Source organism: Rhipicephalus sanguineus, chromosome 5 (assembly GCF_013339695.2).
Source record: "Rhipicephalus sanguineus isolate Rsan-2018 chromosome 5, BIME_Rsan_1.4, whole genome shotgun sequence".
Classification (NCBI taxonomy): Eukaryota; Metazoa; Arthropoda; class Arachnida; order Ixodida; family Ixodidae; genus Rhipicephalus; species Rhipicephalus sanguineus.
Window position 1 is genome coordinate 73,845,339 of NC_051180.1, and position 144,179 is coordinate 73,989,517.

Consider the following 144,179-nt stretch of genomic DNA (forward strand, 5'->3'; position numbering starts at 1 on the left):
TCGTGTGTCCGTCCTGAGTGCAGTAGGCAACCCGGCTTCCGGCGAGCGCCCCGTGTCTTGCGTCGCGAGCTAAGATCTAAGATCGTCGCGAGCTAAGATCTGTCACTCTCGCAAAAAACTGAAATAAGCGATCGTTTTAGTGAACGCCGTTTCGTTAGACAATGATTCGACAGACAGAATTAAGGAATCAGGCGGTCCCGTAAATGCAAATAGAAAAGTGCTCCCGTCGACTTGAACGCGTTTCGGTGGACTTATATTAAGCCAGTCGAAAGTTCACAGTTTCTTCTGTGAGAGACTCGACAGGGAAAGCTGAGACAGAATTTAACACAACACACAACAGTGCACTGACTTTCCATCAAACTTATAGCTTTAGCCGACACCAGAGAAATACAAGCGTTATACTACACATCTTTGAGAGTGCGTAGGGCAGTCGACTGCCGAATGATGCACCGATATGCATGTGTGACCGTAGATTGAACATAAATATTTTGGAATAGTCGGAACATTTTCGCTGTCACGGTCTTTTTTGAGTAAGCAGTACGAATAGAATAACCTATAGTGTTGAAGCTATAGAAATAAGCGCCAATGAGGTTTCTAAATAGTAGCATACGTGGGAAAGTACAACGCGCTCGGGCATGCTGGCAGCGATTCAAAAGTTGCAGTGGACGTTTATGTGACTCATTTCACAGCCCGAGGGCTAAGTGACGCACAGAGGGTCACTAGCGAACGGAAACGAATCAAGATCAGCGCCGGGAAACGAAGCTCGAAAGATTTCGCTTCCATCGCCGATCAGCGCCTCGAGGCACGGGAAATGCTTTGCAAGCGAAGTCTACCCAAGATGCCCGCGATTCTTTCTAACCTAGTGCAAGAGACGTGCCGATGCAGTGACGCGCGACTGTGCGCGGCGTCCGGCGAAGCTCAGGGCTGGTATTTTACTTTAAATAAACGGGCGACTTCATGTGCAGTCGAATCTCGTTACAACGAAGTAGCATCAAGACCATAACTTAATTCGTTATATCCGACATTCATTGTAACAGTACATACAAATATCGGTTCCAAGAAATTGGTAATCTGACTGCCACAGAATTGCTAGACCCAAAACCGTGTTTTTTAGGCTTTAAACCCGCTCCAAGGGAGGTAATCCTTGGCTGCCTTCTTGCGGCATTTCAAACGAAATAAACTGGAACATGATAGGGTGAAACTACAACAAAACAAGGTTTATTTGACAAAACAAGATTGTGTTCACATTTCTTTGAAGAAGGGTGTAATCTACTACATTTGGCAATGAAGTGTCTTTCAGCATTCATTTTGGTTTTTATGCTGCCTTTCGAGTTTTGAGCCTCGCTCGAACAAAATATATCTTCGTTACAGCCGATATCGTGGTGGCTCTCACGTTTTCGGTTCCGTTATAAAAAGAATAAATGCCACTAAAATAAAGCGCGACCAATTGGCAATAAGTTTACTATAACCGATAATTCACTATATCAGTGATCGTTATAACGATATTCAACTGTAGTTCGGTGCAGCAAAAGGCATGCGAATCGAAAACAGTCAGGTGAGCGAAACGTATACGGAAACTCATCGTGGCAAAACGCCGCAGGAAGTAAAACGCACGGTTCCTAGGACCGCCCGTCATCCGTCTAAACGAGCGCCAGAGGGCGAAGCCGTGTTTCCCAAAGAACGCGGACGCCGTAGGAAGAAGCCGTGCGGCGGCACAACAACACAACCATTTTACCACCGAGACTTAGGAATGCAGCCACGCGGCGCTCTCTAAAGCACTGCGACGACGTTTGCACAGCCAAGGTTCAACAGTTGCTTCTGCAGGCCCCTCTCGCGTCCATTGTCACTTCCCTTGGGGAGACATCCCGGTCTTCCCCTTGCTAAGACGGAAAACGAGGAGGGGATAGACGAAAAGGAAACGCCGTTTGTCCCTCGGAAGCGGCGGGTGACCAGGTAAAGTACTTTCAGGTAGATGCGACGGAATAGATTCGGAAGTAAAACCGCGATAACAAACAAGAATTTGAAGGGCAGAAGAAAAAAAGGTACGGGAGACGAGGATGCCGACTTAATGAGGGTACCGGTACGGCGCCCGGTTGGGCCACGCAGGTAAGCAGCTCGAGGTGTGGGGGTTTTCACGGGAAGATGGCCTACGCCACACAACGCGCCTTGGGAACTACCGCAGGCCGAACGATCACGTGCGTTTTGCATCGCGAAAGAAAGAATATGGCGGCGGCGGCAACTGCGGGAAAAAAAGAACTTTCGCCCAAGAAAAAACTCCGCGCAGAATTTTCTTCGGGAGTTGTTCTAAGTGATGCGTAAGCGTGTATTACTAATCGCGAGCTGTTTCTTCGTCTTACGATGCTGTGTTCAGGCAGGTGGTAAAAGGAGTAGCTTTCGTGCTTGCAGAAGGTGACTACCCGAACTATACCATGGTCCCTCAATACACGAAGCTCGTTGTAATGTTTGTTGTAACGCTTGTAAAGACGTCTTTGGTTATTTTGTTAGCCATGTATTTACAGTAAGGACGTTTGCAAAAAATACGAGGAAAGAAAAAAGCGTCGGGCCGTAGTTTCGAAAGCCAGCACCGCCTATGAAGTTTGTGTTTTGATTATTTTTGATAGCGATTAGTCTTATGTGACAGAGGGACGGACGGAAGCTTTTCCGTACAAATGCTTACGCATTTAAAACACGACAGTCCCGGCTCTAGACCAAAGCATCCGTAAAGGGCGAAAAGACAAGTTCGCGTTCGTTCCGCGCCAACATGCGGTCAAGCCTCTCATGTGCTAGGGCTACCGAATGTGTTGAGCGACGGCAACTGAAACAATGCTTAAATCGGGTAGCCCCCTGCAATACTTCTCCCAATCGGGTGTCCTCATCACATATCATGCCGCTTTCGTGCCCCCTGCAACTTATGTCATTTGGTGCATAGAACGATTCGCCCTGTCGTACGCATTTGCAAATGAAGTGATGTAGACCATCAAAGCAACGACACGGACAGTTCTTCAGATAAAGGTTTTCGCGATTCTCTCCCCTCAGAAGAGCCACCACTCGGTAGGTTGTTTTCAACAGCGTATACTATAACGGACCACCAGACAAACACACTCTGAAACGTAGACCATAAGTGTGTTTCCGCTTGAGTCTTTCCCGTGCCACAACAAAGGGGGGTGAGCCAAGAGAACGATCGCAAAAGGCAATTTGCCAGGCCATGTGGCCATCCCGGAAGCTAATGAAGCAAGACAGTCGCTACGCAGGTACACACGACGGAGAGATTCAAGGCCTCCCTCTGTGTCGGTGAGCAACTCGACACGAGGCAACCAAGTACTGGTTTTCGTCGGCCCTCCGTACGTTTCACGCTTTGCCTCGAACACTGAAATTGAGACAGGCGCGACAGCGCTTCAGACGGTTTCTGAATAGCACATGTTGCTTAGCGTCAAAACAGCCTGATAATGCGAGACGGGACAGCAGCAGTGTTGCACAAAAGCGCGCCGAGCTAATGTGAAATATTGGAGAACAACGTCGATGCCTGTAACTTTAGCACTTGAAAACAGCGCTATCTAGGCTCTCCCAAGAAGATCGCACTCAAAGTGCTCTATCTTCCCAAATTCCCGTCCGCGCACACGTACAAACTATGCATATTAAACATGCCTGGAACACGTAATTTTCACAACGGTCAACACAACGTAGTACACACACGCGATTCTTTATAGCAGAAGTAACAAGCAGCAGCACGAGAATCCGTTTTGAAAAGCGTCGCTGCGACCAGTCGCGCCCACGAGCGGCGCGCAGTACACCAAGCGGAACGGACACAGCGCCTCTTTTGAAGGTATTCCCAACGGCCGTTAACAGGAAACAACTTTCAGTCACATCTTCGTTAGTAGGCAGAAGCTATTGAAAGTACGGTTTAAACCGCAGGCGCAAGTAAGCTTTGACTACGAACGTCGCTGTGGCCACGCACTTTTCCTTACACAGACGCCAACGTATTACAACCACCTGCGTGAGAAAGTGCCTTTCCGCGCCCTGACGAAAACGAAACTTCCAGATATGCCCGAAAAAGAGGATTTGTTGAACATTCGGTTTCTCTCATCGACGCGCAATGATCCGGCACTAGGCCTCACCTGTGAAGAGCTGCCACCGAGAGAACTGTCCAGCGTGCTTGACTCGATGCATGATGCCCGTAGGGTACCGGCGGAGTTTGGACTCTTGGCCAAAACACGGCGCCAACGCACACGAGAAGCAATCCTCCGGCAGTGTCAATGCACGCGTATTCCTCGAGGGGCTATCACAGGCAGTCACGACGCGTAGGCTGCCATCGCCGAAGCTGCAGCAACCACCACCAACACACGCGCACCGTCGACCAGGGCGAGCCGAGCCGACTGGTTCTTCGGTCGCCGTTGCCCCTCACACCGTCGACCAAGCGCGAAACAGCAGCAGCAGAAGCAGCGGCCCGTCCCAACGGCCCGCCAAAAGCGCACACAACCGGTGCTGCCACCGTTCGCCGCCTTCCGCAATCACGAGCCGACGGCGGAAGGAGACCGGACGCCTTACGTTGTCAATCTTCAAGTAGCGAGGCGGCAAAGAGTCCGCGTCTAAAGTGTAACAAACTTCCTAACTACTGCAGATGAAAGCTAGCAACAACATTTAAAATACTAGTTGTGCTCTTTTACAAATTCACTTATAAATTTGTTTAAATTCAAAAGAGCTTTTAAATGCAACATTGGAAAACTAGAAGCGGACTATTTGAACTCAGCTTTGGACGCTGTTCGCGTCGAGTTCCCTTCAGCGTAATACAGTAGGTTACTTAGTGTTCTTAAATGGCCTAAGAAATAATTTACTCACACACTGTACATGCACGCGCCAATGCAAGGAACACAAGTTGTCCAGGCAACCTTTCAGTACAAATGAGCATACGCCTGAACACGGGCTATCGTGGAATGTGAAAGGCAGATATGTGGCGCAAATATTCAAGTAACTTTCGATTAAATGAATGTTAGGCCGTTTGCAAGGCATCTAAAAGCCAACAGCCAACACAGGCAGTTTTCGATATCGATCGAAACCGGCTCGGATTCAGCTTGATTCGGATAATTTAGACGTTTAAATTATTCTTTGAGAACTCTATGGTCCGGAAGCGTAGCAATCTCTTTTTTTTTTTTTTTTTAGGGGGGGGGGGGGGGGGATCAACTTCACGTTTTATATGTTCGAGCGTACGTTTATATGTGTGCTTATATATGTACAGTTGCAAAGTTGAACAATTTCTGGGGAGGGGGGGGGGGGGAGGATGTGAAGAAAATGGTCAAACTTTCTTTTCTTTTTCAACATGAATTCTTCGCTGTTTCTCAAACTTGAGTGGAGCGTAGTTCTGCATCTTTAGTCAAGTACTTTAATAAATTAGGGATGTGTGCAAAATCTCGCCTTTATTGCTTTTTTTTTTTCCACCACCCTGTATTACCTATCGCCAAATTCAGCGGCAGGAATATTCACTTCGCTGACGTCACTTTGTAGGCATGCATTGTAGCAGCGAAGCATGATGAAGGTTAACGATGGAAACGCGCACGTTCTGCCTGCTTTTGCCCTGCGGTGTAGGCGGGCAATGTTGTGTTCATTCAATGGAGCGCTTTGGCAGTTCATGTCTTCGTAAAAAATCCAGAAGCAACTGCAAAGAGCGCTTGCTCCAGATTCTGGAACATTCGAGTTGCCTTCCGACGCTATAGATATGTGCACGTATACGTAACTGAATTCTGTTGCAATACGTTCATTTTAAACTGCTGCATTTATACTCATGCACAACGAATTTGCTCAGGATAAGCCATCTCGAATACACTGGAACTTCACTTGAACGGACTTGAAGGGACCGCAGGAAAAAAAATTTGTTAAAGTGAAAGTTCGTTGAACTGAAACAGCTATGTTGTAGTGTGTTATCACAAGGTGAAGGAAACATCAAATGTTCAAATAAATTTCAATTGATTTATTTGCATTACCGCTCATCTGCATGTGAATTTATGTTTATTGAGGATGTTATGAAGAACGCAGTAATCGTTTGCTGCACTTTTGCGCTTAAGACTGCAGTGGTCACGAGCTGAGTTGTCCAATCTCTCATGAACCTTGTCCAGCACAACACCTTGCTAGGCAGAAGATGACTTCAGTTTCTCCAAGCGCATCAGTGCTTCATATACGCAAAGTATCCAGTCTTTCGCCCAGAGACATTCGCCTCTGTTTGGCACTCATGGTAACCATCACGCGCTTGTGTGTCGATCACTGCGGCTGTCGTGGCCTCCGCGATAGCTCCAGTGGCGTACCGTTGGCGGAGCTGATCGCGAAGGACATGGTAAAACTATGTAAAAAAAAAAAAAAAGAGCGGTTGTACTTGATGAAATGATCAACATGACCTCAGAGTCATTTGATGGTGCCACGGAACATGTTCATAGAACTGAAATGCGCTATGCACCGAGTTTCGTTTAACTGAAGTGAGCATTGGGTTCAATGACGCTTCGGCGGTGGACTTAAAAAAAAAAAGTTCGTACAACTGAATAGTTCGTTTAACTGACGTTCGTTCAAGTGGTTCAAACTAGGCTGGGAGGGATGGCACGGGGAAAAGAAGTCACGTCAAGCACGTGTCATGACCTTGAGCACCTTTCCTTTTTTTTTTTCTTTGAACGCGCGGCCGCGCGGCTAACATTCAGTGAGATCGCGAGCGAGCGGGCACGTGGCGGCCCCCCGTGGCAGGCGCAGTAACTATGCAGCCAACGATGCTCAATTCAGCCAATGGCCGTCAATTCGGGAACATGGCGCGGTTATATATTCTACAGGGGCGTAGCCAGGGGGAAAGGGGGGTTGGGGGGGTTCACCCCCCCCCACCCGAAATTTCTCAGTTTTGCCTGCGTATATATACACGCGCACATACGAACGCACGCACGAACATATATAAAGTATGATTGAACCCCCTCCCCCCCCCCCCCGAAAAAATTTCTGGCTACGCCCCTGATATTCTAGTTCACTATAGGCGCGGTCATTTGAGTACATGGCATCATTTGTAGAGAGAAGAGGAAGTTATTTTTAGCTGACTTTGAGAATTAATTGTAAATTCCAGGACGCGTGCTGCGCAATAATGTTTGGCTCGCGTGTTCTCAGGAGCCTCGACTACCGATCGGCAGCGTTTCCTGACCATGCTGAAAAAGTGTTGCAAGGCCCTTTTAAATACGCATCTCCTTCATATCATCAGAAACGGCTTGTTCTTAATATTTGTCTTTTTGATTGCAAAATGAAAATTGGGCTGCAAGAGACAACCTGAAAATTCCGTGTGTGCGAGAAAGGGGACTGCTGTCCAATTCTCAGGATCTTTCGTCCCAGAATCGGCCGCCGCGAGCATCTGCTTGCACATTTCGGAGAAAACTGCTACAAATTTTATTCGTAGGCTGGCCATCTAAGCCAGGGATCTCAAACACGCGACCCACCGACCTCTCGCATGCGGCACGCGCGGCCCGCACATGACTCTCTTCGTCCGATATCTAATTTTTTTTTAATAAGTATCCTCATGAACTACACATGCATGACTAGTCTTAAATTAAGCATTTTTTTCCATGAGGCACCCCCTGCGGTCACCATGTGTTGATAAATACCTGAGAAAGAAAAGTCAAAACTTGGGGGACGCTCGAGCTTCGCCTTGAAGAGTAGAACGCGATAGCGTAATCGGGCCCCGTGCGCATCGCCTTCTCAACTGCTAGCCTTGCTTCGGTTCTCGATGCACGCCTCCACCGTGCCGCAAGCAAACGAATGCCTATGCACATAACATTGGCCGTTTCGAACTATAATAGAATGCCTACTGCAAGTACAGTTGCGCAGTACCCACTACGCCATAATTCTTCCTTTTGCTAATCAGCGGTCCAGTACGCGTCCGTAAGGCAACACGGCAACCTATGCAGCTGCTCACTTAATAATAATATCTGGGGTTTTACGTCCCAAAACCACGATATGATTATGAGGGACGCCGTAGTGGAGGGCTCCGGAAATTTCGACCATCTGGTGTTCTTTAACGTGCACCTAAATTTAAGTACACGGGCCTCTACCATTTCGCCTCCATCGAAATGCGACCGCCGCGGCCGGGATCGAAACCGCGACCTTCGGGTCAGCAGCCGAGCACCGTAACCGCTATACCACCGCGGCGGACCAGCTGCTCACTTTGTTGATGCGTTTGCTAATGATGATGATTAACTATGTCTGAGCGCTTTGCAATGGGTGGGCCTTTAAAACACCCACTCGTTGCGAAATTCAAATGTTTTCACGCCTGGCGCGATTCTACGCTTCTGCCACGCAATACTACATGCGTTGAGACTCCTCCGACTAGAAGACGTTCATATAGTGTTTTTTTTTTTTTTTTTCGTAGCTGTTTCAAGCAATGGCGTGGCTCCATGGTAAAACACCCGTTTACCACGCTGAAGTCCTGGGTTCGATTCTCACTCGCACCAAAGACTTTTATAATTTATTTTATTTGCATCTTTCTCGATTTCGCGGTCACGGACAACGCCGAGTTTTGGCTCACAACCAACGACACCAACAACGACACTGGAATTTCTGCGAAACGTGCTCTTAACGCTATCGCGTTGAAATAATTTGGAGATCGAGATCGGTATCGAGTTGTTGTTGGAATCCTTGCGCCAAATCCGCTTCAGAAAGGATCCATACATAATATTTGAGAAGGGCCTTTCAAATGGCAGCGTTATGGCTACATTTTGTACAAGCTACCCCCCCCCCCCCATCCCCGCTCTTGCCTTCTCTAGAGTTACTGTATATGCCAGGCACGTAGTCAGGATTTTTTTTCGGGGGGGGGGGGGGGGGCCCAAGGCCTAATTGTTCGAAAGAAAGTATTTCCATGGCAAAAATAAAACAAAAGTTGCCCGGGAATATAGAAGGCCGGACGAATTTCGGCCCCCCCCCCCTGCCTACGTGCCTGGTATATGCTACTTTTAAGTAGCAGAGTTGCGCACCTGTCTTCCAACGCCGCTAGCAACCATGCATTGCGGAGAAGCTGCCGCTTGGGCCAATTTTTTTCTCGACGCCTCCGCTGCAGCGAACTGAATTAACACTAGCCATCGACAGCCAATGTTTATCGCCGGTCTTCGACACGCCAGACAGGTTAATCGGCGACACGGTAGGCATGTCGCCTGCAAAAACCAACGTTGCTAGCCGGACCTATGCGCTACTCTGCTACCTAAAGGCAGCATATACAGTGACTCTAGCCTTCTCCACTGTCCTGGCCCTTACTCCTTCGTGACTGCGGCCCGCTAGCTGACGTGAGTCTGAGACCCCCGATTTAAGCTGTGGTACTAGACGAAACTTTGTTGGGCATGGACACTTCTGCTCGGATACAGCGCCCGTCATGAAGACCCTGCACGCTACGACCGCGTGAAACGACTTCGCCTGAAAAGTCGATCGGCACCGCGATCGGCGACGCAGTTAAAGGCCAGCCGACACCAGAAGACGAAAGTTGTATTAAGCGAAATGAGCCTTGTTTGCAGCCTTCTGAAGGTACATGAACGCTTTTGTCTAGTCCTGCAGGGTCACGACACTCGAGAAGTGAACGAGATAGTTGACTATAAACTGCAAATCAAGTGATCTCTCTGCCTCGCATACAGTGCCGTTTTTTTGCCCCCAAAATGACAGGGACGACGAATACGCCTTTTTTTTTTTTTCATTTTCATGTGCTGCCCATCTGCCGTCTTGGTAGCAGTGTTGTAGGCGTTACCGAAAAAAAGTAACTAAATACGTTACTCGGTACGCTAACAAAAAAGGAACGCGTTACCGCCCTACGTTACCTCTTTAAAAAAGTAAAGCGTTACCGTTACATGCAGTTACCCTAAAAAAGTAACGTACGTTACTTCTGCCGTTACTCTATGGTCAGAAATTTTATTCACCGCGTTTCCACTGTAGGAATCCCAAATAACAGTTTTACGAAGCTGATATTTATAATTCACACAAAACTTCTACCTCTAACGACAATTTTTGCGGGAAGTACCGATTTGAAGAAGAACGGCTATTTGGGCTAGTTGGTTAATATGCATAATAAGTACCGATTTAACGAGAATAGGCTGCACAAATGTGTCGTACCATGGCAACAGCGTAGCCAGAAATTTTTTTCGGCGGTGGGGCGCGGGGCGTTTAGCCATATACTTTATGTATGGTTGTGCGTGCCTTTGTATGTGTGCCTGTACATACACACATGGAAAATTGAGACTTTGGGGGCAATGGGGGAAGGGGGGGAGAAGGGTTGAACCCCTCAATCTTTCGCCTCCCCCTCCCCCCCCCCCCCCCTGGCTGCTAACACTGTGGCACATGGTAAATCGATTTTTTCAGTGTGACGTTAAACGCGAAATTAGATTTTATCATCAACGCTCTCCTTAAAGAAAACACCACATCTCTCAACAAACTCCTAGTAATTCTGACGGTGCGCTTCTACTAACAAGACAGATGATCAAATAGTCATAAAGAAATGCTTAAACGACTTAGTTTTGGGCGAAATATATTTGCACACAAATGCATTTTCACCCTTTAAAAATCTGTATACTCGCCACAAAAATTGCGAGCGTTGATGTGAAGATGTTCAAGGTCAGCCTCGTTCGCTGAAAAATTGGGTAACTATAGAAACGTGTATACCTGCAGTTGCCGATAGAAAGAAGCAAATTTCATTTTGAAAGCAAAGTTGATAACCATCGCTAAATTGTTGCAAGGAGAATTTTCTAATAAACAGCTTCTTGTAGAAATAAAGCAACAGCTACATTACAAAGGTGTCATCAGACAGATTGCCTCTCTTCTTAATAAATACGTCTGCACCTATACACTAAATAGGCACTCGAAGGAAGCATTGGATGGTACTCTTAACGCCTGATGAATGAAAATAGCGCGAAAAAACGTAGGACGAGACGAAGAAGGCTACAGCACAAGCGCATGTGCTGTAGCCTTCTTCGTCTCGTCCTGCGTTTTTTCGCGCTATTTTCATCCATCATGAATTACTAACTCGCCCAACAGTCTATTCTTAACGCTTGGCGGGCCGGCATGAGTCGCCGCTGCGACAATAGAACGTCGGGACGAGCTCTGCAATAGTGGCGCCTATGAGACGAGGGATTTTTGTGTAAAACTCCCGGGATAATTGACAAAAAAAGTAACGAGTAACGTGACACCTCACGTTACCGAAAAATATTAACGTAAGTACGTTACCCGTTACAGTTTCTACATAGTAACGAGTACGTTACTAAGTTACCGAAAAAAGTAACGCGTTACCGGTAACGCCGTTATCAGTGGCGCACCGACGGGGGGGGGGGGGGTTGGGGGTTGTAACCCCCCCCTGAGACCGACCAACCCCCCCCCCCCCCCCCCACCGTATCTGCCCCGCTGTCCTTCTCACCGGGAGTCCAAAGTTCATATCCAGAGGGGTCCTGAGGTCGACTTTTCCTGACTGGCTCTAGAAATGTGTTGTATTCACTCATCTACTCCTAAATTGAAAAGAAAAAAAACGCAAACCGCATGCTCTATGGCTCTGCGTTCCTAAATTTCCAGGGAAGCAGCTTTCCAATAATAATATCTGGGGTTTAACGTCCCAAAACCACGATATGATTATGAGGGACGCCGTAGTGGAGGGCTCCTGAAATTTTGAACCCCTGGGGTTCTTTAACGTGCACCTAAATCTAAGTACACGGGCCTCAGTCATATTTTCGCCTCCATCGAAAATGCAGCCGCCGCGGCCGGGATTCGATCCCGCGACCTTCGGGTCAGCAGTCGAGCGCCATAACTTATCACTAGACCACCGTGGCGGGGCGCAGCTTTCCAAGAAAAAATATGCTTTCACGGGTTGTCAGTCTGGCCCCTTTTAGGAGCTTGCTCGCCAAGCTTCTTATGCTCGCGCCTTGTCCTCACCTCTGTGACCGTCGGCGCGGCGGCACACACCACGCTCAGCGCAGCTGCGCTCTCTCCGGTGATTTCAAGAATGCTCACTAGATGGCGCCGCCGCTCAATGCGGCACACACCACGCTCGGCGCAAGCGCTAGTTAGGTGGCTGCTCGCTGGCCGCACCGCTCGTTTCGCTGGCTTCCTTTCTCTTCGCCGGGAGCTCACTAAGTGAACACTCTTCGTGCCGCTCCGCAGCATGAACGGCAGCAGCGCGACTTGCTCGCAACGCAGCAGCAGCTCGGGAAGATCTCGCCTTGCCAATAACCAGCCAACACATGATGTCACGTTACGCTCTCCGATGCGTATCGTACGACTGCAAACGTCCCACCACCATCAGGGGCATTTGTATCGATGTTGCCTTCTCGAACTTTCCATTGCGTCCCATCATCGATGACTCCTTGGCAACATACTTTACTGATCATTAAAGCAATCATCTTTAAAGGGAAACGAGACCCCAAGCTCATCGAGGGACGCCCTTCTTGTACTTTGTAAAAGAACATCTCTTGTGTATATGTAATTCATATAGTTCAACCATCATAAAGCAACCATCTTTAAAGGGAAACCAGTCCCCGAAGTCATCGAGGGACGCCTTTCTTGAACTTGTTAAAACAACATCTCTTGTGTATATATAATGTTTATAGTTCATCCAAATGTATATATACTTCATGAAAATGTATATAGTGCATCCAACCGTGAATTAAAAAACATTGTGGATGTAATGTACACTCTAAGAAAAAAGAGAGTCAAAAGAGGGTCATGGAACCGTGACTCTCCTCGGGTGTCCATCTGACCCCTTTTGGAAGGTACAGGCAGAAAAAAAGAGTTCGCATTTGGGAAGGAGTCACTGGACCCTCCTGAAGCGCGTTTCGATTGGCTTCGGTATACGGAAGAGCCGCCGTATACGCCATACATATCGCACGCTCGCCCTTTGGCGCCGTTGTGGCGCATTGCTCGGCGACGCAGACGGGGTTGGCGCCGGGGTGGCGCGCCGCTCTCCTCTCTCAGTCGTCTCAGTCTCCTGGTCTATTGGAATGCGTTGCGTGGATGAGTTGGTTGCGCGTCTTCGGTGGTATTGACGCCGGCTCCGTGCACGAAGTGACGCTTGGAGGGCGGAATATTCATGGAGCTGTGGATACGGACAACGGGCGCCAGTTAACGGTGAGTGTACTGCTTTCGTAGGCACTAATTATACAGCTTTAGCTGGGCGTCTGCAGCAGCTCTGCGGAAGTTATCTGCCAGCCATTTCCAACAGCAGCCTGTGCCCGCGGGGCTGTTGCGGATGGCCAACTATAGCTGTCAGTTAACGAGTTCCCACCGTTATGCGCGTTGCTGTACAAGCTCCCATAAAGTGAGCGATGCAAACAATAATCGAGAGTCATTTCTTGCTGATCGCACGTCGTGTCTGCACTACTGAAGGTGCAAGATGTCGTTTTGAGAAGCACTTAAGTCTACTTCATCATAACATTTCTATCTACCTTGAGTGTGCAGCGTGCTTCCACGCGTGGGAACGTGAAAAAAAAGAGCCTGTGTACAGAACCCTTAGACGCACTATATGTAATGGTTTTTGTTGGCTTAAAGACGGTAGTTTGAGGTGCAGATATAGTACGGTGGCTTCCAGAAAGTATGCGGTAGTCATTAAAGTTGGACACGCCTCGCCGGTGAAAGTGAAAAAGCTCTAGACTTTCGACGGCGCGCGTTGTTGCGGCCGCCGGCGTGCACTCTTTTCCCTCGTTTCTGTTTGCTGTTTTCGTGGTTTGCATACAGTGCGATGACGTTGGGCGCTATAACAGAATCGAGTGAGTGTACGTGATTGTGGGAGTTATGTGCGCTAATTCTAGCATATGACATGTCTGATCTCGACGTAGACGGCGTACGCACGCGCTGGGTGTCGTTCGGGCCCTAGTACTCGCATCTGTTTATCTGAGTATTTAAGGATGGGTTACGTTTGTAAAACGTGCGGTCAATAACCGCTCACGGCATGCCTCTGGCTGCCGGAGGATGTGCTTTGTTGTTTTGTTGTTAGCCTTTATTATGTCTGTGTGAACCACTTATATTGTGTAGGTTGTGCAAACGTTTACTGCAATTTCATTTTCTCATCATAATATCACGTTCTGCTTTTCAGATACCGTTTTTCATGGTGCTCACGCTGGACAGGAGCGACAACCTAGCAAGCCACAAGTCTGATGCTTCCAGCCGTCACCACTTTTTGATTTATTCTTAATCACAAGGAATAAATATGGAAACATGATGGCGATTTCTGCTGTTCATTTAGCACCATATGACACTGTGCACATCACAGTCACACATTTATTTGGCTATACTCATAGAAGCATGTAAATGAGGAATACCCAAACTTCTTAATTGGAAATCACAGACCATCTTTTCGCGCTTTCTATATAACTTTGTTGGAAAATATGTGTTGTTTTGACGAGTTTTTTAAAAATAATTATAAAACTGAACTATTCTTTTTTTACAGTCGCTGGGCAGAACGGCAAGTATTATTGGACTTGCTTAAAATGAATACTCCACTATTTTCAACAGTAGTCGCGCAAAAATAGAGCAAGGATCAAATGAGTAGCTTAAAATACTTGTGGAGTCGCTTGATGCTTTGGTGTGGGTCCCTTGACCCCCCTAGGAGCGTTACCGGCAAGAGTCGTCTGACTCCCTATGAGTGATAACGTGATCCTCCCGATGAGAGTCTTTGCACTCTTCCTAGAGGGTCAGGGGACTCTCCTAGAGCGAGCCGACCCTGACCCACCAAGAGAGTCACCGTGACTATTTAAAGAGAGTCGTATACGTGGCAAGTCAGAACTCTCCGAAAAGAGTCACGCATACTCTTTTTTTTCTTAGAGTGTACGTATAACAACGTTGTCACGTCTATATATGATGGTAGAGGAATGTGCACGGAGCATTCGCGGCTTACCCGATCATCTCCGAGCAAGCTCCTCTAACATAATTCACTTCGTGGATATGGCGGTGAATTTTTTATTTTCTTGCCCTTTTGATTACTACAATATAGAGTCACTGTATATGCTACCTTTAGGTAGCAGAGTAGCGCATAGGTCCGGCTAGCAACCACAGCTATGCGGTGAAGTCGCACTCCATTTTTGCAGGCGACATGCCTACCGCGTCGCCGATAAACATGTCTGGTGGGTCGAAGGACGGCGATAAACATTGGCTGTCGATAACTAGTGTTAATTGAGTGAGCTGCAGCGGCGGCGTCGAGAAATACAAAAATTGGCCCGAGCGTCAGCTTCTCCGCAATGCATGGTTGCTAGCGGCGTTGGAAAACAGATGCGCAACTCTGCTACCTAAAGGTAGCATATACAGTGACTCTACTACAATAGAGCATGCCACGGCAAATATAAGAATGGAACACATTGAGGGACGAGCTCTCATTTCACTCCAGCCGCAACCAAAAATATTTCTCAGATACGTCTAAACGACTGTTTTTCGATCGTCAAGAGATCCTACGTCATAATTTTTCTCTCTCATATAAATTTCATTGAACGAGAATTCAATTCGCCCTTGAAACATAAGACTCTCGGCCGTGTTTGGATTTTCCCGTAGCCTGAAAATAAAACACTGCAAAAACACCTACACAAGTCGATATCTTCGGTTTTCTTCAGACCCCCCAAAAATGCGGAATATATTAGTCTTAGACATTAATGCGAAGAGCCGGAATATACTGCAGCGCACAACGTGAAAAAACAAAAGAAAAACAGATGATATATTGTCACGGGCGAAATAAGACAGACAGCCAGGTGTTGAAGTCTTCCCCAGAACCAGACCAGCAACAACAACGTTCTCTTCTTCTTCCACTCGCGAGTACGTGCCACAGCGGATGGCTCATACATGATGGCATGTGGCATTACTCCCTCTCTCAGAAAAGCATCGTCTCGATGCTGGTTACGCGCACTAAAAAAAGGAGGAAAGAAAAACAAAACGTCACTATACAAACGAAACAACTGTGCCCGTAAGGCAAAATGAACATGCTGCAGTCACTGAAGAAGTAAATAGAGAAAGTGGGACACAACAATAACAAGCAGAAAAGCAACAAAAAGAAAGAAGCTAAGTGGCTTGTAGTCAAAGTCACTCTGCGTTCGATTGACGACGCGAGAAATATGGCTTGAGCCTTGAAACATGAACCACATCAGTTTGTGGAAGCCGACGGGAACGTCTTGGGGTGCCTTCTGGGAGAACCTCGTAGGTTACGTCGCTGAGTCGGCGTAGAACCTTGTAGGGGCCGAAGTAGCGCCGCAGTAACTTCTCTGACCGGCCGCGCTGTCGGATGGGGGTCCACACCCAGACTTCATCGCCTGGTTTGAAGGTAACATCTCGGTGCCGAGAGTTACCGGTGTCGGTAACTCTCGACGTAAACCAGAATCTACCTTCCGCACAACGGGCGCGTCTTTTGGATATACTCGATTCATTTCGAGATTGCTTCGCTACAACATCGAAGGTCAAACAGACGCCGCTTGCCAAGCATCGTATCATCACCGAGCCTACCGAGAGACCTGTTCGACAACATGCCTACAGGGTGTCGCAAAAAGAACAAGACGCCATACGTCAGCAAGTCCAGCAGATGCTCAAGGACGACGTCATCCAGCCATCGACTAGTCCCTGGGCTTCCCCTGTTGTGTTGGTGAAGAAAAAAAGATGGTACCCTGCGCTTTTGCATTGATTATCGAAAGTTGAACAAGATCACGAAGAAGGACGTTTATCCTCTACCCCGAATAGATGACTCCTTGGACCGCATACGGAACGCTCGATACTTTTCTTCCATGGATCTACGCAGCGGCTACTGGCAAATTGCAGTTGACGAGCGTGACCGCGAAAAGACCGCTTTTATTACTCCTGACGGCTTCTACGAGTTCAAAGTCCTTCCTTTCGGCTTATGCTCAGCGCCAGCTACTTTTCAAAGAATGATGGACACGGTTCTTTCTGGGCTCAAATGGCAATCATGTCTTGTCTACCTAGACGACGTGGTGGTCTTCTCTGACACTTTTGAACAGCACATCCAGCGCCTCCAGACAGTTCTTGAGGCGATTCGAACAGTCGGACTTTCTCTCAAACCTGAGAAATGTCATTTTGCCTACGAGGAACTCAAGTTTCTTGGTCACGTCGTGAGTCACGCTGGTATCCGCCCAGACCCTGAGAAAACAAGCGCCGTCGCCGCATTTCCCGTGCCAACAAACAAGCGCGATCTACGCCGATTCCTGGGGCTGTGCGCTTACTACCGACGCTTTGTCAAAGGTTTTTCCAAAATCGCTGAACCCCTCAACCACCTTACGAAAGAAGGCGTACCGTTTGTTTGGGGTCAGGAACAGCAACATGCCTTCGATACCCTGCGAAGCCATCTCCAGACTCCCCCTGTACTCGGTCACTTTGACGAGACTGCTGCCACAGAGCTACACACCGATGCCAGCAACGTCGGACTTGGAGCTGTATTAGTTCAATGGCAAAATGGCCTAGAGCGTGTGATTGCCTATGCCAGCCGAACATTATCATCAGCAGAGAAAAACTACTCTGCAACAGAAAAAGAATGCTTAGCTGTTGTTTTGGCTATAACAAAGTTTCGACCATACTTGTACGGACGCCCATTCAGAGTAGTTAGCGACCACCATTCTCTATGCTGGCTCGCCAACCTCAAAGACCCTTCAGGTCGTCTGGCACGGTGGAGCCTTCGGCTGCAAGAATTTGACGTTACCATCATTCACAAGTCAGGACGCAAACACACCGACGCTGACTGTCTCTCACGTGCACCAGTCGGAAGTGCCAACGCAGACCTCGATGAGGACAACACTTTCCTTTCCTCTGTATCAGCAACCGACTTGGCTCAACAACAGCGCGACGACTTGGAGCTCAGCCCACTAATTGACTATCTGGAAGGGCGCACATCTAGTCTTCCTCGAAATTTCGCACGCTCGCTAGCCTCCTTTTGTTTCCGGGATGGAGTCCTTTATAAGAAGAACTTCGACCATACGCAAGCTACTTACCTGCTTGTTGCGCCGACCTCGCTTCGTGACGATATTTTACATGCTTGCCACGACGAACCATCGGCCGGACACCTTGGCTACACGCGCACATTGCAACGAATTCGTCGCTCCTATTACTGGCCACGTCTCACGAAGACTGTCAAGCATTACGTTCGCACATGTCGCGACTGCCAACGTCGTAAGACTCCACCTGTCCGACCAGCGGGACTGTTACAACCAATCGCCACACCGAAAGCACCATTTCATCAGGTTGGCATGGACTTGCTCGGATCATTCCCCACGTCTGCGTCTGGAAATCGGTGGATTGTGGTCGCCACCGATTATTTAACACGATACTGCGAAACAAAGGCCCTGCCCAAAGCTACCGCAGCTGACATCGCCCACTTTTTCGTCAACAATATCGTCCTCCGTCACGGAGCGCCAGCTGTCATAATTACTGATCGTGGAACAGCTTTCACCGCAGAGATGCTACAGGAAGTCTTTAGGCTCAGTGGCACAGAACATCGCAAAACCACGACTTATCACCCCCAAACAAACGGACTCACTGAACGGCTGAACAAGACCATTGCAGACATGCTGTCAATGTATGTGACCATTGACCACAAGAACTGGGATGATATCCTCCCTTACGTAACTTTTGCTTACAACACTGCGGTGCAAGAAAGTACAGGTTTCACCCCATTCCGCTTAGTGCATGGTCGAGAGGTCACTACAATGCTCGACGCAATGCTCCTCCCCGACAACCAGGGACTGTTTAACACGGATGCTGCCACGTTCGCTCAACGCGCCGAGGAGGCCCGTCAACTCGCCCGATGCCGTATTGAGAGTCGCCAAACTGCAGACGCACGCCGCTACAATATTCAAGAAACTCACCAAGAACAGCTACGGAAAGTCTTTTATTCAGAAAGGAGTTCACTTTCAAAAACACGACGCAAGCTGATAAATCCAGCAACCCCCCCCCCCCCCTTTTCCAATCAACACCACCACAGAAATGCATCAGTCTCTACTATCCGAGTAGTGATCGAAACCATCGCTCGCATCGACCGGCCGCCGAAAGAGAAAATTCAAGACACCAGCTGAACCGAGAACCTGAAAGAACGTCGTTTTGCGATCTCTTGCAAAATTGGGGAACGACGTCGCCAATTTTGCAAGAGATCGCAACCCCATAGCCGAAGATTCCGAGGACGCGGACAGCCGAATCAATTTTCCTTAAACTACAGTTTCCGCAGTTGAAACCAACTACCGGAAATGAATCTTGACATATGTTAACGACCCAAACAACGTGAACCGCGCTCAATACAACCTACCCCTTGTGTACAGCACACAAAAAAAAAGAAAGAAAAAGAGAGAGAGAAAGAGGCATCTGCGTACCCACTTCGACGCGTCCGTCTAAAAAGCTCCCCACCCCCTTCACTGTTCAACTCATGCCTTCCGGTCAAGCCCTTGCACTGCTCTGTTCTTTTGCCGACAAGCACCGCCGCCGCCTGAAGCACCCTTCCATACCTGCCGAAAAAGAAGCACTCTTCACGTGTGTCCTTTCCTCAAACTCCGAAGAGGGAAACGCATGGTTTCTGAAACGCGGGACAATGCTCACTCAAATTTTAAAGATAAGAAGGCGTCGGCGGCATCTGATCCATCCGCCAAGCTTCGACGCACGTGTTTTCTATTTTCTTCGGGGCTGCTGGTGAATGGTACCGTCTGTCGCTTAATGGCTGCAACGGAGTGGTCGCGCACTTTTTTCTGAACCTCGTTGACAGCGGACGAACGAGACGTGTTAGTGCGGCGAGAAGAAAGGCCACCTCGCAAGCGGCTCGTTCATCGAAGCGGCCGCGAACCCACGGAGGCTGCGTAGCACGAGTACACGACGAGTTTTAAGCACATTGAGTGGTTCCTGCATTACTGAGCAACCCTTGTAGCAACTAGTGTGTGCGTCGCCAGCCATTGTCGCAGCATCGCACGCACACAGTGACTCTAAGCATGCCATGCGGAGTCCGGCCGTTGCAAAGATGGGAGGAGCAAGAAGCCGTGGCAGAAGGAGTAAATGTTTTTAACGACGTCTGCTAAGAAAAAAAGAACCTTGGGAAAGTGCGGAAGGTCTGTTGGGGCGGCACGTTTCCTTTTCTTTTTCTCAGTAAACGTCTCTCGCCCATTCTTTTTACCACTTCTTTTTTTGCATGTACATCGGGCGGAAACTAAAACGTTTGATGTGCACACATGCGTGCACGTTCAGTTTGCTTGCTAGAACTTGTGGCCGTGTTTGCTGCGTGAATCTGCGTTGGCAATGACCTACCTCGCCGAAGCCCTCTGTGAAAGCGCCAGTCGAACGAGGCTATGGTCGAACACATCCTCACCTACTACCCAAAAAGGATTTCGTGTTCATATTCAAGAGACGTAGCAACAACACCGGAATGCCCGATTACGTCCATAGAGGAACCGGTAACTCAGCAGATATCGTCGTCTCATGCGTCCGTTGACCAGGCAATTTTTACTAATGATGGTTCAGCCGCCGAACCTATATGCGCGGAGTGACCTGGGAATCTACGCTGGAAAGTCAGTAAGTGTGGTTATAATGCAGTTTATCCGTGAGCTGAGAATTGTACTGTACGTGTGCTGCATTGAACTGTACATGCTATTTATAATCAATACTATGTAGTTTATAAGTAATATTTATGGTGCGCTTTGAAATTTATAGTTTGGCGAGACTCCAAGGAAGCGTAGGAAATTATCAGCTGCAGCGTTTTTTAAGAGTTGAAGTTGCCATGCATGCGGGCTTGTTCGTATGGCATTTTCTTATTACACTGGTAGTGCAAATACACGGGACACAAGAAACGCACACGAAAACACACACACGCGGCGCTGGGTGTCTTCATGTGCCTTTCTTGCGTCCCGTTTGTATGCGCTACCTGCCATAGTAATAAAGTTTTAACATCATTGCGCGACCGCCAGCCAGCCGACATGTCGGTTCAATTTGTAGTTTATTTTCTACGTGCACAGCTGCTCCACTGAACGGTTTTTTGGCCTTGTCAAGTTATTTCAAGACCTTTCTGTAAAACGCTGAATAATCATCATCATAATTCATATTATTATTATTATTATTATTATTATTATTATTATTATTATTATTATTATTATTATTATTATTATTATTTAGTATTTTATTTGTTGTCGCATTACTCCAGCTGAAGCAAGGAAATGGCATATTATGCAATGTGCTTGCCCCCCCCCCCCCGCACTCCTGTAATCTTGTCAGAAGTTCAACCCCCCCCCCCCCCGAGAGAAATCCTGGGTGCGCTAATGGCCGTTATACTTGTAACGCGTTACCGCCAACACTGCTTAGTAAGGTTCTGGTAGGGGCCGGGACAACCAGTATCGCCTGAACGAAAGCCTCCAAGATCAAGAGGCGTTCCACGACCTTTCCGCTAGGGTATAAGGGCGCATGCGCTGTGGCACCGCAAAAAAAGGCGAATTCCGCACGAGAGAAAAGTGGCAAAAGATTGCAAGACGTGTGCAACTGCCTAAGGAAAAAAAAGAATGACAATATAGCGCGCGAGGCTCGTTGATGGGAAAAAGACGGGCGACTTCATGTGCAGTCGAATCTCGTTACAACGAAGTAGCATCAAGACCGTAATTTAGTTCTTTATACTATCCGACATTCGTTGTAACAGTACATACAAAAATTGGTTCCAAGAAATCGGCAATCTGACTGCCACATAATTCCTAGACCTAAAACCGCATTATTTTAGGCTTTAAACCCGCTCCAAGCGAGGTAATCCTTGCCTGTCTTCTTGCGGCATTTCAAACGAAATAAGCCGGAACCTGATAGGGTGAAATTACAACAAAACAAGGTTCATTTGACAAAACAGGATTGTGTTCACATTTCTTTGAAGAAGGGAGTAATCAAATTATTTCCGTCTTTCAGTATCTTTTTCCGTTTTTTTGCTGCCTTTCCAGTTTCGAGCCTCGCTCGAACAAAATATATCTTCGTTACAGCCGATATCACGGCGGCTCTCACGTTTTCGGTTCCGTTATAAAAATAATAAATGCCACTAAAATAAAACGCGAAAAATTGGCAATAAGTTCGCTATAACCGATAATTCACTATACCAGTGATCGTTATAACGATATTCAACTGTAGTTCGGTGCAGCAAAAGGCACGCAGTCGAAAACAGTCAGGTGAGCGAAACTCATCGTTGCAAGCTCCGCAGGAAGCAAAACGCACGGTTCCTAGGACCGCCCGTCATCCGTCTATACGAGCGCCGGAGGGCGAAGCCGTTTTTCCCAAAGAACGCGGCCGCCGTGGGAGAAGCCACGCGGCTACACAACACAAACCTTTTACCACCGAGACTTCGGAATGCAGCCACGCGGCGCTCTCTAAAGCCTTGCGACGACGTTGTTGTTTGTGGTTATGTGGAGGAAGAGACGCTATATTTCTGCAGTCCAGTCGGGAGCACAGTGCACAGCCAAGGTGCAACAGTTTTCCCGTCGGGAGACGTTCAACACGGTGGTGTTGAGACGTCCCCGTCTTCGCCTTCCAAAGACGGAAAACGAGGAGGGGATAGACGAAAAGGAAACGCCGTCTGTCCCTCGGAAGCGGCGGGCGACCAAAGTAGTTCCAGGTAGAAGCGACAGAGAAGATTCCGAAGTAAAACAGCGATAACAATCGAGAATAGGAAGGGCACAAGAAAAAAAAAAAAAAAAAAACGCCAGGCCTGCGCGGAAAGCGCAGCACAGTCACAGCGAAAGCTGGAAGAGCGGCATTTCTAGAGCCCGTTGTAAACTCTCTTGGGGCTACAAATACAAGTACACTAGCAACGTACCCAATATGCTATAAATCACAATATTTGTGAAGTTGGGAAGCACCTACAACGCCATTACTCATCATTGTGCACAGAAGAGAGGTTCCAGCTACACATCTGTGAGGCATTATGTGCACTTTATTTACGTGACGACTGATGACGATGAAGAATTGTGGCTCAGCCCTTGTAATGAGTTGGAAGCTTTAAACGGCTCACCAGTTACGTAATTCGAATTATGTGACGCCAGGCCGCTATTTCACTCTCCCATCATGCAATATAACATACGTTGACGTGAGAAAGAGAGACAGAGAGAGGAGGGAAGAACTTTATTGAGACCCTGAGGAAATGGACTATGGGAGCCTTATGGGCTTCCTTGGCAACCAATAGAAGTGCACTTGCGAGGAACCCACTACGCTATAACTCATAATTTCTGTGAAGTAGGGAAACAGCCACTATGCCATTTTTCGTCATTCAAAGGAGAGCCGTGGTACCCGCTAAAAACATGTAAGCCATTATACGCTTTGTTGGTGCTGTGCCTGATGACGATGAAGAATTATTGCAGAGCCCCTTGTAATGGGTTGGAAGCATCCAACAGCCCACTCGTTGCGCACTTCGCATTGTGTGACGCCTGGTTACAGAATTCGCGTTGTGTAGTGCGTGGTTGTTATTTCACCCTTCTACCACACTAAATAACATACGTTAATGTGGTTCCTTCTGGACATGAAGCCTGTATAGCGTCTTCTTGCAAGGCAGTTCCAAGCACCGGCATGGCTCTGAGCCATACTTTCTTGAAAATACTGTCTTGCTGGTCTTCTATCCCCTGCTTACTATGAAGGAATTTTAAATCACAATGTTGGTCATCCAGTGGTTGACGGTATGTGTGTCTACATGCATGTGGTGTCATGTAACATAATTCTGTTGTCCCCGTTTGTGTGATGTACAACCGGAAATAAAGAAAAAAAACCGGCATGGCTCTGAGGTACAACACTGGGCTCCCACGCAGAGGGCCCAGGTTCGAACCCCGTTCCATCCTGGAAATTTTTTCTTATTTCGTTTTTTTTTTCTTATTTCGATCGATAGTGGTTACGGACACCGGCGGCGGCGGCGGCGGCGGACAACTACGGCGCCGAAAACGGCCGTTGAAATGATCTCATAACAGCTTTCGCTGTAAAAAGGTACAGTAGACGAGCACGCCGCCTTAATGAGGGGTACGGCACTGGGTTGGGCCACGGGTAAGAAGCGCAGGCAGTGGTGGTTTTCACGGGAAGACGGCCTAAGCCACACAACGCGCCTTGGGAACTACCTCAGACCGAATGATCACGTGCGTTTTGCATCGCGAAAGAAAGAATATGGCGGCGGCGGCAACTGCGGGAAAAAAAGAACTTTCGCCCAAGAAAAAAAAAAAAAAAAACTGCGCGCAGAAACTTCTTCGGGAGTTGTCTCTAAGTGATGCGAAAGCGTTTATTACAAGTCGCCAGCTGTTTCGTCGTCTTACGATGTTGTGTTGAGGCAAGTGGTAGGAGTAGCTTTCGTGCTCGCAGAAGGTGATTACCGGCGATAGAAATCAAATCTAAAAGTATAACATTTTCTATGAAGGCTTTGTTGAAATATTTCGAAGTGGTGGAATAAAAGACATGCGCTGATGTATAGCTCGTTGTAATGTTTGTTGTACGCTTGTAAAGACGGCTTTGGTTATTTTGTTAACTATATATTTACAGTAAGTACGATTGCAAAAAATACCACGAAAGAAAAAAGCGTCGGGCCGTGGTTTCTAAAAAGCCAGCACCGCCTAGGAAGGTTATGGTTTGATTATTTTTATAGCGATTATTCTTATGTGACCAAGGAGGTTTACCTCCTTGCCACCGATGTCAGTTGACGTGTCCGCGAAATGCACGCGACAGCGACGAGCGACGCGACGTAGATCGCCTTCGCGCAAGCGACCGTAGGCAAACTACGGTCCCTAGAATACACGCGACCGAGCGATCTCCACTGTTGCTGGCATGAGGGCGTTTACTTGTACCCAAAGTGACCCGTTGTCAGCGGTATGCAATGTAAAATACGATGTTATGTTGCATAATGGTACATATAAAATGTTTATCATTGTCTTGCAGTATTTTTTTAGATCCCATCCATCACTGCAGCTACGTGCTGCCAAGCTGCGTCACAGACGGCGCGGGACTTGTAGTTCTCGTCCCTGAGGCATGGAGGAACATGCCCTGAGGTCCCGTTACGCACGTTCGCGTTCAACAACGTCAACGTTGCTAGAGAAGGTCGTTGGAAACGCCGACGCCACCGTCGGCGTGACGTGCTTGGCAGGATCACGTGGCCTCAGCGGCCGCGTCGGCTGCTTGTGGAGCACTGCCGCGTGCTTTGAAAACGAGTTTCAAGTCCCACATGCGCTGCGGTCTGTTGAAATTGGGAAGTTTTCTCTCATTTTCTACTCAACTGAAACCATTGTAATAGAGTGGCTGCCTCCAAAGGCGACGAACATGGGGCTGTACTGCTCGGTGCCGCAGTGCCGCGCTTACGCAACGGAGCCCAGTGTCAGCTAGCCTGCACTGGTAACCGCGGGACAAGAAACTGCCTGAAGTATGGGTTGTAAAGCTAAGAACCGGCAAGTAGCCATCAGATACGAATCTTGTGTGCAACAAGCACTTCCGCGACGAAGACTTTCGTTACTGCGTCGGGCCTGCGATGTTCGGTGAGTAGCAGAAAGCGCGCACTGAGACGATGGCTCGCGCGCGCTTCCCGCCGGCAAATGCTGCTTATCTGCCACAGCATGGAAAAGGCGCTACCTTTTACCAGGTGCGATGCCATCTCAGAACCCTCCCGTGCGACCTCATGATCGTCGGCCCCGTGCTCAGCGTCCACAAAATCGGCTGCAGATGCGCAAGTCATTGTTTAGATACGTTGAATTAAAAAACAAACAGGGTCCCTTATGAATTCACTAAAGATGACTAGAAGGCGAAAGCCATCTTCTTCTTCTTGTCAGTCGATGTATTGATTCTCCCGCGCCCTCCTCCAAAAGCGTTCTTCTCCTAACGCGGTTTTGCACGGCCTCCGTGACCGATCACTGAGGCAATGCAAAGCGACCATGACGTGTGAATACGTCATCATGTGACGTCACGTTGTGACGTCATAATGACGCTACATATTTTGGCAATCTGTGACGTCATTATGACGTCATATGGTGACACCATCACGTGACGATTATTTTTTGCATCACTTGTGTTGACGCCGCCGACGCGGGACGCCGACGGGCAATCTTCCTATTTGATGAGGCATCTAGGGCTTTCGCCTTCATAAGCTACATAAATTTTGCATTGCTTCATAAGCTGCATAAGTTTTGCATTGTCTCTGTGATCGGCCCACCGATCACGGAGGCAATGCAAAGGGACCATGTCGTGTGAATACGTCGTCATGTGACATCACGTTATGTCACGTCATGGTGATGTCTTAATGAAGTTACAAATTTAGGAGATCTGTGGTATCATGATGACGTCATATGGTGACGATTATATTTTGCGTCACTCGTCTTGACGCCGCCGACGGTCAATCTTCCCGTTTGAAGAGGCATCTAAGGCTTTCGCCTTCATAAGCTACGCGACGTTTGCTGGTGGACTAACGTGAGTCAAATGCTGCGGCTGTGTGCTGCGTTTAGTTGGCAATAACATTTTTTCAGTCGAGCTTGCGTTCCCCTGACACAAACACAATGTGCTAAAAAGCCCAAATTTAGTTGTGGGACCCTCAAACTCACGTTGGGCCTCTCCAACCCCATGTATTTTCTTGGAGCCTCATTTATTTACGTGGGAAAGATGCCACCCTGTTGGCCTTAGACACGACACTGCTGCCAAAATTGCTGGGGTACTCGCCAAATAATTACTATCCTGTTTTGCCGCTGCTGGTTGCTGCAATAACTTCTATTTTATTCACCGCTATTTAAAGTTCATGTGGGTCCTAGTTCACAGCCGACGTTTGCAGAACAAGTCCGGCAGACGTTACTGTATTTTCTTTCTTTTCCTTGGCGTTGCATGCTATTACACGCTCGGTCTCGTAGACTGCTTCTCCCTCCACCAGCAATCTCGAAGTGGTGAAGCTTTGGTCTATGAATTTTTTGATGACAGAGAGCGGCAAGTTCACTGGAATGCAAAGGGATCGATAATTAAGGAGCATTAAAAAAGGGCGTCGCATTTGCTCACGTTTTGTGTGAGCACCAAACGAAACGAATGCACTGAATAAAGAAACAGAAGCAGCGGCATTTGCCCGCTGAGAAGACCGATCAATACGCAGTGCGAGACAACTTGTCAAATGACATTGAAACGTACACGAATTTAGACCGAAAAAAAAAATTCACAGCATATCCACGGGTGAATGATGAAAAGCTTGGGCGAAGCTCCTGAAGCAATCATGGTTACACCGTGAAATCTTCAGTGGTTTCGCTCAGCAGTAGTCAAAGCGATAGCCCGGTACATCATCAAAGACGTGACAAACACTGTATATATTTATACAAGAAATTTTATTAATCGTAAGTGGTAGCTAGACGTGGCTTCCGTTCCCCATTCATTATAACGGCTTTATGGTCGGCGAAGTGATGGATCGGTGATGGGTCGTAGTGGGATATTTGCAAAGACGAAGTAGTGGGCAGTTTGCAATGGTGGCTTCCGTTCCGCCTCCATTATAACGGCTTTATGGTCGGTGAAGTAATGGTTCGGTGATGGATCGTAGTGCGATGTTTGCAAAGATGAAGTAGTGGGCAGTTTGCAAAGGATCGGTGATGGGTCGTAGTGGGATGTTTGCAAAGACGTAGTGGGCAGTTTGCAAAGGTGGTTACGCCGGACAACGGAGACGTGACAAGGTTAGACTAAGAGGAGCTTCGCCCCTAAAAAAAACACTGAATCGTCCGGACGGCACATCACAAAGTTTCCATGCTCGCCGAAGACGTAGTTGTAACGAAATTGTTTTTGAACTGCTCTGATAGCGTCCGCGCAACAGTAGTTGTTTGTGTACTCACAAATTCTCATAATTTGCGGCCTAAAGTTCACAGCGCGGTGCCAAAACGCGCTCGTAGCAAAAGCGAAACCATCAGTACGAACATACATGCAGACGCTCATACATGCAGAGCAGAGGCACCGTCAGTCGTCGCGAACCCGTGCGATCGCTGGCTTGGGGCTTCTTTCTGTTATGCTCCGTTTGGTTATAGAGGCCGTCTACTCTAACGAGATATTTCACATAGTTTTCACTCAGCGAGTGACTACCTTTCACGCAAGAGGCCGGTTCAGGGTCTCCAACGCGGTGACCGCGTGAAGCGGGTGCTCGGTTTTCTGCAAAAAGACAGCGACTGTAGACTATCTTGTGCTTTCAGTTCGTCGAAAATGATTATTCTGACAGTAAAGAACACAGTTCCTTTGGAAAGTACTTACAGAAATGCCCTGGAGGGCTTCCGCGAGGTGTTTTTGTAGAGCGCCGACAGCAAAACCTATTCGCCGCGAGATCAGGCTACAGGTGGCAGCACCGTCGCCGCGCTAGTGTGGATAGGCTGTTGTCGGCGCGTATACAAACGTGCACAACAGCGCTTCGTTGTGAGCGATGTGACCCGATTTCCGGCAGACAAAATGCGTTGACTGCAGCTTTGCGGTAATATGTGCGCTCTTCATTCCCGAATTATTGCACGAAGCGCGCCGAACGTTACAATTACTTGTGAGAGAAGCGCATTCTGCCAACGAACGGGCTGCTCGCCTTCGGCGACAGTCGGCGTTTTCGCAATGGGTGACGTTTTCTTGTTGTTTTATTTGTACATGTTTAGCTTGTGTTCCACCTATTAAACACTGCTGTATCGCGCGACTGAATTAACTATTTACTTCTTGTTCATTTGGATGCTCCTCAACAAAAAGAAAGCCCGTATTTCTGCACGATGAGTTGAAATAGCACTTTGTGCACTGCGTGCTCAAATATTCATTCGCATTTCTTATTCAGTTCTCCATGAAATGTAGGGCAGTTTATAGGTTTACTAAGGAAATGTACGTGGCTGACAGCGCTTTAGCGCTACGGAGACGTTTAACACGCACACGCTTGTTTTTATTCCAGTAACAGTACACAAAGGTAACTGTACAGCACGGAACTTCCTTCGATTGATTACTCGCACGACAGTAATGGAAAAAGGCCCGGTTATTTCACGGGACCAATATAGTACGTTTTTCATGCGAATAATGTCCGCTGCCTTCCATCAATCTACTACAATTGAAACCCGCAATAACGAAATCGGCGGGGAAAGCACAAAATTTCGCTCTTGCGAGAATTTCGTTGCCGCGAGAACGCGGCAGAAAAGACATGGAATTTACAAAAAACACATTAATTTTCAAAAGTCAGTAAGTTTGCTTTGGCGGGTCTGCTATGCAGCAATTTAATGCCTCTCGATCGGAAATCGCGTTTGCCACGGCATAAAGTTCACCCCATGCACTGGTCAGTGACGGCGGCACTGCGCTGTCACCAGTACCGTCATCAAGTGCGCCGACAACCAAACCTTCTTCCGGCTCCGCTGGGTCTGCGCGGATCAGCTCAGAATCGTGGACAGCGAGCTGCACGCACCGCCGAATTCTTCGGCGATGTCCATTTCTTTCCTGCCCTTTTCCACCTCACTGATGATTGCAGCTGGTGCTGCGATGAACTTCCGCTTTTTCGTTGGAGGCGGCATCTTCGCAGGCAGCGAAATCGGACGGAGCAATCGCAACAAACAGTTCACGTTACACCAAGCGACCAGGCAAACGCTCCACAATTGGCTCCACACATGCGACCATGTGCGCACAAAGCCGACAAAGCCAAGCAAAGAGCCAAGCCAACGAACGAAACTCCATGAGGAATGTGGATTTGGCTACGTAGACCGCGATAACTAGCAGGTGTTTCGACAAGCCATCATCATAATCATTGTCGTCAGCTTTATGTTTTTTTTTGTAAACAATGATGGCGGCTGCTTCTCAAGTGCGCTGTAGCGATAGTTTTGCACAATTTAACGGTAGCATGAATGCAATCTAGTAGTTTTTGAATGTAGTTAATGTTGCGAGAGTAGATTTGCGCACTCGTGTTTCAAAAATTTCGTTGATGAGAGACTGCGGTATGAATATCTTTCGTAGTCGCGAGTTACGAAATGCATTGACTCCTATGAACGTTCGCCGGTGCTGCGAAAATATTTCGTTGCGGTGAGAATTTCGTTGCCTCCGGATTTCGTTATCGCGAGTTTCGACTGTATAACAACGCAACACAAACACTCAAGGTAATGTAAAGAAAAAAAAAAAAGATGTGGCTTCACGTGAAATTACTACGACATAAATGTAAAGTACGCCGTTTGGAATAATTTTGACCATCAGGGCTTTTTAACGCGTACCTTAATCTAAGGAAACAGGTGTCATTGTATACATTTTGCCACAAGCTGCAATTGCGCAAGGCAACTCAGTTTTGCGATTTTCGTGTCATTCCTTTTTCTTTTCTTTTTGGAGGGCAATTTAAGTACCGAAGTGTCCGACGTGACTTACAGAAATATTTCTCTGTAGTGGGACCAGGACCGTACAAAACTAAAGCTCTTCGCGTAACCTATAAACGACAGTCCCGAAGTTATACACCTAACCACAACGCGCAAGTGGATGAGAGAATTTTTTTTTTACCACCAAGCCGCTAAAAGGCTATATTCACATGATATTTAATACTTCTCATCTTTAGGACCACACCAAGTGCACTTTGCAAAGCGCTTGGACCACAGAGCGGCACCTTCACTGATATGACTCTCGTGAACGGAGGGTACGACGACCACACACAGCACTTTTGACAAGTGCACTCACTGATCTTATTTCAGTACATATACAGCCGATCAAAGCCAAATGCTTCTTTACATCGTGTTAGGCATACGTACGAGCGGTTAAAGTTGCACTAACGCAACGGAACAAACCGCCTTTTGAGGACCTGCATGACGTACGCGCACATGCAAACACAACGTGGCTAGCAGACGACGCACGGAGCAATCCACACTAGGTGCGGTTCAGCCAGAAGCCGCCAGGCGGCGACTCCGCTCGATCTCGGGGCCAAGCCAGTTTTGCGCTGCGGAACGTTGGTTGGGGTGCAAAGCGTAATCGAAGGAATGTGATTTCGTAGCACTAACAAGCGATCATACGCACAGCTATCAATAATGCGCTGCGCGATACCGGCTGTTTCTTCGAAAAATACTATTATATGCGACACATGACCACAAATGCTAAATTCACGGCAATTTGTAGATAATTACCATACATTTAGTAATGATCTGTTTATTTACCTAAAGACACATTTTACTAATTATCTATTTAATCAGCTACCGACACATATTTTACTAATTATCTATTTAATCACCTAACGACACATATTTTACTAATTATCTATGTAATCACCTAACGACGCTAGTGTAGCAATTATTGAAGTGTTTCTTACAAACGACAGCCGCCAGAGTTAGTATTCGATTTGTGCTGTTTATATTATTCTCCCACTCGGCTAAACTTAATTAAATTTCTGTGTCCACAGGAGCGCTGAATAATGAGACCCGCTCGTTGTTTGAGCGCGGTAGCCACTCGCACAGTATGGGACAAAACAGGTGCTGTCTTTACGCCTCGTTTTCTGCGACCACATCGCGGCTCTGAACAGAAACAAGTGCGAAGCGCGCGCACAGGAAAGAAACCTAGCAATATGACATGCGGAGGCAGCTACTGGCTCTAAAGCGACAACGCCCCACAAGTTTACCGCAACGGAATATTTCTCAACTCCGTGATCACAACCGACTGCGCTTACGAACGGGCATCAACGCGCGTCGCTTGGCTTGATGCGCCGCTCGGTTAGCATCACTAGCTGTAGCATCAAGGAGGTTGATCCTCCTTGGTTAGCATTACATATTCTAGGGACCGTAATTAAAGTGACCTAGAATAGGGGGAGTATCCAAATATCCGCGCGAATACATGGGAGGCGCTGCCGTGCCGGATCCCGTGGCTTTAAGTATATCTAACCCGCCGTGTGAACGATCTAGCCATGGTCAAAAGACCGTAAAGTGTTCAGGGCGCGGAATGGGATGGAAAATAGAGGTTTGTACGAATGAGAAGATAGAGGGAGCTGACGTCAAGTGTAAGCAATGCGAGTTAGAGGCGAAAATGGAAATAATGATGGCTGCCCAGAATGAGTTCATGGTAAGAATCGCCGAGCTGGAGAATGCGTTTGCGACAGAGCGGGAAAAAACGATGGCTATGGGGGAAAGGCTTAAGTCAGCCGAGGAGAAGTTAGCAAATGTAGTAATGGTGAACAAGGAAGCAAGCGACAGCGGGAACAGCGGGGCATCGGCCCCCCACAGTGGTAGACGCGAAGGGGGAAACAGGTTTGGAAAAGACAGGTGCAAGGGTACAGGACCCAGCTTCCGCGAAGTAGTTTTGGGAAGGGGAGGGGACAAAGCAGCAGTGGCACGCGCTAGTAACCGAGGCAGTGGCCAAGTGCGGGACAGTCCTGCAGAAAAGTCGGAGCACGTGATAATCGCCGGGGACTCGAATTTAGTTAGATGCGCAGAAGCAGTCAAGGAAAGAGTGAGAGGCGACAAACGAGTTTTAATAGGGCAGTTCCCGGGACATGGGCTGGGATCAGTGATGAGACAAGCTAGCGGAAAACTCGCAACTAAGGCTAATGGACGTAACCTCGTGATAATCGCGGGAGGTCTAAACGACGTCTTGAATGAAGAATCAGCCGAACTAGCGACCACATTAGCGAAAGGGGTCGATGACATGCGCGCCATTTCCCCTCAGGTGCAGATAGTAATATGCACAATACCGGAGGTACCGGTGCGTGACTGCAACCTGCAAAGAGCGGTTGTCGACGCAAACAAAGAGATATGGCAGATGAGTCGAGAGAAAGGCATCGAGGTAGTGGAAATAAACAGAGAGGTGCACAGGTGGGGTAGTTTTCGAAGAGACGGAATACACTTCGATAGGAGGCTTGGTTATGAGGTGGGTTGGCGACTTGCAGGGCGCGCAGTAGCTTTTTTTTTGGGGGGGGGGGGGGGCACGCGGGCCCTTCGGTGCCCAGGGTAGCTTGTAATGAGGAAAACAACCAGGGGGACTCTCTGACAGGCAGTATAGCGAAAAACCAGAGAAATAAGGTAAAAGAAGGGAGAAGGCGCGTGTTGCAATTAGTTACATAAACATGCAGGGTGGCAGAAAAAACGCAAAGTGGTTAGAGATTGAGGGACAGTTAAACAAGGAACAGATAGGTGTTTATGCGGTTACAGAAACACACCTTAGACACATGGAAGAGCCACCACATATTGACAATTATATTTGGGAAGGATGTAACAGGATCAAATCAGAAAGGAGAGGTGGGGGTGTTGGAATGCTAATTCATAGCAGAACAAAATGGGATAGAGTGAAACAAACGTGTTCAGAGCACATATGGGTTTCGGGCACAGTAGGCGGAAAGAAAACGTGGCTAGGTGTAGCTTACTTGTGGACGGGGAATAACTGCAGAGAAAAGAATCTGGAGATAGTGAAATGCATAAGCACCGATATTAAGGAATTTGTTCATGATGCCGAAATAATCCTTCTAGGGGACATGAACGCTCACATTCATGACCTTGACGGTCGTGGGGCCTAAGTGTGAGGGGCAGATCACGTGGGAAGTCGGAAACAGGCAATCGAGCATTGATTATTGTCTCATCACAAGGAATATATGACAAACTTAGAGAGATGAGAATAGACGAGGAAGGCATTAACAGCTTGGGTAGTGATCATAAACGCATAATATTACAAATGGGATATAAAACTGAAAATAAGAACATAGAATCAAAGTTTGGCAGCTTGTATCTAAATGACAAACAAATAACAAATATAGCCGCAAGAGTCGAGGAAAAAGTAGACGAACTACCAGGCAAAGACTGGAAGTATAGTGAGCTGCTACATGTAATCACGAAAGAAATGCAAAAAGAGAAGAAAACTATTCGTTGGAAAGGAAAGGAGAAAGCCAAAAGGTTGGTGGAACAAAGAAATCCGGGAGGTGATCGAGAAGCGACGTGAGGCATCACGGGAGCACAGACAGGCAAAAAAGGAGAAGCGGCCACAGGACGAAGTCAACCAAATATGGGAAATATATTTAGAGCAAAAATCCATTGTGCAGAAATTAATCGAGGAAAAAATTAAAGGTGAAAGTGAACGCTGGATGACAGAGATTCGCGAAAAGAAGGCCGCGCCTAGGATATTTTGGAGCCACCTAAAAGCGCTGGGTAGGAAGCCTGTCACAATGCAACAACGTTGCATTATGACAGACTTCCTACCCATCGGCTGTTATCTTTCGGATGCATCCGAAAGATAACAGCCGATTCGTTTAAAAAGGTCGCCCAGGGGATTCCCCCGGTGAGTAAAAGTACGGAAAGGAGTGCAACCGACGAAGATGTAGTACTAGAGAATTTCAATTGGAATAAGGCCGAATGAAAAATTCGTAAGCGCACTACTCCAGGCTTAGATGGGGTTCCCGTCAGCCTCATTAACGAACTCGGACATAAAACTAAAGCAGCACTGCTGAAAGTCGTAGAAAAGTGCTTACAGGGGAGGGAAATACCAGACAGTTGGCGAAAAAGTAGAATGAACTTAATCTATAAAGGCAGGGGAGAAAAGGATAACATTCCCTCGTATAGACCGCTAACCATTACATCGGTGCTATACAGGTTGGCGATGCAGGCAGTAAAATTAAAAATAGAAGCGTGGGTAGAACAAAATGATATTTTGGGAGAACTTCAGAATGGATTTTGAATCGACAGGCGGTTAGACGATAATCTGTTTGTTCTTACCCAGTGTATAGAAATATCGAAAATAGAAAACAGGCCCTTATACGTGGCTTATCTAGATATCACCGGGGCGTATAACAACGTTAATCAGAAAATTTTGTGGGATATATTGAAAGAAGTGGGCATAGGGGACGACTGTATACAGCTTTTGAGGGAAATATACCGAGAAAATACAGTTTGTATAGAATGGGAAGGAATAAGTAGCAAGGACAGCGTTGAAATTAGCAAGGGGCTGAGACAGGGATATCCTTTGTCCCCGCTGTTATTCATGCTGTACATGGTGAGGATAGAAAAAGCGCTAGAAGGTAGCAACATTGGATTTAATTTGTCACACGAACAGGTCGGCACGATGGTTGAGCAGAAGCTTCCAGGTCTATTTTACGCTGATGATATTGTCTTATTTGCGGACAGTCAAGATGATATACAGCGACTGGCAGATATATGCGGAAGGGAATGTGAGGCTCTATGGACTAGGATTAAGTGCAACAAAATGTGGATTGATGGTATTCAATGATCATGAAGACCATGCGGTCATAATACAGGGCCAAAAAATACCGAGGGTAAGCGAGTGCAAGTACCTCGGAGTATGGGTAAATGAGGAGGACAGATATATGGAGGTACAAGAGAAAGCATCGGTATATAGCAAAGGGAAAGAGGAATGCTGCAATTATGAAGCACAGAACTTTATGGGGATATAGGTACGAGGTGCTTCGAGGGCTGTGGAAAGGTGTGATGGTCCCGGGGCTTACATTTGGGAACTCAGTGGTGTGCATGAAGTCAGAGGTACAATCAGAAATGGATGTTAATGAAAGGACGGTGGGCCGCGTCGCGTTGGACGCTCACGGGAAGACGACAAATGATGCTGTAAAGGGTGATACGGGATGGACAGGCTTTGAAGTAAGGGAAGCTCAGAGCAAAATGATATTCGAAGAGAGGCTGAGGAAAATGAAGAAGAGTAGATGGGCAGAGACGGTTTTCAGGTATTTGTATAGAAAAAGCGTTGACACGAAGTGGAGAAAAAGAACTAGGAGGCTCACCATTAAATATACGGCTAGCAGTGCGGGCGATATGGCAACAAGGAGCATTAAGCGGAAGGTCAGAGAGGCGGAGAGGACTTATTGGATGGCAGCGATGGAAAAGAAGCCGGCTCTGAGTAATTACCGAAAGGGAAAAAACGAAATAAGGAGGGAAAGGTTTTATGATAATTCAAGGGGAAGCGCTTTGCTCTTTGAAGCAAGGTCGGGCTGCCTTAGAACGCGTAGTTATAAAGCGAGATTCAGTAACGAAGAAGAACAATGTACATGCTGCGGAACAATGGAAACGATGGAACATGTGCGAGTCTACATGAAGCCTTGGGTTTTAGGGACAACAATGGAAAGCTGAACACGTCCGCGATAGAAATAAGTAAGAGACGGTTAGAGTATTGGTGGCAGAAAAGTAGAGATAAAGTACAAAAATAAAAAATTACACCATTTCCCGCTAAAGGGGACCATGAGGCGATGCGAAGCCGGAGCACTTGCACGATCACGTTCCGTTGGCGTTCTTTGGGCATGCTACCGACCTCGCGTCGTGGAACGCGAAGAGGAACGCTACGCGCGTCTTCTCTTCCCTCTAGCCTGGCCGTTAATACTCACAGGGCGAGTGGGGAACGCAGTCGGCAGGCGTGCGAGAGGGGCAGCCTAGGAGAGAGAGGGGGAGGGGACGGGCATGCGCTGGTGCTCATCGCGGCGTTGCGCAGGAGCGAATTTCGGCGTGTCTAGCCCGCGTTTCAGAGGAAGAGTGGAAAGGGGGAGGGGAGAGGGGAAGTGGAGAGGAGGAGGGAAGAGGGTATGCGCAAGCGCAGTAAGGGTGGTCACGCCGCACACCGCCACCACCACCACCACCACCACCGGATTGAACTCCGCCATAAGATACTTCGCATCTAATAATGGGGAAAAATAAGGTCATTCTGCCTTAAGAAGCAGAGAGATGGACCGTGAATTTATATTTTTTTGGTATAATAACATAGATTGAACCAGTGTAGATAAGGTATTAAGCCAACTTGAAACAAGGAAGTTTTTTTTTTTTCCTTCGAGCCTGGTGGCAGACATGTCACCGGCCCATTATAAAGGGGACGCTCATAGCATCCATCCATCCATCCATCCATCCATCGGTGGGCTTTCTCCGCGGCGGGCTTTCTACGCGCGTGATATTTTGGCCGCTATTAGCTAAATTGCGGAAGATTGGGCAATATTTAATACTGCGTCACTGCAACATAATACTGCAGCGACTCATCACACACAGAACGCGTTTGTTAGTTTGTGTGTTGTGAAACGGGGATTTTGTATATATCCTTCCAGCTGGTTTGTCACCGCATTGGTCCACACTTCCGCGGCTGTTTGAGGAACGCATCCTGCGCACACTTCATCGTGAGAAAAGGCGCTTAGCTTACTTTCGTGTGGAATGACGAACGTAAACTTGCTGCAGGAGAGAATAAACTGGAGATAACCAGGAGAACGTAGCACATATATGCCCGTAAACTATAGCTCATGCATGCTGACGCGTTTGCACCCTTCATATCCTATCTTTGATTTCGTGCATTCGATTTGTTTGACAAGGCTGCCTCCGGCGCTCTGCTGTTTCAACCCATTTCATGCGAAGCCGAATGTGTCAGTCGACGTGGCCGCGGTACTAAAAGTAAAAAATTACTCGCGTAACTCGCGTCTCGTTCACTTGGCATACACGAAAATTGGCACGGAGGGGCACGAACGTACGTATGCCCAACACGACCGATAGGTCATGGCATCACTAACTTGACATGCTTGCCATTTATTTGCGTAACGACTAACAATAATAATATGGTCTGTGGCGCGCAAACCCGGCAACCTTGCAGGTGTTTTTTTTTTTTTCTCAATAAAGTTTTTTCCGTCCGTCCAACCACCGACGCTGTTGTCTTTCAAATTTTGGCGGCAGTATGACGTCGTACACGTTTCCGCCCAGGCCACGTGACCTTCGCCTTGACCACGTGACGGAAACCGGAAGTTCAACCGCTGAGCGCAGTGTACGAGCGGACGAGCGCATCACGGGTGCAGTTTCAACTCCCCACGCACGCATTTTCTGCTTCTATGCAGCGTTACAGTGACAACGTGTGGTGCGTTTGCACCTCAGAAACATCTCCCAAATTTACGTGGACGGCGCACATTAAGCGGACACTCTGGGACAAAAGTAAGGCCGGCACTGTCAGAGCCGCGTTGTGCCTGCACCACTGAGATAGGGTGTACTAGGATGCCTTAGCACTGTGAACGTAGAGGGTGGCAAGTATCGTAAGTAAACTTCATTAAGAGGTACAAATTGAAGGTGCAAAGGCCTACGCACCTACATCGAGCCATGCGGCCACTTTGTTGAAAGCTTCTATGAAGTCGTGGAATCGGCAATGAATAAGGTACAAACACAGAAACTACCGATGGGAGACTTCAGTGCTAAGGTAAGCAAGAAACGGGCTGGAAAGCAGGCAGTTGGGGAATATGGAATGGATTCTAGGAATAGTAGAGGGGAGCTTTTAGTAGAGGTCACAGATCGCAATAATTTACGGACCGTGAATACCTGGCTTGTACTAAAAACGGGAGAAATTATATTGTGTACGCACCCTGGCATAGTGCAGGATCTGGTGCTCGGAAAGGTGCGATGTAGTGACAATAGGAGATTTCACCAGGAAAAGTCCGAGCATGAAAGCCTCTAACCCAATAGACAGAATAAAACTTGCGGAGCTTTCAAGGTTAATCAACAGATGTAAGGTAGCCAACATAAGCTATGGAGATAATTGAACAAGAACGAATGAAGGTGAAAGTAGTGAAGAAAAAACTGGGCACAGGCCACATGTGTGCACTAAGAGACAAGGAAGGCAATGTAACTATCAGTATGGTTAAGATAGTTAAAGTAGTTGAGGGGGTTGTCTACAGAGATCTGTACGGCAGCCGGGCCAACCAGGACAAAGTAATACAGATGGATCAGACATCCCATTAGTAACAACAAAGGAAGTAAAGAAAGCCTTGGGGGGAATGCGAAGAAGCAAAGCAGCCGGTGAGGATCAAGTAACAGCAGATCTGTCGAGACGATGAACAGGTTGTTGTAGAAAAACTGGCCACTCTGCATATGAAACGTCTCTTTACTTTGGGCATACCAGATTCTTGGAAGAGTGCTTACATCATCTTATTCCATCAGAAAAGGGATGTCAATGACTTGAAATTACAGGCCAATCAGCTTTCTGCGTGTTGCCTACAAGCTATTTAAAAAAGGTACCTAATTGCTAATAGAATTAGGGCCACATCAGAATTCAAACAACCGAAGGACCAAGCAGGATTTTGTACAGGCAGCCCACTGTACAACACAATTCACCATATTCACACTCTCAATCAGGCAATAGAGAAATGCACTGAATACAACGTCATAGATTAACAGAAAGTATGGGTGTGCGAATTGTGAATTGTAGAATCAAATACGAGTCGAATAGCAATGACACTGAATTGAATACTATTGAAATAGTTTTCAAATAGTAAGTATTACGATTACTTTTTGCTGACAATGAATAATGCCACAATTATGTAATCTGAAGCAAGCTCGTTCAGAGCAGCAACCAGAGGCTTAGCGATATTTTTTAACTGTGGGTAGAAATACAGCAGTGAATACAGTATTCAAGCTGACGCTTCGTACTTTGTCAACAGCTTTTAAATAAAACTGATGTATAAATATCAAACAATACTCATGAGTCTACATCATCATGAATGTCTTAATGACATGATGGAGATATTGGATTGATGACTGTGTCACTTTGACGACACTGGAGTTTTAAACAAAAACGCCTTCATCCTTTGATCGATGTGGCGTCGACAGTCCCGTAAAGCCTTCGGCTGCATGCACCTTGGTAATTCGCTGATTAAAACAAGAAACGTTACCCCACTCTGTTTTACCGTTTCGTTCCTTTGAGTTTGCTTTCATCTGTGCTTATTATTAAAAAAATATTAGAAAAGTATTTGGTATTTCTAATATGCACTATTCGATTCGAGTACCGAATCGAATAGAACGCTTTTCTATTTGATATTCGAAATTTTCGAATATTCGCACACCCCTAACTGAAAGCATTTGATTTGGTTGAAATCTCGGCAGTCATGCAGGCGTCATGGAATCAAGGCCTAGATGAACCGTACATAAAGATACTGGAAGAAATTTATAGCGGCTCCGCAGCCACCATAGTCCTCCATAAAGAAAGCAATACAGTTCCAATAAGGAGGGAGCATGGCAGGGAGATACAATCTCTCCAATGCTATTCACCATGTCTAAAAGAACTTGTTGTTGGGCTAGTTGGTAGATCATTTCCAAAACTTAGAGCGCAACCACACGACACATTCACACACCCACACACCCAGGCATCAACCACGTACTACATCAACCACGTAGAGCGCTGTACGTGGTTGATGCCTGGGTGTGTGAATGTGTCGTGTGGTTGCACTCTAATTAAGTTTTGGAAATATTCACCATGTGTTTGGAGGTGGTTTTCGGAGCCCTGGATTGGGAGCAGCTAGGGATAAGAGTTAATGGAGAATACCTTAGAAACCTGCAATTCACTGATAACATTACCTTGATGAGCAAGCACAGGACCGGGTTAATTGGTCATAGTCAGCGGGCATAGTCAGGGTGGTGATGATTTTGAGGCGTGCATAGTGCTGGTATGTGACAGCACACCGTGGGCGGCCACGGTACCCATACGCATGGCACGAGGCCTCTGAGATCATCCGTTGCCATGCCATTCTTGAAATAAGCCAATACCTGTCACACCATCCTGCCCCTGCTTGTTGCGGAGGTAAGAGCAAACAATTTTTGGCTGTTCTTGAAATGAAATTGTGATTTCCCTACTGCGTGCATGCAACACATGTTCTCAGGAGCTTCAGCTCAGTACCGTTTTCTGACCATCTTCATGAAATTATGCACGCAACGAGGCGAATGACTTGATGTGTTCTCTGTGTAAAATGGCAATCCACAGGCGACATTCATCTGCAGCTAAACTTATGCAGTATCCAGTTCATTTCACTCAAAGTGTCTTATTTTGGCATGCCCGCACAGGTGCTGCAAAGCTATGGGAATGATGAACAGGCCATTACTTCCAGAGAACCACAAGTATATTAATAATGTCTTTTATTATCATCTATATTAAATAGAAACCTACAACTTGCTGCTGGTAATCTCCCGACACTGCTAGGCTATATCGTATAGTTTGCTATTTGGCAGACCCTTTATAAAATGTGGCATAAAGAAAAAAGAAAAACTGAAGAGATGGCATCAAAGAAAATAGATGCACTAGAAGAGACCCTGAAGAAATGTTGACAATAACAGCGCAAGGTATAAGAGTGCCTACTATGAACAACAAAAACATGGAACATTTGCACACACAACACATCTACCTCGAAGTAACCAGTATAAACTTGCCAATGCGGCATAAATGAACGGTTGAAAGATAAATATCTGATAATTCGGTCACAAAATGTAGAACATCAAAAATACATTGGCAACTAAGTAAAGAAGCGACAGCTTGCCACAGAATAGAAACAGTAACTGCAAGCTTGGCAATTAGGTCCAGGAGACACAGCAGCCCCACACCTTGTCGATCACTTGTCTATGTTTATAACCATTACTGCCTTGAGCATACACTGTATCAAGAAAGGTTTGTTAACTGTGAGTAAATTCACAGCATACAGCGTGATAAAATGTCTAAAATACACTAGTGTATCAACACATGCTTTAAAACAAATATGCCACACCACCACAGAGATGTGCACAAGCTTTGAACACAACAGAGAACACGTCGTTTTCTTCTAGTTTGCTTCACAAAGCACATGTTCGCAAACCAATAAACCAGGAATCGAACATGAAATGCTATGGCCAAAAGCGCTTGTCATCCAAAACCCAGAACAATCTTTCATGGAATTAGAGCTGTTGTGTCTCTCTCTGCCCGCCTAGTTGCAGTGGCTTCCATTTCAGAGAAGCCTCACTGTCTTTCAACTCGAACTCTTTGTGATTGAAACAGCAGCACACGAGGCACATGGCCACGTGATTACGAAGAGATTGCATAAGAGAATGGCAACACCATCCTGGTTTGCTGCACACTCGGTTTTTTTCTGAATGTCTAGGTATTGCATTCGAGCGGGATTTACAAAATTCGTACCATAAAACCTGTACAGGAATCACTATGCACTTATAACAACTGGGAGACACATAACCATGGATGGCTATCTCCAAGCTTCGCATGGGGCTATCCTGGCACCTAACGCGGTCAGAACTGCGTCTCGCTGTGGCTATTACCAAAAGGCTGATCGAGGAAAATTGCCGTGCACTTTTATCGCGTGCTTTGTACAACTCGAAATAACACAGCAATGTACAACTGCTTCGGATGCTTGCTCTGTATTGCGCAACTTGGCATCAAGTTTGTTTTTCTTCATCTCTCCCTTTTTGCCACAGTTTGATGCTCCTGGCACTAAAGGGACAAATAACGAAACAGTAACAACTGTGAAAAAAATGCGTACTGGATTGAAAACAAATGTTTCCCTACTGCCTCAAGACATCAGCAAAAAAACAAAACACACACATAAAAAACATAAATTAAAAAACATCACACAGTGTGGAAAGACACAGATCACATTGTGCACTGTCATGATACAAAATCCACTTGCACATTGTTGAGCACTGTGCAGCCTGCTTCTTATCTGCACACACACAAAAAAAAGAGAGAATGCAACAAAGAAAGGTCTAACGTGACTTCTAAATGACTGACACAAGTGACACACCATCAAAAGAAAAAACTTAACAAAGCTCCACTATTAAAAAGGACACCACCATGACATGTAGATATATAACTACAATCAAAACCAAAACTGTGCAGATACTTAAAACACATGTGCGCTTGAAAAGAACACTTCAACCGGGAAGCCTTGAGCAATTATTATCAGGTTCATCGTGGAACCCTTGGTTTAAACATGCTCCCAACACAAAACACATTGTGAGGGTGCCAAAAGAACGGTGACTGTACAAAATGGAAACGTTACACACAGCAGAAATATGGTAGTGCAGTGTTGTACACCAAAGTCCCTGTCGGTGCTGCCAGAGCGAAATGCCGAAGATGTTGTATATATTACACAATCTATGCACAATAAAAATGGGGCAGGAGGCGGGGGGTGGGGGGGGGGGGTCATGAATGGAAGACATGGCATGCATAATAACGCCAACAGAACGCCACCCACTGACATAACTGCCATGTCTCACAAAATCTCACATTTTTAACGATATGAGCAGCGCCAAGAAGCTTCACGTACAAGGGTTATGGCGACAAAGAAACAAAGGAAGTGAAGTAAAAAGTATCAATGTTCTATGCAACGCTCGGTGTGTTGATAGGCATCATAGCTCAGCTGCTACATATTTCAGGCACTATGCTTAAACTGTGGCGATTTATTAGCAACAGGGGGGTGCTTGCGCATACTTCCCCACGCTAATAGGCCAAAGTTGAGCCTCAAGAACGACATCTGCGAAACCTCCACCACTCGGCTGTTGCACACTTTGAGAAATGATTGACATCAAGATCACGTTGTAATGAATTTGAAAGAATGCACTTCTAAAGGAAGACTCTTCAAGCCATAGTTTCAATGGAAAACATTTTTTACATACACACAAAAAGACTGCGTTTGTCGGGATGGCCACACTAAAAAGAAAAGACTCAGCAGAGGCCTTTTATTTGCTATGTTCCAATTTCATATGAGTACATGAGGCTGCAATGAACAAAATGCCCTTTTTTTTGCATGTGTGCCTATGTTGAGCAATGCTTAAGGAGAATGAATGACTGCATTTTGTCATGTCACAAGAAGCACAAAATATTTTTAGCTATGGAAGATTTAGAAGCCAATATATAGTACCGCAAAAGCTGCAAAAAGCCAAATGCCTGCTATCATAAAAAACACATTAAACGAGTAACTCAGATCAAACCTTTTGTACGCCTGCCTGGAATCGTCTGCCTAAGTGAGACAAATGAAACAGTTAAACTGTTTAGTGCAATTCATGACTAGTAAATATTTGTTGTGTAAAAATAAAAGTACAAGCAAAGACCTCATGAATTCGAAGTCACTGGATCAGCAAAAACCTTCTAATTAAGTGGGTTTTCAAGTTAACGAAACATATAAAAAAACGGGATCCAAGGAAATTTGGGTTGTTGAAAGTAACCAGAGAAGCTGGTTCGCTGTGTTATGCAGTTTGTAACTTGAATGGCCATGATTTTCAGCAACGCCTGATCACGATTCTGCCACAATTCCAGGGAAACAACGACAGGCAAGCACCGCGATGCCATGCATTATCAATATCAGTGTCTCAATAGCTGATAAAACTGGCAGCATTTGTCTCCTTAATTAAGGCAACTTATGTTTCCGCATGCTCTTTTGTGTGCAGTGGCACAACTGTGATTGAAGTGACACCAAAAAGCATCTAGAGAAATTTTATGCATCAGTGCTGACCAGAATATATATATAACAGAAACCATGCGGGCTGTCATCCCCATCACGCAAAGAGAACAAGCTGCTGGTTATGTGTGCACATTGTCTGCCACTGACTGACAAGAAGTGGTTTTGAGACAGTCTCATGGCATCCATTCAGGTTCAAAGAATAAGTCTGCAATTGCATTCCCATTACTATATAAGGTGCAACAATGCCTGTTTTAATGTTCTTCCACTCCAGCTATTAGCCTTAATGTTCAGCAAAGTGGCTGGCTGTTTGTGCATTACATTATTTTAACTAAGTAAAAGCATGGAAAACTAGACTACAGTAGACACAACCTGAAAAGACCAAGAAAATATGTTCTGTTTAAGGGGGGATGAGGGTCTCGAAAAAACTTTTTTTATTTATTGTCCTATCTTAATGAAAACTGGCGTGCATGTGTATAATTGAATGGAGATTTCAAATCTGCAAACATATTTCAAATATTTCATTTAGAAAGGAAGTTATGACAAATTTCCTCATTGTAATTAGGTAATTCCTTACGGTTTGTTATGGTAACTTAGAATACAAAAAGTTACTTTTCAGGACTACATGGTTCTTCTAAAAGGTCCACCTCACAGGCTAAAGCAAATTAGATGTCAAAACAGCTGTTTCTTCGATCAGAAATAATTTTCAAACTTGGAAGGTAAAAGTTAGCTTCCAGTAATTAGCTGGTACTTATCAAATAATTACAATTGCATCAACGTTCAGAAAAAAAGAAAAGCTTTAGCCTGTAGTTCAGGTGCTGCTGAAAAAAATGATACCAAGTTTGTTTAAACATGTTCATAGAAACCTCCTCAAAACTTCCGTAAGGCAGATTCACTTCACAAAAATAACAAAGCTGAGAAAATTGCGTTTCAAGATTTAAAAACATTTTAAATTTAATTTTTTGAGCATGTAAGAAAAAGAAAGGCCTTTTTGCCATAACATAGTATTTTTCCGGAGCATAATTTGGACTACAAATACCTGAAATAGCGATTTCTAAAAGTTGACAATTTTTACGATTTTTTGCTATTTTAAGACCCTCGTCCCCCTTAAGAGGTGTTCCATTTACTGGGAGATGAACTGGGTTGCAGCATTCAAGTACGAAACCAATCATATCAGAGGCAGTTCTTCCATTTAAGCGGCAATTCCACTAAAGAGATTTCTGTTTACTGAGTACTATATTACCATTGTGCAGCACTGGACACGCTTTCAGCATGGCTGGAGTCTGCCTGTACAGATGTTTGCTTTTATTTTATTATGATGATGACATGTTGTCAACCAGCATTCATGCCTGCTGGTATAAGAATGGCAGACATTTATCTGTAAATGACTTTCAAGTTCTGCACTGCAGATCTGCATAAGGGAGCACCTGGCAGCTAAGCACATTACAAATGCCTTTACAATATGGCACAAAACTAAAGCTTGCCCCCGAATGACGCCGACAGGGAAAAGAAAGCTGTGCAGAGAACTGACCCTCCCTTTGGGGATCACTCATTCACGTGGAGGAAGAAGCAGTTCACTCACCAAGAGGCACCTCTAAGGCAATCTCAAAAGCGGCAAGCGTTACAAAGTGAGCCACGCCACGACTGAACAGAAGCCCACTCCTTGCGTCGAGTGAAATCAGTAGTGCAATGCCACCCGATGCAAAATGATGGGAGCTAGTCTATAGAGGACTGCAGCGAGAACTCAAATGGAAAGAAAAGAAGTACAGACTACTCAAATGCATACAAGACGTAGCGGGGATGAACTATAAGAAGATCAGGTTCCTAGATGAGATGTTGTTAAGGGACCAGCGCTGTTGCCATTGATTTGCACTGGCCATGGCTCGTTAATTAAAAGGCAGAGCTGTTTGATGCTAGGCCTTGCCACTGCTGCCACCGCCGGTGCCATGGTCCCTGCTTTCGTCTTCCGCTGCCGAGTGGCCGGTGTCTCCTCCGCAGGCACTGTCATCAGATGCTTCAGAGCAGAGGCTTGTACCACTGGCTGTTTTGGTGCAGAAAAAGCACACAATGAGCACATACAGAGACGAAAGGCCGAGAAAAGGGCACGTGGGTGTTCGAAAACTCTACAATGTGGAAAAAGCATTTACAGAAACTCTAAAGAAAATTTTATTTTCTCGCAACCATTTTCACTGATTTGGGTAAAGTTTACACCAAGAAATTATGAGACACACAGTGCGACATACAAGATCGAGATGACTTCATTATCCCTACACATAATCGGTTACATGGGGCACTGTGAATTCTGTGGGCTAGAGTGCAAACTACATTGCACTGTTGCTGTAACACTGCTGTTTGCATTGACGTTGTGATTTGCTTTCAACATTGTTTTCCGCCAACCACTTCAGTCCCTGGTTTTAGACCTAGGCTCTAGTGATAATGTTCCTGGCAAAAAAGTGAGAACAGCGAAGGCGCAGCACGTCACAGAACACCTATGTTACTGGCCCTCAAGTGACACAGGATGACTACTGATGCCAAGAACCGTGAAGCCAAGGCCTCTGTTAGTATTCTTGTAGTGAACCAATCGCAAGCGAGGGCACTGCCCCTGGGAGATGCCCATGTGCGACGAAACTGAAAATTCCACTATTGCACTTTTTCGTGGAATAGGAGCCACTATGAATTAAACAATGTCTTGCAAAGCCTGGAAACCATACACTACTTATTTGCAAAAAGTCAACATCACCCCCCCACCACCTCTTGTAGTCTAAAGGCTCATTTACACCTGTGACTAGCAGTAGTCACACGACCAAGTTAGTCGCAAAGCGACTGCTTTGGCTCAGTCACTCACCATTAGGCGCAAGCCTCTGAAGCAATTACATGCGCAGGAACAGGAAGTCAACTTATTTTACAGGGCAAAGGCAATGCGAGCCGTATGTGAGCAGACGTGAATGTTGTGTGGCAACGAGTATAATCGTCACACGGAGGTGTGAACATCAGTTGCCCTGAGTGATTTTTTGGTTGCCAGTCGCAAATGGTCGCGCGACCAGTGCTAGTTGCAAGCGTGAATAAGCCTTTATTGTTTCTTCCACCACACCTAAAACTATGAACACTCACTGGAAGGCTTGCCGTGGGCACTCGGAGAAGACACTGAGGCCATGCCATTGTGACTTGATGGTCGAGGCTGCAGGGCTGCGATGGCGTCAGGCCAAAAGCGCTCGACAGGTCGTACCGTCTGCACTTTGGCCTTCTTGGCTTTCTGCTGGCTGTTCTCAGGGTTGCTGGCATCCAGCATCGGTTGCAGAATCCTCCGACGGGCATTGATGAACCTGGCCATGACATGTACGATGACTCATTAGGAGCAGCTTTACCGCAGGCATATTAAAGACAAAGCATGCTGCCTCCCTGTTTCACACGAGACATTAGGTGTGCCCGCTGTTTCTCTTGGAAAATGTCTTTTGGCACTCTGTTCATGTGCAAAAATCAGGTATTCGCACCACAGCCGTGTAATTTTCTTCCATTCACTTTTATTTTGCCACGTGCTTCATCGAACTTGGCAGTGATTTGCTGGATGGCTGCTAAGAACAACGAAGGTGGTCTGTAAGAAATCTTGACACTCAAGAAATCTTGAGTACCTGAGAGACTTGTTTATGCATTGTTCTTTGGACTATTTTGAATACTACTACCTCACTTTCTTGAGAACGGCACAAACCACAAATGCACAGAAGGCAAATGTAATGCAACACTCAAAACTGAGATGCCACAAGAAAGGGCTCCGTAAACAACCATTTCAATTTATTACAAGCATGAGGTCAAGACTAACAGAGAGCTGAGCTAGTTGGTAAGTATTCATTCTAAAAAGACAGGCGTTTGTGGTGTCCCGACTTCTTTCTTGTGTCCGTGATTGCACGCCCTGTCTTTTTGAATGAATTTTGCAAGAGATTCCACTTGAGCAGAATTGTAAGCTCCCTAGGGTTTCAGTCGCAGAACATAACAAAAGCAAACATCAAAGTAGTGCCAACTGTCATACACATTACGCTTAGTGAAGACACGAGTGCGCAAACACTTAAAATATGCTTACAATCGTTCTAAACAAAAGGTATACTATTAAATACTCACCAGTTGTTGACTTGAAGAAGGGTCAGGTTAGTCTGAGCTGCTATCTGCCTCTTTTCATCTTCAGTGGGATAGGGGTGCTAAACCAATAAGAACAGGGAGAGAAAAAGTAATTAATAGTGTCACTCATGCTGCAAAAGTATCAGCGAAATGAGAGGCTGCCCGTATTACTACAACATACTTCCTCGAAAATAATGGTTAATACCCCACTTAACATTTTGGCAAAAATTATTCCTGCATTCTCCACCTGAGACTGTAACTACCCAGCATCATATTCAATATGCTGAACGCTTTTGCAAATAGTACAAAGACTGGTTTTTCATATCCAGTGATCATCTATTACTGTGCAAAATTGAGTAGGTTCCGCAGCAGCCCACACTGAAAAAGGACTGCCACTGCTAGACCCGCAGCCAGTAAATAACACATGCATCCCACAACACCCTATGGAAAACAAACACCTGGCAAAGATTTAAGGGGCAGGAATTGAAGAGACACACCGGACCATCCCTGTCGCATCCCACCAAACAGAAGCACTGTACTGCCCTTGGGCACTGTGGGTACTATGATAAATAACTGTAGATTGCATCTCTTTTAAGCTTGGAGTTTCTTGCAACACTACTGAAAGAAAATCCTAGCATCATTGTTCACGCAAGTTTCTGAGCACTACAGTATTTTTCAGCTCGCCTCGAATGAGGCTTATTAAACCAAAAGTGGGTGTGGGGGGTGTTTACACACCAAAACTGCCAATAAATTATGAGGCAAGCCGCAGTATGCGAACACCAGATAAATTTTGACCAACTGGGATTTTTAACATACACCCAAACATAAGTAAATGGACACTCTTGCAGTTCGCCCCAATCGAAGCGACATTATACAGTCAACTGCCGATTTTTCGGACTCCCAAGGGACCGCCAAATCGTCCGAAAAATCGGGCAGTCCGGAAAATCGAATTCATGCTTTTTTATTTAGCTGAAGTGGTCAAATCACCCCAGCCACGTCCGAAATAGCTTTAATGCCTCCCAGTGCAATTATCAGGCAATTTGGTGCGCGCCCAGGCTCTCGCAAATACATTTGGTACCTGCCGCGAACCCCGCTTAACTACGTACGTGCCAACCGCCACTTTTGCATCTCGTGATGAGCGCCACTGATAACAGTAAAGCGCGGAACAGATTACGGCTATCTCGCATGAACCGTTTGTAAACGATGACGCGCAACACAAAGACTGTGGTGGAAGAGCAAACGACTCGTCCGGCTTTCTCCGATGCGTGTGCGCACAAGCGCACACACATCGCCGAATCGCCGCCGATACGCAGCATTTGCTGCCGTGTCAAGCCGATCGTTTCTAGTTGTGTGCAGCACATCGCCAACTAAGCTGACGCCGTCACTTTACTGTTGCTGTATCGTACGCACGCATTTATCATGAAAGGGTTCTATGCGCACTTAGTTCCTGACCGCACACGGGCGCGGCAATGGCGAGCTGGTTTCGTCCGCGAAGGCAACGCGTCTATGCGGCGCACTTAGCGGTCTCGCACAAAGACGCAGCAGGAATGGCGGCGCGGCGCATTTGGGTTCTCGCCTATTGAATGCGTGCAGTACGCATGCAACTGCGCTAGGCCACGTGCACTACCGAGCAGTTAACTGAAGATGCTTGTCGTAAGGGTTGTCAGCGATTAAGCCGTACTGGCGCGTTTGCCAGCTGCCGCCATCACGCCTCCGTGCATTTCCGCTGCTTATCCGTAACATCACCGCACGGCGCCGCGATAGCGGCCCCTTTGAATTTCTGGTCTGCTTCACCCCATAACGCTTCGGCACTGCGGCAAAGCTGACTTTCAGACTCTGCTACTGTCTCAAACAGACCGACTCGCGAAAGCGCCGATTCGAACCTACGAGATAATAGACGCGGCAGAGGTGGGGGCTTCAAATAATGTCTTTCGGACCAGCAATTTGGGCAGAAAGTCCGAAAAATCGGACGCGGAATAGCTTCAGCGTCCGAAATTTCGGACGTTCTAATACATTGAAGTCTATGGGGCTGGTGACGGTGCCGCGAAAGCGTCCGAATTTTCGAGCATGTCCGGAAAATCGGGCGTCCGAAAAATCGGCAGTTGACTGTATAAGACGTGATGAAATGGCTACAGAGAGCCGAAGACAGAAGAACAGAAAAGACAACCCAAGCTGCGAGAACAGCGGGGTTATTGGGAGGAATATTAGAACAAGTGAAAGAACCCTTTGTACCATACGTCAAACTTAGAAAACTGAACTTAAATAAATGAGCGGTGTGATGTTTGAACCCCGAAAAAAAAAGAAAAAAGAAGAGGAGGATTGGTTGCCAAGATAAAATTGTGCGGAGAAAACAGAGTGAAAACGAGCTGATGGGGGCTAAGGAAGCAAGACCCACAAAACTAACCACAATGTGCTGGAACAGCCAGGAGCGCATGATGCTTGTCGCCTGCTTCGGCAGAACTCCACGCTTCTGTTTCTTCTTGGAGCCCAAGATGTCCTCGTCTTCGTCATCGCCGCTTAATGAGAGAGCCCTTGGACCTGCACAAAAGTCTTAGGTGAACATAGTGGTTCCACATTTCTGGCCACGTGTTATCACCATCACCACGCACAACCATAACATTCTCATGGCATAATCGAAGGTTTGGAGTAAAAAGCTAATGGCATGGCCTCATATGGAAATGTTCCGAGAACTAAGAGTGCTCTTGGGTACGTTTAAGAGACGATTTTACTTTGCAAACGAGATCCGAAGCACCTTCTGCACTAAAGCAAAGGCTACAACCTTTTGCATTAATTTTTCACCAAATAAAAGAAACCTAATGATTTTTAAGCTTTTCAGTGCTAAACAAGGATGTGTAGTGTACTAGTCTACCACATGGCAATAATCAATCAAGCCAGGGGAATTGTGCTCCCCCATTAAAAATTGCATATTATTGTAAACACTTCTAGTTTTTTGAAGCTATTTGAAGCACTCTTTGAAACTATTCTACTGAGCGACACTTTATGCAGTATCAATATTCTGCGCACTATAAACTATTCCCTTACTGTATTCAAAACTCTGGCACTTCAATCAGCGGCCTTAGGCACTGCTACAAGCTAACAACTGACAACTTCAACTTGACTGTGGTTTCCCAAGTTCTTTTAGATAGGATGAAAAAAAGCGAGAGACTGGGTTGAATAAATATTAAAATATTTTCAATAGCAAGTCCACTATGCTGTCTCCCTGAATAATATAGCAGTAAATTCAGAACTTCAAGTCATTCTTCAAAGACTTCTTGAACAATCTGCACTGATGAGGGCACAGCTGATGAACTTGAAACAAATCATCTGTCTCTTCCAGCACGATTTTCTTGTCCCAACTAAGAATATGCAGCCAGCTCGCACAATTGTTAAGCGCATGAAAGCGTTTGCATGACGTTCAAAAACGACTAAATTTGCTGCCCTTAGTATTCAACGTTCATGGTGGGGGGCAATGCACAGGACAACAACAAATACGACAACAAAGTGCTGACGTCTGTCATTGTCCTTTGCGCTAGCCCCAACCATGAATTTTCACCAGCTTGCCCAATTTGTGGCCCACAATTCAAGTAACATTAGTCTCTTAGCAACATTAGTCACAGATGTTGAAAATTGCCATTTGTCCCATCTTTATTATGCTATATTTATCTGTGCTTCAAGTATGCAACACACACACACATCAAGTATGCAACACACACCAATGGCAATTTCCTTGGTTAACTTTTGGAAGTACCTTCAGTTTTGCCCAACACAGCATATAGTGCAGGACCCCAGATAAGTGTCCTGTCAAAGCACAAAACTATTCAACACTAAGGCTGTGCTGAAAAGTGGTGACCAGCTTAGCTCGCAATAGCTATAAAGTGCCCTGGGTTACGATAGCCCTAAAAGTGACTGATCAAGCACACGGCCCGCGATTTCGCATTGTTTAGGAAAAGCAACAGAAAACACAGCTTATAAACATCACTGTAGAATGATACTTTGCCAAAACAAACTGACAACAGCCCAGTCAAAGCAATGTTCATGACAATCACTGGCATGCAAGCAACATTCATTGGAAAGATCTCACGACATGCACCAACGGTTTACATATACCAGCAAAGTAATAAAAGCAATGACGCACACAAAAGCCAGGAAGAAAAAATGTAGGCAGCTATTGTGCAGAATGTTAACCATAAAAAATGAGAACACTGAGGTTCTTGGGTAGATGCAAATATAGCTATATCTTTCACTGCTACTCGTTCAGTAATGCTACTACAAAGCAATCCCAATGCATCTTTTCATTCACAAATTCCACATTAACTGGTAACATGAATATGGAAAGCGTACAGTTGCAACCTCACACACAACTGGACCATAACAACAACCATTTAGCTATGAGTAAAAAGTACTGCAAGGAGTTCCAATAAAAAAAGTATGAGCAAAACACTCTTTCTTCAATAGTTTATTTTTTAACACAGGTCACTAGGCTGAAAACTTGGCAAGTTGAATGTATGCACAGAAACATTTTTTCTCCCCCTAGATGCAGGTTGGGATCTTCGAAACTAACCGAGGTTAGAGACTCGATGGTCTTGGTTAGAGGAGGAGAGGTTTGCACCAATCTGAGACAATGGTGTCCCACCATGGATTGACGCTATCACAGGCAGAGTTGCACTTGTTTGGATCTGAAATAAAGATGGGCTATGAGGCACAGAGTTCAAAAGAGATGCTGCACAGACACAAACAGATAATTTGTTAGGCAGCATCAGAATATTAAAGGTTATGCAGATATGCAAACAGATGCTTTGCTGCTGCCCGCAATATACAGTGGAACCCCGATTATACAACTATGAGGGGACCACGTAAAACTGTCGTATAATCGGAAAACTAAGAATATAGGCAGTGACACTCAGCCTTGCCCAAAAAATGGGTACAGACCGTCTGAATAAGACCACGGCACGACCTTGCAAGAAAGGTAGACTAAATTATTTTTTAAAATGGCAGCTAAGCATTTAATCAAAGGAGGTGTGAGCGAATCTTTATTCTGAACTTTAAAAAAATCAAATCCAATGTGCATCTTCTGTCCGATAAATTGAGTCCTAATATTCCCTGCAGGTATCAACGAAACCGAGACCGCGCTGGCAGTCAGAAGAGTCAGATACAGTGTCATCGCTAGAGGCCGGATTTTTCGGCATGAAAAAAGCGCGTTTCAGGCACCAGAAATAGGGGGGCAAAACATTTTCTTAGGCCTCCAACGTTGTAAATATAGGCACAATAAATGCAAATAATTTCAAAACAAAGACGTGCGCGATCTGTTTCTACGACAGGAAAGCAAGAAATGTTATTGTGTATGATGGCACAAAGGCGCCAACGGTTGAACATAGACGTTGAATTGTCCTTTTCTCCGCACGGTTCTCAGAACACGGTCTCTCCTCTTATCCTGTAGCATAGTGAGTCAAGTTTCCACTGTCACATCAACACACTGCTGAGTCTCTTTCTTTTCGGCATGGCTGGGAAGAGCAGAGCAGGAGCACATAGCCAGACCGCTAAAAGACCAGAATGGAGAGATGCCTCGTATCGGCCGGGTCGAATAGCGTAGGGACGATTTCTCCCCTGTCAGCGAGCACAAAGCAAATTACAAAGTCGCGTGCACACCACATTTTTCTTTCTTGCTTTGCTCTCTGCGGTTTCGCACTCACCAACTGCTCGCGCCATGTCAGCATGGTGGCATGTGCTGGACAGTGCGTCCCATTTCACTGCTGCTAGCGCTTGTTTTCCAGAAGTTGGCTGAACTAGAGGACTATAGGTTGAACCTCATAGAGTTCTCAACATTCAATGTTGCCCGGTAACATGAGCAACGGTCTCAAACTGCACTCAAAAGCGAAACTTGAGGCCAAATAGTTTTAATATAGGCCCTGATTTTGAAAATAGACATTTATAGGCACTATGAACACTATAAAAGCCCTTCTTAACCTCTAATTCATGCTCATATATCAAAATGGGCCAATAGGAGTGCAAGGAACAAAATAGGCATTTGCCTAAAATCCGGTCTCTAGTCATCACCATCACATAATGGCAACGCAGCACATTTTGTTGCAAATTCGAGTAGGATGATCTCGTGCATGACTGAGCTGTGCGCGTCATATTTATTCCCTTGTAAAGTGCAACTGGTGATGTGCCGCTGTTATTATGAACACTTACATCAAGGGCAAGTTATTTTGCTTGCTGACGATAGCTGCGTCGCATTCTTTTTGCGTGCTTGAGGCCTGCGACTGCGAGTGCCACAAACAAAGGGAGATCTTCAGCTGCACGTCGACCAGGAGAAGTTTCCAAAGGCCGTAAACATGAAAATATGCGGATCTCGAAGATGAGCTTGTCGACTATCTGAAGCCACTCTGTGTAGATCGAGCTTGTCTAGGCAATGGCCCTGGGATACGCATGTGATCGAGGCGTATCCAGAGGCAATCTTAAAGCCAGGAAAGCCGATTACAGAAGCACAAGCACTGCCAGGAGAATAAATTCTCCACTCTAAGAAGGTATACTATACCTGTCTCACTCTCCTTCTTTCTAATCATCAACCTAGCGGCATGTAAGTTTTCATTTTCCACACAGATTCGAGTAAGAAAAGGCAATTTTTTGTCTTGGATGGTATCCGAGAGTACTCGTAAAATTGCGTGTTATAACTGAGGTTTTTCATACATTATTTCTATGGGGGTTTTGCCGGGACGAAGCCAATTCGTTGTAAAATCTGTCACAAAACCGGGAGACGTATAATCGAGGTTCCATTGTACGAACCAGCACTCCAACTTTACAATATCAGTTTTGAGCTCTTGAAATTACGAAGAGCACAACATTTTTGTGTAACACAAAATAGACTAATGCAGAATTATTCCTTTTTAAAAGTACTGTAGTTGCCTTTGCTGCATACCAGTCACCTATAGGCTGAGAGTGCCACACTTCTCCAAATATGATAAAAGTTCGTGTAGACATGAACATGCGACCTGATAGTCCAATATCTACACTCCTTATAATTTTCGATAACTACGAGTAAAGCGCACAGTGTTATCAGTGCAGCAAAGCACAGGTGCATGGCAGGGTAGCTCGACTGCTGCTTTATTAACGGTTAGAACAGCAGAAGTGAACGTTGTCCATGCTGTAGTCAACTCTTGAGGTTAATTGAAACATCCAGTTCATTTGGCCTAACGCAAGCATAAAATCAGAAATTCATATGTTTGGAAGATGGGCCCCCGATTAAGACGATCTGCAATGGTCAATGGAACCAAGCATCAAATGCAAGCTGAGGCTACGCTTATCAGACGCGGCTCAGTAAATGTACAAGACGTGGAAACAACATAGATGTCGAACGGATGATGGCAAAAAGCATGACACGCCACTGATTAGCAAATGGTTTTACTCTTGAAAGCTGGAAGTGTACTTTTCCTCTCAGTGAAGAACACCAACTATAAGACTGTCTCAAGCAAGTTCTGCGGGCAGTTACAATTTTATTCAAATTCTCTCAAGCAGGCAGACACAACCATTTAGGTGGATTATGGTGGAAGCCAGGTAGCATATATGGGCAAGGTTTGCATGCATATCAAGTATAGCAACATTAATTAAAAGAAAAGAGAGGTATATGATAGCCATGAAACACATCAGTGAATACTGGCACACATTGCAATCGCTGGGATGACGGATATTCAAATTATTTTTGTGAGCGATGCCATCACCAATGATTTCGTGCTAATACTACTCACAATATGTCGGAAACTATTTGCCCCTTCATACATTGCTTTCTACTTTAAATACATTAGGCTCCATCGCTATGCAAGTGCTGTGATGAGAGAAACCGAGTGTTTATTCATCATTGAAGTTCAATGAAAAAGGGGTTACACTGATGGCAGGATAGCCAAAGCTATGTTGTCATTGTCACAGATTGAAGCGTGGCCAATAAAAGAGCCCGTAGATTACAGAGGGAAACCGATGGCAGCTTGAATGAATGACGGCTGTTTGCTGTTACAGGTAGCTGGTAACGCCACAATGTTCCACTTGGGGGCAACCCTAGCTGTAGTAATGTAGCAAATTGGGCCAGTTGGAACATACTCATGACGGCCAGCGCAAACAAGACAAGACACAGCTTAATGAAAACACAGGGAATATTTGAACAGAAAGGGATGCACTGACGAATTCTTATCACTGCAGACTTATCACCGTTGTATCTGCAACGTACGCGATTAGAAACTAGGTCTGCAGTGATAAGATTTTGTCGGTGCTTCCATTTTTGTTTACGTTTTCTCATTAAACTTTCAGTGATAGACAGCGTCGTGTTTGCTCTGGCCGTCCTGACAATCCTAGCTGCCTGGACCCTTGCTTTGCGTCCCCTACCTGAATGGGTTGTGCCACGAACCCAGCCGTGGTCTGCACAACTTGGAACACTGTTCCCCCCGAGACCACCTGACCAGAGCTCAGAGCAGAAGACGAGAGGCAGTTGCCCTGCGCCACCACCAGAGGCAGGAAGAAAAAAACAAACAGCAGAGGCGCATGAGTTCGCAACACGCAGAAGCGGCGATGCAAAAATGGGCCACCTCCCCTTTTTCCATGACGCTGAACTTATTAACATCGAGCACTTCCACCACCTGCAGTACAAGCCAGGATGCCAAGGACACACAGTATATATACTTTCATTAAATCGAACCTGAAGGGATGATGAAAATATGCAACGTTTAACAGGAGTTCCATTTAGTAAGAGATGGAATAGAGGTGCAGAACTGAGGTACGGAACCAATCATATCAGAGGCAGTTTCATTTAAGCAGCAGTTCCATTTAACAGATTTCCATTTACTAAGAGCCTACTATGTACTTGGTTTGCTACATAAAGGTTATTCCCTGCCTTTTTATAGGCAAGTTTCAGATGTGAAAGAAACTTTAGTGCACTCTTGCCAACACCTCAACCAAATATGCAACTCCACCGAAGGATCCAGGTTAATAATTATATATGGAGTGCTCAAAAGGGTTCTAAATTCTTTGGTTTTATGTGCCAAAACCACTGCATGGTCACTAAGCATGCCATGGTAGAGGACCTCGAATTACTTTTTAACACCTGGGGTTCTAATGTGACATAAAATTAAGTAGATGGGTGTTCTTGCATTTTGACCCCATTGAAATGCGGTTACAAGTCAGCACAGCATTTTACATTCACACACTCACTCCCATGCCACTGTACACCATTTACAAAATCAAAAACCCAGGAATCTGTTAAACCAAACAGAATACTTTTGCGAGTACATTTACAATGTCAGACAGATTCACTGAAGACATCCATTGTCTACACAGCAATCCAAGCAGAAGCTGCCCTCAATTTGTGTGTTTGGAGATGTTCGAGTACATTCAGTTTAACATGCAAATTGAATAGTATTTCAGTTTAAAATAGGGGTGTGCGAATATTCGAAATTTCGAATAGTTTTCGAATAGTGCTTGCTATTCGATTCAATTCGCACTGGAATTTTACTATTCGAACTTCCCAAAAACAAATACAGTCAACGTCCGGTTGAAAGTGACCCCTTCAAATTTTCAATATGCTTCACCTCATCACACTCTCGTATTGCAGAAAAGCTGCCTCTCAAGCTCCGTTACGGTCGAACTTTGCCAAGAGAGAGAGTCAACGTCCGATTAGAAGTGGTCCCTAGAGTTTCAATATGCTTCACCTCATCACACCCCCATATTGCAGCAAAGCTGCCTTTGAAGCTCCGCTACGGTTGCAAATGTATTAACTCAAGAAAACACTGGTTCTAACATGGAGATGAAAGATGTGGCAGAGTTGGGGACTCAATAAGGCTGTTTTGGGCCTGATATTTAGGCAGGAAGTCCGAAAAATTGGACGCCGAAGCTTTTCTGCATCCAAAATTTCAGGTGGTCTTATATATTGACGTCTACGAGGCAGATTTGGAACTCCGGACTTGAAGGGACCACACCCTTGTCTGCCACATCAGTTGGGCTTCCACAGAAGTTGAAAGAGGAGGAGAGGCTGAGGAAATGGCATCTTTGCCTATCACGTGTAAAGTGTTGTCGGCAACACTTTGGTTGCACCAAATCGTGTACATAAACACAATTCGGCCTCTACATTGCCTCATTCTTGAAAAGACAACTATGAAACACCACACCGCCAGTGCTTCATCAACCTAGTGAAAAGAACCACTTTCATGTTGTTATCTCATAAGAATATGCTTAGGAATCCTCTGTAACTTTTTTTCTGCAATTTCACTTCGAAGTATTCGAAAAATATTCTAAAAATATTCAAGAAATATTTGAAAAATATTCAATTCGATTCACACTCACACTTCAATATTCGAATTCGCTTCGCACCCAAAATTTTGCTATTCGCACAGCTCTAGTTTAAAATTTAAGTATCCGATTTCATTTTATTCAACTTCCTCCAATACTTGAGTTTGATGGCTGGGTATCCATGATAAACTATGATTACAAGAGCTTGTTTGTCTGAGAGAAAGGCCCAGGTATTTTCTAGAAAAAAAACTGTGGAGAGGTGGAAAAAGTGCCTGTCAGAGGAATCGCAATGGCAGGACAGAAAACCACTCGCATGTCTTAAATATCAGGTAGTTTAAAGACCCTTTAAAACAACCCATTGAGGGTAATTCATCATGCAAGATGGTGTTTGAAGCCATTTCCTTGCGCAGGAAGGCAGCTGTGCAAAAACACATAAGGCCAATACAAAATGCCAGTTCTGCTCGTCCTTGTGCTGCAAGGCTGCCTTTCTGCACCGCAAAGCCTTGTCAACTGACTGCCCTGAAAATATGAAGTCATGGTAACTTCATGTGAGAACCTCTAGTGCACCTCTGTATGTGCGGCCCCCTTAGGTTGTTACCCCTCTTACAAGGGGGGGATGCCGCCACACCGCCATTTTTTGGCCAGCGTCCATGCCTCTCAGCGGCGCCATCGTAGAGCGGTGAGACGCCATGAGCACAAATATGGCAGCCACACCATAGTAGACGTCGCAGATGTACTCGCCTTAAAGTGAGGAAAGCGCGCATCAAGGCACCCTAGGAACCTCTAGAGTTACTGTATATGCTACCTTTAGGTAGCAGAGTTGCGCATAGGTCCGGCTAGCAACCACAGCTATACGGTGAAGTCTCACTCCGTTTCTGCAGGCGACATGCCTACCGTGTCGCCGATTAACATGTCTGGCGTGTCAGACCAGTGATAAACATTGGCTGTCGAAGAATAGTCTTAAAGGGGCCCTGCAACACCTTTCTTTGTTATATTGGAATAGTCCCATTATTGACGTATGACTCTTCACGAGCCATATGCCGCAAAAATTTTTCGAATCCGTCAAGTCTAAGTGGTGTTAACAAATTATAGACATCACGTTCCGCAGCTTTCTCTCGCAACTCAACGCAGCGAGCGCGCGGAAAGCTGCGCGCGGCGTGAGGGGAGGGAGGGAGGGCGGAGGTGCGAGGAGGCGACGTCAGCGCCGGCGGCATTTTTTTCATTTTTTTCTCTCTGGCGTCTCGGCGCAACCACGTGGTCTGTGCCGCCACTTCCGGTCGGCTTGCGTCGTTCTCGTCGAGCGGAGTCGATCGCGCTGTGTATCGCGCGTGCTTGAAAACTGCGCGTCGGTTTGGTAATGTTGGGTGTGCACCTCGAACGCCGTAGTGTTTTCATCGCACTGCCAACCATGGAAGCAAACGTGCGCGCTCGTTTGGAACAAATGACAGCTGAGATCGGTTTCGGCCCATACTCCGATACACCGCCTCGTAAGACGGCACTGGCAGACGACCCCGAAGCGCCGCCATTACCGGACGCCAGCATTGTTATCGGAGACACGCTGCGCCCGTGCCTCGGTCGGTCGTGAGAACGTGCCGACGGTGCAGTTCTCAGCTGACGAGGCAACACTCGAACGGCTGCCACTCTCAACGGCAACCGGCGATGGTCAAAAGCACAGAAATATTCACGTTTTCGGCACTGCGCATGGCGAAGAAAACGGAACCACGCAACTACGAGCAGACGAGCTGTCGGTGAGACCGGAAGTGCTAATATTAATGTTTGTTGGGTGTTTTTAACGCGATAACATAATATAAACATAATATTATCTACTTATTGAACTCAAAATTAACAACGAAAGTAATAATGAGGGTGTTATCGTGATTATAACATCAGCCAATGGTGGAACTGCCGACAATCGCGTCATATTTTGCGGACTAATACATCATTTGTCGAGAGAAGAGGGAGCGATTTTCAGCTGACTTTGAGAATTTATTGTAAATTCCAGGCCGTGCGCATCGCTATAATATTTGGCTCGCGTGTTCTCGGGAGCCTCGACTACCGATCGGCAGCGCTTTTTGAGCATGCTCGAAAAGTGTTGCAGGGCCCCTTTAAGGGGGGACGTGGCTTTCGGTACCAACTTTCTTATTTCTTCATGGATTTTGATGAAAATTGGCACACTTATTTGAAATGTTTTTTTAATGCTACTGTAGAAATTTCATGAATATATCTTTACAACTTTTTGATGTACAATATACTTCACCTTCTGCTCTTGTTCAGAGTCTGACTCGCTTAAAAAATGTGATAGGAAACTCATTCAAAGTGCAATGCATTCTAAGATGTCTGATTGCGGGCATGACATTCTTAGATTTTTTTATTTGCAACAAAATTTTTTTTAGTTTTCATTTTTCATGAGGTGACTGTGCAACAGGCATGAAGGCTTTGTGCAACTCGTCAAATAGCTAATTATCAAAAGGCCATACCGAAAAAGCAAGAATGTCACGCCCTGAACTGTGCTTCAAGGAATATAGAACAAAAAAAGGAACTGAAATAGACCCAGCGGTCAGTGAGAAATCAGCGGAACAAGCGAAGCAGGAAGCAAGAAAAGTCGTTTTGAGAAAACGGCTTTTAAAGTTGTACCAACAATATTACTTCATCAAAAGGCACTGGGGTCGTAATCTTTTGGGTCCTTCGTAATGTGCAGTTTCTTGAGTGCCCTGTCTTTAGTTTGAGGTGCCTTGCTTCTCTAAAACACAAGAAGATTGTGATCTTTAATGTGTTTTATAAGGTTGGACCTCCTGCACATGTGGCCTTTTATCTGTTGTGCCTTTGTTTTCTTTCTTTTTTCTTAAAATCCTTTTCTGATATACAAAGAACATGTAGCATGAATTTTAAACAAAGTTATGAAGTGGTGTAATAGACATGACAAAAAACAAGATACAGTAGAACCCCGCTGATACGTTTTTGAAGGGACCGTAGGAAATAAACGTAAGAGACGGGAAACGTAAGAGCCGAAAAACAGGAAAAACGGCAAAATATTTAGTGGTACAGAATTTTATTTCAATTCTTACGAGCAGCACGAAAATTGGCGCGCTCAGCCGCGTTCTAGTCGATGGATAGAAACGCGGAGCTTAGGACGGCCTTATCCACAGAAATGTAATCAACGTATGTGATTTTTTTAACACCAACAGCTGTAGGCATGAAAGAACTAAGCACACGCAATCACGACCGGCGCGGCGAGTCCGACCGCGAACCGCACGCACGACCATGTGAGCTCCAACCAGCTCGAACTCCTCCCGTTCTCCGACAAATAACGATGATGATGAGTCTACGCCAACGCGATGGCAGAAGTGAATGCCAATCTCGAAGGCCTTGCTTTCGCAAGCAATTACGTCATACACGCCATGTTTGTGCAATGCAAATCTCAGAGGCTATGCTTTTGTCAATAGTAAATGCCAATCTCGAAGGCCTTGCTTTCGCGAGCACTTACGTCATAGACGCCATCTTTGCAATTTGAATCTCGAAGGCCATGCTTTTGTTTGCATCAATTGAAAGATTCTGTTGCTTGCGCCTCTCATGCGGCTAATATTACGGTCAAACGGGGCCAAGCTGCGTGAAAATGCACCATGGCCGCTCTCTTTGGTAGTCACTCGGTCGGCTCCGGGCGTATCATACGGGAACGGTCCGACAGTTACGACGTAACAGCGGGGTTCCCAATACATTGTATCCTATGGGAGCTATGCCGGGACCGGCGGAAAACGACGTCACAGCCGGGAAAACGCAGCAGTGAGGAACGTAACAGCGGGGTTCTACTGTATTGTAATGCAAGTAGGTCATGTACTATGATGATTTGCCAGCTTTCTTGTATTCATGCTCTCATTAACATAATTAACAGCCTTGATTGCAATTGATCATTGAATCATTTTTATAGGATACTAAGAGCGGCTCTCATCATGACAACCTATCCCTTCCTTCTAAATAACAGGCAGTTATGGCCAAGACATTGGTGGAATAGGAATTAGCTGTTTATTCAAGACGCAAACTGGGCAGATATGAATTCATCTCCCTGTTTCACTTGTCAAGTTAATTTGTAAACCTCGCCTGCGATGCGCTTCATCATTCACCCGGTCGCGGACACGGTTTTCTGCGTGGCTTTTATTTTTTCAGATGATTCATGAGCGCTTACGGCGATACCAAGCACGGCCCCAAGCGCGCCTAAATTGCATCACCAGTGCTTTATTTCACCTCGAAGTGCTCGGCCGCATAGTCTGGGAAGTCGGCACGCAATGTGCTGGGTGGCGGCATTCGCCGCACCTAGGCAATATGCCTAGGTGCGGCGACGAAAAATATGCGCGCAACGTGTTTGGCCTCACATTTCGGGACGCCGACGCGCGCCCGCTGCACGGCGAGCTTGGCCGTGGGGTCCGCTGCCGATGCGTAAAATGACCATCCGCTGTACCGAGGAGCCGGCGGGGGAAGCGCTTCGTTCCTTGCGAAGAAGCACACTGCCGCGAGTCCGCTAACGCGTTGTTCTTGCCCGCAAAGTTCGAGGTTCGTCTCGCGTGCCGACGCCGTGAGCGGAGTTAGGCCTAGTGACGACTCCGAGCAGTAGACGCGCCGGCCGCGGTGCCCGATGTTTCAAAGTACGTAATGCGTGGTCGCGAGTACAAAGAGTCGTCCTGCGATCATATTCGTCACGACATCCGAAGTGCGCATAAGCAGAACCTCCAACCATGGATCGGACGAGTCAACGCTAGAGTCTGTCCGAGACGCGCGTTTGCGATGTTCGCTACGAGTGCGGCGCGCCATCGTAATCCCACCGAGCTTCCGCTAGTAGCTCCAAACTAAAACGTAGTTCTTGTTCAAAGTTATCGTCGAGCCGTGAACACAGAGCGATTGCGAATACGCCACGAAGTAGCGCGACTTTCGACAGCCGTGAGCTCGAGACACACGAGCTGCAGACGACGATCTCCCGGAGCGAGCATCGGACCAATGGCGAGGCGCGCTGGGGCAACATGGCGGACGCGACCAATCGGAGGGCTCGAAACGACCTTCGGACATTTGCTTTTTGTGCGCTTGTTTTCGAAGGGAGGAGCCAGCTGAGGCGGGGAATTTGAAGACGGAGAAATGCGCTTTCCGATGAGCCCAAGATATCGGCGCCCGGTGGCGTCGTTGCGGAGCTATGACTTTTTTTAAAATCAGTGTTTTTTTTGCGATTTCCCCAATAATTTTCGCCACCTCGGCAGGCGCAACAATTTTTTATAGCACTTCTACGCGGTTTTCGGTGAAGATATTTTGGAATCGGATATAAAAAGGGCTACAGAAACTGAAAATGTGATTTTCAAAAAATCAATTTTTTTGCCGTTTTTCGCGATACGAAAGCCGCGTCCCCCCTTAATTCAGTTCGCTGCAGCGGCGGCGTCGAGAAATACAGAAATTGGCCCGAGCGTCAGCTTGTCCGCAATGCATGCTTGCTAGCGGCGTTTAGAAGACAGATGCGCAACTCTGCTACCTAAAGGTAGCATATACAGTAACTCTAGGAACCTCAAGAGGACAGCGCCACCTCTTTCCTTCTGCGTGTTGTTTTCTGGCTTGCTTACCAAGCATGTTCTTGTGGCAAGAGTGATGTTCTTAGTACTGTGCAAGGGCAATTCACTAATAAGGGTAAATCTAATTTCCTCTTTAGTGTTCCTTCAAAGGTTCTCCCCTGAGGGAGCCTCTCAAAGCCCACCTGAGTGGCAGTGACAAGAGAGTGGGCGGGAGGGGGAGATGGGTTGCTGGCCACTGGTGGTGGGGGCGAAGAGCACGAAGACGAGGAAGCCGTGTCGCTCATGCTGCCGCCGCCTTCGCACTGGGACCCCGAGCCTGGAAAGTCGGCGGATCGGAGCAGGTTCTCACTCTGCATCTTGCTCTTGAGGCACGCAATGTAGCGGTTGCAAAAATCCTTGCACAGCTCCTGCACCTTCTCCAACTCCAGCAGGTGGATGCGTAGCACCTGGATTGCCTTCACCATCTGCACACAAACACAGGGTTGAGCAGGTGGTAGCCAATCTCAGTTTGCAAGGTGGACTTTACTGTGGATAAATTAAGACATGTGACGTACACTGGATCACATCCCAGCTTGTGCTCACATAACATAACAGAAAAGCAGAAGACAGTGAGGATGAACTAACTATATCCTCATTCCACATATAACGGGCAACAGCAGACATCCATTACTTCAACTGTATGTTAACTTGAAGGGCCCCTAAACCACCCAGAGGTCGAAATTTAGTTGTGGTTTTGCAGTTATGCAGGAGTCCACAACAAACACGTAGCCGCAACCCTCTTGTGAAATGGTGCCGAAATAGCGGAATTACACACGTTTGATGATTGAAACATGGCCCTCACTAGTTTTGCTTTTCCCTTTGCTACACTCAGTTCATCGGCTCTTCTCTCCTCCTTTTGGAGTGCTCCTCCTTGCCGTGTGAGGGGGAATAGCAGGGAGCACGTGTACTTGTTAGCATACAAACAGGTTTTTGTGATATCACCATCAGTGCCTTTGACAGGTGATGTCATGGCCAGCACTGATGATACCGGAAAGGCCTGGAGAAGAGCACAAGATGTCTTTTTTTTTTTAATTTTGTGGTGTGCCCGCAGCGCGTAGCACTGCCACGTTTGGCACTGTTGATCGTGAGGGCACTCTGAACTTGCTTCGCTTGTTTACTCAAAATGTTAAAACAATATAGGAGGTGGCTTAGGGGTCCTTTAATGCAAGAGAGAAAACAAGGGTAGCCAACATTCTAAGAGGGAGAAGTGAAGTTGGACAAGCCATATGATGTGTAGAACAGGTAAATGGTGATCTATTAATGTAACAGGATCTACGCCAAGGAAAAAAAGGAAAGGGTTGTAAAGAACTGCAGAACTGCAGGGTGTAAAGAACTGCACTGTTGATCGTGAGGGCACTCTGAACTTGCTTCGCTTGTTTACTCAAAATGTTAAAACAATATAGGAGGTGGCTTAGGGGTCCTTTAATGCAAGAGAGAAAACAAGGGTAGCCAACATTCTAAGAGGGAGAAGTGAAGTTGGACAAGCCATATGATGTGTAGAACAGGTAAATGGTGATCTATTAATATAACAGGATCTACGCCAAGGAAAAAAAGGAAAGGGTTGTAAAGAACTGCAGAACTGCAGGGTGTAAAGAACTGCACTGTTGATCGTGAGGGCACTCTGAACTTGCTTCGCTTGTTTACTCAAAATGTTAAAACAATATAGGAGGTGGCTTAGGGGTCCTTTAATGCAAGAGAGAAAACAAGGGTAGCCAACATTCTAAGAGGGAGAAGTGAAGTTGGACAAGCCATATGATGTGTAGAACAGGTAAATGGTGATCTATTAATGTAACAGGATCTACGCCAAGGAAAAAAAGGAAAGGATTGTAAAGAACTGCAGAACTGCAGGGTGTAAAGAACTGCACTGTTGATCGTGAGGGCACTCTGAACTTGCTTTGCTTGTTTACTCAAAATGTTAAAACAATATAGGAGGTGGCTTAGGGGTCCTTTAATGCAAGAGAGAAAACAAGGGTAGCCAACATTCTAAGAGGGAGAAGTGAAGTTGGACAAGCCATATGATGTGTAGAACAGGTAAATGGTGATCTATTAATGTAACAGGATCTACGCCAAGGAAAAAAAGGAAAGGGTTGTAAAGAACTGCAGAGAATTATAGCGGGTGTCCCATTTAACTTGTGCCAAGGGTTAAAAAATGCCATATTAGAGGCAGGCGAGTCAAATCAGTTGCATACAGTAGAACCCCGCTGTTACGTTCCTCACTGCTGCGTTTTCCCGGCTGTTACGTCGTTTTCCGCCGGTCCCGGCATAGCTCCCATAGGATACAATGTATTGGGAACTCCGCTGTTACGTCGTAACTGTCGGACCGTTCCCGTATGATACGTCGCGAAGTGCGCCCGGAGCCGACCGAGTGACTACCAAAGAGAGCGGCCATGGCGCATTTTCACGCAGCTTGGCCTCGTTTGACCGTAATATTAGCCGCATGAGAGGCGCAAGCAACAGAATCTTTCAATTGATGCAAACAAAAGCATGGCCTTCGAGATTCAAATTGCAAAGATGGCGTCTATGACGCAACTGCTCGCGAAAGCAAGGCCTTCGAGATTGGCATTTACTATTGACAAAAGCATAGCCTCTGAGATTTGCATTGCACAAACATGGCGTGTATGACGTAATTGCTTGCGAAAGCAAGGCCTTCGAGATTGGCCTTCACTTCTGCCATCACGTTGGCGTAGACTCATCATCATCGTTATTTGTCGGAGAACGGGAGGAGTTCGAGCTGGTTGGAGCTCGCATGGTCGTGCGTGCGGTTCGCGGTCGGACTCGCCGCGCCGGTCGTGATTGCGTGTGCTTAGTTCTTTCATGCCTACAGCTGTTGGTGTTAAAAAAAATCACATACGTTGATTACATTTCTGTGGATAAGGCCGTCCTAAGCTCTGCGTTTCTATCCATCGACTAGATCGCGGCTGAGCGCGCCAATTTTCGTGCTGCTCGTAAGAATTGAAATAAAATTCTGTACCACTAAATATTTTGCCGTTTTTCCTATTTTTCGACTCTTACGTTTCCAGTCTCTTACGTTTATTTCCTACGGTCCCTTCAAAAACGTACCAGCGGGGTTCTACTGTATTGCTGAAAGCCACCATGCACACTAGACAATTTTTTGTTTTGTAATTAATTAATGTATTAATTAGGATAATTCAACTAAATTGATAAATACTGACTTTAGGCAAGAAATGGGATTTGCAAAGTTCGAGGGCGTCTTCACAATCCCCCATTGCATTATTTGCGATAAAGAAAGTCTCATGTGTACCATTTTTTATAAGCTGCAAAGAAAGCCCGCGAAATAAAAAAAAAACGTGACTAGTGCATTTGCTAGCCATGATTGTGCTGCTCTCAGCCGTGGTTTGAGCAAACGAAATCAGCTGCGGCCACGACTTGCCGGCTCCGTTGCAGCGGTAGGCTGATAAGTTGGCGGTGGTCTCTTGGCCTGCATCAGCCAGTTGGCACGTGTGACGGTGCAATTTGTAGTGAGGGCGGGCCACGAAAGTACCGCCAACTTATCGGCCTACCGATGCAACGAAGCCGGCGAGTCGCGGCCGCAGCTGAGAGCAGCACGATCGCGGCATGCGAATGCACTAGTCATGTGTTGTTTTTTTTTTGTATCTCGCGGGCTTTCTTTGCAGCTTGGAAAAAACGGTACACGTGAGACTTTCTTTATCGCAAATAATGCAATGGGGGCTTGTGAAGACGCCCTCGAACTTTGCAAATCCCATTTCTTGCCTAAAGTCAATATTCAGCAATTTAGTTAAGTAATCGTAATTAACAAATTAATTAATTACAAAACAAGAAATTGTCTGTAGTGCACAAGGTGGCTGTCAGCAATATCCCACTGATTTCACTCGCCTGCCTCTAATGTATTTTGTAACCTTTGGCTAAAGATAAGGAACACCCGGTATAGTGTAAGCGTGCTGTAGGCAAGTATATCGTAGCAGCTATAAAACTGAGTCATATGACACAAGGTTTGTGTACCTGGTGTGCTAGGAGATGCTTATGTCCTGCAGTTGACACGAAGCTATGAAAATGGCAACAACGACATTAACAACAAAAGCAAGGAAAGCTGTTCCACTCGATTCATCATATAATAGACAATATTTAAAGAGGAACATGGTCAAAGGCTCACCAGGCCATCCACTTCAGGATCGTCGCTGAAGAAAGGCTTGCGGTCCTGTTCTTGGTGCTGCACGAACGCCTGGATGTCCGAGCTGAAGCTTTCAGAACAGGGGGCCTCGGCACTTTGAGTGGCTCGCTCACACTTCTCAAAGAGGAGGGCCAGTAGAGGGAACAGGGGGTGCCTGGAGGCACACAAACAGTCGTCTGAATAGGTCCCACTGATAAACAACGTACAAAAATGTGCTGTGGAGTATTAGAAAATTGACACGCCAGCTAATAACAGGAAAGCATGTTTCCAGCCTAGCAATGCGGTCGCATGGCTCGTATGTACATTTGCTCACAGGTGCGCATGCCACATTGAAAGATACCGGCTTCTAAAATGACAGGCTTTGGAAGCCAAGCCTTAACAGCAAATAGCATTTTAACGATACACTATGCAAGAAGAGAGCAGGAAGAACAGCGAGGCGGGCTGCCACAGACTATCTGCAAAGCACCAGATTTGAGACTCCAACCAACGTGTTCGTTATGTGGATATTGCATATATGCATCTATTCTTCCCGGGATCATCATCAACATCCCCCCCCCCCCAATCACTTTTCACCCCTCCAAAAAGTAGCCAGGCCACAACATACTAGCTCAGGTAAATTTCTCTGCCTTTCTCGAGTCAAGAGAATTCCCTCACTTGTAAACGGCCCTCTTGTCAGCTTCAAGTTGGGCTTGTGTCTGGGTGTCGGTAGGCGTGAGGGGAGATGGCGAAGGTGACGTGGGCGCGGCAGGGACTGGTGAGGATTCCCTCGATGGCACCGAGTCCCGATCCGAGCAATGGCCGCTGCCGCCAAGTGGTTGCTGCAGACTGGGCATGCTGACCGCCGTGTCCCCTCGACTCGATGCCTCCTGCATCACGCCACGGCAGCTGACCTTGGCCTCCTTAGCAGCCAACTGCACAGTGCCAGACGGCAGAAATGGCTTTAGTCGATTTCTTGTACCCTCCTATGAATTACCCTACTGTAATAAATTTCTAAAAGTTTATTTCTAGGGTTTTACGTGCCAAACGGTGATGTGATCATGAGGCACACCGTAGTGGAGGACTCCGAGTTAATTTGGACCACCGGGAGGCCTTTTAACATGCATGCAAATTTAACGGGACACTAAAGAGAAAAACAATTGTTCTCATATTAGTCAATTATTCTTTCACAATAGAAAAAACACCACACTTGCTGCGAGAAGACGCTTGGTAAGCAAGAAGATGCGCAAAAAGAAAATGTGGGTGTGGGAAAACACCTTGAAGTTTCTGCACCTGTCACCCTGACGTCAGAGATTTCAGCGGCATCTACTAAGGCCTACATAGTCCTCAATTGGTAAAAATGATGTACAATGTCTTCTGAGGGAGCCAGGGGCTCAATATATCAAGTTTCTGGAAATTTCGCTGCTCCTATGTGGCCAAAATACGAAAAAACATTGAAATCCGTGACATCACCATTGGAGATTTCGGCGGGAAGTTTAAAAGTGAAACTTTTCACATGGATTTTCTCATCTATTAATAACCCTATAGTGGTGAAATTAACGACACCATAGTTTCCAGAATATAACTTATCAGTTTAAGTTAATTTATTGTTTGACTTCAGTGTCCCTTTAAAGGGACCCCGCAACACTTTTTCAGCATGGTCAGAAACCACTGCCAATTGGTAGTGGAGGCTCCTGAAAACACGCGAGCTAAACATTATAGTGCAGCGCACGCCCCGAATTTGCAATTAACTTTTAAAGGGGTACTGACAAAAAAAATTTGGCCTCGCGTTTCTTGGTTGCAATGTGTTGCTGGGGGTCTGTTAGTCATAACACGGCACATCGTTTGCTGCAGCGCGCAACAGATAATTAATTACAGGCTCCTCATTACTGACCAGTGTCAGTTTCTGTTTCAAAAATGACAAGCCTCCGGGTGCAACTATCACACCTAGCGGCAGCAGCACTCGATCACGTCAGCACACAGAACTGTGACGCACTTCTGCGTGCTTCGCGAGCAGCTGCCGAGAAGTAGGCTGTTGGAGCGAACGCGGCAAAAAAACATGGCGGCTATGACGTCACCATAACTTGTTGCAGCGTGGTCACATGAGGGAAGTAGAGGGTCCCCAAGGGTCCCCTTTGAGGGTGTCAGTAGTGCGACGATGTCGGTTGCTCACGCAAACTTCAAAATTCATTTAAAATAACTTCCAAGCTATATTCGCTGTTGGTATTTTGCAGGTGATATACGCATGTTCACCGGAATCGATCCCGCAGGCTATCTCGGCCGCGAAATACTGTGTCAACACCCCTTTAAATTCAGCTTGAAATCGTTCCCTGTTCTTTCGACAAATGATGCCATATACCCAAATTCACGGCCATTGGCTTATTTGAGCATCGTGGGCTGCATAATGACTGGGGCCATCGCAGGTGGTCGCCACATGCACGCGCTTACGATCACACTGAAAGTAAGCGGCACATCCGAAGAAAAAAAGAAAAAGCGCTCAAGGCCATGGCACGCACATGATGTAACTTCTTTCGCCCGTGCCATCCCTTCCTGCTTAGCTTCCAACGCATTTGCCGAGACGAGAGAAAGCAATTACAGCGTGTGACAAATCTCTCTAACTTCGCTTGTACTTGACGGATTCTAAAAATTTTTGCAGCGGACGATTCATGAGGCAATAAACTCCTTTAGTGAAGCCACTCGATGGTTGCTTGGAAAAGTGTTGCAGGGCCCCTTTAAGCACACAGGTCCATCTGCCCCCACTCATATGCAGCCACCATGGCCAGGAATCAGACCCACATCCTCATACTTGGCAGTGTAACAGCTGAGTTACTAGGTTAAGACAATACAAGAAACGGCAGGAAGTGGAAGGTGGAAGCTTGCGATGAAAAAAATCCGTAAACAGGAAATCAGTTCCAGCCTTGAAGAAGACAAGTCCACTTGTCGAAACGTGGGCTGGAGCACCCACCCCCTGTTTACAAGTTAAGACGGTGGGTACTTAAAGAAACGTAAAACCATCCTGGCGATCAAGATGCGGTGAGCCCCTTCGAACGAGCTCGGGCCAGCCCATTTCACTGTCTATTAACGCGATAGCGTTAAAGACTCGTTTTGCAGAAATTCCGGTGTCGGCGTCGTTGGTTGCGAGTGAAAAATCATCATCTTGTACGTGATCGAAAAATCGAGAAAGATGCAAATAAAATAAATAATAAAAATTTTCGGGTCCGAGTAAGAATCGAACCCAGACCGTCTGCGTGGCAAGCAGGTGTTCTACCACAGAAACTGCTTCAGAAAAAAAAAAACACTATATGAATGTCATGTAGTGGAAGGAGTCTCCTTAATGCGTGTAATATTGCGTGGCAGAAGCACAGAATCGCGCCAGGCGTCAAAACATGTGAATTGCGCAACGAGTGGGTGTTTTAAGGGCCCAACTATTACAAAGCGCTCAGACATACGTGATAATCATCATCAGCAAAAGCATCAACAAAGTGAACAGCTGCGTAGGTTCGTGTGTTGCCTTACGGACGCGTAGTGGGCCCTTTGCTGATTCACAAAAGGAATAATTATGGAGTAGTGGCAGTGGTGGGAATGCCTTCCAGCATTTTGGAGCAGCCATTGGAGCAGGCAAAATCTGCTTTTGGAGCAGCTACCCCTGTGTTTGGAGCAGGCACGGACTTTTCATGAAACACACAGAGGAAGAAAATTTTGCCTAGAATTTAGCCAAGCTGCCTAGAATTAGCCAATTTAGCCTAGAAATTTAGCCAAGCTGCAAGGAAAGCCCGCGAAATACAAAAAAAATATCCGCGTGACTACCGCACTCGCGCGCCTTGATCGTGCTGCTCTCAGCCATGGTAGCCACCATAGCCGTGGTTTGACCGAACGAAATCAGCTGCGGCAGCGACTCGCCGGCTCCATTGCAGCGGTAGGCCGATAAGTTGGCGGTTGTTGCTTGGCCCGCGCTCGCTAAATCTTGCACCGTCACGCGCGCCAACTGGCTGACACAGGCCAAGAAACTACTGCCAATTTATTGGCCTACCGCTGCAACTAGCTGTGACGAAGCCGGCGAGTCGCGGCCGCAGCTGATTTCGTTCGCTCAAACCACAGCTGAGAGCAGCACAATCGCGGCACGCGAAAGCGCTAGTCACGTGTTTTTTTTTTTTTTTCGTATTTCTCGGGCTTTTTTGCAGCTCGGAAGAAATGATACACGTGAGACTTTCTTTCTCGCAAATAATGCAATGGGGGTTTGTGAAGACGCTCTCGAACTTTGCAAATCCCACTTCTTGCCTAAAGTCAATATTTAGAAATTGAGTTAAATAATCCTAATTAACAAATTATTTACAAAACAAAAAGTATCTGTAGCGCGCAAGGTGGCTGTCAGCAATATGTAAATGATTTCACTCAACTGCCTCTAATATTGCATTTTTAAACCCTTGGCACAAGCTAGCTGGGACATCCGATACACACACGCGCGAACACACACACACACATACTGCGCCGCTGAACTTGCTGACGCCACAGTGTCTCTTTTCGAAAGTGCGGAAATCGGTCGATAAATGATTCCTACTTCCGCGCGATTGCAGCAATGCAAGCATAGGAAAAGAACGAATGTGAGGTGGTGGCCACCGATGACCGCGCCAGTGTGACGTATCGCTGACAACCCTGTCGCGTCGCGCTGCTTTAAAGGAGCACTGACACAAAATTTCGAAGGCGAGATAATGAGTGAAATGGACGTATGTGGAGCCGTACACAACGTCTACGAAATATCAAGGGCCAATATAGCCTAGAACATATTTAAAATCAATTTTAAAGTGCATGCCGCGCGACTGAGCGAGATGCGAGCGCTTCGCGACGCCGACATCAACGCGGAGTATGTGTAAACAAACCTACGTCACGAGTTTGTGTTGGCTGGTGGCTGGTTGTGCCCTTGCGCTTGTGCCGCGCTACCTGCCATTTCTTCCTCTGTGCCTGCGGCTTTGCGTGTGCTAGTTGTGTTCTCTTCCGCTGTTCGCTCGTCGTGCCCGTTGGCAGATGTTATGGCCCGCTCACGCTAGCGGCAAGCCTGCCACAACGGCGCGGTGCCGCAGAACGTCGGCCGTCGCCGCACGCGCGAGAGCTGTCCAACTTGCACGGCAAGCTTCGCCGGCGAGGCATTCGCGCCTCCGAAAAAATGGCAGCACTGCCAAAAGCGGTTGTCGTCCACTTCGAATCTATCAAGTGGCCGCCGTGCACTCTGTAACGTGTAAGTTCCGAAATGATGCTTCCATTTGCTTTAGATTCATGTCCTTAAGCTTCGACAGTAATGTATTTGTCCCGATTCGGCGCCCTTTTTGAGAGCCATAGTCAAATAATCGATGCTGTAAGCTTAGCGAGTCGAGATGGGCGCTTCCGAATGCTCGGAGGACATAGATTACGCGTTTGTTAGTTGTTTCTAATCCTCCATAGCTGGCGCCACTTGACCTGGTTCGGCGCCATTCGGCGCCCACCGCACCCACGTTCGCGCGCCGCCTACGTCACAATTTTGCGTGTTCACGTGGCCAGCTGTGGTTACCAGTCCGCCGGAAGTAGCTGCCTAGCTCGGTGCTCTTTGAAACCGAAACTGCGACTGGGCGCTCTAAAACGTCTCTAAATAAATAACCGTCGCGCACTCGCGCAAACGAGGTTTGCAGCCGTGATAAGTGGATCATAAGCTATCTATTGCAAAAAAAAAAAAAAAAAAAACAACAAGGTGCAATATTTTTGTGTCAGTGCTCCTTTAAGCCTATTGCACGCATTTAGCCGCTGATCGTTGCTGCTCGTTGTGCCGGACCGCGTTCACACGCGCACCGCGTTGTAGAAACGAAAGCAGCTCGCTGTTGAGGTGTTGATCGTTGCGGATCGTGCACACAGGAACCACGCTACACTCACGACATTACGACAAACGTACGCGTACGGAACAGCAAGCGTAGCTCTGTCGTAACCATACTGCACGCTTTTATTAGGTGACAACACAAACGCACTTCCGTCCGCTGCCAGGACAGCTAGAGCATCAGCATCGAGGAGTGCGCATCGCTTGCGGAAAGCGAAGGTTGCGGCGCGGTTGCAGTGCTGCTAGGGTAGCTAGGGTACTAGTGCTGCTGTACCGTTGCCACTGATATTGAATTGGATTGCGTCGGCTGTCACGACGACTGGAACGCTAGTGGCGCCATTAACAAATGCAGCAGCTCAAGATGGCGACCACGACGTACATCCACTCACGAAGCGCGCTGTCCACGAAACATTAGTTTCGGTTCCTAACACCACATTGTGGCGCAGCAATGGCGCAAATTATAGGCAAAAAAGACCCTTTTGGAGCAGTGTGGAGCAGCAATTGCCAGTTGGCGCAGATTGGCGCAGGTTTCCCACCACTGAGTAGTGGGCACTTCACAACTGTACTTGCAGTAGGCATTCTAGGAGACCTTGAAATAGCCAATGTTATGCGCACAGTCATAAGTTTCCTTACGGCACGGTTGAGGCATGCATAGAGAACCGAAGCTGGAACGTTCTCCAAGTTCTTTTCTTCTGTCTTCGTCACTGACTTCAAAACCACAGTGCTACTACCATTTTGCCATAATCTGCCACTTGGTGAGAAGGATGACAAGAAAAGGACGAGAAGTGATGCCCTATTACAAATACGGCCCCTGTGTCCAACTACCACTGCTCACTGTGCAACGAAAGATACTGCAAAATGCCCCTTCAACTGATACACAACATTGTACCTTAGGCACTAGAGATAATGAAACAGAATACAGTCTAACCCGGATATAGAGAACCTGACGGGGATCACAAAAGAGTTCTATATATAGGTAATTCAATGCATAAAATATTTTATGTGTCAAAAGGGGATATTCGAGGAGATATTACAACATTTCTATATATCCGGCTTCAACTGTAAATAAGTAGTGGGAATGCTATGACCTTTGCTTGGTGACAAATACACAGCAATGCATGAAAGCAAAACACAGCAAAAGCCCCGAGTCATGCAACCTAAGTGTGCTTACTCAGGATTGCTTGAGAAGAAGAAAAAAAAGAAAAAGAAAGAAAGAATGAAAGGGAAAAAAAAAAAAGAAGATTCATTGTGCTTTTAATTTCACTGAGCAACACAATACTTCTCATTTTTGCTACCTGAAGGTGTATTGCTCATGACAAGTGTTTCAATAAATGTTCACGTATGAAAAAATAAAAATTAAATATCTTCCGATGTCTTTTTTTCGTCGTCACGACCCTCATTGGCAGGTTAGAGTGAAGAGCACGAGGTTTTTAACCCGCCTGTCCAACATTGTAGGTCACTGAGGGAGGACGAATCTTTTGTGTAAAATTGTTATTGTTAATAAAAAACGTATGCTAGATGAAGAGCACTCTTTTCTTTTTGTACAAAAGAATGAGGTAAAAATGAATGCTGACATACAGACAAGATTGGTAGCCACCTTTCTAGCAAATGCACAATATATGTGGGGAAGAGCGCATCGAGTCCAACAGAAACCTCCCTCAAATGAGTGCTCCACTGCACATTCAAAAGAGACGAGCACAGAGGTAAAGAACAGAAATCAATCTGTGGTTTCTGCGGTCGACCCTTCTCTAGTGAGCTATGATTCGCCACAGGGCAATCATGATAAAACGCACCCAAATTTTCACTTCAGTGAAGCCTTAACTAACATAATAATGACGTGCTGCAGATTACACCTGGCATCTGTCACAACTCAACATGTGAAACTAGGCTGCAATGCCAACAGAATCAAGATCTGCAATGCCAACAGAATCAAGATCCGCAATGAAATAAGCAGTCTCCTCTATTTGGCTTGGTTTAGCTGAAATGTAGCAGTTCAATAACCGCTAAACAAGTCAGCATTCATTTGTACACCTTGGAAGCACTGCTGCAGCAAAGCGCAGCATGAATTTCCCAAGGGATGCAATGCAGGCCTGTTGATAGAACATCTCTAATAGGTTTCTTTGTAGCGAACAAAAAGACAGGTCAAAAATATAGGCACAAAATATAGCGCACTGTTTGCTGCCTATTTTGTCCCGTCTTTTTGTGCGTTACAAAGAAACCTACTGAAGCAGCATGAATGTTACATTATGTGAGTGGAATAGCTTTTCATTAGAGCACGAAATATTTCACGACGTAAATACGGGAGTGCTGCAAGTCCGCGGTTACAGCAAGAGGAAAATAAAACGGACAACTGTACAAAGACGAAAGTCGCAGCCAGAACTGCTGTTCCCGCGAAGCAGTAGTAGTAGGTGTGAGGGCTGTGACATCAACTCGAGCGTGCTCTCAAAAAATTAATAAACAAAAGCTTTCTCGCTCACCAGAAAGAGGCGATGCGCGTTGTATCACTCTTCCGACGTCGACGCATTTGCGGTTGCAAACATCACTGAACGAGTCGATGATCCATTCGCTTCGCAGGTGAACGCGTCGCTGGCCACCGCGCGTAGTTCTCTACAGGAAATGAAAACAGGCCAGATACATGAGAAGATGAGGCGCCGATCTCGCCCACACGTCGCACCCGATGAATAACGCCGTTCAGAAGACGGCCTTGGACGCTGCTACCGTCGACAACAATAGCTGAAAAAGAAAAAAAAAAAGGCCGTGGCACCAACCAACGCACTTGTGACCCGTCTCCGACAAACGTGAATATAAACGGGTCCAAACCTTCGAGAACCGTAAATCAACTGTCCTCGCGATCCTTGAAACAAATGTTTCAGGAAAAACTCCACGCTGCACGCATCGCGAGGCCGCTTAAAACTGATTAGAATCTTGAAACAGGTTTCCTGTGAAATCCTGTTTTAAATAAGCAACCTGTCCGTACCAAGGCGTCGCGTTTGCGACATCCGGCCGCGCCGTAACGGCGGAAAAGTTGCTCGTGCAGACACCGTGCCATGAAACGCATGCTTTATCGCACTTGCCTGCTTTATCGCGTTCAAAGCCCAAATTGTTGCGAGTTCGCCCGCCGGCGTGGATACTGCACAGAGGTGTACGTGCAGTACTACGACCACGCTCTTGAACATCCACGAATCGCGTAAATAAAGACGCAACCATTGCGTCCCGTTAGAGCTTTCTCACACGATGGGAAATATCCGCACTCGCCGTCAAAATAAAGGGCCAGTGGCGGTGAAACAGCGCGGCAGAGCGGCGGGGAACCCGCACCTGTCAATTTACTCGCGCAAACTCCTCCTTTCGTCAAGAAGTGGCACGCTTCGCAGCGCACCCGCGCATTTGCGTAACGTCCGCAAGCATCGCGAGCCTTCCCTATTCGCTCCTTGCGATCGTGACAACGGTATTTAGGAGCGCGCATGTCGTGCTTTCGAGCGTGAGCGGTAATTCGACGGTTTGAGTGGCAGCTTACCGAGGTGTCAGTCTTCGTCAAAAATGGCGGCGTCAATTACAGAAAACTACAGCCCACCTCAGATTGACGCTTCTGACGTCATGACGGGGTTCGACGGGGATGTCGGAATCGAAAGACTGCCGCTAACTTTTGCGCGCCTGGTCTTCTTTCGCTGTGAAGTAGAAAAATTGAATAATATATGCGTCTATGGAAAAACGCTAGCGCTTTTCATAAAATTTCGTTAGCTCATATTGCTGTAAAAAAAATGTCGAAGTACGACATCCCTCCGAAGTTTTCCACCCATCCTAAGCACGTCCTCCGGGCAAAATTTGTTTGTTGGCATGCAAAGAGGCTTCGGGTTTGCACGAATTTTCTCGCGGAACCGCCGAAACAACGCCTGCGAGACCTTCACCACGCAAAACTATATCGACAGAGCTACCTTTGGAGTTAATGGTAACCTCAGAGGTATTACAATTATTCGCATAATCGCGTCCGCAATGCACGAGGGATAGCGAAGGGGGCGTAGCATTTCGCCGCAGTGGGCCGGGTAACAATTTGAGTTTGACAGAAATTAATTCTTGGCCTTGCCTTCGTGGAGGCGCGAGAGGAGGTCCGCGCGTTGGCGCGCATAGCACGAATGGAGAATGTTTTGCACGTCGCTACCGACAGCACTCGTCGAGTGCATTTTTGCAGCTGCTTTAGCAGGTGTTATCGCAGCATTTGCATGCTGCGCTGCAGTGGTTTCATGCATCGTCTTACAGGGAAAACACCTGTGCGCTTAGGCGCGTGAAAATAAAAACGCATTCGTGCGATCTTCTAGAAATGACGGATTATGACGAATCGGGTAGAAACTGCGCACGAAATGGAACATCCGTCATAGTTATTCTTTGTATATGTTTGTTTGATGAATAAGTGCCTTTGTTTTGCAATACGTTGTGATCACACGTGCACGAGTGTTATTTTATTTTCGTAATCTCTCGTACTGCGTAATAAAGCCTTTTACAACGATATAGACGTGTCTTGTCTCAAAACCTGAGAACACTGAACGTTTTTGTGAAATTAGGTTGTGTTTTCGCTGTTGGGGAAACCACTGGCCGCACGAACCAAGCCAAGTTTATTCTACGTTTTCGTTCACTAAGAAATGGCCAAATTTAAAATGTATATATACCTGTTGTAGGATCGGCAACAGAAATAGTGTGGGGTCGGAATTTTTGCAATTAAGACACCGCAATAGTATCGCTTTCAGTGATCGCGGTTGTCATATCAATCTAGTGCTGCGATTATCTGTGCGAACTCCTTTGATTGGCAGCAATGTTACAGTGGTCGCGCCTATTCGTGACCAGCGACTTTGTGAACGCGTGCATAGTTCGGAGGCCAGGGGTAACAATAACATGGCTTCTTTTGCCAGCCTATATTGTTCTATCATTTGTTCATAGTTCTACACACACCACGCAACTCTAGCAGTCTGTGGTGATACAACAAGTTGGCTTTGTCGTGCAAGATTGCAACTCATGCACTATCTGTCTATATGCAGAAAAGGCAACTCCAAGACCATTTAACACAACTCACCAATCAAACTGATCTGTAAACTAACGTAGGGAATTTTTATCAATTTTGTGCAACACTAGCTGCTGTTACACACTGAATTCAGCACTCCCACTTTACAGTGTTTGCACTGACCATGAAGCTTCTGTAGTGCCATCATACGTACCAGTGAAACATGAAAGCACGAAAAAACTTCACTCGCAATGACATGTTAAACTTCGTGTTGCCACAGGTTCATGTCCAGCCTCTCGTATGTGTCGTACGACTAAATACAGAAGAAAAAAAAATTGCGGAAGAGATGCGAAGGTGTCTACCATAATCTTAAAGGCAAGAGCCGTCAACCAAGGCCATGTTTCATAGCACAATAAGATACTGCATTACAGGAAATAGAGGATTCAACAATGAAGGTGCGTCTACCAGTTTGCATCTGCACTCTGCTGGCGCAACCTCATCAACATGCGTCCAAAGAAGTATCTGAGAGCAAATATGTTAGTGGTTCCATGGTGCTGGAATGACCTGAACTTGCTTGTGCAATTCTTTCTAATCACTTTTATAGCTAAAGAACATTCTGTTTCAATAAGTAGCACAGTTTGTAAAAGGCTTCAAGGCTGTCATTTTGTTTTTAGTTGTTTTCAGAGCAGCCTCTTGCATGTCAAAAGTGCTGCTGCTTAGGCAAGTTGGAATTGCATACTGGTAGCTTTGCACTTGAGAAAATATGGATTGGTGGACACAGAGCAATGAACAGTTTTTGTTCTTTGTACCTGTTTGTAATTTCGAAAGCCGGACATACCAGTACTCTAGCGTGTGTAATAGTACTTGGAAAAAATATCAGAAGCATACTATGACAATCAGACACTTTGGAGGCATGTTTTTCAACGGAAGAAGCAACAAACAGTTAATGGATTATGTAGGGTCACTTTCAGTTCGACTGCTACACTTTGTCACCCAATAGCTTAAACTTTACCTGCTCATGTTCAAACCTTTGTCTTTGATACAGCAGCGACACAGAGTGCTCATATTGTGTGGTGAGCACTCTTATTTTTAACGTTTCAGATATATAATTGTGTACATAGGGTTATGTAGTATGTGTGCTATTACACATGCTTGCTCAATGGTGTACATTTATCTGTCTTGCCCGATCTGCTCTCGTGCAATCTTGATATTTTTTTATCTCCATGTTGAAAACGTGGTTTTTTTTATGATGCGTCAAAACTTATTTTTTTTTCTATTGTGCATGTGTTGCAAACTTCAGGTACAGAGGCCCTTGTCAGGCGTATAAAATGCCTTTTGCCTCTGTTCCTTTTTCTTGTATTATAAGAAATAAAAAAGATACTACTACTACTACTAATACTACAAGCTGTGCATGTTTTCATCATAATTGTAATTCCACCATTATCATAATTTGAATTTGTGGCAACCTCGGTTGGTGGCATTATATTGTAGCCTGCTGCATACCAAATGTGGGCATGTCACAACTAATTATTCCCTGCAAGTGTCACTTTTCTATATTTTTCCACCCTTGAAGTCAAAATGTTTCGGTTAAACAAGATCCACAACTGATGTGAATGGGGTGAGTGAAACTGATGGTTTGTTTGAATAAGCTGAATTTCTTAATTGTCTGAGCTTCAATTATTCCAAGTCACCATATAATGGTGCCCGAAGACATTCCCGATCGCATCCACTTGCTGTGGCTGATCCGACAAAATGCGTGCGACAAAAGTGACAAGCCTGAAAATAAATTGTTCCAGGACATGTCGCTAGAAATCCAGCACATGAGGCATCGATACAAAATCAAAGCGCACATTTATTCACATGATCTTTTTTTCCCCCGACAAACATTGCAATACGGTCCTCTCCTACGGTGAGAAAAAATGCGGAGGGAACTGGAAGGACCAGGTGTGTTCAGTGCCAAGGCACCCTTCTTGGACCTGCTTGGGCTGAGTTTTGGTATGGTGTTGTAATGCCACCCGAGCTACCAGTTTGACCGGGAAAAGTGGACATCTCTGCCGACTGTTTGTCCCCTTGGACCACACCGCCGTCGCCTTGCAGTGTGGCTATGCACTTCCAGATCCCCATGTAGTTGGCTGTTGGAAGGACACACCAGACATACATTAGACGATGAATTGACAAAAATCTCTCGCTAAAATAACCAACAAACATCCGCCAACTCGCCCATTTCCAGAAATTCATTTCTGGAGTTTTACGTGCCAAAACTACAGTATGATTACAAGGTGCACCGTAGTGGGGGACTCTGGATTAATTTTCGCCACCTGAGGGGCTTTAACATGCACCTAAATCTAAGTACACGGGTGATTTTGCATTTTGCCCAGATCAAAAACGCAGCTACCGTAGACAGGAATCAAGCCCTCATCATCAAGCTCATCAGCGCAACACCTTAGTTCCTAGGCTACCACGGCGGGTTCACCTAACTTGGTTAGCCACCATGACTTTAGTCGCTAAACTATCATAGTCGGCTACTAACGAAAACAGCACATTACACTTGATGGATTCATTGATTTACTTGATTTTCTCTGACTGAGGCATTTGGTATGTGCCACGGTGACAGAGTTAATGATACAACATAAAAAATTTTACCAGATTAAAGTTGTGACCTTTGTGGTAGACAAATAGAAACTTTGCATGAGATTACAAATTTTTTAGAGTGAAAGTAAACAAAATTGTATGCATCGCTACTAGTTTTAAAGCATTTAATTAAGTGCTTCATTTTGATTAGTCTGACATGTGCATTGAATCTGCATGTATGTATGTGTATTTACGTGCATTTACCAGGAAAAATGGGTTATCTCTTGCAAGGGACGGACGATTGGTGAGGGCATAATAATAAATAATTTCTGGAATTTTACGTGCCAAAACCAAGACATCGTTATCAGGCGTGAATAGGTGAGCACAAAAAATTTGAATCTATACTAAGATCACCCATCAGGTGCAAGACTGAAGAGAAGCCCCTTTAGCCAAAATACTTCCCGCACAAACCACCAGTAAAGACCACAGAACTTGGTACTAGGTCTTGGCCACTAAGATCAATGTGGCGATGGCAACTGACATAGTGCTGCCAAACAACTGCACAGTCTACTGATTCAGGAGTATCTCAACAGAATAAGTGCTAGCCAGTAGCACCATATTTTTTTCATTGACTACTGCCTACAGATATGTAAGGAACAGAACTAAACCTCAGTATATTATGTGCTTTTGCTAACATAATGCTGGCTTACAATTTGTTCTACTTGTTTATGCTTCAATAAAGTAGTAAAGGCACTCTAGAAACATCGGAAGTCCTCGCAGCTATGCGAACTGGTCCACACAAGAGGTAAATTAGAGGCTGCACGCAAGGTTGCAGTAAAATAAGGGCTTGCTCTAGTAAGCAGTGCGACAACTTCAAATATTAGTAAAATGAATTCATAACTGAAGGCGCCAGTGCCATACCTTTCCACAATCTCACACAGCCATCATCTCCGGAAGATGCAAGGATGGTGCCGATGATGTTCCAGCTTACCCTCCAAGCCTGTTGTGATGCGGAAACAATGAAACAAAATTGGCCTTTTAATATAGTGATTAAGCATACCGTAAACAGCACCTTGGTTCTAGGATATGTGTAAACTGTCTAGTCCAGTTTATACGAAATCAGTTGTAACCAGTAAACACTGTCTTATTAACATCCTCATTAGGTCTGCACATTTATTGAAGACACAAAGAGAAAACAAGAGAAAGTACTTCAAGGAGTGTTCAAACAGTGAAATTTCGGAACCTCTTATATGTTCAATGCTATTCCAATGAAGTCCATGCATGTGGGCAGGTTGTATATGAGCAAAAAAAAAAAAAAAAAAGGCACTTCACCGCAGTTCTTGGTTAGCTTACTTGTGTGAATATCACTTTTCTCGTTCGAAGCAAAGTCGAAGTGAATGGTAATTAGCATAGAATAATTTCGAAGCAGATTCCAGTTTATAGGAGCTAAAACACATTGTTTTAAAATTTGTCACACTTAGCCCATATAAGCCCATATGATGTGCTTGTTAACTTTAAAAAAAAAGCTTATCTGGGTGTGTGTAACATGCAAACTCAAAATTGCAGTGTGGCTTGGCAGCAGCGTGGATTTCCTTTCCCCCAAATATGCAGTTTCACGGCACAGTGGCTCCACACCGCAGTGAAACAACCTTTTCGGACGGATTACATGTAGTAAAATTCATATATTCTCTTCATTTGCATACTTCAATATTTCGAAAATTTGAATTTGTGTCGAAGTGAACTTGAATACCGCAATATGTGTTCGAATATTCAAAGCACACGAATATTCGCACAGGCCAACTTACAAAATTTGTTGCCTGCATTTGATGTGCATTGCTGAACCACACACATAATCCCTTTGCAAGCCCGTAACCTGTAGTATTCATGCCACATTGTAATAAAAAATATTTAAAAAATCAAATTATAGGCGTAGGAACTGAAAGTAGCAAAGACATTAGCCAAGATACTATAATTAAGGGCTGCAGAACAACCTGGGGGTCTTTAAAAGTGAAAGACAGAGTCACTTTAGACTGATAAATTATTCTTACAGAACTCCATTGTCATTAAATTCGCAATAATGGATTCATTATTAGAAGAGGGAACGAAGGTCTATGTTTTATTTACGAATTTTGTGCTGAAACACCCAACATTTGAAGGTCAGTGCGACACCAATGATTTCAGTATTTTCCATATCTTGGCCATATTGGCTCAATGAAATTTCCTGAAACTTACCATATTAAGTGTCTGGCTCAATCCTGACACAATGCAATTCACTTTTACAAATGAGGAGTTATGTAGGCTCAGCAGACACAGTAAAAATCTACAATGCCATGGCAAGTTTGCACTGCAATTCCAAGGCAGCACTGCCACTGGTATTTTCTTTTTGTGGTATTTTTCTGGCTTTCAAGTGTCTTCTTGCAGCAAGTGTGGTGCTTTTGATATTGTAGAAGGGCAGTTTACTGGCATAGGCCAACAATTTTTAATTTTTTTTTGTCCCTTTAAGGTTCACCTTGTTCAAATGAATGAGCAAGCTTTCAGATGCAGACTTTGGTAACACTTCAAAGGAAAATAGGCTGCTAGAACCTCTGCTTCAAACATTTCTTTCACATGTTTAATTTCCAGCACAATGTTTCTTTGCTCAAGTAAATTTTCAGAAATAAAAAAAAAAATTTTTTTTTCTCGGAGTTGTTGGCTGGTAGAGTTTTCTCATGGCTCTCATTTTTCGTTCACCCTATATTCACCCAAGATGTTTGCCTGCTTAGTTAAAGCTGGAACCAAGTTTCACAAATGCACAAATTAAACAGAAAACACAAATCGTCATTACATTCAGTATCTTGCTGTAAATGACTACGTGACAAGACAGACGGATCATCAGATCCCACCTGCGAATTGTGATCATCAAACTGCGCCACAACTTTGGTTTCAAATTTGGCGGTAACACCATCTTGCATCGGAGATGTCATCTCTGACCTGCATAGAATGGGGCAAAAGAAACAGAGAAAAGTCAAAGTCGACACGGCAAATTCAAGTTCTGTGTACAACCAGCAGTGGCGAGAAAGAGCTGGCGTGCTGCAATTGGTTTAAACAAGGCTGCAAATACACTTCACATGCTCAGCTACAGCTTATGCGAGCACAAAAATATTCTTCACAAGCCTCCAGCATTTATTTCTAAAGGACCTGCCAAAGACATTTAGTGCCGAGCAGTAGGAGTTGGCTGGGCATAACAAACAAAAGCTTTGCATTCATATCAGGAGCCAATGAAATCACAGCCAACTAAGCTTGCCCTGTTCAAGGGGTCATGAACCACTTTTCCCAAGCAATCATCGAACGACCTCAGTATCACAGATTATTGCCTCATGAATCGATTGCCACAAAAAATCACAGCATATCCACGGAGTGAATGATGATGAGTGGGCAAAGCTGCGGAGGTTCATCGGTAAACCGTGAATCTTCCGTGAATTCTGCCCAGTACATCATCACCGACGTGAGATCGGGCGCGCTTATACTAAAGGTTCGATGAGTTATGACGACTTGCAGCTCACTTTAATTTTACATGTACGCTGTGAATTTTCATTGTTTAGAAAACCATTGCTTTAGAAAAATCTGGCGTCTTTCGTTAAGCAGCTGGCGTCTTTTCGTTTTGCTTTAGAAACATCTGGCGTTCTTTCGTTTTGCTTTTACAAAACATCTGGCGTCTTTCGTTGGTTTATTTCATCAATCAACGGCGTTTGAACAAAATTTTTATTGTTTAATCACGCACAGGAGAAATCTCACCAGGCACTACCTTGGAGGTAAACAATGGCTGCTACTGGGAATGGGAGACAGCAGAAGTCGGCTTTTAGCTAACACTTACACTTCTACTTCTACTAACGTTTCCTACTGGAACATGCCAATGGCTGCTAATGGGGAATGAGAGACAGAAGAATTCGGCTTTTAGTTAACGCGCACGCTGCGAATTTTTTTTATTGTTCAACAACGCAAAGGAGAAATCTCCCACCGGCACCACCTTGCAGGTCAAAGCGTAAGACTGGTTACATACTACGCTACGAGGGACGAACGGGTGCCGCTATAAGGAGCTTCGTCCCTAAAATTTCCCGAATCCGTCAAGAACGAGTGGAGTTACAGGGGTTTGTTGCACGCTTTAAGCACTTTCTCTCTTCTCTCGTCACAACGAGGGCGCTGGAAGCTACACAGGAAGGAGTGGCAAGGGGGAGGGAAGTTACATCAGTGCACATCATGACCATCTCTCCCATTGCGATTCCTGCGCACGAGTCATGGGGCAAGTGTGGCTCACTGTGTAATGTTAGCAGACTATGGAGTGCAGCACTGGCACGTGGCAGCACCCCGTGGCAAGAAGCGCATCTGGTCCAGACGCCGCTCTTGATTTACACCAGCTATTGGCCAATAGCATGCAACCTGCTGTCCGATGTCAAATAGCGGGCGCCAGCGGCTCTGAAGTGAGGGCAGACGAGCCTCTGTATGAAAAGAGGACACCTCAGAAAATGGCAAATTCGCGCTCCGCTTGTAAGCTCTCCTTGCCACGTGTGACTGCAAGGTTTGGCTGAGATGTTCAGAGCAGTATCTGCTTTCCGCAGGATGTGTTTTCTCACCAAGCCTGAGGGGTGGTTCATGACCCATTTAAGGCTTCAATGACCAAACTTCTTTAGTGCGTGGAAACCACGGACACAATAGGAATAACACTACCACATTTCTGTGTCATCCCTCTTGTGTCTATTACTATTGAGAGCTAAAAAGGTTTGGTCATGGAACAACAACTGCCTGATCTCACTGATAGGTGGGTTTCAAGCTTCACTTGAATCCTTATCAAGGTGGCCAATGGCAGGAAACACTCAGCCAAGTATACATACTCACAGCCCGGACTGCCAAAAGCAGACTCCACACTAGGCAGTCAGCGGTGCCGTTTTTCACATTCTATATAATGAGCAGCTCTGAGCAGGCCTAAATCCTTGAAGAAGACAACATAGCTCTTGTTCAGATGTGTTTCCAAAAAGAAATGAGAACTGTGACTTTTTCAAAGTTGAAACGTCTAGTGTTTCATGTCCTAATTCAAACGCTCAGCAACTATTTTTGGAATGCAATCAGTCGAGTGAAATTTGTTCCATGTTGTATTATTGCTAGCACATACTACAATAACACATTTTGATAAATGTCTTTTTACCTTCTATGTTAACCTCTTCAAGGGCACATTCCTAGAGGTCTGTTTAGAAATGTACTACAAATATACCACAACATTATACAAATTTTTATAAGTGTGTTTTTTACCTTCTTTGGTTACCTCTTCAAGGGCACATTCCTAGAGGTCTGTTTAGAAATGTACTACAAGTATACCACAACATTATACAAATTTTTATAAGTGTATTTTTTACCTTCTTTGGTTACCTCTTCAAGGGCACATTCCTAGAGGTCTGTTTGGAAATGTACTACAAGTATACCACAACATTATACAAATTTTTATAAGTGTGTTTTTTACCTTCTTTGGTTACCTCTTCAAGGGCACATTCCTAGAGGTCTGTTTGGAAATGTACTACAAGTATACCACACCATTATACAATTTCTTTTGCACTGTGCTGTCCCTGGTAATTCAGAATGTGAGCTATGAACGAAGGGAACCCTTCTTGCTGTAGATTATACTTCATAAGTGAACTTCCACAGACACCCTGGGTGCTAAGTGGTGCAGCATACCGTCACAGTAGGCTTGGGGCAGTGAAGGGCTGCCCTAAGCCTACTGGGTTCAGATGAGAGACCGAGTGAACAGCTTACAGGCACCTGTTCTACAAGTATACACTTCTATGAGCTATTTCCATTTTTCTAGGCATTCAGATGCAGCTGCAATACACAGTTCACTGGGGATACATAAACAAACAAGTAAAAATGAAACAGCTCATGAAAACATCCATGAAATTCAACCAATGTGTTATCACTTCAAGACTAGTATATACTAGTTGAATTCAAAACTAGTATACTATCCACTGCTTTCTCTGGCAAGTGCAGCATCACCTCCAACAATGACCGTGTTCTGCATTAAGTCATACTTCAGGCTCACTACTACTTACTATGGTGATTGTAGAGGAAGAATGAAGACACTAATTTCTGCAATCCAACTACAGTGAACTCCCGTTAAGACGAACTCAGTTAAGACGAATTCTCGCTTATACCGAACAACACGGGACCATTTGTTTGGTTTCCCATAGACTCAATGCAAAAAAAATTCGCTTAAGACGAACCGCCCAACTGTACTCTTCTGTTAAGACGAACTTTCGTGATCATCGACAACGCTAGCGATTCTGCGAAACGAACACTGCAGTCTTGGTGGGGCATTCAGGCGACCGAGAAAAAGCAAGAAAGATGAAAAAAAGCACTTCCTGGAGCAAAGACGCGAAGCAAATCGCGACGCGAAGAAGACCGGTCAGCCGATAAAGCCAGAATACCCTCTCACCCCCAGCTTGTGGGTGGGGGAGGTGTGGGCTTTATCAGCAAAGAAAGCAACAAAAAGAGTGGGGGATTTACAACTTGGACCCCCAAGCCACTGCATCCTTTTGTATTCCCCCCCCCCCCGTTCTTCAGCTTCCCAGCTGGAGTACAAAGGAGAACAGAAGAAAACAAGAGCTTGGGGCCCCTCCGCCGCGCACTCCCGTCACAGGGGTCAGGTGCATTGTCATCGCCATCACACAATGGCGGCCGAGCACATGTATTTTGTGGTCAATAGGTGGATAGCAAAACGGCGCGTCGTCTGCTACAGCACTTCCGGTTCTAGGAACTGTCAAGGCTCAGCTCGTCGCTGCTTCAAATTGTGTGCAAATCAGTGTAATCGGGGAGGAGGCAAGATAACTGGTGACAACCGCGTCGCAGAAAGTACGCGTTTTCTCCCCGATTACACTGAACGGTACACACCTTGAAACAGCGGAGAGCTAGGCATCGACCCGGAAGACGTCATTTTGCTATCCACCTATTTGCGTTGGTTCGCGTAGGACCTGTACGCGTTCTATCTGTTTCCAGTGAAGTGCAAATTGTGATGAGCCATTTTGATTATGGAAGTGCACGACAAAGGAAGGCTATTTTGCACAGTGAATATAGCTGCGTCGTGTCTTTTTCGTGGCGAGGCTTGTGACCGTGAGTAGCCCGATGGGATATCTTCAGCTGCACGTCGATCAGGAAAAGTTACTACGGGCCGAAAACGGGCAAATATCCGGACCTCGAAGAAAACCTTGCAGACTTTCTTAAGCAACTCAGCGTATAATGACTTTGTCAAGGCAAGAGCACGCGACCGAGGCGTATCCAGAAGTGATCTTAGAGCCAGCAAAACAGGCTCACAGAAGAAAACGAACTGCCAGGACAATAAATTTTACATTCTTTGAAGGAAAATTGTGCTTGTCTCTTAATTTTTTTCTAATCGTCAACATAGGAGCGTGTTACAGTTTTATCATAAAAATGTGGTAGCAAATATCTTCACGAGCATTTTTATTTTTGAACATGCGAAATCGGGTGCTCGTAAGATTCGTGTATATACTCTGCTTGAAAGCATAGTCTTTATCTAGATGAGCCAAATAAATGCTTTTTCTTGTCTTTTTGCCCCCCATTGTAAGTCTACTCCATTCAGTGTTTTCAAGTAATATATTTGGATGCACTTGGCATGTTAGCATGTCTCTTTTTGGGGGCACTTCTGATAAGCCGAACTCCTGATAAGACGAACAGATGGCCGCGGTCCCTTCGAGTTCGTCTTAACGGGAGTCTACTGTACTACCTTCCACAAGCATGCTGTTTCTTGACAAAGCAGTCCATCTACTTCTTTCCATTTAGCAAACTAGCAGCAGGTGAGAAGTAAATGCGAGTTGTGTTGCATACTTACAGCAGTGGCTTGAAAGAGATGATGCGCACATCTCTAGAGGCAATGCCCAGGAGGTAATAGGAGCGGCCTACGCTAGGGGCGAAGGCCAGATCATGTACAGGATCCACAACGGTGACGACAGTTTCGACCCTCGTCCAACGGCGGCTTCCTTCACAATACTCGTACACGTGCACTTTGCCGGTGTTGGAAGGCCCTGGATCATCACTGCCAACGGCCAGCATAGGCGGGTGGTTGCGATTGCTGCGAAAAGCATGGTACGAGTGTCAGTGAACTCCAGGCCTGCAGCCACATTGGTGAAAAGTAGTGACAAGAGATTAAAGGAAAGAAAAATAAGGATAGTTGGGCTAGCTCGTGTATTTCACCATAGGGAAACTAAATTCTCGGGATGATGAAACATGAACAAATGCTTGTATGTGTGCTCTTTCTGCATGTGTTCAAGTCCCGGTGATGCGGTTTTCCAAAAGAGAGGTCAAGCGCTTCACTCTAATGTGCCACGTGATCCAAATCAACAAATGTACACCTCTACATCCTAACCAAAGACTAAAACTTGGTTAATCCAAATGACAAACTTGAAAGAAATGCCGAGGTGACAATTCGTGACGTAGTATACTAATGTAACTTAGCTAAACTATACACATCAACTGATCAATACAATAGTGCTTGAGCTGTAATACAAAGTCAGGTTAAATTTCTTGGCATTTTGGCAACACAACTGTCCTATGACTTGCAGTGGTCATCGTAGCAGAATGCTGCCCTGTGGCTACACACGAAAAATCTCTAAATGCTTAGAACTGTCTACGGAAATTTGTTCCACTAAAGTTTTTTGTTATAGTCAGTATAAGCTTGTCTCTGCTTGTTTATGTGATGAGCAGTTTATGTGATGAGCAGAAATAAATCGGCATGTAATTCACCTTGACATATATACACGTGTGCCCATGAGAACATCATCTTATTTGATGATGTCACACATGTCCTACTCGTTTATAATGAACAACAGTAAGTAAGTAACAGTAAGCAACAGTAAGTAAGTAAGTAAGTAGCCTCACCTGCTATCTCTCTTGACCACTAGTTTGATGGAAGGTCATTAATATTACTGTCACAGGCACTAGAGAGTTTCCCGTCTTACCCTGGAAAGCGCTAACACTAGGCTTGTGCGAATATTCAAGCAGTTCGAATATTTGAACAAATATTACAGTATTCAAACTCTCTTCAAAATGAATTTAAATTATTCTAAATTTCGAAGTATTCGAAAAGAACTAATAGACATGTAAATCGCATGTAACTCCCTGTAAAGGTGGTTTCACTGCAGCGCAGGGGTGCTATATCGTGAATACACCTTTCCAAGGAACGTCCACACTGCCGCGAAGCCACACTTCAAGGTCAAATGAACAAATTACCCTCACATCGATTCATTATTTTTTAAGTTTAAAGGCTCGTTATACCGGCTTATATGCTGTAAGTATAGTCAATTTTAAAACGTAACGTATTTTACAGGTTATCACTTGCATTATACAAAAAGCCAAATCCTGCCACTATTCAAAGTTGCTTCCACTTTCCTTTGAACCAAAAAGAATGACATTTGCACATGCCTTGTTTCAATTTAAAAAAATATTGTGCAGGTTAGTTGGGTCATGACAAATGCGCTCATTTTTCTTTATAATATGTGATATACATACGATTCAAATTCGATTAGAAATTATTCGACCAAATCACTATTTGCTTTGATTTCGCTTCATACCTAAAATTTGCTATTTGCACAAGCCTGGTCATTAATATTACTGTCACAAACACTAGAGAGTTTCATGTCTTACCCTGGAAAGCTCAAACACCATGCCACATCAAGGAAAATTAAAATAATTTGTTCATCTTTATTTTCGTCCTTGGAGAAAACATTTGTACTAAATATTTTTTAATGAAATGTGATTACAGTTAAAGTTAGTAACTGCAGCAATCAATCGGTAATTAGTTTCCTGTAGGTATGCACAAACATTCGATCACTTTGAATATTCGAACGAATGTTAAGTATTCGAATTTGCTTTGACATGAATTTAAATTATTCAAAATTTCGAAGTATTTGAAATGAACGCATAGACATATTAGACTGCATGTAATCATCCTGTCAAGGTGGCTCCACTGCAGCATAAGAGTGTTGTGCCGTGAAAACACCTATTCAGAAAAAATACGCACTGCCGTGAAGACTCACTTCAAGGTTAAATCAACATATTACCCTCACACTGATTAATAATTTTTTAAGTTTAAAAGCTTGCTATACGGGCTTATATGCTCCAAGTATGGCAAATTTTAAAACGCAACATATTTTCTCGGTTATCACTTGCATTCTACTGGAATTCAAATTCTTCTACTATTCAAAGTTGCTTCGAGACTTCACTTAAAACCACAAAGCTGACATTCGCACATGCCTAGTTCCAATTGCTAAAACTGTCTTTTTTAACTATTAAAGCTGTTAAAAGTACTTCCGCAATGTTCACTATATTATACATCTTCTTTGTTGCTAATACAGTAAAAGCTTGTTAATTCAACACTCGTTAATTCCAAAAATCGGATAATTCGGATGTGTTCTCTGGTCCTGGCAAGCATGTACATTCTTCAATGGCATCAAACTCTCGTTAATTCGGTCATATAAGGCTGCAACCCTGTTGATTTGAAAGATCCTCGGAGTGCGCCGAGTGCGAAGTGCCGCAAATGTGCGATGCAAAGCACCAAAAATGGCATGTGCAGACAGCTGAAACGGCCACAGGCTTTCAGAAAAGTGAGGTCGCCACCCACAATCACGTTATTGGTACGTAATAAGGTATGGATTTAGAGCACATTTCAGACTAAGAGACGGGGATCTTGAGCCACAATCACATTGTGGACGAAGTCGCGAATTACGAATATTGCGGCTTTTGCACTGCTCTTATGCAAAACAATTGCTGGATATACGTATTACTCAAGAAAATGAAAGTGCATTGATATAATAGACAGTTATTTATTGTTTTCTTGAAACTTTCGATAATTTGACATTCGGTTATTCGGACAGTTTTCCCGGTCCAGTGAAATCCGAATTAATGAGCTTTTACTGTAAATATGAACAGCAGTGAAGAAATATGAGCAGGACATAGGAAACTGTCTTGAGCAACATTTTTCATGTGGAGAAATGTACGTCTTTTTGTCTGTGTGCGAGTTTTTTTTTCTTCATTTGTTTTTTTCACTGTTATCACCACTTCGATCAATACTTTGCATCGTAGTAATCACCACCGATCCATTTTATGTTGTACATAATTTCTTTTCTACATAAGTAATGCTTAAAAAATTACTATATTGCTTTCTGTATTGCACCTGTTACGAACTCCTGGGGCACAGGCCACTGTCAGGCAATTAAAGCCTTTAACCTCTGCCTCCTTAGGCAATACCTGAAACAAATTGAATTGACTTGAAAAGAATTGAATTGAACTTTAAAAAATATTGTGCAGCTTAGTTGGGTCATGACAAATATGCTCATTTTTCTCTATAATATGTGATATATGCTATTCGAAGTAGTATTCAGTTCGAAATTATTCAGCCAAATCATTATTCGCTCCGAATTCGCTTCGAACTTAAAGTTTACTATATTCGCACATCCCTAGTTTTTTGAGCTATAGACGACTAAACTATCACTCCACAGTAGACGGTTACCAAAGGTTTCTGCATAAAGTTTCTGCAACATTTACTATGACAAGTTCTATAATCTTAATGTCCAGAAGAGCCTAGAAAAGCCAGAAGCTTTACCTTCTTTAATTGTTTTTCTTGTAGGAGAACAGTGCAAAAAGAAAATTTTCTTTTTGTCATTTTGCAAATTACTTATCATACCATATTGTGACTGAATCACTGCGCTAAGCCTGCACAAAGTAGAGTTACATTTCTGCAATATCTTCCCTTGATTTCGTATATTGATAACATGATTGCAATCTTTGTATGACACAAGCATTAAAGAGGCCCTGCAAGACTTTTTCAGCATGGTCAGAAAATGCTGCCGATCGGTAGTCGAGGCTCCTGAGCCAAACATATATAGCGCAGCACGCTTCTCTCTACAAATGATGCCCTATACCCAAAGTCCACAGCCGATGGCTGACTTGAGCATCGTGGGCTGCATAGTTACCGTGGCCACCACAGGATGCCGCCACGTGCCCACGTGCGCGCTTGCAATCACACTGAAAGTAAGCCGCGTGTTCGAAGAAGAAATTAAAAGAAAGTGCGCAACGTCATGACGCGCGCTGATGAAGGGAGGCATCTTCTTGCCCCTTTGTCATCCCCCTCCCTGCGTAGCTTTCAGCGTGCTCGCTGGTACGAAAGGAGAGAGAAAGCGCTTAAAGCATGCGGAAGATCCCTGTAACTTCGCTCGTACTTGACAGTTTCTAAAATTTTTGTGGCAGTCGATTCGTGAGACCCTTTTAATGAAGCCATTAGACGATTACTTGGAAAAGTGTTGCAGGGCCCCTCTAATTTCCCTGGAGGTGCACACGTGCCGTGCCCTTCAGTCGCCTCAGAAGGCTACGTAAATACTTACAAAGAATGGTTCCAGGAAAGGCAGCTGAGCGGCATGCGGCAGTTGATGTCACTCTGCAGAGACCACTGGCTCAAGTTCATGACGTCAGGTGCTTCGTAGACGCGCACCATCCCATCAGCTGAACATGTGGCCAGCTGCAGACCCAGCTGCTTTGGTGCAAACTTGACGTCGGTCACCGATGTCCGGCTGTCCACCAGGCTGGTACGCTTGACCCAGTGGGACTGACTTCGCTCACCCCCACTGCCAGTGCCACTGCCACCAAGTACACCACTCTTGCCTGCCACTGTGTAAATGGGCACCAAAGGAGTGTTGTGTCACTCAATTTATTGATGACAACACCTCAAGACAAACAATGATAACAAGAATGGCATGTCAAACAGGGTATTTATACTTAGCACACTTCCAGTTTTTACAACTACTGATTCGCATCCCTATAGCAGCCAAGTTTTTTTTAAGCACGCAAGGGTTGAGCAAACATGACATTACTCCCAGACATACACATTGCCTACCCTGCTTCCTACTTAATGTTAGTCAGCTCATCCTCCAGCAAATGGGGATTGAACAAATATGGTTACCAAAGCTTATACATGTACAACACAGCAGCCAACATGAATCAATAGCTAAAGGGACCAAAGCTAATATAATAATTATCGGGGTTTAACATCCCCAAAACCACAATATGATTATGAGGAATGCGGCAGTGGAAGGCTCCAGAAATTTCAACCCCCTGGGGTTCTTTAACGTGCACCTAAATCTAAGTCACGGACCTCAAGCATTTTCACCTCGGGATTCGATCCCGCGACCTGGGGACCGAGGCTACGTCGATTATAAAGATGCATGGGCTGGCGAGCAAAAGACAGAGAAACAAGCAAGGCAAACATAGGTGGAAGCATCTTTCTTATTCCTCTTGGTTCACAGCAGGAGCAGCCAACACCAGGGCACACCACATATGAAAGGCAGCCAGCAAAGACAAAAATGGCTACTAGGATAGGTGTATGCATCGAGTACGTGATATGCAACTATAGAAACTAGAACTATGCAACTCACCTAGTTCCTCCCACACGGTGGCCATGCGATCGTAAGAGCAAGTTGCCAGGACCTGTCCAAATTCTGGATGTGCCCACGTGACCTTCCACACAGACCCACTGTGTGTCTGTGCATGGAAGAGCACAATAGAAGCAAAATGAAGAATCTCTGGCTCCAAAATTTTGCTTTTGCTCCAAAAATAAAACTGCACAATTCAGAAGCAATATGAAAGTTACATTCCATTGAAAAATACCATTGTGTGACACATGAGGAAACAACTAACCTTCCAATTCGCTGTGCAACGCCACTCTCCATCCTCTCCAAGGTCCCATACCTTTAATGAAGAACAAAAACACAAGTTACCTGCTTTCAAGATCGATCTCTCTACACTACTATCAGCTTTGTGCACTTTAGTGCCACTCAAAATACAATTTTCTTGCCCCTATTCGTGCGAAATGCAATTTATTTACATAACATCTGCTGACCAGCTGCCATTTAAATTATTATGTACAGCAATACTTCTCACATTTGAATTTGTGCTTTAACATTAATATTTTACCTAGCAGAACAAAAAAATAGATACACCGCCTTTTAAGCAAAAATCGAAAAAGAAATAAAGCAACAGTTCTGGAGTGAGACAGGCTTTCTTTCTTGCAATGTACTGGTTTTATTCATCAAAAGTCATCGCCTCACTGGAATCATTTGCGGCCTACGCTGAAACATGCATGTCCATTCACTCTTGTAGCAGGGGCAATTCAAACAGCTTGTTCCCAGAACGAAACCACACAGAAGAGACGTCAACGGCCAGGGCTGACGGATGCCCGATTGCAAACTGTTCGAGCCTAATTTGAAGCTCGTGCAAACACTGCAAAAGCCGGGATTCCTCGCTGGCATCACACCAAGCTACGCTCATGTGGAAAGACGGATCCTCGTAGAACAGAGGTAAGTCGTACTCCTTCAAGCAACCGTCTACTTCGGCTACAAGCCTCTCGAGATGCTCGACACCTTTGTGCACTTTGAGACTAAGAAACGTTCTCGTTTTCTCTGCATTTGTGTAGACATCGAGGGAGCCGAAGCGAATGGCAAATCTGCGATACGGTACAGTTACGGCCTTCAGGGATTCCACCATCGGTTGTATCCAATGATGTCGCAACTTGACAGTGCGAGAGAGGCTGACGTGACACGTGCTGGGCTGCTGAGGCTTGAGAAAATCCAAGCCGTGGCACAAACGTGATATCAAACTCTGAGTTTCACTTTCTTTGGCGACTGAGACGAATACATAGGACGCCCAGACTCCAGGTTCGTGAGCAAACGTACGCACTCTACCATCGTGCTGACTCCTGTCATCTTCCCACGCAAAAGGATCCTTGCGATCGCGGAACAGGCCTAGTACTTCGACGGGCAGCTCTAGTTTTGGCTTTTCGAGCTGTCGGCGTACTGGCTGACGCTCATCGGCACGCGGGGTAACGCAGTTGGCCTGCGCGCTCTCGTCCTCAGAACCGTCACATTCGTCTGAAGAGGCGTACTGAGACAGCAGAGATAAGCTGTGACTAGAACTCATGACTGCAACAGCTGCTTACAGCCCAGCAAGCATTCCGAGACAGTCAGGTCAGAGTAAGCACGAGTCCGGCACAAAGCTCTACACACCTTCACAGTCTGGTCACTGGAGCATGTGGCGAGACGCCTGCCGTAGAAGTCGTAGGCGACGTCGTGAATCAGGTCGTTGTGGTCGGCGGCAATGCTCCTGGCGACGAACATGCCTGATCGGTCACGTCCGCAGCAGCACTGCGCGCAGATTCCGAGCTAACTTTTATAGCAATGCGATAATGTTGCGATCCCGGCGTTTCAAATAACGCTTACGCGCAGCGCCATTTTGATAAACTATCCCCGAACCCAGTGCACTTTGGCCACTTTGGCACGCGGGAGCCAGTCAAGTGGAGTACGGCCCGACTTAAATTATTATTTTTGTTTTACAGCGAAAGCTGTTATGAGATCATTTCACCGGCCGTTTCTGGCGCCGTAGTTTTCCGCCGCCGCCGGTGTCCGTAACCAGTATCGCTCGAAATAAGAAAAAAAAAACAAAATAAGAAAAGAATTCCAGGATGGAACGAGGTTTGAACCTGGGCCCTCCGCGTGGGAGCCCAGTATTCAATCTCTGATCCATGCCAGTGCTTGAAACTGCTTTGCAAAAAGGTCCTATACAGGCGTCATGTCGGGAACGAACCACATTAGCATATGCGCAATATAGCGTAGTAGAAGAGTAAAATAAGCACCGAGCGTCGCACAACGCGAATTCTGTAACCAGGCGTCAGACAATGCGAATTGCGCAACGAGTAGGTTGTTGAATGCTTCCAACCCATTACAAAGGGCTCTGCCATAATTCTTCGTCGTCATCAGGCACAGCATCAACAAAGTGCGCATAATGCCTTACACGTGTTTAGCGGGTACCACGGCTCTCCATAGAATGACGAAAAATGGCACAGTGCCTGCTGCCCTACTTCTAAAAAATTACAATGATTTATAGCGTAGTGGGTTCCTTGCAAGTGCACTTGTATTGGTTGCCAAGGAAGCCCATAAGCGCATGATCCATTTCCTCGGGGTCTCAGTAAAATTACAATGATTTACAGCGTAGTGGGTTCCTCGCAAGTGCACTTGTATTTGTTGCCAAGGAAGCCCATAAGCACAGGATCTATTTCATCGGGGTCTCAGTAAAGTTCTTCGCTCCCCCCCCCCCCCTTCGTCTCTCTCCCACGTCAACGTATGTTATACAGCATGACGGCAGAAGGAAGTAGCGACCGGGCGTCACCCAATGCAAATTACATAACTGGTGGGCCGTTTAAAGCATCCAACCCATTACAAAGGGCTGAGCCATAATTCTTCGTCATCAGTCGTCGCGTCAACAAAGTGCACATAATGCCTTACAGACGTGTAGCTGGTGCCTCGCTTCTCCACAGAATGACGAATAATGGCTTAGTAGGTGCTTCCCAACTTCACAATTGTGATTTATGGCGTAGTGGGTACCTTTCTAGTGTACTTGTATTGTAGACCCAAGAGAGCTTACAACGGGCTCTAGAAACGCCGCTCTTCCAGCTTTCGCTGTGACTGTGCTGCGATTTCAGCGCAGGCCTGGCGTTTTTTTGGCTAATGCGGTAGCGTACATGAACTTTCTTAGGAAATTCTGTTTAAACAGTTTGGTGCGCCATTGAGAGTTCACAAAACCTGAGACTTGAGGCTGGAGCATGGCTGGAGCGGCTGGAGCAAGCTGGAGGACCGCGCAGGTCAAAGGCGCTGCCAAACACAGCAACTTGCTGACTACACATACTGGCTTAGCAAAACGGAAATCGTCTAACTCCGCATCGCTTGCTGCATTGGTTGCAAATGCTTGCGTTAATTTTACGCTAACGCTTCGTCTGGGGCCCATGCGCATCCCCCCCCAGAATACCGAATCATACACCCTGATACTTCCCCGTTTGTATTCCTGCCGTCCCGTCAAGTCATCATCACTCGATATCACCGTTAAATGTCATAGTGGAGGACGTGCAAAAGGAATGCAGGACTTGCACTACCGTCACAGAGGTGCCCAGAGCCTTTGCTACAAAAGATAAAAGATAGTGGGCTCCTTATGCATTCGGCATGTGCAAGCCACATCAAATGCACATAACCTCTTCTGTGACATCCAGCCTTTTTGGAGCAGTGCAGGTCTGCGCTGGAGGCCCTGGCCATGAACTCTTATGAAGTATGGATCGCTCCAAACAACGAAGCCACGAATAAGCTGATGCTCTGACTGGGATTATCTGTCAATGTTAATTTTTCTTGCAAACTTTCTTGTGAAAAGATAAAAACAACAATATATTTATTCCCCCTTTTGCACTTACGAGGCATTGCCTGGGCTCCAACATAGTGTACTATGTTAATGGAAGAATGCAAGGTCAGTGTATGTGCATGTCCTATCATCGTACACACTGACTAAATCCCATTGACACGGCCAACAATTAAAGTTCATTCTATTACCAATAGGTCTGCACAAATTTATGGCAGGAATAAAGCACCAATAAAACAGACACAAGAAGTGACATGGACGGATGCTTCATGTATTAAGTGCCAGTCTGTGTAACTTCTTGTGTTTAAGTCTCATAGGTGCTTTATTCCTTCAGTTAACATACACCAACAAGCCCAGCAAGAAGTTCTGCTTGAATACCTTTCTTACACAGTGGGCCTTTCAACATGTACTTAAGCACTTGTCTGTGTCACTTCTTGTGTTTCTCTCAATGGCGCTTTATTCCTATGAATAACATGCACCAACTAGCCCAACAAAAAGATTGGTCTGGCCAAATTTTGAGAAAATTCTACGTACCGACGTATCTGCATCAGAATCTCCATATGCATATGTGAAATGAGAGTCCATTCAGGTAAATGAATGCATCGTTTTCATAAACAGATCAGGTGCACCACTACAGCCATTCCTTGCCATGCACCTTTAATACTGCATGAATTGGTGTGTATTCTGGTGGCACTTGAAGTTTACAGCATATTGATTTTTGCTGTCGTTGACAATGTACATCAGTACGTCTCGCACGGAGCATCAAATTTCTTAAAACCCTGGGGAAAAAATTAACATGCTTGACTTCTGGTGCTGCCTGCACCTAACTTGTTTTACATAGATTATTTTAGCTTATGCTTCGTAGTTGATTTTAGAAATTATGAAAGCCATTCATGAGGTAACATGGGGTCAGAAGAATGTGCCTGCATACATACAGAATACCCAGAACAGAATGCAGCAAGTGCGGCTGAGTGTCTATGTGTTTGTTACTGCAATAAAAAGAAAGTTATTTTGGTGCATAGAAACTTGGCCAGGATGCTGAATACATAACACACTTTTTTAAGACCCTGTCTTTACCAATTAAGTAAGACTCACTATATATACAGGTTCTTGCAAAAGAAAGAAAATGCACCTAGGTCTTGTAAAGCAAGTGTATGTATTGATGTAATCGGGGTTCTGCCCAGAGGACCGGAGCCAGCCAGAGTCCCGGGGAGATCTCGAGGAGAGGAGCCCGGAGCTGTTAACAGTTGACGTTTATTACATTATTTACAGGTAGCGTGTTGCTACATGATGGGGTTAGCATCATGGAAGCTCTCGGAGCTCGTGAGAGCTTGAGAGAACTTGTGAGAGCTCGTCGGGAGCGCATCGGCGCTCGCATTTTATGTTCTGGCCTTCCCAGGGTTCCCTGTAGGAAAAAACAATGGAGGCCAGGATAGTCCAATGAAAATTTCCATCTTCACCTCCGCCCCCAAAAGGGGAAGGTGAAACGCCGCCTCCTTCCCAACCCACGAAAGGAGAAAGAGGCACGTCCAGTTCGTCCCATGGCGAGGGAAAAACACTGCCCACCGCGCACACACGGCACAGCACGAAAACGTTGAGCCTTACGTGGAAGTCAATTTCGTAGTCTGTTGCAATGATGGGTATGCGCGAGGCAGACCACGAATTGTGGAAACAGCGGCAACAAGGCGCCACGGAGAACATGGGAAAAGCATCCGCAGACGGTTCCCAGACGCTGGGTCCTTTGTCCGGGGCACCTTGACGACAAAGCCAGCCGCCTCGACGGCCAACAACTCTTCCTAATCTGTCAGTCGGTCAGGCGTGCCCAAAGGGTTCTACGAGGGGCGCAGACAACCTGAGAATAATAGACGAACGACCTTCGTGTTGTCGCCGCTCTTGGGGCATCTCTGGAACAGCTGACCCGGAAGAAATCAGGGTAGTCTTAGCCGCAACGTCTCGTGCGTCAAAGCGGCGCCAAGCCAGGCAGGCCGATCATAACAGCCCGTCCACCGTCACAGGAGGTCTCGAAGGGGTTGCAGCACCAAAGCACTCCGCAGAGACCGTAGATCTGCTCCCTTGTAGACGTTGACGCAGGCTGCACCAATCTCTGGACCTGAGCCATGGCCAGCAAACGCCAGAAACGAACCACGCAAGACCCGAGGCACAACAAACATAGAGCACTCAACTGACCTCGAGAAATGCCAGGTTACAGTTATGGTAAAACTCCCTAGAAATTTACAATTGGTGCGCTCACTCGTGAAAATCAAGAATCAGATAACGAAGCCATAACAAACTCAGACCTACTACGTGCGAAGCAAATCAACAGCCTAACGTTTTGTATCATTTCCCAGAGAGATTCACAGCGTTCAAGGCACGCAGGTGCTATACGGGCGAAACAAGACGAAAGGAGGTAGTTAATGAATTACGCCTCTCACAGTATAAGTAAAACTCAAAATCAAACTTGCGCGTATGAAAATAAAACAAACAGAGAAAAAAAAACCTACACTACACTGATGTGCATACTAACAAGTGTGCTGCAATTTACACAAGGTTTATACAGAGGCTTTTACCCTCAGCCTACTTCTCTGTTAAAAATCAACATGCCCAAAACCCTCTACACGGGTGTTAGGTTTCGCTAAATGTAAGCAAACACTCAGTTCAACAAGTATCTTAATGTCTGCAGTTATCATGAGGAAGAAAATAAAAGTTACAAAAATCGACATATTCCTTGCTCATCTGCCGACACGCGAACATTAAAAGCAAAACAATTCAAAACTGGATACAAGAGAAATTCTTGGTAGCCTTACACTGTCCGAACATTATGCGGATAAAATAAAATCAACAAAAGCAAAAACCTACACTACACTGCAAAAACATAAGGTTTAAACAGAGACTTTTTACCTTTCAGCCTACTTCTCTGTTAAAATCAGCGCAAAACCCTCTACTCGGGTGCTAGCTTTTGCAAAATGTAAGCAAACAAGCAGTTTAGCAAATATCTCAATGTCTGCAGTTAAGATGAGGAGGAAAATAAAACTTTCAAAAATCGACACAGTCCTTGCTCATCGGCAGACATGCAAACGCTAGACAGCTAAACAAAACAATAATAAAACTGGATACAAGACAAATTCTTAGTATCCTTCGTGACACTGCGTAATTTAATGCGGCACCCTTTCAGACGTGCTCTGGGGGGACGCGCATACCACAGTTGCCGATGGGCCAGATCGCGACGGAGGGACAAAAAGCCAACCTGTCCGAAGCACACAGTGGCGGTGACCTTTGTTCCGCGGGCCCCGAACTCCGACAAAGACGCACCCGGACGCCTAAGCTTCCTCATTGTGAGCCTTCCAGAGCAGCGGTCACCCTCTCGCAAACCTGGGGGAGGACCTTTGTCGTTACAGTCGCGTACGCACCACCTCGCTTTGCTCCACCGTTTAGCCTTCACCAAAGATGAAGAAACCAGGCGACCACTTCGGCGTCTCTTTTTCCTGGCCCTCGCGACACGTTTTATGCCTAATCTCGATTTGTGCGAGACCCGCAACTTTTGACTTTTAGAGAACTTTTTCGGGGTTTCCAGCCTCCGCTCGAGGCAACTTGGACCATTCCCCTTTCCCCGAAGTTTTCGCTGGCGCCTTTTTCTTTCAGGGCGGCACGGAACGCTCCCCGACTCGGCAATAATACTCGGAAGTACATTGCTCAAAACTCCAGGCGGCTCAACTGGCTTATCCTCGGCGTTATTTCTAGCTGTCTGCTCTTCAGAAACAACGCCACAATCGACACTTGCTAAACCAGCCGGCTCGCCATCAGATGTCTCTCCTTGATGAGAGTCATCACCTCGCGCTAATCTAAGCGCTTCATCACCTCGCGCTATGTTGAGCGCCTCTTCCTCTCGTGGTAAGCTAAGCGCCTCATCATCTGAACTTTTACAGTCTGCTTCATTAGCGCTTTCTGCTTTCGGAACCTCATGAGCAGACTCACAGGCCATCGGATCCGTCATAGCTGCCGCCGATTCGTCACCAAAACAAAGGCCTTTCGAAAGCATATCCACATCATTCTGAGAGGGATAATGCTCGGGCAGGTTTTGGGACACCAAAGTTTCCGGGGCGAGCAGTCTGAACGGTCCCTCACTCTCAACGCGGGCTAATGGCAAACACACACTTTCATTTTCAACTACTTGCCATGCACACGGGAGTTCCCTGTGGTCACCTCATTTGTCAAAGAGTACGGATGTACACTATCAAACGTTGCGGCATAGTCCCGCGGTACGTTTTCCTTAACTAATTCCTGAATGGGGGGTTTCAGTTGTTCCAGATCATTGTCGCTGCTGTCCCGAAAACAGAGAACATTCCTAGGCTTGCGGCAGCCGATTGCGATGTGACCTAGCTCTTTGCAACGGTGGCATACAACCGGCTTCCTAGCCTTAAACGCCTTTTCTTTCTTTCGATCTTCTGAGTGGCTCACTGTAGACGTGGACTTAGCAGGACTGCCTTTCTTTTTCTTATCTGAGGGTGCTATCTCGTTATTCGGGTTACTTGATGCCTGATAAAGTGCTAAAGCCAATCGCCTTTTTTCATTTATCCTGTCTTCTTCAGCCCATCTTTTGTTCTTCTCAACTTCCTCCCAGCACTCCTCAATTTCATCATCCTCCGCCCCGCATTCCTGAATAGCCTTAATCAGCTGTGACTCTCTCTCTTCTCTCCCAACCTTAATTCCCAGCTCTTCACACAGTAGTAAGAGGTCTGGTCTCTCTAGCTTCTTTACCAACTCCATGGTCTTCCCGAGTGAGGACTTTCTACCCGCCGTGACGTTAGGTAGCGAACAAGCGAAGCCTAGACGCACGGTAAAACACTGCCAGTTTTAGAACATGAAAGCTAAAATGGTGAATAGCTGTGACGTATGGTAGCGGTACAACGAAGCCTATACGCACAGAAGATTACACACAGATTTAGAAAACTTCAAAAGCTAAAACCTGGCAAAACTCAAAGAAAGTCAAGCACTCACCATATCGTTGAGGCCCGAGTCAAGCATGGGTCATCCCGTTGCTGCTGGCCAGTTGATGTGTTCCAGTTGTCAGCAGCATCACACCGCTGCCATCCAGTTGATGTAATCGGGGTTCTGCCCAGAGGACCGGAGCCAGCCAGAGTCCCGGGGAGATCTCGAGGAGAGGAGCCCGGAGCTGTTAACAGTTGACGTTTATTACATTATTTACAGGTAGCGTGTTGCTACATGATGGGGTTAGCATCATGGAAGCTCTCGGAGCTCGTGAGAGCTTGAGAGAACTTGTGAGAGCTCGTCGGGAGCGCATCGGCGCTCGCATTTTATGTTCTGGCCTTCCCAGGGTTCCCTGTAGGAAAAAACAATGGAGGCCAGGATAGTCCAATGAAAATTTCCATCTTCACCTCCGCCCCCAAAAGGGGAAGGTGAAACGCCGCCTCCTTCCCAACCCACGAAAGGAGAAAGAGGCACGTCCAGTTCGTCCCATGGCGAGGGAAAAACACTGCCCACCGCGCACACACGGCACAGCACGAAACGTTGAGCCTTACGTGGAAGTCAATTTCGTAGTCTGTTGCAATGATGGGTATGCGCGAGGCAGACCACGAATTGTGGAAACAGCGGCAACAAGGCGCCACGGAGAACATGGGAAAAGCATCCGCAGACGGTTCCCAGACGCTGGGTCCTTTGTCCGGGGCACCTTGACGACAAAGCCAGCCGCCTCGACGGCCAACAACTCTTCCTAATCTGTCAGTCGGTCAGGCGTGCCCAAAGGGTTCTACGAGGGGCGCAGACAACCTGAGAATAATAGACGAACGACCTTCGTGTTGTCGCCGCTCTTGGGGCATCTCTGGAACAGCTGACCCGGAAGAAATCAGGGTAGTCTTAGCCGCAACGTCTCGTGCGTCAAAGCGGCGCCAAGCCAGGCAGGCCGATCATAACAGTATCATACACTGCAAAACACTCCAGCCCTATGGTGCCATATGCCAAGCCATTTCTCATTAGAATGGCAACATGCATGCCTAGATGAAACAAAAAATCAGAACACTTCGAGGTTTAAATCACTCTGGATTTTTTTGTCAGAAATGCGTCAATCCTTGTGCAGATTTCTAAGCTGAACTACTAAAGTGAAAGACAAATGATATGAATATTTAATAAACATGTATATAAAATTCATTGTACAATGCAGTATGTCCATCAAGAATTGCATAGCAATGCTCCACTCCAACTTCTCGTGTTATAAATTACAGATGAGATTCTCCTAAACGTCCTCTGCTTTCACTATGATGTCTTCGGCACCTGGAACATACAAAAGGCACTCATCAGTATGCAATCAGCACTTTTTCCTATGAAAAAAGTGGCACAAGCTTCAAAGAGCAATCATTATGCAGGGTGAAATTTTCAGAAGAGAAACTCTGAGTGTAGAAAAATTAGAACAAGTTTCAGGTTGGAATTCCTATGACTGCCACCACAAGTATAACCAAATAATCACGCTGAACAAGGCTTGCCTTTGTCATAAATGCACATGATCACTATGCATCAAATGAGTTGCATGTTACCCCTTTTACTGATCTCCATTTTATTCACTGACTGGCAAGAATATTGCATAATGGCCGGCTTCCTAATATAACTTCCACCACAGTACAGTAATGCTACGCAGCAAAACATACACAATGTATTGCGGTGAAGCTCATTTGTCATGCGTTGAAGCATACCAAAAGCAGAGAGGGAGTGCAGTTACATGACTAAGTACATGCTTTTAATTATATACATACATGATAAAGAGATTAATTTATAACTACCTAAGTGTACCCCCTACTTTTGTGCCCATTAAACCAATTCCAACAGTGCATTGAATCTGAGTATATTCGTTTTTTAAAGATATTGTTACGGGGAAAAGGCGTCTGAGAAATATGTTTACTATCGATAAAACAGGCAGGCATACAAGATGGAACCCAGTCTGCACGAGAGCTCAGACATCGTCTTCTTCCCTATCGAGTTTTGAGTTATCTGTGGCGCCACGTAGCATCACCCCCGGCGGCGAAGGCACCGTCTCGGTGCTCGGTTGGTCCAAGTGGTATCGCTTCAGCCGAGAGACGTGGACAACGTCAGAACACGAGCGCGCGCTGGTGCTGTGAAGTGGTTCAATTTCATAGGTCACGTCGGTAACTTGGCGCACGACACGGTACGGACCTGAGTATGGGGAAGTCAGCTTTTCGCACAGGCCAACTCGCCGTGATGGCGTGTTGAGAAGGACCGTGCCACCACGCTGGAAGTTGACATCGCGGTGGTGGGCATTGTAGAGCAGTCGTTGGCAGTCTTGCGAATCACTAAGACGCAGGCGAGCAATTTCACGTGCCTGTAGAGCTCTAGAGATAACATCGCGGGCGTAGTCCGATGTGTGGGTAACGGTAGGAAGGAGCGTGTCAAAAGGTAACGTGGGTTCTCGTCCATACATGAGGAAAACAGGCGAGAAACCTGCAGTATCATGCCGGGAAGTATTATAGGCAAATGTCACAAATGGCAGGACCGCGTCCCAGTCACGATGGTCGGGGGAAACGTACATGGCGAGCATTTCTGTGATAGTTCGATTTAGCCATTCTGTGAGCCCGTTGGTTTGAGGGTGATAGGCTGTTGTGAACTTGTGTCTTGTAGCGCAAGAATGCAATATGTCTTGTATAACCTGGGATAGGAAGTAGCGACCCCGATCGGTAAGTAGTTGTCGAGGGGCGCCGTGATGTAGTATGACATCTTCTAGGAGAAAGTCGGCAACGTCGGTTGCACAACTGTGTCATGAGTAAAGGGGCACGGGGCGCGTGCCGGACAGCGCAATGCGTCGATGGTGTGCGGGGAATGGAAAAGTACCCGATGGTGTGCACCCCCGCCACGTCGACGCAAGCCATTGGCCGGCGAAAGGCGCGTGCCACGCGACCCGAACTGAGGTGCGGAACCCCAGAGGAACGAGCAGGCATTGTTCGGTGGAGTCGTCGAGGAGCAAGGTGGTGGAAGCCAGCGTCGCGTCCGCGACGGGAACGGCAGGGCTGAGTTCTGGAGGCAGCGTTGTGCATGCCCCGGGAGGGTGGCCGTCGACCTCGGGGTCTACCGAGCGAGGCGTCCTGGGCTTGCGGCAGCCTCAGCACGCAGTTCTCGTGGCACCTGCGGCACTACCACAGCTTGGCAAGACGACGGCGACCCACCGACAATCACTGGAGAGCCACGTCGGCAGTTCGACCCGGTGGCACCAAGGGGAGGCCAGGAGTTAGGCCTAACTGGACGAGACAGATGTTCTCGACGAAGGGCCGGAGGACCGGCGACGAGGAAGACTAGCGACGCGGCGGATCGACGACGACGACCCCAAGACGTCGACAGCAGCTGCGACGACTGGGCAGGGCGTCGATCTTCGCATCGAATCGAGGCGACGGGCAACACGAACCGTAAGAACGTTCGATTCGCGTAGCGAGACTGAGGCGCCATAGTGGCCAGACTTTGGAGTCTGTAGGAGTTAAGCATAGCCTGTAGGCTTTGCGATCTGTTAGTGATTGCGCGCTATAGCGTCCCCTTTTCTAACGTTACTTTTTGATGTAAATGTTTTGGTGTTAACTTCTTGTTTGCAGTGTTGTGTTTTATAAAGTGTGTTTGCAGTCACGCCACGGTCTCCCGCCTCTCTCACTCTCCCAATTCCATTCCGCGTTGCAAGCGCTCCCGAGATACGTGACAAACTGGTAGGAAGGGCCCGCGTGATGGCATACCGAGTGGTGTAGTCCGTGGCGACTGCTATCCACTTGTTCCCACTGACCGATAAAGGGAAAGGTCCAAGTAGGTCAAGACCTACCCTATAAAATGGTTCCGATGGTATCTCAATGGGCTGAAGGCGTCCCGCTGGTAGGGTTGTGGGCTTTTTGCGGTGCTGACAGGATTTACAAGAAGCGACGTAACGGTGGACGGATCGGTACATACCAGGCCAAAAGAAGTGACGTCGAACACGGTCATAAGTTCTTGAGACCCCCAAGTGACCAGCCATTGGGATGTCATGTAACTGCGCGAGGACAGTCTGACGCATATGTTGGGGTATGACCAGTAGCTGCTCAGGTCCGTCAGGATGCATGCTGTAGCGATATAATACGCGGTCTCGGAGCAGGAACATACGGAGAGACGGAGGAGTTGTGGGACCAGTCAGCCGAAGGATAATATCTCTCAAGTGAGGATCACAACGTTGCTCATCTCCGATGTTGCCGAAGGCGGACAGTGCCAACACGCAAGTAGACTCGCCGCTCTCAGAAACGTCCGGTGGGTCGACTGGATGACGGGACAAGCAGTTGGCATCTTCATGGTGGCGGCCCGATTTGTAAACGACTGTGTACGAATATTCTTGTAGCCGTAGAGCCCACCGGCCGAGACGTCCACTAGGATCTTTTAAGGACGACAGCCAGCATAAGGCGTGATGGTCAGTTACAACTGTGAATGGCCGTCCATACAAATATGGCCGAAATTTACCTACTGCCCAGACGAGCGCAAGGCATCCGCGTTCAGTGATTGAGTAATTTCGTTCCGCTGGCGATAAGAGGCGGCTAGCGTATGCGATGACGCGCTCGCAGCCATGCTGTCTTTGTGCCAAAACTGCTCCGATTCCATGGCCACTTGCGTCGGTGCGCACTTCGGTTGGAGCGGACATATCAAAGTGGCCGAGAATCGGTGGCGTCGTAAGTCTGGTGGTCAGTTCAGCGAATGTGCTGGCTTGTTCAGGTCCCCACACAAAAGTCACATCTTTCTTCAGTAGTTCCGTGAGTGGGCGCGCGACGTGAGCGAAATTCCGCACAAATCTGCGAAAGTAGGAGCAGAGGCCCAGAAAGCTCCGAACGTCGTTCGCGGAGGTCGGCAGAGGAAAATCTTTGACTGCGCTGATTTTCTCAGGGTCGGGACGAACACCAGAAGAATCAACAATGTGACCGAGGACAGTGAGTTGGCGGCGGCCGAAGTGACATTTCGACGAGTTTAACTGAAGCCCTGCCTTGCGGAAAACAGAAAGAATGGTCGAGAGACGCTCGAGGTGGGTTTCGAAAGTCGGTGAGAAGACAATGACGTCATCAAGGTAACACAAGCAGATTGACCATTTAAAACCGTGAAGGAGAGCGTCCATTCGTTCGAATGTAGCTGGGGCATTGCATAACCCGAACGGCATTACTTTAAACTGATAGAGTCCGTCGGGAGTTATGAACGCTGTCTTTTCACGGTCCATGTCATCAACTGCTATCTGCCAGTAGCCGGAACGGAGGTCGATGGAAGAAAAATAATTTGCTCCACTAAGGCAGTCAAGGGCGTCATCTATCCGTGGCAGGGGATACACGTCTTTTTTCGTTACCTTGTTAAGATTCCGGTAGTCGACACAGAAACGCCAGCTGTTATCTTTCTTTTTGACGAGGACGACAGGCGAAGCCCAGGGGCTTGAAGAAGGCTCAATGATGTTCCGAGCAAGCATCTTGTCAACTTCTTTCTGGATCATGTGGCGTTCGGTGAGGGATATCCGATAGGGCCGCCGATGTACCGGATTTGCATCGCCAGTGGGGCTCTTCGATTTTCCATTTTCTGGCAGCCCGCTGGCTGCCAGAAACCAGCCAGCGGGTTCCGGTTCTGACAGGAAATGACGTTATATCACGTGGCCTAAAAACTTCTGGCAACCAGAAAGTGGCCGGGAGAAGTAAAATCGAATTTTGGGCTCGCGGCTGGGCGGCTCACAACTGCGTCGTCTGCTCCAACATGCTAGTACAAATTTTGTTAGCTACGATCGCTGGGCTGGTGGCCTTGCTGCGCGCTCGCAAGCTCCGCAGGCGTCACCAAACGGTTGTGTGCGAGGATTAAAATGTCGAAGATCTCGTTGTGTGTCTGCTGATAAGCAGACTGCAACGAGAAGAACGGCATAGAGTTCCGCTGTATGTTGAGAACGTCGTTATCCCGACTGTCTAGAATTACTTGTGCAGCCCTGGTTGAGGAGCTTGAAGCTTCGGCATTTTATCCTCAAGGCCTCCGAGAACGACTGAAGATTTCGGCCGAAAAGACGCTTCTTGTCGCACTGGCCGAGAGCCGCCGAAGGTCCCGAAGTACGGGACCGTACCCGAAGCCTTTGCATTCCGCGGAGACCACGCAAAGATGGTCGCGAGCGTTCATCGTCCCTTTTGGCGTCTGCTAGCCAGAAAACGGCCAGAGAGCCGCCAGACCAAAATCGTCCTGGCGAGTTCTGGCGACCCGCGGGTCGCCAGATGCAGCCAGAGAGCGAAAAACGAATGCCCACCGGAAGTGCGCGCGCGGTGGGCGGAGCAACCCGAGAAAAAACGAATGCGTTCTGGCTGTCTCTGGCAGCCCGCGGGTAGCCAGATGTAGCCAGAAGTGGTAAATCGAATAGGCCCAGTGTTAATCCGATGCTTTACGACGGTCGTTTGGCCTAGCGGTCGGTCGTGGAGATCAAAGATGTCTTGATACGACGCAAGAAGGCCACGAAGCGCGTGCACCTGCTCGGCAGCGAGATCGGATGCGATCATTTTCGTTATGCCATCTCGTGTAGTGCCCAACTCAAGCCTGGCAGGTGACGGTGTATCCTCTGTTAAGGCGGAAATGTGGTAGTCGCTGGCCGGGGCAAGTGTTGCAAGGCATATTCCTCGGGGCAGTACTCGCGAGCAAAGTCCAAAGTTCACAATAGGGAGACGTGCCACGTTGTCCTTCAGAGTGATAATCGTGTGCGGGAACGTTACATTGAACGAAGAGAGGACGGTAGCGTTAGGTGACACGACATAATCTCCGTCGGCCACAGGCGGATCGGAAGAGACGTCCATATACGTCACAGCTCGACAGCATAGGCGAATGTACTCGACGGAGCATAGCCTTGGCGGCGCAGGAGCAGGAGGGTCAACGGCGTGTGGTAGAGCGAGTTGAACAACACCAGCAGAACAGTCAATTAGGGCGGAATGCTCCGACAGAAAATCTAATCCCAGAATGATGTCATGTGGGCAGTGGTCTAGGACGTAAAACAGAACAGAAGTATGACATCCAGCCACAGTGACACGGGCGGCACACATCCCAGTGACAGCTGACGTTGCTCCATCGGCTACTCGGACAACAGTGATAGGAGCAGGCGTAAGCACTTTCTTTAGCCGAGCACGAAGACTAGGGTTCATTACTGATATGTGAGCGCCAGTGTCAATGAGTGCTATTGCAGGTGTGCCGTCTACATTTACGTTGATCAAGTTCTTGTGTCCGGGTAGCGTGGGCAGAGGAATTTCGGATCGAGTCGTCAAGGCAGGCTCACCTCTAGGAGCTGCGCCCGTTAGTTTTCCGAGGACTGGTGGAGGTAGGAGGGAGAGGGAGAGTGGCGACGGTTAGGTGAGCGGGGCAGGCGTCCGGATGGCGACGGCGAGCGGTTTGGTCGAGCGGGCATGGGTAGCGAAGCATTGTCGTGGTCAACGTGTATTGGCATGCGGGAACCATTAGGTGGGCGCCGGGTGTTGGCGTAGTGCGGCCATGGCTGCCAATTCCAGGAATTACGACAATGACGAGAAATGTGGCCGACTCGTCCGCAGCAGAAGCAGATATGTCATCGGAGGTTCGCCATTCAGCCGAGTTCCGGTAACGTGGACGGTTGTACGGACCGCGGGACATATCGGTACACTAGGTAATTGGTCGGGTCGGTTAACTGGGCAGAGCGTCTGTAGTCCGGCGTTGGCCAGTTCCTGGCGCACAACGGTCTGTATTAAAGAAATCGTTGCACGAGAATCGTCAGTGGCACGGGCATGATCAACAATAGGAGATGCTGCCTCGATTTCACGGCGGACGATGCGCACAATATTGTCGGAAGTAGCAGCGGCGGAAGGGAGACGGGCGTCTTCGCAGGTAAATGTGGCAGCCGTGTTGGGAAGACGCGAAAATTGGGGAGTAATACGACGACTTTTCGCTTCTTCAAAGCGTCGGCATTCGTTGATGACGTTGTCCACTGTCGAAGAGTTGCGAAACACGAGGAGAGTGAAGGCATCATCCGCGATTCCTTTGAGGATGTGCGCGACCTTTTCGGATTCCGGCATTTTGTCGTCAACCGTGCGGCAGAGGGCGAGCACATCCTGAATGTATGTCACGTATGACTCGGTGCAGGACTGCAGTCGGCACGCGAGTTCTTTCTGCGCCGAACGACGACGTCCAATGGGCTTGCCAAAGAGGTCGATGAGTTTGTGTTTGCAAATATCCCAACTCGTGATTTCTTCCTCGTGGTTGGAAAACCAGACTTTGGCCGTGCCCTCAAGATAAAATAGAATGTTGGCCAACATGAGCGTCGGGTCCCAGTTGTATAGTGCGCTCACCCGTTCGTATAGCTGAAGCCATTTTTCGACATCCTTGTCGTCGTTGCTGGAAAAGGTGCCTGGGTCATGTGGCGTCGTCAGCACGACGGTGCGGTTCGTGACGGCTGGATGCGACGCTGTCGGACGCTGCGCGGTTGGACGAGGCACGCTTGGGGAAGGCACCGACGAATCCTCGTTCTCGTCGTGATCAGCCATCGTAGAAGCAGCCAAGGAACGTCCGCTGCGTAGAATCGTCGTGGATGTTGATTCTGGGAGGACCCGCACTCTCCACCAAAATGTTACGGGGAAAAGGCGTCTGAGAAATATGTTTACTATCAATAAAACAGGCAGGCATACAAGATGGAACCCAGTCTGCACGAGAGCTCAGACATCGTCTTCTTCCCTATCGAGTTTCGAGTTATCTGTGGCGCCACGTAGCAATATATTTGGTGCTCCCCACCCCCCCCAGAAAAACTAAGTCACCTCAATATTAGCATTGAGGTGATTTCTTTTCAGATGCAAGTATATTAAAAAAGAAAATGAATGCATGTATATTATTATATATGATTGGTCCATTCAAGATGGTTGCAATTGTGTTATGTACCCTCCCGTGCTCTGTGCAAGCTCTGATGCACGGACACATGCACCATCCACAAGAGATTGCACAGAGGCTGATCACAGGCACAACCAAACACAAGTGAATTCCAATGACCTTACTCAAATCCATTGGACTGATCCTGTGACCGTTTGAGATCTGTGTCACTATGGCAGCTGCATACTTCTCCCTGGACAGCTCTGAAAGCTGAAACAGAAAAACACATCAAGGCAGTGAAACACCATACACTGCAGTGACATGTGGCAAATGTGTTACATCATATGATTAGTGTTATATGTCGTTCTTACAAACAGCATGCATAGTTTGGTTGGCTTTGCATGAAACCACTTGTCTATCCCAGCTCGAACTTTCTTTTTTTTTATTAGAGCAAATGTAAAATGAATTAACATTAAAAAGAACACCTAATAACCAACCAAACAACCAGAATATTGTAGATATACTTCAAGGACAGCTCGCTGGTCTCTCTCTACATTACCTCTAGCTTTCAAATAACCTCAGCTACTACGCAATTAAAGGGACACTAAAGAGCGAAACGATCTTTTTCGCATTAGTAAAGTAGTGTTCCACGATACCAAAAACACCACGCTTTCTGCGTGAAGATGCTTAATAAGTGAGAAAACGCGCAAAAAGAAAATACAGGTGGCGACGCCACCTTGGCATTCCCGCACCATTTGCCGTGACATCACATATTTTTGACGGCGCCTGCTTGGGCCTACGTAGTTCCTAATCGGTTAAATCGAAGTACATTGTCCTCTGAGGGGGCCAGAGACTTGACATAACGAGTTTGTGGAAATTTCGTTGAGCCAGTGGCGCCAAAATGCTCTTTGAAGTCTTTTACGTCACGAATGACAAAGTTCGCCGCGAAATTTAAAAATGAAACTTTGAACTTGGTTTTCTCCTCTAATTATAAACCTATGGTGGTGAAATAAACTACACAAGAGTTCTCCGAGCACACTTTATCAATCTAAACCAATTCATTGTTTCTCTTTAGTGTCCCTTTAAGTAAAGCTGGCAAAATAGCTATATTTCTTCATTAAAGGGGCCCTGAAACACTTTTCAGCATGGTTAGGAAACACTGCCGATTGGTAGTCAAGGCTCCTGAGAACATTTGAGCCAAATATCAGAGTACAGCACGCAGCCTGGAATTTAGAATTAATTCTCAAAATCGGCTAGAAATCGCTTGCTCTCCTCTTGACAGATGATGCCAGAGAGAGGAAAACAGTTAAAGCTGCCTTCACACGACGAACGTGATCACGGATGAAACAGTCACGTGACAAGTGACGTGATTTGGATCACTCCGCAGCCAGAATTCACACAAGAGGGGAGAAGTCACGCTACATGGGAGAATTTTGGGATTTCTCCTCGAGGATCCCAACTGTGATTCGGGCTTCCGTCTTTCACAAAACGCTCCGCATAGACCAAAGCAGGACCGCGGGAATGAGTGCTGTATGGTGACATAGCATGCAATCCGCAAACTCAATTCATGATTTGGTCCGTCATGTGAATACAGCTTAAGGGGTACTGACACAAAAATTTTGGCCTCGCCTTTTTTTTTTTTCTGTAATGTGTTGCTGGGGGCCTGTTAGTCATAACACGGAACCATTGTTTGCTGCAGTGTGCGACAGATAATTAATTACAGGCTCCTCATTACCGAACAGTGTCAGTTTCGGCTTCAAGAATGACAAGCCTCCGGGTGCGACTATCACCATCTAGCGGGTGCAGCGCTCGATCACGTCAGAACACAGAACTGTGACCCACTTCCGTGCGGTTTGCGTCGTCAGCTCGCATTCCCTCGCTAGCCGCACGTACTGCGCGGGAAGGCAGTGTCGCCAAACATAACACTTTCAACGCGTGTGCCGTGGCCACGGACTCGCGAGCAGCCGCCGAGAAGTAGGCTGCTGAAGCGAACATGGCAAAAAAAGAAAAAAAAGAAAAGGACGGCTATGATGTCATCATAACTTGTTGCAGCGTGGTCATGTGAGGGAAGTAGGGGGGTCACCGATGGTCACCTTTGAGGGTGTCAGTAGCACGAGGTTGTCGATCGCTCACGCAAACTTGAAAATTCATTTAAAATACCTTCCAAGCCATATTCGCTGTTCATATTTTGCAGATGATACACGCATGTTCACGGGAATCGATCCCGCAGGCTATCTCAGCTGCGAAAGTTTGTGTCAGTACCCCTTTAAAGCATGCAACAAATCTCTGTAACTCCGCTCGTGCTTGACGGATTCTAAAAATTTTTGCTGCAGTTGATTTGTGAGGCAGTAAGCTCCTTTAATGAAGCCGTTCGATGATTACTTGGAAAAGTGTTGCAGGGCCCCTTTAATTAGGAACGTAAAGTGCTGCCAGCTAGGAAATTCAATGGGAAGGAACACACCACTGGTTCTACATAAGGTAATCATTCCTTTGTTTTTAAATTATGTGAGCTTTTACGCAATACAACTTGGTATGTACTTTGTAAGCCTTTGTAATCAAGGCAAATTTTATAATACCCAATTTTAAAACCTCAAATTACTTTTCTAAAATTGGTTTGAACTCAATTTCTTCCCTTTCAAAACCTCAAGTCAAAATGCAATCACTAAAGGATAATGTCTACTGGAATGAAAGCCAGAGAACAACGCCCATGTGCTGCAAGCTTGATGGTGTTAAATAAAGCTTTTGATATATTGAAACAATGTTGAGGTATACTTAGGGTTGGTATGTCTGTGTATGACTGAAAAGTTTGGGTCCAGAACAAGACCACTGCCTGCGTTACTGCTAGTAAAAGTTATCAGCAAAATCCAGAACATTGGGCTACCAGCCAAAAATTTTGCTTTCCTCTTTAAAGACACTAACAACAAATTTTAACCACAATGATTCAGAGATCAAAATTTAAATCCAGAATACCAAATATCCTGCTCACAGACAAGCTGATAACTATTCTTTCATATTAAGAACTACAGCGAACTTCAGGCAAATGCTAGGGATATTGCTATGGCAGTATTGTTGTTCCAAGAACATTTTCATACTTCACATGCAGTCTGTGCAAAATAAACATCTTTTTCCACCTATTGGTCCCCCCCCCTTATTTTGTCAAAATTCCATGCTTTTGCATAGAATGTCACACATATTGTTAGATCTTGTTTCAGACAGTAGTACAGTAAAAGTACAGCATTTCATTTAAAGCAAACAAAGGATCTACAGAAATCTGTTAGGGATATCAGATGCTTACGTTAAAAGCAGCATATTGTACTTGTGTGACATACTAAACAAGAGTTCTGCGTCATTTGGCTTATCAAGAATGCAGTTTTAGAGTTCACCTCATAAAATTCAATGTACTTTTGCATCAGTGGGGTAAGTATCAGCACTGAGCAAGGCACCAAACAAGACAACAACAAAACACTCCTGATCACGAAATGAGTGAACAGCATGCCCTATTCCTAGGGGCAATCAAACAGTAGCTTTTCCACTGCAAAATGAACCAGCACATTGCTTAAAGACATACACCTAAAATACAGATGGGAAATGTTGATGCTATCATCTATGATGGAACAATCAGCATTAAGCTAATATAATCTTAACACCCACTAAGTAGGTGGTGTTATAGTCTGAGAGAGGAGAAAAAAAAAGAAACCAATGCATTCTCCCGTTTTGCACATGGACTTACCTCAATCGAATCCAGGGGATTGATGGTGATTCTACTTTGTGTAGTGAAATAATCTCCATTCGCTATATGGCCATTCTGTTGCAAATTGCTGTTATGATCACTTGCACCTAAAACAAAAAGATATTGGTACTGCTAAGTAAAATGAGACACGAGATTCCCTTTCATCTTATTTGGACTTTCTTCACCTATTAGCGAAATCTGACAGTCTGAGTAAGTTAGTTAAGTAGAGAAAGGAACAATGCAAAATGTAAAAGTTCTATGAGACCAGAGGTCTCAGAATGATTACCCGACCCTCTGTGTTAGCATGTTGCCCAGTTATCTGAGGCTTTTGCCTCTGCACTACAGTGTGAGCTCCAACGGTATTTTGAGCTGTTGTTACAGTGATGTGCCATGAAAGAGTTCACTAACCCTGTTCGCATGTTTGCCTCTTGTGCCTGTGTCGCAGGATGAACAGGACAACAAACACTGCTACCACAAGCACCAGCACACCAGCGATTGCACCGAGGACAATGTACAGTAGGTCTTTGTCTCCGGACCCTGAGGACTCCAGCAGGTCCGGCACAGGAGTCACCTTTTTTTCTCCCATAGAGGGCAGTGCTGAAAAGTGCAGGTAGTTTTCAAGACCCGACAGAATGAAGGAGTGCGAAAAGCCAGTCAGCAATCAAAGGAACGGGGAGACTTAATGTACGGCTGCAATGAAAAAGATTAGCACAAGTGACCAATGACCGGAGCAGCAAAACTGAGACATGTGGTGCACTTGTTCTCGAGTATGCTCACAGTGAGAACTGCAGGCAGGATCCATGTTTTAAAGCGGGTGTGGCCGACAGAAAGCAGCTCATCCTAAAGTCCACATTTCGAATGCTGGTTGCGATTTTGCTGCTCTGATGATTATCGGTCACCTTTGCTAACCTCCTTCCATTGCAGCTGCATCATACTTTCATGAGATGGGCACTGAATCCAAAAGTACTCTGCAGAAACAAGTATCATAACTCTATTATTCGGGGCACTGTGGTGCTTGCCAGGATAATTTCTAGTGTTACGCAGGTTTGGACCTTTGCTTATGCAAAGAAATGTCACATTTGTTATGTCAGTGCTCCATTAAAGGGACATTAAAAAGCAAAACGATTTTTCGCATATTAGTAGAGTACCCTTTCACGATACCAAAAACACCACGCTTGCTGCGAGAAGACGCTTAGTAAGCGAGAAAACGCGCAAAAACAAAATGTGGGTGGCGACGCGACCTTGAAGTTTCCGCACCATTCGCCGTGACGTCACATGTTTTGACGGCGCCTGCTGGGGGCTACGTAGTTCCTAATCGGTAAAAATGAAGTACATTGCCCTCTTAGGGGGCCATAGACCTAATATACCAAGTTTGGGGTAATCTTGTAGAGCCAATGGTGCCAAAATATGATAAATACACTTTGACATCCGTGACGTCACGCAGGGAGATTTTGGCGCGAAGTTTAAAAAGGAAACTTTGAACTTGATTTTCTCCTGTATTAATAAACGCATGACGGCAAAATTAACTACATTAGAGTTCTCAGAGCACAATTTATCGATCTAAACCAATTCATTGTTTCTCTTTAGTGTCCCTTTAAGGCAACAGCAGTGCAAGTTAAAGGAAACACATCAGTTTAGATTGGCAGAGTATTAATTTAAACTTATTTGTGTATAGATAACTTCCATACAGATAGCTGAATCCCCTGAAGTCATTTAAGGTTGCTAGCTCTATGACATGCCCCACTAATGGGCATATAAACATGTCAGCTGTAACAGAAACCAAAACGAAAGTGCTGCAAAAAATTTTTAATAAAAGGTAACATTGCATAAATGTTTAAGACTGTAACCCACTTAGATCTGCCACTGCTCACAAGTGGAATTCCAGTTGAGAGCAGCATCACTACACATTATTGTGTAAATAAGCCTTCTGTTTTTCTAAAGCCGAGCTGACCCCATGCAACATTACAATGTGACTTCATTTAGAAGCAATAGTATATTTGGTAGTCTATATTAAAATTATGCTATTTAAACCATTGGCATCCACGGCGAGTGATCCGCCGTGGGCCACGGCAGAGGCAAAAAGCGCTTTGACTGGCAAACCGCCGGCCGGCCGGCCGCTTAGAAAATGTTTGTTTTTGACAATGTTTCATAGATGACAGCACATTATTTGGTGTTTGCCTTTCGCTTGATATTCTTTCCGCTAGATGGACATAGTTGTCCGCTATTGAAGCTGCTTCTGTGCGTGTTTTTTAATTTTATTTCGAAGAGTTTGTGTTCCCATTCCCGTCTTGTTTGAAACGTGGAGTCCCACAAGAAACGTGGTTTGACGGGAGAAGCAATTCTTAAACTTGTGCTTGACAGTGACGCCGAAAGTGACATCTGTTATGATGACGATGTTCTGTTAGATGATGGTGAGTACCAAAATGATGAAAGTGGAAGTGATGAAGAGAAGATTGTGTGTTCAGTGGACATTCTGAGCCCACAAGTGTTTATGCAGTCACTGAACATGCAAGAAATGATGCAGTGAAGCATTGTGAGCATAATAAATCAAGATTTGTTTTTTGCTGACTTTATTGCAATTTATATACACCGACCTATGCCGCCTGCGGGCACGAAACTATTGCGGAATACCAGGCAGGAACGGCCGTGGAGAGCACGGAAGTCAAGTGGTTAAAGACCCCTAAATACAACACAATATAAATCCACAGAAATTAGAGAAATGCTTAGAGCACACCAGAAATATATCTTACCAAGTGTTTTATGGGTGCATATGTTGGAAAATTCGCTGGCACCAGCCACATTGAAGCACTGCATCTTGATGTCATAGGAAGTGTCAGGCAGGAGGTAACTGACGGTGTATGAGCGCGTGTTGGAACCAGCCACAGTGATCTTTAGGTAATCACCAGCACTCTGTGTCAGCCTGTAGTAGATGTAAAAGCCTTCCACGTCCACGGCATCCAGGTCTGAGTACTGCAGAAAGGATAGGACATAACTTCATGGTTGGCATGATGGGAACCCAAGACAGCTGAGGCCAAAGGAATACCAAAAGATTCACAACTATAGAGTTTTTCATGCACAAAATTTTAATTGACTGTTAAAGCTTTGATGCAACACGTTAAAACGGCAACAGGAGTAAGAGTATCGATTAAAGCACACAGTTTTTAGCTCCTTGCTTCCCTTTCTGTATAATAGACCGAACTGAGCAGAAAAGTGTTAGCTCTACGAGTCAGATATCTTGCAAAATAACTTGGCTGTCGTAAGGAGCACAAGAACTAGAAGATGAACTGAAGATGTTTCTCGGACGAGTAAGAAAAAAAAAAGTAGCCACTTACCTCCCAGGACAAAGTGATTGCAGTTGAGCTTTCAGCCTTGACACGGCGAATAATGGGCCCCTGCATGGGTTTCCTCTTTGGAGGGTCTTTGTGCAGTAGAAACTTGATCGAGTTTGGCCCATTCTTGTTATCATTGTTGGAGTAAACGGCCACAATGCGAAACCTGTACCTTCCTCCTGCAATTTTGGATAAATAGAAGCAGCCTCAATAATAGAGCTCACAGAATCAACAGCAAGAGGTTGCGGGTTTGATTCCTGGAAATGGTGGCTACTTCCGATGGGTGCAAAATGCAAAATGCAAATTGTGTCATTCTTCGCTTTCACATATTTAAAAACCTTCACATTGTCGAAATTAATCCGGAACCCTTTGCTACGACATCTGTAATAGCCCGCGCAATTTTTGGATGTTAGAACTGTTAATTAATTAATTAATTAATTCATTCATTCATTCAAAGAATACCGTGTAATTCTGACATGAGAGAACAGAGCTGCTCCGTTGCACACAACCAGTGCCCCATTTACACATTTGTGGTGGCTCGCAGTGCGTATGAATAAGTTTTCTCTGCACTTCCAATCGACTTTAAATTTATAATACTGATCAGCGATCCTCCCTCTTGAAAATGCATAAAGCCTGCTTTCTTGCAGAATTCTAATCACAGAAATATGATGGCTTGCAAATACCTGAAGTAACAATGCATAAAACCTGTGCAATATTCTTGCTTTCTTGCATTAAGCATGATAGGCAACAACACACAAAAGCAATGGCAATGCTAAAGCTACACACCAATGATCATTTTGATGCAACATTTTCGGCCATATTTTGATAAACTGTGAAGTGCAGTTAAGCTTGCTCAACTGTTCCCTAAACAATCTAATTTCCAATGAAAAAAAAAAAAGAGTTAGGCAGGGGCTGGAAACTGGCTCTGCCGAGCTTCCGTCTTGCATCTTTTATTTTGCTACCTAGTTTTTAGTCTCAGGCCAACAGAAGATTGCAGAGGCAATAGTGATATAACAAGCAATAGGACCACATGTTAAGACTGTGTGATATTTACAAGGTTTAGCTGTGCCAAGAAGCAAACACTGTTCAAAGTTCTTATGGCTCCATAGCCTAGCAACATGAAGCAGAAGTTGATGCAGACAACTGACATAGCAGGATCGCTATGAATTTCGTAGACATGGGGCTGTACTTTGGAACAAACTGTTTAATTTTCTCTTCTTGTCCTTTGTCTAAGTTTGTTTCGAACTAAGCAGGATCCCAATGTTACTTGGCAGAATTAACGGTGATTGTAGAATGAACGAATGATGGTGGAATCAATGATAAGCTAACATAATTGAACATAGAAACAAGCCCCTTGAAAAAAATTCCCTCCTTTCATTCATGAATAAGAGAAGGTAATTCATCAGGGTGTCTACCGAGTTGACATTTCTAAATTCCCTGAGTTTTCCAGGTTTTCCCTGAGTGTTTTTGCTGAAATTCCCTGAGTGAAACAGAACTTTGTTTTCTGTCAAGATGGGTAGAGACCATATCGCTCAGTGATATGTCACTCTCTAATACGCATTTTAAAAAATGAAAACGACTTAATCCCATTTGAATAGTACATAGAACAGATAAACCTCAATATAGCGAAGTTGGTAAAAGCGGCAACTCACTTCGTTATATCGAAACTTCGTTAAAGGGGTACTGACACAAAATTTCGCGGCCGAGATAGCCTGCTGGATCGATTTCCGCGTACGTGCGTGTACCATCTGCGAAATATCGACAGCGAATAAAGCTTGGAAGGTATTTCATATTAATATTGAAGTTCGCGTGCGCGATCCAGCATTATAGGGCGCACCTATTGCATTGACACCCTCGGAGGTGACCCGAGGTGACCCCCCTACTTCCCCTACGTAACCGTTGTAGCCGGTACAAGTTGTGATGACGTCGTAGCCGCCATTTTTGTTTTGACGCGCTCGCTGCTGCGCTACGGTCCCTAGAATATACTGGCTAGTCTGCCGTCTCCGCGCCGTCCCCATGCAAGGCCGCGTCCGCGCCGCGGATGCTTGCGTAGGTGGCGCTGCGATCCATCGGAGCGCCTGCACGGTGCATGTCGCGCAGGAGGAATTGGTGGAGTATTGCGCCTTGCCGTTTATTTTGCGCTCCCGCATGAACTCCACGTTTTCGTTCTGTTTGTGTGGGCAGAGACTGGAACGTCTTGAACCGACCAAACATTGCATTCAACGTCGTCTCTTGTCTGGACACTGCCGTGATCACACTAAGATCAGTGGTGGATCCAGACACTCATTTAAGAGCGCGCAGTTACTCGAAGCAAAACCACAGGGCGAAAAATTGACCTTAAATATTTTTTCTTAAGGAGTTACTGTTATCACAAGACTGCCATCATAATATATATGCTGTTAAATTGTCCTTACGAAGGTACCAAACATTTCTAAGATCAGTTTTTAATAAGCAAACAATTCTGAGAGTAAAAACGTTACTTCAGATATATTTAGTGTGCTAAGTCTCGTAATCATAAAGGTTGGTTCTCGATGTGTTACGGAGAGAATAAACGCAATGCAGTTCTCCGAATGGGTGAGTATATTAATTACAGGCATTGTAATGTTGGAGAAGATTTTTTTTTCAACGATAAGCAAGGTTCATACGATTTCGCTCAAAGTATTATTAGATCTATTTACCATCCTACAATATATATATATATATATATATATATATATATATAGACAAAACTTTATTGTTGTCCTTGCTGCGGTCCAGGTTGGCGGTAGCCAGGAGACTATATAGCTATGACACCACAAATAAGTTGCGCCTCCAACGGGCTGAAACATTTACAGCAGCAGCTTGGCACATCAGAACCATGTGTACCCGCCGAAGAACAGACATATGGGATCTTTTCCACGAGTATCTTGTCACAAGGTTCGAAATTGTAAAATGAAAGGGGTGTTGGCTTTCATAATGTGCGTTGTATTTGGTTTTTGGCTCCTCCACTGAAAATATATAGCTTCGTTCTTTAATGACACTGTTGCATGCCGGAATGACACATTCGCGGCACAAGAAATACTCAACCAGATGTGTCGTTCAATGTCAGTTCGTCGACTTCTCGCCCACCGCACATGTTTCGCGCTGCTTATTTCTTTTTGCTTTTTTTTGAGGTATAGGGATAGCTGACCGTTCTCTCGCATCGTAATACAAGGCATTCAAAATCGAGAACACACATGACAGAGTCGCGCTGCTTTTCGCCTTTCGGCTATTCACGTTTAGGTTGTTCTTTGGTATAGGTCTCCCTTTCGCAAGCGGGTAGCGAGCAGACATCATGAAAGTATAAAAATAGAAATACTATTTTTTATACGCTTTAGATCACCGAAAAAGAGCCTAAAGTATCCCTCCAACAAGCGACGAGGATTCGTCCCTGTACAATGTCATTAGGGGGTTATTAGGGGGTTATTTTTGTATTCCGACAAGGTCGAGAAAGCTTGTGGCCGCGTGGAGCCAACTCAAAGCTTTATTAAAAATATGAACAGGTTAATTAGAATAATGACCTCCCGAACGCCACAAAAAGCCCTCTACCCAAATTCGCCTAACTGTGCATTTCTGAAAGAATTTCTGGGTTATTTAAAAGAATGGGAGACACATGCCACTAACACAATTGGCGGTTTCCTTTCATCGAGCACAGCAGAAGGGCTCCGTGTCACAATTGAGAGCACAGTGCAGCTGCTCGAATTCCTCAGGTCTGCTGGTTTTAGATATTTCATGACCTCAAATTTAAGGACAAGCTGGAAAATATATTTGGAATTGTTCGGCAGTCTTCTGGCACAAATGATCATCCCACTGCTGCTCAGTTTTTGATTACTATAAATGCCCTTGCATTTTATAACCTCGCAAGACTACCGAAGTCGGGGAACTGTTCGCCGCAAGTAATCAGCTCTCTTTTATCTGGGAATGACAAAGTCACACACGCTTGCCACAATTGACGTCGTTGACAGCCTCATTGATGGTGGAGACTTCAGTGGCGCGGAGACTGCGCTAGCGTCAGGCACAGACCACAGTGCAAACGTGGAAAAAAAAAACCACGATATGCTGACTTACTACATTACTGGTTATGTGGCGCGTAAGACACTAAAGAAGACACAGTGCGACACTTGCGCAACATGTCTCACAGCAGACAGAAACACAGCTACGGGGAGTGATCAGGCCTTCCCATTCACAACAACGCACTTTGATAACGGAGGCCTGATATACCCCTCCGGACCTCTCAAAGCAGCTATTGCAAAACTTGAAAATAGTTCTACCACTTATTTCAGCGTGATGTAAGCTGCATGAAAAGAGCATTGTGGATTTCAGCGCTTTCTTGAAAAAAACAGATTTGCCTCATCTGGGTTGTGAACAACATTCAAATTTCATCACAAAAAGCCTCATGAAGTTCTACATTTTACTTAGATTCCGCTTCTTCACGAAATCATTGAACAGCGAAAGAGAAGTAAAGCGGCAAAAAATGAAGCAGCTAAAGTTGAGAAGATGCAATTAAATGACGCTGACGAAGCCCATGTCAGGAACCAATAAAGACTAAAAATTCTGATACTTTCAATTCTGTCTCGTGAAGTGATAAGCACGACGGATGTAAGGGATGGTGGTCATCACTGGGAAACTTGTGTGACGCCAGACTTCGTGCTCTTCTGCAACATTAACTAGCGCTAAGGTATTCCTTACTTATTTGTACTCAAAGTCACGTTCTGTAATAAAAGCAAACACCGCAGGCCTTCGACGTGAAAAGGTAAGCAAACGCGAGAGCGCGGTTGTAAACGGCTCCGCCAGCCCACCCGTAAGCGAGAGTCGCGGGCGGGGCGTCTGCTCAAGGAACTCCGATTGCGCGCAGCGCCACCGCCGCAGGCATCCCCGAGAGGCCGCGGCGGAGAGCGGAGACGGCAGACTAGCCAGTATATTCTAGGGACCGTAGCTGCGCTGTTGGTGTCTCAAGAAAATCGTCGCCAACAGACGACGATGAGGAGAACGACGACAACGAGGACGATGATGGCGACGTCATCGCGCAGCACGTGCGGCAAGCGTGCGAATGCGAGGAGACGACGCGAACAGCGCGGAAGTGCGTCACACTTCTGTGTGCTGACGTGATCGAGCGCTGCAGCCGCTAGGTGGTGATAGTTGCACCCGGAGGCTTGTCGTTTTTGAAACCGAAACTGACACTGGTCGATAATGAGGAGCCTGTAATTAATTATCTGTCGCGCGCTGCAGCAAACGATGTGCCGTGTTATGACTAACAGGCCCCCAGCAACACATTGCAGCAAAAAAACGCGAGGCCAAAATTTTTGTGTCAGTGCCCCTTTAAACTGAAATTCGACCTTTCATGCAAGGCATAGTTACTGAAGGATTAATCTTAAACTGAAAAGGCCACAAGAATGCTCGACTAATATGGCAAATGAAAAAACTTTTTTTTTAATTTTTTGCGTGAAAAAAAAATCAATTTTGTTGAGCCTGAGATGCAGCAATCACAGTTAGATGCCTTGCCAGAGTGTCACATGTAAAGACGAAACAAATGCGGGTTTAATGCACTGTGGAATTGCGCTTGTTCTGCTGCTGCGGGTTGTTGTCAAATCCTCGCGCGTTGCCCAGAGCAATGCAACGCCTTTGCTATCATGTTGCCCAACCGAACTATTTGCTCTCCACGAACGCACAACATCGAAAACCATCCCACGTTAGAAAAAAAGAGTCAGTTTCACCGCGAGAGCAAAATAGTAAATCCGATAGCCAGGGCCGGATTAACAGTGCGGAGGGCCCGGTTCAAAAAAAATAAGGGGGGCCCCTCCCGCCTCGCCCCGCCCCCTTTCTTTCCCGCTTTGTCACCTGGTCATGCTTGAGACTTGACGATTTTTAGATTTAGCTGCAAAGAACACAAGCCATATATTTATTCTAAGCCTCCCCGGAGTGTTTAATATCACCTGGGCGTTTTCTTTCTTGCGGAGCACGTGGAGAGATTGTCATTGTAATAATTAACTATATCAGAAGACGAAGACACATGGACAGCATTAAGATTTGTCTGGTTCGTTGGATCATACTGAAAGAAGACTAAACTGTGCGAGAAGTTTAGACGAAAAGAAGGAATGCATATGACACTTAGAAGTGCAGTCCAAGCACCGTGTTTGTTTCTTCCTTGCCAGAGTATTTCCCAGCCATATTGCTCGCATTGTCGTATGACTGGCCACGACAGTCTTGGAAGTTAACTTCAAGATTTTCTAAGAGGTCGAGCGTTCTCTTCGCGAGATCTTCCCCTTTGTGACTGGTTATGGGCAAAAATCCGAGAAAATGTTCTTCAGGCTCATCGTTAGCAACGTTGCGAACGACCACTCTAAGTTGATCCTTGTGACTCGAATCAGGTGTAGAATCAACTGAAAGAGAGAAGTACTTGGCACTCGCAACCGCGCAAGTGATTTTTTTTTGGACTTCAGCTCCGAGGGCTTCTACAACCTCTTCCACAATGGTTGAGAGGAGAGGTAGGATGTTTTTCCACGTCCAATGTTCCCAAAGTTCTTTATATGGGCGGCAAGGAAAGGATCAAACATGGCGATCAGTTCAAGACACCCAAGGAACTTGCCATTTTGAGGAGACCCGAGTAAATCATTGGATCCTCCGAGAGAGAGCCCTCGTTCTGCAAGGAACATTACCACTGCAACTACGCGGCGAAGAACATTTCTCCAGTAAGTTTCCCGTTCAGAGCAGTGCTCTTCAAAGGAGGGAAAAACAGCGCGAATGTTTGGACGAACACAAAAGGGAGACAGACGACGACAGGCGCTGACTTACAACTGATCTTTATTTCTGTGAGGAAGGCACATTTATACCATGTCAGTGTACACACACGCGACTGCCATTAATGTGCTAACATCCCTCTGACATCGACATCACCGCATCACCGCTCTTTAAAGGATCGAATGACCGACGTTCTAAGAGAACGTCGCTTGCACAGGTCAAGCACGCATTGTCTATGACACTCATTTTCCTCGTGTGTCTATAACTTTGCATATGCCTTGTTCCATGAACTGAACCCATCTGGTTCCGAAAATTGGTCCTTTCTTGCTGACATCAGAGTACAAGGAAAGCAATATACAGATCATTTGGAAGGGCTGTGCAGCAGCCATTCGCACAAGACTGCTTCGCCGTTGATGCGGTGAGCCTAGAACATTTCTTGCTTGAAGTGGCGGTGGTAGCCCTCCGGTGCCGCGTCATTTGGCTGAAAGTACCGCTTCGAGCGAGAGTAATCACCCTGCATGTTTCTAGCATTTTCACAGACATCCTGGGTTTGTGCCACCCAAACGTTGACAGTGGCTACGCGCAGAGGAAACCAGTCCGCGGGATCCATAGACATGCAAGGACGCTCATCAGGCAATGGCTGATCTGTCTCAGTCGGGCTGCTCGTCCATGGAGAACTGGGCTTCATCGCAGTGTGCGATGAAGTTGGTTCCCCGACCATGCTCGTTGGGGCTGTTGGCTTTAAAGCCATTGAAGAGAGCGCCTCGCTTGCGCCGGCTTCGGAACAAACAGTTTCGCTGAGCGCACGGTCTCACCTTCTCTGGTCACCTTCTCTGGTCTCACTGGCCGACGGATTACTGGCCGAGCTCTTATTGTCACTGGTAAAATAGCTAGAAAGCTTAGGCAGTTTTCCTAAGGTGTCGCTGAGGTGTTTTTTTTTTCTCCGTTGCCAAATGGCGCTTTCGAGCGCCAGGGAACTCCTTTTTCCGTGGCATGGTACAGTAACAGAGCCTGCAAGCCAAGTTTATGAACTATAAGTAACTTATTCAAAGTGTGCTTTTCTAGAAATAATTCGGCAGATCCCACGTACCGTGGGAATCAATGTTATGCGAAGCATGCGCGGGATGGTGACTGTGGCGTAATTTTTCATATTGAGCGAAACGTTACGGAATGACGCTAGAGAAATGTGGAGGTGGTATACACACACTCATATGCTGAAGAGTCGCATATGTATTATATAACGAGTTGTTTACAGTTGCGTAACGATGACAAGAGCAACATTGGTGTTACCAGCACTAGACGTCGTAAGCTGATACATAGTGCTTATATTCTTCAATACTGCATAACGCGAATACGAAGAGCACAAAGAAGAAACACAAATGCACAGGACAGGCGTTACTCGCAACGAAGCTTCATTCAGGAAATTTCCCCTGGACATAGACACAGCCGAGTGGCATGCGCAGGCGCACTGCACGTACGTTACAGTCACCGTTGCAGTTATTACAGTTGCATTACAGTTGTTATGCTTATACTTGTCCGTTATGACGGAGAACGCACGCAGGTTTCACGAACCCTTGTGTATGTGTAGAAGGGGTTCTTGACAGTTCTTCAACAAGGTCATCATCACCGTGATCAGTGAGCACCAGCAGCTGGACCGGACTTGTTAATCGGATCCGTTCGTGATCGCAGCTACGAGGGGTCTAAGTGTAGTGAAGTGCAAGGTATAGCACAGCTGATGGAAATCCTGGATGCCTCTTACGATGAAATGATCTATGACGCCTCCTGTCCTGGACGTGGCAGTGAGGTCTTTTGATGCCCTGTCCACATTCAAGCCGTCTGTGACACAGTATAAAGACCAGGCGTTCTTGGGTTTTCATAAATCAATGTTGAAGTTACCCGTAATGATGAGACGCCTGGTTCTCTCGACAGACTTATTGTAGGAAGCCTTGACCCCGGTTTTCGCGTAATCGACATGGTCAATGTTGCGGACGACGTGATGAGTGCATGGTAGTTGAGCGTCTTCCAGGGGTGTTCTGTCTTCAGCTTCCTCACTTTCCTTGCGTCCGCCGCGGTGGCGTAGCGGTTACGGTGCTCGGCTGGTGACCCGAAGGTCGCCGGTTCGATCCCGGTCGCGGCGTTTGCAATTCGATGGAGGCAAAATGCTAGATGCCCGTGTACTGTGCGATCTCGGTGCACGTTAAAGAATACCAGATGGTTAAAATTCCGCAGCCCTTCGCTACGGCGCCTCTCATCATCATATCGTGGTTCAGGGACATAAAACGCCAACAATTACTGTTATTTTCACTTTCCTTGCGTGTCAATGAGTGTGTTCGCGGTTACTGTGTTGGTTGAGGCTCCGTATCACTAGTGGCACATTCCCGTATAGCATGAACTCTGGTATGCAGGTATGTGCCACACGTGACTGAGAGAAAGGGTTTCATGACGTACGCGACAGGTATTTTGCGTTATTCATGTCATGACCAGAGAATCGTGTTCGTCATACACTGATCCCCTGCTATGCCAAGTTTGGTATATTACAAGTTATGGAGACGACCAGGAGAGCGCCCAGACGTAGGCGGCTAGATAGATAGATAGATAGATAGATAGATAGATACGTAGATAGAAACGCCCAAAGTGCCTGAGGTTCGCTAAGAAATGCTTCGCATTTAATAATTTTTACTAAGAGCGACAATGAAGAATACTCTCAAAACAAATTTATGAGTAACATTACGGTAGTTTAACAAGACAATGAAACGCTACCGAAGAAACCTGATATTGGCGATAAACTCACTGACGAGAGTTTATCGCGTAGTTTGAGTTTCTGCTGCTTCCTGTCTACCGATTACTCTCTCGACATTATCTGGATCTGTCTACAATATGAAGGAAGTGCACAGAATAAGACGATACAGCCGGAATTGACTTTACAATAAGATCTCTATATCATTATGGTTCACATATCTTCGCAACGGGTTGCATTCTCAAGCGTTCTGGTTCAGGTGAATATTAAAGCGATGCTCGCTCATTCCAATGAATGGTCACCGACAGTCTCCAAAGGTTAAGAAAGGGAAAGTAGACGACCACCCATTTGTAGCACAAAGCCACAAGGAAATCCATACGGATTTCTCAGAAATAAAGCCTCTTAGTCGCCGAAAAATTCGTCCTGGTCCGGGGATCGAACCCGGGACCAACGCCTTTCCGGAGCGGTCGCTCTTCCCGGAAAGGCGTTGGTAGAGCGACCGCCCCGGAAAGGCGTTGGTCCCGGGTTCGATCCCCGGACCAGGACGAATTTTTCGGCGACTAAGAGGCTTTATTTCTGAGAAATCCGTATGGATTTCCTTGTGGCTTTGTGCTACAAATGGGTGGTCGTCTACTTTCCCTTTCTTAACCCTTCCGCCACCTTGCGGGATTCCGCAGAACTGATTTGCAAAAAGTCTCCAAAGGTGGCAAAAATAAAGCACAAAATGTCGAAGCTTGGCGAAATCGGCCGCTCTGAGTAAGTTAGTAAGAAAAGCTCGTATTTGCTTATTCATAAAATTAGTTGATAATGACGGAGGAAACACAAGAGCAAATGCACCGACTTAGTCATTGCGTAATAATATATTCGCAATAAACGTATTCAAATGCTAATCCACTGAATATTATTTTAATATTCCCAAGGGTCTCGCAAAGATGTTGGTAGTGCCTCAATCTTTGCAAAGTAAGGAAAATAGAAGCCCTGCAACTCTCGCACGAAACGTGCACACTGTACGTGTTAGCAATCTTAAAGTGCACAAATATAAGAAATGCGCTTGCAGTTTCCAATACTCGCACGAATGTAAATTTTGAAGTCCTTACCTTTAAGGTCAGCGTATCCGATTGTTCTGCAGTGACAACGACGAGTACAGAGCTCCAGAGCGTGAAGGCGCACGAAATTTCTTTAACCGAAGAATGTGTCATAAGAGCCGTGCTGTCTCGCGGATCGTTGAGCGCCGCAGCGGTGTTATGTGATGTCGAACAAGCTGCGCGCATCCGGTCGGTTCGGAGAAGCATCATGTTCACCTGAGACGCCCGTGGTTGCACGTGCTATGCAGGGCATTGCGTAAAAGAAGTTCAAAAGTGACGCTCAAGCAATTGCGGTGAGGGTCTTCTGGCGGCCAGATAGTGGATATATGTTGTAGATATTTCCTGTGCACAACCTTTACCAAGTAATGGTCTCTTAAGTTTTCCTATATAACCACCAAGCAGGAATTAAGACAGAACGGCAATGCCAGAAGCGAAGAATCAAACCATTACTCCTTCGGAGTCCTTGCATAACGAGGAAGTTCCTTAACATACAAATATTTCATGGTGCGTTGTTTACACTATAATGAAAGCATAATATAGCATACCTATGCGTCAGCTTCTTACCGGTTATTTTCATTCAGCGCATTAAACGATATTTCAAACAGGAACCACTCTCTATGCGCCTTCGCATTGCGTGTTGGACCGTAGCTGCTAAAATCCTCGTCAGGCTGCTCTGTGTGTCCATCCGCTGGATCAGCTCCATCCCTCTACACGATGCATGGTCTTGGGCGAGTAAAAGGTTTTTACCACAGACTGCAGAACTGTGAACTGACTTCAAGATTATGCACGTTATGCAACGAACAACCTCTTAGAAGCTTGTATATTGATTATTGAAATAGATAATCTGTTTCTATCAGGGGAATTCAGCAGGAGGGTTAAACTTTTTCGAATAAAACAACGAAGTCGGCCATTTTTTTCTGGCCCTTTGGGGGCCCCTACAACCGGAGGGCCCGGTTCATTTGAACCCTTTGAACCCTGGATAATCCTCCCCTGCCGATAGCAACAAAGAGGATATGAATAAAATTACACCATCTCCCGCTAAAGGGGACCATGAGGCGATGCGAAGCCGGAGCACTTGCACGATCGCGTTCCGTTGGCGTTCGTTGGGCATGCTACCGACCTCGCGTCGTGGAACGCGAAGAGGGACGCTACGCGCGTCGTATCTTCCATCTAGCCTGGCCGTTAATTCTCACAGGGCGAGCGGGGAACGCGGCCTACAGGCGGGCGAGAGGGGGGCAGCGTAGAAGAGGAGAGAGAAGGGGAGGGGACGCGCATGCGCTCGAGCTCATCGCGGCGTTGAGCAGGGGAGAATTTCGGCATGTCTAGCCCGCGTTTCAGAGGAAGAGTGGAAAGGGGGAGGGGAGAAGGGGAGAGGGAAAGTGGAGAGGGGAAGGGGAGAGGGAAAGTGGAGAGGAGGTGTGGAGAGGAGGTGTGTGGAGAGGGTATGCGCATGCGCAGTAAGGGTGGTCAGAACGCACACCACCACCACCACCACCACCACCACCGGATTGAGCTCCGCCTTAAGATACTTCGCATCTAATAGGCTAGCAGCTCGCTCCTTCAGGAAACGCAGCCGCTGCACTAAGAGAAGTGCCCTATCTATGATATATGGCTCAGGGGCGGATTCAGGTACATAATGGGGGGGGGGGTACAAAGGCTGAAGCCAACGCTCAGCAGTGCATTTTGGTGGGTCACACATATTTACAACAGCCCAGAGGGGATTATGGCGGTGCCTAAGAAGCCTTCGTTGGAAATGTGCATAGGGAAGCAGGAAAGGGTAGAGCAATGAGAGGTAGAGAGCAGGGACAAGACTCCCTTTACCCCTTTTGGACAGTGGCAGGCAAAGCAACCTGACAAAGGGGGCAAACTCGACAAGCAAGTCTGACAAAGGAGGTGGACGACAGGCACTGAAGGGAGGGGGCGGGGGCTGGCTTGGGGGGGGGGGGGGGGATCACCGCTACCGCCCCCCCCCCCCCGGGATCTGCCACTGCTATGGCTTCAACGGAAGTTTTGCAAGTAGAGCACAACAACTACAAAGGTATGAGCCGTATGATGATCCCCACTAAAGATACCGCGGCGCACGCGACCACGCCCGCTGGTACAAAGTACGCACTTCCTGTCGGACTCAGCCCCCCCCCCCCTCCCAACGCGCCGGCTCTTATCCATGTGCCCATCGCGCGAATGAGACGGTCGGCTCGTTTCATCTCTGCTTAAGCCCCGTTCGTCGGCAGCGCTCGCGCACTTTCACTCGCACATGGAGCATGCAACGCGCGGGGTGATGTAATCGCGATTTGGACTTGATAGGGAGGACCATGGCGAAGGCAAAAAATTCGCGTCGGAGTGTCTATATAATTGCTGTCGCAAAAAAAAAAAAGCAATATAGCTGCGGGCTAAGATCGCATGAAAGCACGGCAACAGCCTGAATTACGGCACATCCGATTATGGTGGAAACGTTACTGTTTTCCGACATCGCGCGCCGAATCGAGCATGTGGGACCCGTGCCGGTGTCGCGAATTTCGGTCGCCGCTATGCCATGGCTCTAAAAAGTTTTGTAATTCGGCTTTATAGCAAACACCCACGTGGTGTGGCTGGTAATTGCCAGCATGCAGCCCCAAAAAATTTCAGTCGACAGCCTAAAACTTGTTTCAGCAATGCCCTCATCGGGAAAAAAAGAAATAAAAAAGCTTTCACTTGATGTGAATGGGCCCGTTAGTTACGCTAGCTCTCGCCTGGAAATTTATCATATTCTTCACGGAGTCCTAAATAGCATCTTTGAAGCTCGGGATCAGAGCGAGTGAGCTCTACGATAACAGCCAACAAGCGTCTTTTTTCTCGCCGATCGGGATGGCTTGCCAGATACGAGCCTTGTCGAAGACATCCGCTTCCTGCGCGATCGCGATCGCTTGCAAGATAACTCAAGCTCGTTACATCTACTGCTACCGCTTCTACAACTAATCATGCTTGTTACTTGACACGCGGCGATAAAAAAAGCACCATATCGGGCGCAAACGCACAGCACGCGCGAGAAAGATTACAGAACTACACCGCGTACTCCCAGAACATCCTGACAACATTGCGCGATACGATGCGTCGTGGTTCGCGGTTCCCGCATGCCACGCATTAGCCGGATTCTCTCCCACTTCACCGCTCCGAAGGCGATGACAGCATCAAGGTGCGCCACTTCCCCGCAGCCGCAGAGGCCGTTTGATTTGAAAAATGCGTTCACAAAATATCGAGCAAGCGCTACCGCGACTTTCGTCGCCTTTCAATAAAGATACTGTGGATTTTCCCTGATGGGAGCACAATTTCCCTGAGTTTTCCCTGAGAATTTCCAGACTACCCAAAATCCCTGAGAATTCCCGGTTTTCCCGGTTTTCCCGGTCGGTAGACACCCTGTTCATAAAGAATATAGGGCCCTAGCTTCATAAAGGCAACGTGTGGTCACCTGCTTTGAGTCCCGCAATGGCATGGGAGTGGATGTGCGGGGGCACGTCTTCCTCAACTGTCTTCCAGTGCGAGAGTGGAGTTGACACATCTCGATACTGGACCTTGAAGAACGAAATAGGCAGACCATCGTTGTGTGGCACACTCCAACGAACCATCACCGAGTCATCCGAGAGGCGGGATATCTCGGGCCGGGAAGGTAGCACCAGCTTCACTGCGATTGAAAAACCAACGCATGATTACTTCAGTTATTGTGACATCAGTGCCTTGACAATAAAACTGCCCAACACATTCCCACAACTTTTGTGCTATGAAACCTCACATATGCATAATCGTAAACTTTGCAAAATGTGCAGAAACGTTCACCCAAGATGCATGGAAAGGACATGGATTACTGAGGTGGCCAAGTTATTTCAAGACCTTGTAAAAAGTTGTGCCATCCAGGGGCGTAGCCAGAAATTTTTTTCGGGGGGGGGGGGGGGGTTCAATTATACATTATGTATGTTCGTGTGTGCGTTTGTATGTGTGCGTGTATATATGCGCAAGCAAAATTCAAAAATTTCGGGGGGGGGGGGGTTGAACCCCCCCAACCCCCCCCTTGGCTACGCCCCTGGTGCCATCGTGCTTTCACTGTACTTACACAGGCAGAAAGCGCAAAAGCTTTTTGTTGCTTGATGAATACCAATTAAAATGCAGAAAATCATTAATTTTAAGCGAGCACACACTAGCATAATAAACTTGTTCTCTATTTTATTGAGAGGCAACATTGCCATCGCTGAATAATAAATTATGCTAATTGTTAAGCTGCATATGTGACCATTATGTGAAATAGGCAGGAACATTACAAGGTCTACAACTGCAGAGCAGTCTAGGGTGAAACCTCTGATCCCACTTTGCAGTTTATGTATGAACTTTAGAAGTGAGTTATATAGCTATTTGTATCTCTGTAATCAAGATACCATACACTCTTGGATACTGCATCACTCACAAACCAGTCTACATATTGGTGTAATGACAAACACACTGTAGCCAATCTCAACCTGATGGCAATAGCCTAGTAAGTACCCGCTTTGAATGCAAGTTTTCTTAAAAAGGTCGCCATACCTCCTTTATTCTTTTTCCTCTTGTGACTATCCCTTCTCTTCCCAGCATTTTCTGTGGCACCATTGATGCTGTCTGGCTCATTCTCATCCTCGCCTGAAACGAAGAAAATTTGTTGAAGTTTATTATTCATAGAAATTACTAATAATGACATGACTACGCAGTGTAAGGAGATAAGAAGAAAAGTGACCAACCGTTTTTGTCAGGAATATGAGACTCGTTCACAGCGAGAACAGTGACGTGCGCTGTTGAGTAGACAGTGCCCAAAAAGTTGTTCGCAAAGCACTGGTACATGCCTCCCTGGTGCTTCGTCATCTTTCTAATATGGATTCCCATTTCTGGAGATTAAGAGAAGAGAACAAAAACAAGAGCAATACGTTAAGTAGCAGCATTAGGTACAACATCACTTCCATCTCTTTAGATATCTGTGCAGTTGCTACCTACCGAAGTATAATGAATAAAAATGTATTGGCAGGCCTTCAGGGTTATTTTGGACGTGGCTTCGACAATTTGAGCCCTTTAGGACAGTAAAAAAACATGCATTCATTTGTTTACTACTTTTAGGAAATTTTACGGTTCCTAGGAAATCTCATCTGAAAAATTGGATTTCTACTGTATATACGTTGCAAAACAATGTGCACCTAAAGTAGGTAATTAGTGCAAGTACCAAAATAAGAAGGCCACAGCGCAAATGTTTTCTGATATCAAACTCTGGCCATGGCATTGGCATTACTCAATTTTTGAACTAACACTGATGCTGTAATAAAGACCCGTAAAGGCTAGGCATGTGCAAATAGTAAATTTTAGGTTTGAAGCGAATTCAAAGCGAATAGTGATTTGGCCGAATAATTTTGAATTGAATTCAAATTGTATATATCACATATTATGAAGAAAAATTTGCATATTTGTCATGACCAAACTAACCTGCACAATATTTTTTAAAATTGAAACAAGGCATGAGCAAATGTCATTCTTCTTGGTTCAAAGAGATGTGGAAGTAACTTTGAATAGTAGCAGGATTTGATTTTCGATAAAATGCAAGTGATAACCTGTAAAATATGTTACGTTTTAAAATTTACTATGCTTAGAGCATATATGTTGGTATAACAAGCTTTTAAACTTAAGAAATGATGAATCGATGTGAGGGTAATATGTTCATTTAACCTTGAAGTGAGGCTTCGGTGCAGGGCGGATTTCCCCTGGATAGGTGTAATCATGGTACAGTAGAACCTCACTGATACGTTTCCAAAAAAAAACGCGGAAACTAAATGTACGATCCGGGAAAACGTATGGTCTGAAACGAGTAAAAATTGAGGCTGACAAGCCCATATTGAGGTGCAAGGGCAAAAACATTTATTTCTCAAAAAACATGGAGGGACTCTTCAATTTTTGAACTCCTGGCATCTCGCTGGCAGCCAGAGGTCAGCCAGCTAGTTTCGGTCCTGACCGGAAATACACTCAAACCTCATTATAACAAAGTCACATCTGCCACGAAAATAACTTCGTTATACTGTATCCGAAAATTCATTATAAATGTTTATTTGTAACACTGTAGCTATGGCAAGACTATTCTTCATTTACTTCGTTATAACCGATAATTCAATCTCAGTGTTCGTTATGTCGAGGTTTGAGTGTAACATCGTGGTCACGTGTGTTGAAATCCCGAGACAACCCGAATACTGCAAAATCAAACCCTGGGACAACAAGCGTAAACATAAAGAAACGCTACCGCCATGTCAGCAGACGAAACTTTGTGCCGCATGAGCATCGCTTCTTTCTGCATTGCCGCTTGGAAATAGGGGGCTAGGTTTGCCGAAGAGTGGAAGTGATGTTCTCGAACATACGCATTTGTGATACGATCATGTAAGTTCGCAAGATCACGCGCGACTCGCCCCGTCCGTGAAGAAAACTGCCGCCCCGCTAAAGGCTTCACAAGCTCAACTCATCGCAGTGCATGTAACAATCGCGGTACAACACGATATGCGAAATCTCGCGAAAGTAATAAGCGACAGCTGTTCACGGCTATCGCATATACTACATTGCACACTCGTGCTGATCAGTTTGCGTTCTGTCTTAACCTGAGACTTGCACTGGTATGTTCGGCGCCACTCGTAATCGCACCATCTCGCACGGCGGAACGGGCTTGAAAAGATAACGCCCGGTGTAATGGCAACTGAAGCTGAAGTCCCCAAGCGCCCGCATTACGATCTGTCGAGTCTTCACAAAGGTGGCGGCGAGCGTGCATCATCTCGTTTTGGCGTCTGATAACCAGAAACCTCCCAGATATCTTCCAGAACAAATTTTTCTCTGGCAGCTTCTGACGACCCGCTAGCAGGCAGAATTGCCCAGCCAGAGAAAAATGAACGCCGACTGGAATTGTGCTGGGCGGAGCAACCTGAAAATGAACGCGCTCCGGGAGAAAAGTGGGGGCGAAATTATCGGCCATATTCACTGGGCACAATGGCAGCGTTGCTATGGTTACGTGTCGCGGTGTGTTGTGCAGCGGCGGTGGCATGTGTGTTTCCGTAGGTCTTGTACCGAACCGTGGCAGACTGGAGGAGGGACAACCTCCATTCTTTGGGCCGCATTGTTAGTTCCCCCGGCTGTTGGAGCCATGGGGTCTGAACAAAAGTGTGTGGAACGAGTGTGCATCTATGTGCCGTGCGACGGATGAAGGATTTGCAATGCTCAGCAAAATCGTGCCAAGTGCTACAGAAAATATATTTTTTTTAAAGCTGTTTGAAGATTTTGATAGCCAGCGTCGCCGCCTGCCTTTAGGTCGGTGTGTGATTGACAGAGCGGCGATCGAGCAATTCGGAGAAGACATGGAGGGGACGATCGAGCAAATTTGGAAGAGACGTGGAGAGGACGATTGAGCAAAGCAGAGAAAGTGCGGAGGGGCGAAAGGCACGGCGGAGAAGCCGCTGTCACTGCATGGCGGCTGTCTGACACTTCACACTTCACAAGTACACGAGAGGGCCCTTTTTGCACATCTGATGAGAGTTTCTGAGTACAAAACGTATCGTACAACCGCAGTTTTCCACGGTGCTGAACGTTGCTGCCGAATAATCTTCTTTTCCGGGAACATATTACCTGGAACATATTACACACAGCTGCATTGGGTTATTTTTAATTTTCGCGACTTCGAGCGTAGGCGCCGGGAAATCGTACTAAGCGGGAACATATCAACAAGGTTCTACTGTATAGCACCCCTCCACTGCAGTGAAACCACCTTTACAGGAGAATACATGCGGTGTATGTAGGTCTATTCATTCATTTCGAATACTTCAAAATTTCCAATAATTTAAATTCATGTCAAACCAAATTCGAATACTGTAATATTCGTTTGAATATTCAAAGTGCTCGAATATTCGCACATGCCTAGTAAAGACAAAAGCAAACTCGAAGCGCTGACCCTTCATGTAACTTGTACAAAAGTTTGAGTAAGGAAACTCATCTCAGCAACACGCAGAGCATGTACGTACAGATACACACAATGCGGACAGTTGTAATTACCTGATATTGTGATGTGAGACGTGTGATGGACCCTTTTGCCATTATGAAGCCAATGGACTGTAGGCACTGGGTTACCCTGTACTGTGCACTGCAGCCGCAGCTCTCCTCCGTGCTGTACAATGTGGTTTTGCAGTGGTGTGACGATGTGAGGAGGCTCTGAAAACAGCACCAGTTAATGGTGAAAGATCTTCAAACACACAATTTTTTATTTCAAAGTGATGCAGCAGATAGCCATTACAATCAACTCCACCTGGCAATATTCTGGTAAAATGGAGCGTTAGAATCGGAAATCTATTCGTAAACTACCTTATGTAATGGTTCTGGAGGCATGGTTTTAAAGATAAAATCACATGGCTGAGAAGATCACAGAGTTTCGTACTGTAGACAAGAATTCTGCTGCAGGTCTGCATCACAGTACTGCATACCACTGATTGATGTACTCTGCGCCTTGATCACTGATGAAATGAATAGACTGATAATGTTTGGATGCCTTTCTGCTCTACTATTCTGACAGCCAGCAACAGTGATCTGATCCACAACAGCCTGTTGAGTTGACACTTGCGACGCCCTGTTCGAACACAAAGAAACAGGCACAAGAAAATGCACACTTAGTACACAAGTCGCGCTCAACTTGTGTACTATGTCTTTTTTTTTTGTCTTTCTTTGTGTTCGAACAGCACGTCGCAAGTGTCAACTATGCATAACCAACCAGCCTCCATTCTAGCCCTTCCAGTCTGGTGAGGTTGACAACATTTTTTTCCAGCGCTGAGTCGCACAGAGACGAAGCATCTCAACCCACACAGCCATCCGAACAAAGAAAGAAAGTGATACCACTGCAGCTTAATATTGAACAATGTGGAATAAAAAATTCGATCTCACAGTGGCATTTGTGTACAAACAAAGCAGTGGTAGTAAGAGCACTCGCACTACAAACATTTTTCTTCACTGTGTTTACGATACTGATCTAAAGGACAGGCTTTGTCATAATGTCACTGATATATTCAGTGAACTTATGTTATGAGAACCAACATTAACAGGTATGCTGCAAAGCTAAATTAGCATGACATCACTCTACGATCATCAGCCACCCAAACACAATGCCCAGTTGAAGCCAACTATAAAAAGTACCTTTGCACATCTCCAATAATATCAATCAGGCGAGCTCAAGTAATTATTTAATTTTTAAAACTTCATCTTATTTTTAAATGGTCTTTCTTATGAAGTAATAACTCACCTTGAACAACCAACTTTGTTTTACGTGCGAAGATGGTTCCAAGTCTATTGGTAGCCTGGCAGGTGTATATGCCATTGTCTCTTGAGTGAACACTAAATATTTCCAGATTTCCTGTACCAGACACATGAGAAGAGTGCATAAAAAAAAAGAAAAAAATATAATAAATTATTCAAAGTGTTTATTGCGATAATAAGCACCCACTCATGACAACACCCTCACCCAAAGTGGCACTCTTGATTGTGTATCTAAAAATCTCATTTTAGAAATCAATTAAAAAGGAGTAAACAGGAGCGGGAAAGGACAAAAGAATCACCACCTCTAGCTTTCTTCTGGGGATCTTGAAAGCTATCTTTGAACACAAAAAAGCACTTTACAGAACCAGCAAGGCATGACCACTTTTGGCATTCACTTTGTGACAGCAGCTTAGTGAATGAATTTAGGGATGGGCAATAGTAAACTTGAGTTTCGAAGCGAATAGTTCGCATGGTATATATTACATATTATAACGAAAAATTAGCATTTTTTCTCATGACACAACTAACTTGTGCAACATTTTTAAGAATTGGAACTAGGCATGTGCGAATGTCACTTTTCTGGTTCAAAGTGAAGTGTGAGCAACTTTGTATGGTAGCGAGATTTTAATAGCAGCAGTAGGGTGCAAGTTATTAGCAGTAACATAAGTGATGTTTATAAGTTTACTATACTTAGCGCATATAAGCCTGTATAGCAAGCTTTTGAACTTTACAAAAATAATTGCGGTGAAGGTAATATGTACATTTAACCTTGAAGTGTAGCTTTGAGGCAGTGCAGCTTTCCCCTGAATAGGTGGTTTCACTGCATGACACCCAGATGCCGCAGTGAAACTATCTTTACAAGGGGGTTACGTGCGGATATGTGTGTATTCGGTCATTTTGAATACTTTGAAATTGCGAATAATTTAAATACTGTAATATTCGTTTGAATATTAGAAGCACTCGAATGTTCACCCATGCCTATGAATGATGCCTATTTTAACCTAGCATCTCAAATACAATGATGTCTCAAAGATACCAGGGTATGCAACGCTACAATAATGCAACGCTAGACAGTTTCTACACACAGGTTTTTATTGGCACAATGGTGGCAGCACTATCAGATGTAAGCACAGCCTGTTGATTGATACACAGAGGTATGCAGTGCAAATAAAGGCTGTTGATTAGCTTTTCGCTGACCATGTTATCTATTACGCTTACCAAGTACCATCCTGTGCCGTGTTCTGGGCAAGTGGCCCCCTTCCTTGCCCCAGGTGATAATGGGGGCAGGGTTCCCATTAGCAGCACACTCCAATGTCACATTGCTTCCAGTCACAACATTCATGACTTCAGGTGGCACGGATATGAAAGAGGGCACTTCTTCAGCTGCTGGCTCTGTAAAGAGGGAGGACACTCTTCAATCTTAACGGGAACCAAGGCATAAACGTGCTAAAGTATGGTATGGAATGAGCTGCACAGGCAATGTGTGTAGTTCATAAATTCCCTATCATGTTCGCGTTATGTGAGGTAGAGCACTGCACGGGCCGATTTTTTTGGCCCGGGCCCGGCCCGGCCCGAAAACACCATGCTCCGGCCCGCCCGAGCCCGGCCCGGTGTTCTTAATGGTGCATCCAGACGACGGGCCAAACCGCTCTTTTGGCCCGCGGCCTCGCCGTCACGTGACCTTCCGCTTCCGGTTGGGGGAGTCCGTAGCTGGGCCGCGGATCGGGAGGGCCAACAATGCCGAAAACATTTTCACGAACCGTCCGTCCGCCTCCTCGCCTGCGGGCCACGTGCTCGGAGGGGTGGGGTGTCAACAAGACAGGTTTTTTTCCTTCTTTTTCGGTAGCCGAGTGCGCTGGCGGCTCTTCGAACTTGCGGTTTCTCTTTTGAGACGCGCGTGCTGCATCGTCTGCGGTTGGAACAGGACTTGGCCCGGGCTTTATTCCTCCCGTTTCGGACTGCACGTGTGTATCGCGCAAGCGGACGGGCCACTCGCGTTCCTACTGTCACGTGACTCAGCTGCCCGCGGGTCGGTCCGTCGTCTGGATACACCATAAATGTGGCCCGGTCCGTTTCGGCTAGTTATGCCTTGAGCATAAAGGAGGCACTGTCGAACCTTCGGTTATTGTGAAGATACCTGCCACACACAAGATATTTTCTAGAGATTGTTTTAGGAACTTCTTTCAGTGTCACGACTTTCACTGGTACTGTGTATACTTTCGGTGAATTACGCGCGTAACGCTCTTGCGAAATGATTGCAGGGCAAAATAAAATATAATTGGAGTCACAGCTGGCTCTTTCATGTACGCACGCCGTGCTAACCACGCAATCTCATTTTTGCATTTAAAAGAACAACTACAAAATATAATACCTGCATAAAGTGGAAAAAGAAAGCATGACATACATTTTTAGGTTGAGTCTACATCAAATGCATACGAGCTAGGGCTGTTGAGTAAAAGTAGCAAGTCTCCTGCAAATTTCATCTATTGCACAATGTAATGGAAAAAAAAAAAAACGTGCTCTAGCTGCTTCTGGGAGGAATATACCAGGGCCGGGCAGCGTTACATAAATTAAAGCTGTCGTGTTGACTCCTCGACAGGCAACTGCACCCAACCTACACTACATTTTCGTGTTCAAAACAACAAGGTTCTTTGTCCCACCCTTCTTCCCCGAGTCACCGCTACCACAGTGCCATAGATCTGTCAAAGCGAGGCACACCCGTTAACGAGCGAGCCACCGTCCTCGTGTCAGACGTGTGTACAGTAACGGTGTGTTGAATAAAGGGTGGTTTAAATAAAACTAATCAGTCTGTGTGTTGGGTATTCCCAGAATCCCGGATCGCTTCTCTAGCCTCATCACTCAAGTTGTGAGCCACACTCGGGGAAACGAGTGTCTCTATGGTCTGGCGCCTCACCACTAGTAATGAGAAAATCAACAACGGCATTCGCCCTGTGATAAGAGTCGCTCTGCATCTTGCACTTAAAATGCACGAAAAACAGCTCCTGAGATATTAATGACTCACAAGTCGCGTTGGCCGGTCTACGGGCATGTGAGCGTAGCTGCCTGCTCGAAATGTTTCCCTAGATACAAACGTGCACATCTTATATACACTAATCTAGGCAGTTTACCGTTGCTTTCCTTACACGGTACCCAAGAACGTCTTTCACTCACTATAATGGCGGAAACTTATATTAGGCGTGTCTTGAAATCCCATGTAGCATACCGTTGGAGCAAAATCGTAGACGTCTTGTACTATGCAATTTCTGTGCACGCCAATGCACTCCAGGTGGTTAAATTACCCGGAGCCCTCAACAACGGCGTCTCATATAGCCTGGGTCGCTTCGGGAAGTTAAACCCCACAAAACAACAAAAACAAAGCCACACAACGTACACACGCAATTATACATATACGTATGAGACCCAGGCCTAATACGGGCCTGGCTCAGGCCCGAGCCCGACCCGAGCCCGAAGATCACGGGCCCGTGCAGTGCTCTAATGTGAGGGTTAATTTCATCCGGCCACAAATACATTTACATGGAATGCTGGACACAACATTGCGGGTCATTTTTACGCAGCACATTTGGCGTGAATCACAGATTCCTTTTGTCCACAAGCCTCGTCGTAAACTGAGACACACACAGTATTATCATCACTAAGGCCAGAATACCATTCAAGCAGAAACAAAATAAGCATATAATACTGTGCAAGTGGCAGCAGTAAATAATGAGCTGCTGAAACTCCCAAACTTACCTCAAAGCACAAGGAGTATTTTCTCCACATAACCATGGCGCAATACGTTAAACCTTGGGCGCAACCCTGAGCCCACTGTTAAGTGTTAGGTGCGTGACTTTCGTCCCCCCTCCCCTGCAGCCTTATATTTTTTATTGTCCAAACACTTTTTCTCCCACAATTTACATGCTACCAAATTTTCGGGGGGCACATCAGCTAGCTTTCACAAGAATGAACCTGAACAACGACTACATATTTTGGTTCGGCCACATTTAGCGGACACGGACACTGATTGGCTGCGAAGTCATAAGACGGAAGGCTCATGCTGTGCTGGACACTACAGTCGCCGTCTGTTTATTCGGACGCTGAAAATTCGGACATACTCGTTTATTCGGACACCTTCGCAGCACCTGGCGACCAAAAATTCGGATGCCCCACAGTGCGCTGTTGAATGCCATGACAAGCTGTCAGCGATGTTTACAATATTTTTGCTAGGTTGCCAGCACTGAAGTCAAAATCCAAGAAGCAATTACAATTGCTGATCTCGAAGGCTATGTTTTTTTGGTTACACGTAACGGTTGCCTTTTGGCTTTAGCCAGTCAAGTGTCCATTGAACGCCTACCGCAGCCAGACAGCAGGACAAGCCAAGCCAAGCTTGGAGTCTGCTTGGTGCGGCGTTTGAGGTGAATGACAGCGCGTACGAGTACGACGCGGATCCTAAGAGAGAACGACAACACGAGTGCTGCAACAACAACAAGCCCAATGTAGTTCCCTTTTGGCATTTGAGGGTTTGCATTGCCAGATGTTTCTGTGGCTAGGCCTGATCTGTATCCCGTGCTTCGTGTCTCGCTCCCTTGTTTGTTGCTTGGCGTGCGAGGCCTGATCTGCCGAAATGG

General features: G+C 46.0%; 5 protein-coding genes across 9 annotated transcripts in view; all 5 read right to left on the minus strand.

Annotated features, from left to right (window-relative positions):
* The window catches only part of LOC119393778 (neural cell adhesion molecule 1-B), a 231,385-nt gene extending 226,978 nt beyond the window's left edge, over positions 1-4,407 (minus strand). Inside the window, exon 1 of the mRNA XM_037660930.2 lies at positions 4,116-4,407. Coding sequence (XP_037516858.1) covers positions 4,116-4,167 — 52 coding nt within the window. The 5' untranslated portion in view covers positions 4,168-4,407. The remainder of the gene's footprint in view (positions 1-4,115) is intronic.
* Positions 4,408-40,707: 36,300 nt separating this feature from the next.
* LOC119393781 (homeobox protein PKNOX2) lies at positions 40,708-77,573 on the minus strand. 4 transcript variants are annotated; one of them, XM_049416360.1, is made up of 11 exons: positions 77,467-77,572; positions 76,430-76,685; positions 68,792-69,048; positions 68,120-68,291; positions 64,131-64,412; positions 56,510-56,617; positions 52,698-52,812; positions 50,541-50,674; positions 48,140-48,216; positions 47,138-47,349; positions 40,708-46,067 (listed from the first exon to the last, which is right to left on the minus strand). In XM_049416360.1, the coding sequence occupies exons 3-11, from the start codon at positions 69,007-69,009 to the stop codon at positions 45,940-45,942; spliced, it is 1,446 nt and encodes a 481-aa protein (XP_049272317.1). In that variant the 5' UTR covers positions 69,010-69,048; positions 76,430-76,685; positions 77,467-77,572; the 3' UTR covers positions 40,708-45,939. The 4 variants fall into 4 exon arrangements, with proteins under 4 accessions (XP_049272317.1, XP_037516864.1, XP_037516863.1 ...); XM_037660936.2 differs by having other exon boundaries at positions 76,430-76,559; positions 77,467-77,485; XM_037660935.2 differs by lacking the exon at positions 77,467-77,572 and adding an exon at positions 76,773-77,426.
* Positions 77,574-80,774: 3,201 nt separating this feature from the next.
* Positions 80,775-96,858, minus strand: LOC119393782 (nucleoporin SEH1). The gene is made up of 8 exons (XM_037660939.2): positions 96,600-96,858; positions 95,236-95,286; positions 94,974-95,079; positions 93,927-94,209; positions 89,381-89,620; positions 84,396-84,483; positions 82,435-82,513; positions 80,775-81,074 (listed from the first exon to the last, which is right to left on the minus strand). Exons 1-8 carry the CDS (start codon positions 96,708-96,710, stop codon positions 80,893-80,895), a joined length of 1,140 nt encoding a protein of 379 aa, XP_037516867.1. The 5' UTR covers positions 96,711-96,858; the 3' UTR covers positions 80,775-80,892.
* Positions 95,602-96,600, minus strand: LOC119393783 (U6 snRNA phosphodiesterase 1). The gene has a single exon (XM_037660940.2). It carries the CDS (start codon positions 96,511-96,513, stop codon positions 95,686-95,688), a length of 828 nt encoding a protein of 275 aa, XP_037516868.1. The 5' UTR covers positions 96,514-96,600; the 3' UTR covers positions 95,602-95,685.
* Positions 96,859-104,892: 8,034 nt separating the features above from the next.
* The window catches only part of LOC119393785 (cell adhesion molecule-related/down-regulated by oncogenes), a 55,939-nt gene continuing 16,652 nt past the window's right edge, over positions 104,893-144,179 (minus strand). The window contains exons 6-17 of one of the 2 annotated variants that reach the window (XM_037660942.2): positions 140,773-140,946; positions 139,541-139,651; positions 138,307-138,462; positions 134,985-135,128; positions 134,794-134,886; positions 133,691-133,903; positions 119,671-119,846; positions 119,089-119,308; positions 116,747-116,935; positions 116,339-116,445; positions 112,789-112,878; positions 104,893-105,057 (exon numbers count right to left, since the gene is read on the minus strand). In XM_037660942.2, the coding sequence (XP_037516870.1) occupies positions 105,040-105,057; positions 112,789-112,878; positions 116,339-116,445; positions 116,747-116,935; positions 119,089-119,308; positions 119,671-119,846; positions 133,691-133,903; positions 134,794-134,886; positions 134,985-135,128; positions 138,307-138,462; positions 139,541-139,651; positions 140,773-140,946 (1,691 nt within the window). In that variant the 3' untranslated portion in view covers positions 104,893-105,039. The remainder of the gene's footprint in view (positions 105,058-112,788; positions 112,879-116,338; positions 116,446-116,746; positions 116,936-119,088; positions 119,309-119,670; positions 119,847-133,690; positions 133,904-134,793; positions 134,887-134,984; positions 135,129-138,306; positions 138,463-139,540; positions 139,652-140,772; positions 140,947-144,179) is intronic. The other variant, XM_037660941.2, reaches the window with a different exon arrangement.

Coding starts and splice junctions, on each gene's coding strand:
- LOC119393781 (XM_049416360.1), bottom strand. CDS start 69,009: ATGCAGGAGGCATCGAGTCGAGGGGACACGGCGGTCAGCATGCCCAGT. Junction 64,413..68,119: donor ATCCTGAAGTGGATGGCCTG/GTGAGCCTTTGA, acceptor GTTTGTGTGCAG/ATGGTGAAGGCAATCCAGGT. Junction 47,350..48,139: donor CTTCTTCAAGTCAACAACTG/GTGAGTATTTAA, acceptor TGTCATGGCCAG/GTTCATCAATGCCCGTCGGA.
- LOC119393783 (XM_037660940.2), bottom strand. CDS start 96,513: ATGAGTTCTAGTCACAGCTTATCTCTGCTGTCTCAGTACGCCTCTTCA.
- LOC119393782 (XM_037660939.2), bottom strand. CDS start 96,710: ATGTTCGTCGCCAGGAGCATTGCCGCCGACCACAACGACCTGATTCAC. Junction 95,080..95,235: donor GTTGCACAGCGAATTGGAAG/GTTAGTTGTTTC, acceptor TTCCATGCACAG/ACACACAGTGGGTCTGTGTG. Junction 89,621..93,926: donor CTTTCCTGGAACCATTCTTT/GTAAGTATTTAC, acceptor TGCTTTTCGCAG/CAATCGCAACCACCCGCCTA.